This window comes from Coenobita brevimanus, chromosome 23 (assembly GCF_032717465.1).
Source record: "Coenobita brevimanus isolate Jiangsu-jjx chromosome 23, ASM3271746v2, whole genome shotgun sequence".
Lineage (NCBI taxonomy): Eukaryota > Metazoa > Arthropoda > Malacostraca > Decapoda > Coenobitidae > Coenobita > Coenobita brevimanus.
In genome coordinates this window covers 5,257,284-5,401,462 of record NC_136976.1, presented here as the reverse complement: position 1 = coordinate 5,401,462, position 144,179 = coordinate 5,257,284, and the positions used below count along the sequence as shown (strand labels likewise).

The 144,179-nt window shown below is 43.3% G+C and overlaps 1 protein-coding gene and 1 long non-coding RNA gene across 3 annotated transcripts; one reads left to right on the top strand and one right to left on the bottom strand.

Moving 5' to 3' along the window:
• The first annotated feature begins 24,820 nt into the window (after positions 1–24,820).
• Positions 24,821–79,442, top strand: Phb1 (prohibitin 1). The gene is made up of 7 exons (XM_080267130.1): positions 24,821–25,055; positions 45,486–45,647; positions 48,067–48,209; positions 50,044–50,160; positions 62,878–62,973; positions 71,043–71,185; positions 78,885–79,442. The coding sequence occupies exons 1-7, from the start codon at positions 24,959–24,961 to the stop codon at positions 78,952–78,954; spliced, it is 828 nt and encodes a 275-aa protein (XP_080123256.1). The 5' UTR covers positions 24,821–24,958; the 3' UTR covers positions 78,955–79,442.
• On the bottom strand, positions 71,152–96,703 carry LOC145392846 (uncharacterized). 2 transcript variants are annotated; one of them, XR_013896073.1, is made up of 3 exons: positions 96,639–96,703; positions 93,783–93,928; positions 71,152–71,289 (listed from the first exon to the last, which is right to left on the bottom strand). It is a non-coding gene; the product is annotated as an uncharacterized LOC145392846 (long non-coding RNA). The 2 variants fall into 2 exon arrangements; XR_013896074.1 differs by lacking the exon at positions 96,639–96,703 and adding an exon at positions 96,210–96,350.
• Between the last annotated feature and the right edge of the window lie 47,476 nt (positions 96,704–144,179).

Here is a 144,179-nt window from a genome sequence, read left to right as displayed (position 1 = left end):
ACTCAACTGAAACAGCACAACTCCTGAGGCACAGATGAGAAGTAATTCAAAGCAAGCATATATATATATATATATATATATATATATATATATATATATATATATATATATATATATATATATATATATATAATATATCAGCCGTGACTGGGTTAGAGCGCTCCGCTCTGACCGAAGGGTCGGAGGATCGAATCTATATAACCCACTGTCACGGTTGATATATATATATATATATATATATATATATATATATGTGTGTGTGTGTGTGTGTGTGTTGTGTTACAGTGAATTTGTGTAACCAGTGATTTCATGAAATCCCTAGGGAATTCATGAAATGAATATAAATTAGGATGGGTTAATTAAGGTTAAGTTAATTTAGGCTGGGATAATCTAGCCTAAGGTTAGGTTAGGCTAGGTTAGTTAGTTTTGAATAGATTAATTTTTCTAACCTAACTAACTTTACCTATCCTAACCTGAACTTAACCTGATTCTAACCTAACCTATCCTATCCTAACGTAAACTTAACCTGATTCCCAGCCTAAATTAACCTAACCTTAATTAACCCATCCTAATTTAAACTCATTTCACGAATTCCATAGGGATTTCATGAAATCTCTGGTTAAACAAATTCCCTTACATAAATATACATACATATACATATATATATATATATATATATATATATATATTGTTACATAGCCTATGATTTCATCATCCTTTGTATAATTCTAACGTACAGTATGCTGCATGTTTGATCACGATTCGCCTCGTGGCTTCCATAGTGCGTGTTCTACCTCACTCCCCCCCCCTCCTCCCTTATAGTAGAGTAAGTCGTTCTTTCTGTTGTCCAGACCAGGAGTGTCAACTCTTTGTCCCCTATGGCTTCATTTGCGCGTCCTTCTTTCAAGTTGTATCAAGCTCTGCCGGCCCCTATATAATGAGCTCAGTCTCTACATTAATTGCCACTTAGATCTACTCCTCATTTTGTTTACATCTCTGTCCTCCCCTGTACAGTCGTTATTATTTTTGTGAGTGCTCAGGAAGTCTCCAACCATCTAGCTGCTGTGTAATTTGAGTATAAGTGTTATTACATTTTTTCTTGTACTGTGTAGCATAAGGTGTTAATTCATAGGCCTGGTGAGGTTTTTGTGATTAATGTAAAGTTTTTACTGTCAGCCAGTAGTAATAATATTTTGTATCTGTAATAATATATCGTGCATTAACTGAGCATTATCCGGTTTTCTCATTTTATCAGGGCTGACTTAGATAAATTTACTCTTGCTAATTTCGTGTTAATAGAGGCTATTGCAGTTAACCATATATTTAACCTGTTTTTTGCCATTACATTATCCTTATGAGTCCTGAATGTTTAGTTGTTAGTTTGAGCATTAAACCTTAACTTGTAATTTTACCTAACTCTTTTGTTTTGAACCTGGAACTTTGCGGGACAGTTTTCTCTGTTCTGTAACATAAATTTGGTGACCTCTTATCAGGATATTCAGGATATTATCATAAGGATATTGCTTGATATTTTGTGACTGTGATTTATTCATGATGTCTGCTATTACTACGCTTGATGAAGCCAAAGATTTTTTGTCAGATGTGCAAACAGCGTGTGATGTAGAAAACAGAACAAAGAATGAACTTAAGCTTGTTGCTCAACAATTGGGAATTGCTGTTCGCTCTCATCATTCTAAAGATCAAATTGTTGACATAATTAATAAAAGCTTGTTTAATGTAACTCCTCCAGATGAGCAAACGCAGATTGAATTAACTAAGTTACAGCTAGCCCTGCAGGAGGCTCGTGCTAAGGAGGCTGAGTTTCACGCACAAGTTGAACTTGCTAGGATTCAGGCAGACCATGAGTATCGCATGAAACAATGTGGAACTGGATCATCTAGCTCTGATGATTTTGATGTGGCTAAAAATGTTAAACTTGTCCCTCCTTTTAATGAATCTGATTTAACAAAGTATTTTCAGTTGTTTGAGAGGGTAGCTACAGGTTTTAATTGGCCTAAAAAGTATTGGCCAGTACTCCTTCAAACTGTTCTCACCGTTAAAGCTCAAGTAACTTATGCATCTTTGCCTCAGGATCAATCTGATAATTATGATCTAGTTAAGAGCTTGATTCTTAAGGCCTATGAGCTGGTTCCTGAAGCCTATAGAGTAAAATTTAGGACAACTTATAAGCAAGTTAAGCAATCCCATGTTGAGTATGCAAAAATCAAAGATCTGTTAGAGCAGTGGTTAAATTCTAAGAATGTAAATTCTGATTTTGATAAATTTAAGCAGATGATTTTGCTGGAGGACTTCAAAAGGTGTATTAATAAAGATGTAAGCCTATATCTTGATGAGAAAAGAACAGATAATTTGTCTGATGCTGCAGTTTTAGCTGATGAATATGTTCTCACTCACAAGAGATATTCTAAAGAAAAAAGGAAAGCTGAGAGTAAGTACGATGCCTCTACTCAGAGTACAGGTAACAGGAAAGAGAATAAAGATGATGTTTCTCAGGAAGTAAATACCAGCTTCACCTCTAGATTTCAGAAAAGTAAATGTACTTATTGTAGTAAGCTTGGTCATACTACGGAGAAATGTTTCAGGAGACAGCGTGATGTGAACAAAAAGGAGTCTTTAAATATTCAGTCAGTTGGTCTAGTGTCCACCCTTGAGAGTTCCCAGAATTCTTTAACTGAGTTAACTGAACCTGCTTTGAGGGGTAACTTAAATTCTCATGATGAAGCTCCTCTTTTGAGCAGTAACGTGGGCGACACTCTCAAGAGTTCATGTACTAATTTCCTGTCTCATGGTTTTGTCAGTCCTCTGGACAGTAATGACAGGAAATCAGTTAAAATATATCGTGATACAGGTGCTTGCCAATCCCTTATGCTGACCAGTGTTCTAGGCTCTAATGTTAATTCCTCTGATGAAACTGTAATCTTACAAGGTGTAGGGAATAATTACTTCTCTGTCCCTCTGTGCAGAGTGAATTTAGAGTCTGGTTTTGTTAATGGTTCCGTTATGGTTGGGTTGGTTGAGACACTCCCAATGTCAGGTGTAACTTTCTTACTTGGAAATGATATTGGTGGAAGTCAAATGTGTCCAGCTCCTCAGTTGTCTAGTGAGCCAGTGGCTGCGACCCAGGATTGTGATGTCCCTGATGTGTTCTCTGCATGTGCTGTCACTAGGGCTAAGTCTAAAGTTACTGGTGACTTAGAGGATAATGATGATGATGATGTTATCCTAGCTGACACTTTTCTTGCTAATTTGGACCACTCACCAGATGAGACAGTACCCCGTAGTGTTGATAATTTGTCCGTCAAGAGTTGGTTGAGTTGCAGGTTGCTGACCCTGAGTTGAAAGGTCAAGCTAACTCTGCTTGCAGTGAGGAAGAGTCAGCTGGTGCTTCTACTTGTTGTTATATAAAGTCAGGAGTACTTATGAGGAAGTGGAGACCCCCAACAGCATCAGCCGACTGTGAATGGGAGGTTGTACATCAAGTTGTCATCCCTCGTGTTTGTAGGCAGGATATCATTAGAGTGGCTCATGATTCCAGTTTGGCAGGACACCTTGGAGTGAGGAAGACTGTGGCACGCATTTTGAAACACTTCTACTGGCCAGGTATCTTCAGAGATGTTTCCTGGTATTGTAAGTCTTGTCACACCTGTCAAGTTGTGGGGAAGTGTAATCAGACCGAAAAGGTTGCACCTCTAGTTCCCATTCCTCAGTTTGAGGCGCCATTCACCCGTGTGTTGGTGGATATTGTGGGCCCTCTTCCTAAGACTTCTTCAGGATTTTCTTATGTGTTGACCCTGATTGATATGGCTACTCGTTATCCTGAAGCCATTCCACTTAGAAATATCTCAGCAAAGAACGTGGTTAAGGAAATGCTAGGGTTCTTCACAAAGTTTGGTCTGCCCAAGGAGGTACAGTCAGACCGGGGAAGTAATTTCATGTCAAATGTTTTCAAGCAGTCTCTGAAAGAGTTGGGCATCACCCAGATCACGTCTTCAGCTTACCATCCCCAGACCCAAGGAGCGTTGGAGAGATATCATCAAACACTCAAATCAATGCTCAAGAAATACTGTTTGGAACATCAGAAAGACTGGGATAAAGGTCTTCCATTCGTTGTATTTGCCGCAAGAGAATCTCCAAATGAATCACTGGGCTTCTCACCCTTTGAACTACTGTTTGGCCATGAAGTAAGAGGACCCCTTAAGCTACTCAAGGAATGCTGGCTGTCGGAGGAAGATGGCGTCAACCTGCTGGAGTATGTGATGAAGTTCAAAGAACGGCTGTCCACTGCTTTACAGCTGGCGAGAGAGAATTTAGGAGCTGCTCAGGAGAAGATGAAGACTTGGTATGATAAGAAGTCCAGGTTACGCCACTTTCAGCCAGGAGATCAGGTTTTGATTCTGCTACCGGTTCATGGGCAACCTCTTCAAGCCAAGTTTAGTGATCCTTATTTCGTGGAGAAGAAACTCAGTGATGTCAATTATGTCATCGCCACACCAGATCGTAGAAAGAACAAGCAACTTTGTCACATCAACATGCTAAAGTTATATCACAGGCGGGACGAAAATAACCCAGTCTGCATTGTAGCTGTTCCACCCGAGTCTGCAAGTGAAGTTCTCCCATGCAGCATGAGCCTGAGTGATAGTTTGGGGAAGAATCCTGATATCATGAATGATCTCCAGACTAAGCTTTCTCATCTAGCTCCCGAGGAAAGGCAGGAGTTTTCGGCATTACTGGAGGAGTACCCGCAAGTGTTCCGTGCTACTCCAGGAAAAACCACTGTGTTGATGCATGATGTCGATGTTGGAGACGCAAAGCCAATTAAACTGCCTCCTTACCGTGTGAACCCAGTGAAAGTTCCTCTCATCCAGAAGGAGCTTGGCTACCTGTTGGACCACAAGATGATTGAGCCCTGTCAGAGCGAGTGGAGTTCTCCTGTCACTCTAGTCCCTAAGCCAGGTGGGTCACAGCGGCTTTGCATCGACTACAGACGTGTTAATCAGATAACCAAAACAGACACTTACCCTCTCCCTCGCGTGGAAGATTGCATAGACAAGATCGGAAAGGCTAGGTACATAAGTAAGTTTGATTTGTTAAAGGGATATTGGCAAGTACCTATGACTGAACGTGCTAGGGAGATCTCATGTTTTGTAACACTAGGAAAGACTTTTGCATGTTCTGTAATGCCATATGGTATGAAGAATGCACCAGCCACATTTCAGAAGCTCATGAATGTTGTAATAGAGGGTTTGGCAGGGTGTGTTGTTTATATTGATGATGTATTAATCTTCAGTGACAACTGGAAAGATCACCTATGCCATGTCAGTAAATTTCTTGAGCGTTTGGTTCAGGCTAATCTTGTAGCTAATTTACCAAAGTGTGAGTTTGGTCAAGCTAAAGTTCAGTACCCTGGGTACGTAATTGGTGATGGACATGTTGCACCACCAGGAGCTAAGGTTCAGGTTATAAGTGATCTTCCCAGACCTAAAAGTAGGAAAGAGCTACAAAGATTTTTGGGAATGGTAGGTTATTACAGGAGATTTGTTCTAAACTTTTCAATTCTTGTATCACCACTTACAGACCTACTGAAAAAGGGAGTTAAATTTGTCTGGACCAATGACTGTGAATCCTCATTCAGCAAACTTAAAGCTATCCTATTAAGTCAGCCAGTGCTCGCTACTCTAAATTTTGCTAAGCCTTTTAAGATGGTTGTTGACGCAAGTGATACAGGAGCTGGGGCTGTTTTGCTGCAAGAGGATGATCAGGGTATTGAACACCCTGTATCTTATTACAGTAAGAAGTTCACTCCACCTCAAAAGAACTACTCAACTATTGAGAAAGAGCTTTTGGTCTTGATTTAGGGTTTACAGCATTTTTCATTTTATTTGTGTTCTGGTTTTGACCCCATAGTCATTTATACCGATCATAACCCACTGAAATTCCTTAGTAAGTTTAAAGATAAAAATCAGAGATTGACAAGATGGAGTCTACCTCTTCAGGAGTATTCATTAGACATACAACATATCAAGGGGAAAGAAAATGTTATTGCAGATTGCTTATCTAGAATTTAGACAGATTGTTTAGAGTAATAAGAAATTTCCTTTGTAAATTTCTTTTTCTTTGTGGGGAGGTGTTACATAGCCTATGATTTCATCATCCTTTGTATAATTCTGACATACAGTATACTGCATGTTTGATTACGATTCGCCTCGTGGCTTCCATAGTGCGTGTTCTACCTCACTCCCCCCCCCTCCTCCCTTATAGTAGAGTAAGTCGTTCTTTCTGTTGTTCAGAGCAGGAGTGTCAACTCTTTGTCCCCTGTGGCTTCATTTGCGCGTCCTTCTTTCAAGTTGTATCAAGCTCTGCCGGCCCCTATATAATGAGCTCAGTCTCTACATTAATGGGGTGCTTCTGAAAAGCCTAGTATTCCGTCAGATGGCTCCACTGTAGCAGTAAACACATTCCCGCGCTGTTTAAAAAGCATAATTTTATTTGTTAAATATTTACACTTGTGTGAAATTGTGAAACATGGTAATGTCATATGCCGTAATATAAATAATACAAATAGAACACGTATATATAACGTATCATGAATTGTTTATATTTATCATAAACTGAAATTAAAATATCACTGATGGCATGTGATGGCAATCCGCCATTTCAGTGGTCCTATATTATTTAATTTCTGCTACATTTAGTGCAAGTTAGATTCTTAATACATAGTTTGTTCAGAGTGTAAAGTACGCCTAGTGGGTATCTTGACTCATCCAGTCTCCATGTGGGCAGAAATTTAATATTGAGTAAATACTGGCATTCACCATCATAAATCATCCGGTCTGAGGAACCGTCCCAAAACCAAGATCGTTTACGCGTCATTTTTTGCCCGGTCTCACCGAGGACAGACGACTGGGGAAGGTAAACAAGCCAAGACATCGCCTCCAAGTGATCCACAAGATTCACAAGGAGTCAAGTTCAGTATTCACGATTTTATTTTATATATATATATATATATATATATATATATATATATATATATATATATATATATATATGCAAACGTGAGAACACGAGTAAATAATACTGCATCCTCTTAAATGTCTACCCCCAGTGAGATTGCATCCAGGTCAAGAGGACTGGTATGTGCACAAGCTACTGACTCAGTCAGTGGAAGATCTTACAAACATATGTGTGTGGACAGGTGGCCTGGAGACAGTTCTCACATTACCATACCATTAGGGACTTGCCAAGAGGGGGCAATGTGTGCGAGATATTGATGATAAGATGACCTTAAGGTATTTATTTGGTAGGCACTTGGTGAAATGTAAAAATTAAAATAACCACTAGTTCTCAACAGGAAAAGACAAAACTTCACCGTAACACTTTATTTACAAAAAGCTACAATGATACATATGAATATGACTCACTCATGGTGCAAGGAAGCTGCAGGGGAAGGTCTCTCTCTCTCTCTCTCTCTCTCTCTCTCTCTCTCTCTCTCTCAGCTTAACAGTCAGAAACTCACATTACTGAACTATGTGTGTTTGTGGGTGTGTCCATTTAAGACAGTAATGTAACCAACGTCGGGTACAGGGACATGAGAAATGGGCGTAGCTTAGTTAACAGCTAGAGAGGCAAGATGTGGGAATGACAATTACACAAAGATATCGCTCAGTGAAACACACTGCCTATACATAGTCACTTATGAACCAATGACGAATGTTATGAATATAGCTCGTTTCTACTCTGAGTGAATCCGTGACATTATACGCCATCAAAATAAAATTTTTCATGGAAACTTGACATCCCTCGTGAAAAAACTTAAACACGGGACTGTCTTGTGGTGCGCATGCGTGAAGGAAGCGAGCAAAATGTTGAATGCCAGTATTTACTCAACATTAAATTTCTGCCCACATAGAAACTGGATGAGTCTAGATACCCACTAGGCGTACTTTAGAGTCTGAACAGACAATGTATTAAGAACCAAATTTGCACTAAATGTAGCAGAAATTAAATAATATAGGGTCACTGGAAGGACGGGTTGCCATCACATGCCATCAGTGATATTTTAATTTCCGTTTATGATAAATATAGACACTTCACGATACGTTATATATAGGTGTTCTATTTGTATTATTTATATTTCGGCATATGACATTACCATGATTCACATTTTCACACAACAGTATAGATATTTAACAAAGAAAAATATGCTTTTTAAACAGCCCGGGGAAGGTGTTTACTGCAACAGTGGAGCCATCTAGCGGAATACTAGCTTTGAAAGCACCCCATTGCCACTTAGATCTACTCCTCATTTTGTTTACATCTCTGTCCTCCCCTGTAAAGTCGTTATTATTTTTGTGAGTGCTCAGGAAGTCTCCAACCATCTAGCTGCTGTGTAATTTGAGTATAAGTGTTATTACATTTTTTCTTGTACTGTGTAGCATAAGGTGTTAATTCATAGGCCTGGTGAGGTTTTTGTGATTAATGTAAAGTTTTTACTGTCAGCCAGTAGTAATAATATTTTGTATCTGTAATAATATATCTTGCATTAACTGAGCATTATCCGGTTTTCTCATTTTATCAGGGCTGACTTAGATAAATTTACTCTTGCTAATTTCGTGTTAATAGAGGCTATTGCAGTTAACCATATATTTAACCTGTTATTTGCCATTACATTATCCTTATGAGTCCTGAATGTTTAGTTGTTAGTTTGAGCATTAAACCTTAACTTTTAATTTTACCTAACTCTTTTGTTTTGAACCTGGAACTTTGCGGGACAGTTTTCTCTGTTCCGTAACAATATATATATATATATATATATATATATATATATATATATATATATATTTTACAGTATATATAATCATCATCCGGACCTCCTTTCCCATCCTAGGACAAGGTGAGGAGTAGCAACGTCCAGACAGCCCAAGTTTGCCCAATCCAATAAGCCACGCTTCCATTCACTCACCATTCAAGCCCCCGGAATCCTGGCTCTATCTGATACGCCAAGAACTTTCACCACATTCAGTAGCTTCACATAAACAATTCTGATAGAGTCAATCCGAACGCTGTCACGTTAAAAAGGAGCGTTAAGTCCCTGATCATGCACTTCTTACAACAATAACCAGTCCGCTCGATCACTTGTCAGCTTCCTAGCCTCACCGACTTCCATACCTCTATTCCTCACACACTCATCCACCTAATCCCTCCACCTTCTCCTTGGCCTACCTCGGCTCCTCCCTCCTTCAAATTCGCCCAGATATTCCCTTTTCACTACTCTATTGCAATCCATCCTCTCCACATGACCATACCATCTCAGTACACTCTCTTCGATTCTGGTGTCCACCGACTTCTTCACTCCGCATCTTCACGAATCACGTTATTTCGTATCCTGTCCACTCTCTGTATTCCACATACAGTACATTCCTCAGCAGTCCCATCTCCACTGCTCCCACTCCTGACTTTTCATTTTCATGCCACACCATAGTCTCGCATCCATATGTTAACGTTGGCACTAACACTCCTTCATGTAAGCTTTAAGCAGCGACAGCACTCAAGCCACTGTTTCTTACCAAGGCCATCGTAGCACCAGCTACTTTCCTTCCTTGTGTCATTCTATTTTCCACTTCTATTGCATACTTTCCTCACTTTTCTATCACTGTACCCAGATATTTGAAATCTCTCACCTATTCCAGTCTCTCTCCATTCACTGTAACACCACACTGGGAGTTACCTTCTCTCTCGATTACCATCACTATACTCTTTTCAGCATTTACTCTCAAGGCACGACGCTTACAGACATCAGTATAACTCTGCACTATCTACCAAGTTCTTGTCCGGGTGTCGTATGCACGGAGTGACATGCTGAAAAGTTACCGTTCCGCTCAGTGCGCATGCGCCTAATTGCCGTTTAGCTTCTCTTTTGAAAGTATCTGCATGTTATCTCAAATTTTGTTCTATTTATCAACAACATTGTATGAAATACATGTGTCAGGAAGATAGTTAGATGTCTTATCGACCTGTATGTAACTATAGGTCGATATATGGATATGTATAAATACAGATATATATATATATGTTACAGGCAGACTGTGAAATTAGTCATTTTGTGAATTAAAATTAGTTTAATTTAGGTTTATTTAGGTTATGTTGATCTAGGATAAGGTTAGGTTAGGTTAGTTAGGTTAAGGTTAGGTTAGGTTAGGTTAGTTAGGTTAAGGTTAGGTTAGGTTAGGTTAATTTAGGCTCAGAGAAGGGAACGGTAACTTCCAGCATAAAGTTACTCCGTGCATATAACACCGGTATTTGCAAGTAGCACTGCATCATCAGCATATAACAAATCTGAGATATTCCATCCATAACCATTCATTACCAACGCCATCCCTTTCTCCAGTACTCGTATTTTTACTTCTCTCATCACCCCATCCATATACTGTACTGTATATATTGAATAACCATGGGGACATCACAAAACCTTGTCGCACGCCCACACTAATCGTGAACCATGTACCCTTGCACATACCTCACTACCATCATAGAAACTCTTGACGGCACCTTGCTGCTTACCATCTGTCTATCAATACATACATAGAGAGAGAGAGAGAGAGAGAATGTTTGATTAGTGTGATTTCACGAAAACCTGCCAGCATTATGCAAGGCGGCACAATTGCATATAAAAAATTGAAATGGATAAGCTTGATTTATCAGTTGTTGCCCCTGTAGACGATATACAGTAATGCTGCATTTCCTTTGGGTTTACCTGTATTTTGAACATCAAAATCAGCATCTTTGTCACTGCTGTGTTCACTACGGGGATTCTTGTTTTTAAAATGAGAGCCAGTTATGTAATTTCGAAGGTTGTCTGATGAAATCTGGGGGAATATTTGAGTGCTGTCAGTCACGCCGAAATTCGCAGCTACGAAATTCGTTTACAGGAGCTGCGACATTTGCATATCTTCCTAAATTTAGTAATTCGTAGGATAAAATAAGCAACCTATGTGCACAACCGCATATTCTATGGACACTACACGAACACTTAAGTTCGCCCCGCAACGTTCTCTAAAAGTACCGTAGAGCGCCCTACAGGTTTTCTGTAACGGTTGATAGGCAACTATTTTGATAGAACCCATTGCCTCCATCACGCTCATGAATTCCTCTTATTTGGATCCCAGCCCATGCTGGTCACATCCGCCACGATCAAGCAGATCGCCTGGCCCGAGCTGCCTGTAACCTCCGCCTAGCTGCCATCCGCCTCCCTGTGTCCACGACAATCGTCCGGAGAATCCTTCTCGAGGAGTCCAGGGAGGACCTAGCCCTGAATACCGATGCTGAACGTCCCTCTAGTGTCACCATCCAGCACTAAGACATCTACCATGGTATGAGACACACTTGTGGCAAGCACCTCACCCACACCCGCCGCTGTGATGTGGCCGTCGCCCGCATTCGCCTGGGGTATCGCTCCCCAGGGGAAATCACCGGACGACCGACCGCCAACAGGCCATGTAAACTCTGCCACAATCCCATGGATGAAGCATTATCCCATCATATCGTTAACTGCCCAGTTATTGCCCCTTTCAGACTCCCTGGACTCATGATTTCTGCTATGTGTACAGTACCTATTTCATCACACATCTTGATGTACTCGAAGGCTTTCTCACCCTTCACTCTGAATTCCTTTTATTATAAAGCCCTGGCACTGTTACACTGACGGGACATTCTGGTATATCTATATGTGTGTGTGTGTGTGTGTGTATGTGTGTGTGTGCATACACGCCTGTGTGTGTGTGTGTGTGTGTGTGTGTGTGTTTTGTCCACACACGCACACATCAGCTACATGTGCATGTATTGCTCAAGTGCTGCGATTTTGAATCAAGAGGTAATTTTATAATGCATATCGTTTTTGTCTACCTGTGTATGTGACTATGTAAATGTATCTGCTTTGGTTGTATATGTATATATATGTCTCCCTGTTTATGTATATATGAGTATATCATGTATATGTGCATGTTGCATATGTATATGTATGCATGCCAGTACACATACCCATATCTCTATACTTGCGCACCTATCCTGTACATGCAGTATGTCTATGGCTACATAAGGGTGAATATATACATATATGTACAGATATATACGTATTTATATGTGTGCATATGTGCCTCTCTCTGCATACATATGTACATACTTGTGCATCTATGTACCATTTTATTCATCTCAAAACATGTAATGGTAATTACTGTAGCAACTTTGTACCATGTATGTGCCATTGTGTGTCTTTGTTCATTATCGTGCTTGTAATGATAATTACTTCTGTACCTTCTATGCCCTAAGATGCCGATTCCCCCCCCCCCCCCTGCTCTCATGCACCCCTCCCTGCTTGGCCTTCAGGGACATTGTTCCCCAGAGTGTTGGGGCATGTACTGAATGGTAAATAAAGAACCTAAATAAATTAAAATTCTACTTCGTCCTAGAAAAAGGGAAGCGCCCAGATTACTCCCAGTGAACGTTGGGGTGAGACACCAGGAAGAATGACACAGAAATCAAGGTATAACATCACTGGCCAAGAGTCATATAAAACAAGGAAATGAAAGCCAAATTATTCAAGCCTTGCGGTATATAAAGCCGAACTGAAGGTGTAAACAAGACTGACACATATTATACGAGTATATCAACATAAACCAGTGATAAAACTACTGTCCCAAAAAGGTTTTATACAACCAGGATAGTATCTTTAAAAAATAATAAAGGAGCGAAAATATTACCAAAGTTTCGTAAATGTAATACAGTGCATTAAGCGCATAAGTCAAGGTAGCCACCACAGCGGCCTCTAGCATTTTAAACAGGTTAATCAAATTCGAGTCAGTTATCATTTATCTACTTTAAAGATTTGTCTGTGTGCATTGTTGTACGTAAATCTATGGCACATGGCTGCTTTGACCGCAAGTGAGTACTGGGATTGTAAGGTCACGGGGCCTAAATTATTCGATTCCTGATGTAAAAAAAAAAAAAAAAATGAAAAAATGAAAAATACTTCTCTGTGCTGCTGTGCCAACTGGGAGTGATCAGTTGGACCAGTTTTCACCATCCATTCACTTCACCAGGACGAAATTACAGTGATTACAGTGATTGAGTTTAATACATTACAGTAATGGACTCTTAATATACCCATTAGTCCATATAGTGTACGAGTAGTAATGTGTGAAACTTACGACATGGACATGAGACAGTACCAGAACAATGCACTGATATATTTATTACCCATTATAACCGCTCTGCTCTGATCCACGCGCCATAAGCATCATTTTTGTTATTTCTTAATGTATTATTGGTTGTTGATATTATTGTATCGTTGGGTTAGGTCATATGGAGAAGTGTAACTTGAGATGTATGAAAACATCAGATGAAGCTAGTTTATTTTAAGGTTTGGCAAGGGATGTAGGCTAATATTTGTAGCACTGAGTGAACCGTTCCCGCAACGCACAAGTACTGGCAGGGGACATAAACTAAAATGTGAAGCACCCTGTCGATATGTGATCCTCTAACTCCTGTGATTACCTGTCCCGGCTCCGGAGGGGCTCGGGAACGGGTACTGTTTTCACTCGGTTTGTCTAGTCTGTCTGTCTGGTAACAACGCGAAAACTAATGGTGCGATTTTGACTAAAATTACAGGGGTGATGGGCTATGACCTTCTGATCACCTGATTAAATTTTGGGCCAAATTGGGCCAAGGCCCAGGCTGTAGGACCAAAAAAAATGTAGCCCCCATTTATTTTTTCCATAACGCCTTTCAAATTCGTCATATTGACATAAAACCAAAGCCTAACTGTGCATCTTTCAAATCTGCATTCTATAACATGCCTCATTACATCAGGGAGATGAACCCCCCAGTTAGCGGTAGGGGGTTTAGTGTCATGTGGGTCGGGCCTAAAATTTCAAATGGGCATAAAATCGTCCATTATCACCCGATGTACTCCAAATTTGGTATGTAACATCTTTAGATATCTTTTTGCGTTTACACGTTAGCACTAAAGTGATTGCCGGGGACGGGGGGTTCCGCTTCTTGTTAATCTTTTCAATGTGTTTTTTTAATTCATTTGTTTTTCCTTCCTCTGTTCGGTCATTTAAAAAAAATAGTGACGCCATATTTTAGTGTATATTTGCTATTTCCAGATTACTCAACTTAGAAACTATACCTTATATTGCCGGGGTTAGTGAAGTCTGTATATACCCATCAAGTTCAAACACGATCTCCCAAGCTGAAGAAAATCGTCCAGAAGTGGCCATAAAGGCATGTGTAAGTTTTATCAGATAAATTCAGGGGTTAAGAATTGGTCTTCGTTTTGCCGTTTACTTTGCCTCTTCCCTCCTGATGACGTTATTTATATACTTTTATTTATTGTTTATTTATTACACTTGGTCAGCATCATACGATTTTATTCAGCTCTCAAGACATCCTTCATGGTAATTTGGTCGAGATAGTCTATGGAATCTCAATCTTTTCTGCAAGGGCCTGACTGAAATAAACATGAACCCCTTGACTTAGAATTTATATCGTCTTCTGTCACTACTGCTGCCACTGTGCGATTTTATTCAGCTTCGGGAATCGTCTGAAGGATCTAATGGAGGGCATATCTATCCCCTCCAGTTCCCATGGGTAATAAAATGTGGAAATAGAAGAACAAAATATAGGATCCATCACACGACTGAAGTGGTGAAAAATGCGGCCCAGCAGCATGATTTCTGAAAATAATTTACTGATATAAAGACTTCTTATAGCAAATACTGGTTAGGACACGCTGCCATGTGGAGAGAATGGAGAGCGAGAGACTGATAAAGAGAGAGTATGTGAGTGAGGTGGGGGGGGGGAGAATGAAGGGGAGACCGAGGATGAGATGAAGGGATGGAGTGAAGAGGTATATGAAAGGGGGGGGTGAGCTGGGGGGAAGGCAGCGAAGTGGCAGAGGACATGGCGACATGGAGGCGATTTGTTTGTGGCCACCCCTTACGGGCTTAAGGCGTCTGGCTATAGATGGAGCTAGACACGCTGCCAACACTTCCCCTCATGTGCACTCTGGGAAAGACGCTAATAGCGAAAAATTGGCAGAAGCTTACATAATTCTGTTCTCTACTTAACCCTCTCATGGTCGGGACAGTTTTAGTACATTATTCCAGCTAACGCCAAACTGCTTAGTCTTTTATTCCAGCCAGTTCCAGACTAATTAATTTCTGGACCTTGGGAGCCTGAGGGTGTAATGTTCCAGTGCAAAATTTTCTTACATATCTTATAACGTATTTAATTCTATACAGCACTCTAGTCAATATTGTTCTTTCAAATATATACGTTACGGAGAGAGCTAGTTAAAGAGACACGCCTGTATTTATCACTATTTGGCCTGGGGATGGTCACAGTTATACCTTTTGTCCATGAGGAAGGGAAAATCCCCTCCCTGAGACTCATAGCATCCGAAAATGGGCTTCCTCTCAACCTTTGCAAGTATCCTCTGTAACTGACAAACCACCCACACCTGGTGCTGTGCTCTTCCATTTTTTTCAGGGCATATTCTAGTTCATTCTCACTTATTTCATAATCGTCACAAATGGCATAAGTGTTTTCTGCAGCGTTAATCATAGCGTTTCTCTCACACTGCCCTGGAAGGAGATGCTGCTGGATTTTGAGCGGCAAAGCAGTAAGAGTGAAGAGTCTGGCCAAGAAGTAGATGAATTGGTTGTGAATGTTATGTAGAATGTTTTACTGTAATTATTGTGAATACTCGTATGCAGTAGCTTCTTACTGTAATGGTATACAGGAACTTAGGTGGGGAAGGTAGAGCTTTCAATTTTTATTATTCGTTCACAATGCTCACATAATTGTCGTTAGTTCTGTCCACAATTAGCTTAGTCGGTTATTGTGGTGTTTTTCCAGTTTATCATGTCATTCGTCCATACACACTGCCATGCTTCCCAGGAGATTATTAAAGTCAGTCTACTTCTTGTACTAAAATTAGTCTCTTGCAGTGTCGCCATATTATTTACCAAGCAATAGGCCTACAAGATCCCTTCGCTGTCCTTCATTATTTTTTTTTAACTCTCCTGTTGCTCTGTTAGCCTCCTTAAGCTTCTGCCCTCTTATATGTGTTTGGTTTCCACTCTGGTCTCTTTTTCGTCCACTTCTATAACATACTTCATTCGGCATCATTCATTTTTCTCTCCCACTTTACACCTTTGCCTCAATAAACTATGCCAAGTAACCCATTCTATGGTATTTCTACATCTGAGAGTTAAATTTGGGCTAAAACCAGACAATTTTGTTTAATTATAAAAAAAAAAGTCCTTGCCGTCAGAAGATTAAGGCATCCTTCTCTACCCTCTCATTCTTTCCATTATGTTCTTACCTAATTGTTCTTACCTAATTGTATCTTTACAGGAATGAGTCAAGCTCGTACTGTCCCGTGTCTTAAACCATATTTATCGTACATATCCTTAAATTTGTGAATTGTTTTGGCACACACTATTTCATTCGGCAGTGCATTCCATTGATCAATTGCTCTGTTTGGGAAACTGAATTTCCTTACGTCTTTATCACCTCTCCTTATGCAGTTTTTTGCAGTGTCCTCTTGCTGATGCTTCTCCATATGTTAAGCAATCATTTATGTCTACTTTCTCCTTTCCTGATATGCACTTATATAGCATTATCATGTCACCTCTTTTCCTTCTCTCCTGTAGTGTTGGTAGATTCAGTTTATTTAGTCTTTCTTTGTTGCTTAGGTCCCTTAAGCTTGGTATCCATCTTGTAGCGGCCCTTTGAACTTTTTCAATCTTGTCTATATGCTTTTTGAGATGAGGACTCCAGACTACTGATGCATATTCCAGGGTTGGTCTAATGAATGATGTTATTATCCTTCTTAGCATGTCTTCATTTATGTATGTGAATGCTATTCTCATGTTTGCAAGCAGTGTATACATGTTCCGTACCTTCTCGCTGATGTGGTCAGCCGGAGATAGTCTGTTATTGATAATCACACCTAGGTCTTTCTCTCTTTCTGATGTGTATAGGGTTTTATTTCCTAACTTATAATCCCAATCAGGTCTTTTCCCACTTTTACCAAACTTGATTACATGACACTTGTCCACATTGAATTCCATTTGCCATGTACTACTCCATTCATGAAGTTTGTTTAATTCTTCTTGTAGCTCTTTACAAGAGTCTGTGTTAGTAATTCTCCTTTGTATTTTTGCATCATCCACAAATGTCTTCATTTTCCTTTTTCAAAAATCAACTGTTTTAATTTTCCGTTCTCACTCACAGCAGTTTTCCGTATTTTCTTCAAATTTTCTCACTACTGTCTATCATTTTACTCCACAACATTCTCTCTCTCTCTCTCTCTCTCTCTCTCTCTCTCTCTCTCTCTCTCTCTCTCTCTCTCTCTCATTCGTTTTGGCGCGATTAGAACTATTCTCACGGGGCTGGAACTGTTCTTATTGGGGCCGTGAGAAAATTCCAGCCATAACAGTGAAGAGTTCTTTTCGATTTTAACCAAATTTAGTGGAGGTGTTCGTGAGTAGTCCATGACAAAACCTACGGTGTTTCAGATCACCGTCTTAAAGATCAACGGTACAACTTGGACCTTACCTTAAAACCTGGGTGTTGCAGGTATTGTCATGAAATCACTTAAAATTTGTCTTCAGGGCTTAGGCAACGTATCCCCATGTTTGGCTAATATTGAAGAAAAAGTATTTGTTTTGCCTCGGCCGGAACTAGTCACATGGGGCTGGAACTAGTCTCATGAGGCCGGAACTGTTTTCACGAGGGCCGTGAGGATAGTTACAGCTCTGACATTTAACCACATTTGATTGATGTGTTGGGGTGTAGTCCATCCATGACAAATCCCACTGCGTTTCAGAATATATTTTTTTTAATGATTAATGTCCTATAACCTTCAAATATCACCTATTTTGCTGAAGTAGGTGATGATGACTTGCCCCCTAACGACCTTTTTACAATTAAGAAGTGACATCAAAGAATAACGGACAGGGACACAAAGCAGTGGAGAATGGAAATAGCAAACTAGAGAATCGGCTTAACACTACATTAACACTGGAGACAAGATTGGCATGCAAGACGAGGTGTATGACAAGAAAATATCATCAGTTGTTTGTATACGTGCCGCTCCAACACGCTACCGTTAAATAGTAGGAGGCAGCAAGGACTGATTGATTAAAATGTTTATCGTTGTAAAGGTATACAGAGTACATAATCAAAAGGAGGTGGGAGGAGAAGGGTCATCTTAATGTGATGTGAGATGAATGAAGATCTAAAATACTGTTTGCTACGATTACCAGAGTAGCCTATGTCGAAGAAATATGTATTGTACAGCACTAATACTCCAGCAACCATATGAAGGAGATATACAGTGGGCCGTCGCTGAATTACTTTTCATTAACAGAGATATTAGACAACAAGAATGAAGTCTTACAGGACGCGAAAGAGGGAAGAGAAACTGAAGAACGAGCCATTTATATATATATTATATATGTATGTTATGCTAGGCGTTTTTAGGTCGGCTTCCCGTCCTAAGAATGCCTAGGGTGCAGCTAAGTTCCCTTTCTACAGTAGACCGGAGCTCAGACACATGAGAGGAACAGGGCATAAAATCACAGGGCAACAACCTTACACGTATATTGACAAATTCTTTGCTATGGAACAGGAAGACAGTTTACACAATATGCTAAACAAAATTAATGCATAGGCTGGCAGGTGGGTATCGAGTATCACACAGGTTACTAGATAGACAGGTGTCTTAGTCTGGGTAAGGAGGCAATACACAACTTTGGCAGTCCTCGCACAGTAGGCTTGTTCCCGGTGAGAAGGCTAAATATAGGTTGCACGAGGTAGTTCGAGAATCTTTACTCTGACACTGACTCTGGTTCCTGTGTTCCTGTTTCCCTATGGTTTTATATATATATATATATATATATATATATATATATATATATATATATATATATATATATATATATACTGTCACTGGTTTCTATTTCTTGGTTTACACAGGGTGGATGTACACTCACAGAGTTATAATAATGACACTGAGTTTGCCTCTCGTCTTGCACAGAATGGATATGCACTCTTTCCTCACTTCACTGGATTTCACTGTTCACTTACACCGCACAGTCTTTACTTCTCACAGTCTGTGGGAGCCATGTATCAGTCACTGTTATACAGTATATAATGTCACTGATGGGGCAAAGGGGAAGGGGGCAGGCGTGGGGACTCACAGTCGTCGGCCTGGGATAGGAGGAGTCCCTTCAGGAGTCTCTTCTTCCCGCGGTCACGGGACTACCTGCAGGGGTGTCGTCTCTCGCCGAGGGTTTGGGCTGAGCATGGTGAAGGGCTCCTCACTGTCGGGGCTGGGAACTGGGGTCTGGCCCTTAGGACTTGGGCCAAATAGATCCTGGAGGTGCTTCCTCAGGCGCCTGGTGGAGGAAGGGTGTCGCCTTCGTCGGGGAGGGGTGAGATCTCGCCACGGGGTCCTGGGGACGCCCTCAGAGTTCCGTCGGCTGCAGTCTCCTTCTCGTGGCATAGCCGCCAGGTCGGAGCTGCAGCATCACTCCCGGCTGGAGTCCGTCAGGTGGGGGTCCTCCTCGGGGGCCAACTGGATGGAGAAGAGCCCGGGGGATAACACCGGGCCTCTCCACCAGTCCTCGGGGCAGAAGTCCTCCTCCTGGAGGTTGCCTCTGTCTGGGTGGACAGAGGAGCGGCCTGCGCTCCCACCAGTAGGCAGGTCTGATCTCAGGTCGCCCTCACGCCGCGGAGTCACAGGGGACAAGGGACTTTGGTGTCCCTCCCTGGTGCAGCTACCAGCCATCGCTGGGTTCCCTTGGGCAACAGATGGAGGGCGGTTACAGGCCGTCCCTTCGATGTTGGTGCGGCTTCCAGCCATCACCGGGGCCCGACTTCCTGACGGGAATGCAGACGAAGCGCAGCTACAGGCCGTCGCCAAAGTCCTGTGTGGAGGGTGACGTGTAGACGAGGAGCGGCTACAGGCCGTCTCCTGCCTACTGGTGCGGCTACAGGTCATCGCCGGTGTCATGCCCTCCGAGGCAACTGCAGAAGGAGAGGGAGCATACCTGTCTCTCCTCTCATGCGGCTTCAGGCTGTCACGGGTTCTGCAGGGGGTATAAGCAGCACTTGATGGAGCGGCCACAGGCCGTCTCCTCTTTGGCGGCCCGGTTACAGGCCGTGGCATTTTTTGTGTGCGGCCTTTAGCCTTCACTGGGGCCCGGCTACAGGGCATGGCCCTTTGGTCGGAGTGGCTACAGGCCGTCTACTTGTTTTGCGTGGCTTCTGGCCATCGCTGGGGTGCTGCTTGGAGTTGAAGGTTCAGCTCCACCCCGATCCTGGCGAGGGCCAGTTCGCCCGGAAGGTAGTGCACTCGGACTGGGGTGGTCTTGTCAGGTGCACTCAGGGGAATAGGGGCACGTGGCCCAGGTGAACTTTTGTCCGTATTGACTGGACATGTTGCGCTCTCTGTCTACCCCTCCGTAGTCTCCTCCTTGGGGTGTGGTGGCGACCTGGGATGCTACGGCTAGTATTTCAATATATATCTCATCTCATCTCATCAGCCGTTTGAGTGTCCACTGCAGGACCAGCCTATCCCGACTGAAGTGGGGATGATACAGCCAATGTATCTCTACCAAGTGGCTTAGGCTGTCTAGTAGAGATTGTATGTAGGGTGAGAAGTGCTTGTAAGTGTAATTGTAGTGTTGAAGTGGCTTTGGATGTGTGTGTAGTCTGTGAACCAAGTGTAATCGGCCCACACAAGCCAACTGGCTGAAGCATACTTTACAGTATGCGACTCTGGTTCATCCACAGCACCCCTTGTGTCCGCCAATGGAGTACGTGGCCTGAAAAACGCTCCCAGAGTTTATTACCCTGGCGAGGTGCGAACCCTCGTTCTTCAGTGTATGAAAATGCATACTTTTACCACTGTACCACAGAGGCTTCATTTCAATATATATATATATATATATATATATATTACGGTATATATGAGCCTCTGTGGTACAGTGGTAGAGCATGCCTTTCGTACACGGGTGGACCAGGGTTCGCGGCCCACCAGGGTAATAAACTTTGGGAGTGTTCACCTGGCCACGTACTGCATTGGCGGATACAAGCGGTGCTGTGGTTGAACCAGTGTCGCATACTATAAAGTACGCTTGCACCCAGTCGGCTTGCGTGGGCCGATTACACTTGGTTCACAGACTACACACACATCCAGAGCCACTAGAACATTACAGTTACATTTACAAGCACTTCTCACCCTACGTACAATCTCTACCAGACAGCCTAAGCCACTTGGTAGAGATACATTGGCTGTATCGTCCCGGCTTTGGTCGGGATAGGCCGGTCCTGCAGTGGATAATCAAATGGCTGATGATGATGATATTATATATACAGAATATATATATGGTAAAATGCCATATAACGTCACAAAGGGCAACCTAACACCCCCGGAAGGAGCCCACCGAGGAGTATATACAGCGCACCGGGCTCTGGGCGACAAGGACATAAGTCCGCCCGGGCTGCACGCCCCTGTGACCCGGATCTTGCCCGCCGCCACTATAGCAGGAATACGAGACTACATTCTTGGCGAACTGACCACCAACAACCAGGGGGTTGAGCTGTTACTCCAGCTCCAGTCAACACCCCTGAGATGGCTGGTAGCCACTCAACCCTCCTACAGGAGATGGCCTGCAGCCGCTCTGGAGCAAACAGGAGACGTTGTGTAGCCACTCCCACCCTTGTCAGGAGACGGCCAGAAGCTCCTCTGAAGGTGCCCCTAACAAGACGGCCTGCAGCCGCTCCGGAGGCAAACAGGAGATGTCCTGTAGCCGTTCCCACCTTCGTCAGGAGACGGCCGGTAACTGCTCTGAAGGTGCCCCTCGAGAGACGGCCTGTAGCCGCTCAACCCTCCTATGGGAGATGGCCTGCAGCCGCTCCCGAGGGAACCAGGAGACGGCCAGTAGCTGCTCCCGCCCTCGCCAGGAGACGGCCTGTAGCCGCTCTGAAGGTGCCCCTGAGTCAGCCTGTAGCCGCTCCCTCCGCCAGGCCATGGCCAGTAGCTGGGCCTTAGGGACGGCCAGTAGCCGCGCCCCCAGAAGGCCACAACCAGTAGTTAGGCCCTATGGCAGGAAACGGCCAGTAGCCGCTCCTCTGTCAGGTGCCGACTCCTGTTCACCAACCTACTACTCAGAGGGAGCCCCCAGCCTGGAGTACTGGAGAAGCCCCATGGCTACCACCGGGCTCTTCTTCCTGCAGCTGGATCCTGAGAGGACTCGCCTGACGGACCCCGATGTACGCCGACGCCGCAGCCCCCTCCTGATGGCATCTCCTCACACCGGGGACCGCAGCCCTCTGGACCTCCAGACCACCCCCAGGACCCCCGGGCGGGACCTCCCTACACCCAGACCCCGGAGGTCTTCGTTCTTCGTCAGGCGCCTGAGCGAGAAGTTCAGGCAGCTATTCGGCCCCAGCCCTGAGGGCCAGACTCCCGCCCCAAGCCCCGAAAGTGCGGGCCCCTTCGCCACCAGCAGCCCCGGACGAGAGAGGACGTCTCTACGCGTGATCCCGTGGCCCCTGAACACAGAGGCCCCCGGCGGAACCCAGCCCCGTCAGTAGGGAGGCTGAGTCGCCTCCGCCGCCCTTGTACACTACCTGACCGCCAAGACGCCCAGACCCGAAAGGAGTCAGTGAAAGGACAGTGTCCGTGACATAGTGAAGTAAAGGCAGAACGGTGAATAAGTATAAAGGAAGTCAGCGAGGAAAGCATCAGTGACAATCTAAAAAGTGGTGGAATAAGTAAGGTAACAGTGAAAGAGTGAACGCGGCAAGGCAGTGAAATACGGGTCCATCACAGTGAATACGCTACCAAATAATAACGCCGCACCACACAAAGATCATACGCAGGCCCCAGTGTTAAAGTAATAACTACCCACAGTGAAATAGGACCACCAATTTCACCAATATGTAAAACATGGACATCATGCGATAATAGTGCATAACCCCTCTGCCCTAAGTGCTATTCACCTTACCCGACCCTTACCTGAGTAGTATCCTGCGCGATAGGCCTGCTAACAATCCATATCTATATTCTATAGGCCTGTTATAACTGTCCAGTGTATCTGTATTCGTGACATCTACCCGTTCTGCTGTAGAATTTAGTAATACACATGTAAGGTTGTTGCCTTGAGCTTTTGTGTTCTGCCTCTCTCCTATTGGTCTAAGCTCCGGTCTAGAAAGAGAACCCAGCTACACACTAGGCGTTAGAGGGACGGAAAGCCGACCCCAAAACACCTAGCATTATATATATATATATATATATATATATATATATATATATATATATATATATATATATATATATATATAAGAGAAGAAACCATGCTCAAGAGGAGCCGTAGCAAAGGCATTTCCTCCGACTGATCAACGAGTCCCTCCCTAGACGCCATTTATATACAGCAAGGCCTGTTGATGAATAACTAATTGGAGTTTCACAGTTGTGAGGCACTTTTTTTGTTTTTGGGTGTGGGTAAGGGATGCAATTTTCTAATAATTTTTAAAATCAAAGTTGGAGGTTCTTGGATGTGGTAACTGTGATACGCTGGTGATCTGCTGCAGGTGCTGTGTAGACTGTATTCTCCAGTCTACCGTGTGGTCATACAATGTAACCGAAAGGCCGTGAGCAGCCATGGGATCTGAGATAGTATTAGTGAAGCATGGAAAGTATTAGTGCAGTCATGGAATTAATTATTGAGGTTGGTGATCATATAGTACTCGTGCTCTGGAATTATTTGTATTTAGCGTTATTCCAGCAAGTTTTTTTAAGCAAGTTTAGCAGAGTTTGGATTTGGTAACGGTGATATGCTGGTGCCATGTGTGATGATGATCTGCCGTGCGACAGTGTTCCCAGATTTGGCCGTTTCCGCTAAATTTGGCCGGCGTTTACCGGGAAATTTTGGGAGTTCGCGGGTTTGGTAGTTTTTGGTTTAAGATTTCCTTAACATAGACATTAGGTAGCTAGTGTGGAAACCATTTCGGCCTAAGGTGGCGTAGGACAGAGCGAGGGGCAGTAACAGGGATATTGGGAAGTGTCAAGGATACATGAATTACTGGTGGGTCAAAGATTTGTTTGTGACTTGGATTGAGCCCATAAACAAGACGTTTATTGAAGACTCGACTTCTCAGCAGGATTGGACCTTAACCAGTGAGAATCCTGGTAGGAGTAATTTGTAGCTAAATTTTCATTGGCTGAGATCATAGCATATACGAGAAAGAATGGCAAGATTAGTGTGCAGCAGAAAAAGAGCTTGTGTTCAGCCATGAAAGCATAACCCCAAAATCACTTGCATAGTCACCACACCCCTGATACTATGGGCAGCCTATGTCACATGAGGTTCTCATCGGTATACGACAGTAAAGTTTGCGTGAGTTTTGAAGTTTAAAATCCATGTTTGATATATTTACTTTCGAAATCAGGTTATGTGCCAAATAACATGTAAGCTAAACATGACTGGTGATTATGGATGCTGCTACAGACTTGTCAAAAAAAATAAGTAAATGATTCGGAGTGGCGTGTCATGAGACATTTTTCAATCTTGCATCATATTTATTCGCCGGGGATATAATTATCTTTTCAGAAGAGTTTATAGTACATTTAGGATTTAGTGGGCGATTTAATGGTAATACGCGATTTTTTTTTTTTTTTTTTTTACTACATTCTAGCGTGGAGAGAATATGATCTGGGAACACTGCCGGGGAGTGTGATCGCCTGATGTAACTGAGACGCCGTGAAGAGTGAAGGCCTGACATCGTGTTCTCGATATTGCTGTGGTATCCGACAGTGAGGGTGGTGAACTGGTGATCATACAGTCAGTTAGCAGCTAGCAACATGGCCCAGCAGCTAGCCAGTCTCTTCACACGAGTAGGACAGATTGGTTTCGGTGTGGCAGTAGTCGGTGGTGTCATCAACTCGGCACTTTACAATGGTAATAACCTTATGTATGTTCATTCAGCTGTGGTCATAACGGTACATACCCATGCATATTCACATTACACATGTAATAATAACCATATACGGTCAACTTACGCCTTACTTGAAGCAGTAGAAGGACCTTACCAATTCAATTCATATTCCTCAAGGCTGTTTCAGTATTTTTCTTACTATTTTCAGGGTGGTAAAATACTTTTTCCTGCAGAAAAATTTCCCACGTTTTACATCACGTTCCTTAAGCCATACCAACAATTGTTTGACTTAGTGTACTCAAAGGTGGTGTTCATTTCCCAACTTAATGCTAGGTTATGTTAGGTTAGATTAGATTAGATTAAATTAAATTATTAAGTACAGTTAAGCTAGGGTAGGTTAGGTCCCTTGACTTCCTTCCACTATTAATGCTGATGAGTGAATCGGGTTGACAGTGGAACATAGGTAAGGTGTTTCTGCTGGCTCAAATAAAGCGTACCTTTACCTCGAATAGAGTATATTCATTCATAATCACATAGCTTACTGGAACTTATGTCTTAGGGTGTACTGCACTTTATATTCATTTCACATCTGCTTGGTACTGTGTATGCTCAGTGATTTACAGAGATATCCCGAACCCCATTCAGGCTAAAGCTGTTGTTTCAGTTGCCAATAAAGTATGGTAAATATTTGGACAGACTGCAGGGATTATCTTCATATTGTAAATTTATTTAGGACACCCAGAATCAGGAAGTATAATTTATGTTACTATAGATTGTTTAATTCATAATGACACCCAGTTTCTGCTAAAGTAACAGGTTACTCAAGCAAGAAGTTACATGTTTTGACATCAGTAGTGGTGTCCTACAGAGGGCAGTAGGTTGATTCAGACCCGAAACTCATTTGTCCCCAAACACTTCAAGTTAGTAAGATAGGTTGAATTAAGTTAGGCCTAGTTGTCTTAGTTTAGGTTTAGATTGCATTGTGTTGTCATTTTATGTTAGGTTAGTAGGGATTGACTTGGAGCAAACTCAGCCTAAAAGTCCGACATGGCAGATGGCCACTTACCACGGTTTGCATATAAAACTTGAGTTTGTATAGGTGATACGTTCAGTATTGCGCTTTTCTACAACTTTTTATGCACATCACGGTAATAATAATGTTACATTTCATTGAGAAAAAAAATAGAAGTAAATTTTGTGCATATGAGCTATTTTGCATTATTGCCTGATTCTTATTACCATACTGTATTTTGTAGATGAGAGTGTTTTCACCCTTTGTGTTTTGAATGATTATCCTTGATATTTATTGCATTACTTTTTTTTTTTTTTGCTGTTTTACAACATATAAAAGCTGCCTAACCCAACCTTAGAAGCTGCTGTAGTGTTTTTGTGGTATGGTACCTGTAAGCTTAGTCAAAATTTGTTTAGAAGTGTAGATATTATGGAAAATTTAAGACAGTACACTCATGAATTTTTGTTTTATACTTTGCATTGTTCTTGGGCACTTAAAAATGTTTTTCTTTTGTAGACATCTCTCCCAACCCAGCTGTATTTCTCAGTCTATAGCCAGATACCATAATCCCATAAGTGGTGGCCATTTGTTGGTCATTTTATGGAGAGGGGCACTAACCTTCTGCCAATCCACTTGTTGACACATAGGGAACATGTATGAGTTGATTATGTGGTTACTGCCCAGCATTATAAATGGTTTCCTGGCCTGCAGGAAACCATTAGGCTTGTCACTGAGTGTAAAGCTACCTGAAAAGGAAAGAAGAGTAATAAAAATGACAGGAAAAATGGGAGAAATAGGAGGAGAGGAGGGCAAACGCAGAAAAAGAACGGTAAAGATGAAGGCAGAATTAGGCAGCCCCTCATTAAGTGAGTGGATGATGGTTGACACCACCGACCACCCCCAACTTTGTTTCCCTAAGAATATATATGTTTGGTTCCTTTGGAGTCCTGGATGAAGGATAATGTTTTTACCACAGTCCTCAGACAGATGAGGTTAGGTTAAGTTGGATTAGCCATTACTGATGAGAGAAATAGTTCATTCATTTTTTAAGGCTTCCAACATGCTTGCATGCGTCGGCCTGGGCCACCTAATGTCAGCTCTCCATGGTGCTCGATCTCTGGCAGCTTCCCTATAAAGTCCTTTATCCCAGAGGTCACACTCAGTGACCTCGTCCCTGGTCTTTTTCGGTCTACCTCTTGCAACTCTACCCCTAACATTAACACTTCTCACTTTCTGCACCTAGTTATCATCCCCCATCCTCTCCACATGCCCAAACCATCTCAATCTACCTCTTCTCATCACAACACCAATACACTTCAGTCCCATGTTACTCCTTTAACTTTTCCATCATATACCAAGCCCCCCCCTCCCCAAGGCCTCACACTCAGGGACACACTGCACATCCACCTAATCATTGTCAATTCTGTACTTTTAAGCCTGCGAATATCCTCTTCCTTTACAGCCCAAGTCTCACTACCATACAGCATTACACTCCTAACATGCTGATACAAAAATCCCTTGGCACAGAGGAAGAGCCCTCTCGATGTCAGGAGAGGCAAGAGCTCCCTGAACTTCTTACAACCACTCCCCACTCTAGCCACAGAGCAAGCTCCAGCCCCACCTCCAGCACATGACATGTCTCCCACATAACAGAACCCTCACCAGGAGGTTCAGTTAACAATTAGGTGGTACTCAGCAGCTTTTACAGTGGCTTATCTTTGTGTATCTCATTCCGTAGTTCCAACATCCCTGTGATGTTTGTGAGAGTGTCAGCTATTTGGCCTTTCAGTTTGCTAACATCTTATTTAGTTTTTTCTTGCCATCTTTGACAGTTTTATTTAGCATAGGGTAGACTCTGAACTGAATTGTTAAATGTAGCCTTCACAAACCCCTTCAGTGCCAGAGAATTTTCCTATGTTGACTGTAATTGCCAAGTATAAACTGAAAAATACTTAATGGGATGCAGGGAGTTCTATCTGTTTATTGCCAGACACCTTAATCCCATACGGGGTGGCCACAAACAAATCGCCTCCACGTCGCCCTGTTCCCCACCATTTCACTGCCCTGCTCCCAACTCACACACCCCTCTCTCATATACCTCTCCACTCCATCCTTCCATCTCATCCTCGGCCTCCCCCTTCCTCTCTCCCCCTCCACCTCACTCGCATACACCCTCCTCGTCAGTCTCTCGCTCTCCATCCTCTCCACATGGCCAGACTACCTCAATGTGTTTCTCCTAATGCTTCCCATCACATTCACACCACAACACTCCTTGATATTCTCATTTGTCAGTCTGTCTCTCCATGTGACTCCACATACTCCTCTCATATAACTCATTTCCACTGCTCTCATTTTTGTGTCCCTCCAACAACGTCCAAGCTTCACTTCCATACGTTAGAGTTGGTATCACGGTACCGTCATGTAGTAACTTTTTCACTTGCATGCTCACTTCCCTGTTTCTTATCACTGCTTTCAAAGAACCAGCAACCTTTCTTCGTGGTTGTACCCTTTCAAGCACTTCACCCTCCAAACTTCCATCCTTACTCATCACACTCCCCAAGTACTAAAACATACATTTTCCATTTCCTCATCATCCAGCCTCTGTACATTCACTGTCTTCACTTCTCTCGAAGACCATTACTTTACTCTTTCCCACATTCACCTTTAGATTCTGTTTCTTCCACACACTCCCAAACTCATCCACCAAGCCTTGCAGCTCCCCTTCGTCTTCAGTATCATCTGCAAACAACAGTACAGGGAGTTTCCAAACACTGCCATCTCTCACTAGGGCCACTCCAACATCCACTGCCCTACCTTGTATCTCTTTTATAACCCCATCCATGTACAGATTGAACAACCATGGAGACATGGCACATCCCTGTTTCAACCCATCCTTCAAATAGAAAGATTCACTCAGTTCTCAATCCACATGCACTGCAGCCTTAGCACCCTCATACATACTCTTCACAGCATTCAGCAACTTCCTATCTACTCCATATATTCTTAATACTTTCCACGATCCTTGTCTATCCACCCTGCCATATGCTTTCTCCAAATCCATGAAGGCTGCATGCAACTTCTTTCTCTTCTCTAGAAACCTTTCTACTAAAGATCTAAGAATGAATATCTGATCTACACAACCTCTTCCCTTCCTAAAGCCTCCCTGTTCTTCTCCAGCTACTTCCCTAACTCTGTCAATAAGTATCTACCTTCTACTTTTCCTAATTCACAAAGAAGACAAATCTCTCTATCTGACTATCTATTACCAGACACCATAATCCCTTAAGGGATGGCCATTTGACTTTGAGTTATTTGTTTTACGGGGAGGGGCACTAACCCTCCACCAACCCTCTTGCTGACATGTAGGGAGCACATATGGTTTGGTTATATGGTTACCACCCAGCATTGTAAATGGTTTCCTGGCGTACAGGAAACCATTTGGCTTGTCACTCAATGTAAAGCCACGTGTAAAGGAAGGAAAAGCAATAAGAAGTGACAGGAAAGATGTGAGAAATAGGAAGAGAGGAGGGCAGGCACAGAAAAAAATGATAAAGGCTAAGGAAGAAGTAGGCAGCACTACATCAAGTCAGTAGATGATGGTTGTCACCACCTACTGCACAGAAGAAAAATGCCCCTATGATTACCACACACTTCATTTTCCCCTTTTCCTTTGTACAAGGGAATAATTATACCTGATTTCCAATCCTCCAGGACTTTATCTTCAGGGAGTTCTGCCTATCTATCTATTGCCAGATGCCTTAATCCCATATGGGGTGGCCACAAACAAATCGCCTCCACGTCACCCTGTCCCCTGCCATTTCACTGCCCTGCTCCCAACTCACTCCCCCCTCTCTCATATACCTCTCCACTCCATCCCTCCATCTCATCCTTGGCCTCCCCCTCCCACTCCCCCCCTCCACCACACACACATACACTCTTCTTGTCAATCTCTCACCCTCCATCCTCTCCACATGGCCAAACCACCTCGGTATGTTCCTTCTAATGCTTCCTATCGCATCCACATCCACACCATAACACTCCTTTATACACTCAATCCTCGTAAATTGCGTGTTTATAAATCACGGATTCATAAATCACGGCTAAGTGGCTGTCAGACTGCCGGCACCCTTAAATCGCTGTTAAGTCACGAAAATCGTGGACCTAGGCACTGAAGTGGGCCTTTTCCGAGGAGAACCATAAACCGCGGCATTCAGTTTGAAAATCGCGACCCAACAACCAATCACCAACCGTCCTTGGTGGCAAGTGTGCATACTAATGCCGCCACGTTGTTGTTGTTTTTCCCGCCAGTCCGACATTACAGACCATTGCTGTGGAGTACGAGAGCTACTTGCATTTTTTTGTGCACCTTCCCCCCCGCCTCCTACCTTCCATGGCCCCTCCCAAACCCCCGATGTAGCGTTCTAAGCAGTATGGCATCAAGAAGCAGCCGCCGTTGTCGTACAGTCAACGTTTGGAGCTCATTTGTCTTGTTGAGAAGGGAGAGAAGTTTTCAAGGCTGGCGAAAGAATTTGGGAAGAATGAGTCGACCATAAGGACGATTTACAAAAACAGGGAGAAAGTGAAGAAGTGCATCAAAGCTTACAGGACAGGGCTCATTGACGGCTGGGTACGGTGCAGAGACGAGGCAGTAATTTGGACAGAAAGATGTCTGGAGTTGTTCATCCTGAGGCAGGCAAGGAAGAATATTCCGGTCGACGGCTCAGTCATCAGGGAGAAGGCTAAGAGTTTTCACAAATTGACAAATCAACGGCTCTGTATCAACCCCCCTAAGCCCTTCCATGCTAGCCATGGGTGGTTGGCTAACTTTCTGACAAGGAAACGGCTGAAGAACGTGCACACGATTGGAGAGAGAGTGTCTGCTGACATGGCCACAGCAGAGGACTTTCCAACCGTCTTCCAGGCAGTTTTGGAGGAGGGGGGTTATACAGCAGAAACTGTTTTCAACATGGACGAGACTGGATGCCAGTGGAAAAAGCTGCCTAGCACCACATACATCCCACGTCAACACCGAAAGGCCCGGGGAAGGAAGCTCGACTAGGGGCACTACACAGTCATTTTTTGTACCAATGCCAAGGGAACATTCAAGATGAAGCCTTTTGTAATAAGACAAGAAAACCCCACGCCTTCCGCAACCTCAAAGACATGGATCAGTCAGGGGTGTATTCGCATCAGCAGGCTAGGCATGGGCTACTACTGGCCTAGTCGTGGACTGGTTTGACAGATTTGTTGAGGATGTGAAGGCTCATTGCAAGCGTGTTAAAGTGCCATTCAGAGTGTTGCTGCTCATGGACAACACTGCGCTCACCCAAAAGCCCTAACCTCACGTCACCCCAGCGTCAAAGTTATGTTCCTCCCACCCAGCACCACCTCTCTTCTCCTGCCACTTGACCAGGAGATAATAGCAAATACGAAGCTGTTTTACACCCAGTTATTTTATCGCCAGTTTACCTCAGCTGTCATCGACCATGCACCAGAGCGGCAGCTGCTGAGAGAGATAACGGCAGACAGCAGCGACAGTGAGACAGAGGTGGGTGTTGTTGAGCCTGACCCCGGAGAAAGTCGGGAGGTGTTGTCTGTGTACCAGTTCTGGAGGAAATTTAACATCAAGGACTCTATCGATTCACTACTAGAGGCTTGGGGCAAGCTTAATGTTGCAACGATTGCACGTTCCTGGCGCTTTTTCCTGCCTAACCTCACGAGTGACGATGCGCCAACTCAGAGTGTAGAGGACAACGTACAGGCTGTTGTTCAACTGACTCAGAATCTGCCAGGCTGCGGTGAAGTGTCAGCTAGTGACATAATGGACGTGATTACTGAGAAGGTTGATGATGCTGAGGCTGTCATGGAGGCTGTTATACAAGACGACAAGCACTTGGAAAGGCAGACTAACCGTGAAATGAATGATCAGGAACGTGGCGAGCCTTCTATGACGGAGCTCAGTGATTTGCTTGTTTACATAGACTTGGCCAAAGAGATTGTGAAATCCATTGAACATAATGAGGAAAGGTATAGTGAGAGTATTGGTTACCTAGAAAAAGCTGTGCGTTTTTACAAGGAATTGCATAATCGCAGAGTTAATGAGAAACATCAGGAACTCATCACCCACTATTTTGCCCGGGTAAGGGCAGAAGCTGAGCCTGAACCACAGCCTGGCCCTTCACACACTGAGGACGTGGATGACGTAGCATCTGTCAGCTCTGAGGCAGACTTTGAGGGCTTCCTGAGGGAGGCAGAGGATCTGGAGGAGGGAGAACAGCATGAGGGAGCACCCCCACCTCATGCTGAGAGGTTCTAAGTTCTTCCCAACACCACCCCACTCCATTCACTTAAGCAATATCGTCATAGGATTAAGGTGAGATCCCTTAACATGGCTTATTTCTATTTAATACATGCACTGAATATTCCTAAATTTGTATGTTTATGTTTGATGGTGCCTAGATAGGTGTAGGTAGGGTGCTGTGGGGGGTGGTTGGCCAAAGTCCAGACCCAAATTAATTTTTCACATAAGAGTTATTATTTATAAACCGCGGAATTTGTAAATCGCGTCAGTGGTCCAGACCCAAATTGCCGCGATTTACATGGATTGAGTGTATCTTCATTTGTCAGCCTGGCTGTCCATGTGACTCCAAAGGCTCCTCTTAAATAACTCATTTCCACTGCTCTCACTCTTGACTTGTGTCCGTCCAACAATGTCCAAGCTTCACTTCCATACGTTAGAGTTGGTATCACAGTACTGTCGTGTAGTAACTTTTTCACTTCCATGCTCACTTCCCTGTTTCTTATCACTGCTTTCAAGGAACCAGCAACCTTTCTTCCTTTTTGTACCCTTTCAAGCACTTACCTCCAAACTTCCATCCTTACTCATCACACTTCCCAAGTACTTAAACCTACTCACATTTTCCATTTCCTCACCATCTAACCTCACTGTACATTCACTGACTTCACCTCTCTCAAAGACCATAACTTTACTCTTCCCTACATTCACCTTTAGATTCCGTTTCTTACACACACTCCCAAACTCATCCACCAAGCCTTGCAGCTCCCCTTCGTCTTCACTTAACAACACAGTATCATCTGCAAACAGCAGTACAGGGAGTTTCCAGACACTACCCTCTCTCACTAGGGCCACTCCAACATCCACTGCCCTACCTTGTATATCTTTTATTACCCCATCCATGTACAGATTGAGCAACCATGGTGACATGACACATCCCTGTTTCAACCCAACCTTCAAAGAGAAAGATTCACTCAATTCACCATCCACACGCACTGCAGCCTTAGCACCATCATACATACTCTTCACAGCATTCAACAACTTCCCATCTACTCCATTATATTCTTAATACATTCCACAATCCTTGTGTAGCCACCCTGTCGTATGCTTTTTCCAAATCCACGAAGGCCGCATACAACTTCTTTCCCTTCTCTAGAAACTTTTCCACTAAAGATCTAAGAATGAATATCTGATCTACACAACCTCTTCCCTTCTTGAAGCCTCTCTGTTCTTCTCCAGCTAATTCCTCTGTTATTTCTCTAACTCTGTCAATAAGTATCCTACCATACACTTTTCGTATTACATTAAGAAGACAAATGCCCCTATGATTAATACACACTTTTTTCCCCTTTTCCTTTGTACAAGGGAATAATTATACCTGATTTCTAATCCTCTGGGATTCTACCTTCATCCCAGGCCAATCTGCACATCTTCCACATCCATTCTACTACTATCTCCCCCCCATGCTTCAGCATTTCACCACACACTCCATCAATTCCTGGGGCTTTTCCCAATTTGACTTTCTTCATTGCTTCCACAACTTCTATCCTATTGATTTCTTCCAGTCTTCTCACCTCCCTCCTTCTCCCAGCCTTTCTCCAGCCACTTAAACTTGCATTACTTCCATGCTCTGTGTTCAACAATTCCTTAAAGTGTTCTCTCCATCTGCTCACTTTTTTTTTTCCCTTCTCCACTAGTAATCTACCATTTTTATCTTTTATTCCCTTACTAACTTCACTGCCACCTTGTCTTACTCTCTTCACCTCTTTCCAGAAAATTTTCTTACAGTCCCTCCACTCTACACTCAAATTCCTTCCAAATTCCTCATCCACTCTCTTCTTACTGTCTCTTCCTTTCTACATATAACTCTCTCTTCCGCCTCTCAACTTCTTCCACGTCCCTATTTCTCATCCATTCATTGTATTCTTTCTTCTTTTGTGCCACAGCCTGTCTCCCCTCTTCATTCCACCATGCTGTTCCTTGCACCCCCTTCCGTCTTCTCTTCACCTCACACACCACATCACATACTGCACATATTTCTTCTGTGAATATCTTGCACCCACCTTCCAAGTCCCGCATCTGCTCCAATTCATATTTACCCAATCGTTCCTCCACTTCTCGCTTATATTCTGCCTTTTTCTCATCCTTTTGTAACCTTTCCACTCTCCTTACATCTACTCCTTCCTCCCATCCTTCTCTTCTTCTTGTTATATCTGTGGGGGATCCGTAGGTCCAAATGAAACCAGCAATTCACTTAGTAAGGCTATATTGAGAGGTACACAGAGGAGCTGGTGCGGTTGGACCGCACCGGGCAAGCTCAGGGCGACACAGACTGGCGTTGCGCCTGATGTTGCCAGATTCCTGATAATACACGGAGGCGTGGGTACATACATGTGAGTAGGCATTACACGGTACATGGTATAAGACAGATGTATGGCAACAGTAGCAATAATAACTGTGTCTCTGTCTGTCCGTGTTACATCACACATCTACACCTCCCTCCCCCCTTACGCTCGTAGCTCTGTCTCGAGCGGACTGTTTTTCTTGCAGTCGCTTAGATTGTCGTGGGGTTGGTGGGGGATCAGTTACTGAGGACGTTATTTTCTCGTCTGAGCAAGGGGCCACAGGGATGGGGGAGGGGTCGGCACTGGACGTAGAAAGCGGCGATTACGCCACCAGACTCGGCCACTAGGTAGACGCACCTCAAAGTCCCTGGTCCTGCCGCGGCCCATGATGGTCCAAACCTTGTCCCAACGGAGTGAGGTCGGGTCCTGGATACAGACGGTCTGCCTTACACGTAACTTGGGCAGGGTATGGGAGTGCTGGTCGTACCGACTCCTGACCTGTTTGGCACAGGCGGCAGCTCGGCAGTCACAGTCCTCGGTCTTCTCTTGCCATTCTTGCGAGAAGGACTCTGGGTGGGCAGGAACGCAAGAACGAAGTGGGCGGCCATACAGTATCTGCGCAGGGGATCGTCCTGTGTGGTTAGGAGTGTTGCGCAGCTCCAGGAGACCCCTGTTGAACTGTTCGTTGTCAAGGTTGCCGGAGGGCGCCGTCTTTAAGATGAGATACTTAATGGACTTGACGGCCGCCTCGACATGGCCATTTGACTGGGGGTAATGTGGCGAGGATACCACATGGTGGACGCCCCAACGTTCCATGAAGTCCCGGAACTCGGCGCTGGTGAACTGGGGTCCGCCGTCTGTCCTAAGGCGGAGTGGAACACCAACGTCCCGGAAGTAGCAGCAGACAACGCGTGATGTTGTAGAGGCGGCACCACAGGGGACGAAGACAGGCCACCCAGAGAGTCGATCTGTAATCACCAGGAAGGACTTCCCAGCAACCGTGAAGAAATCCGCTGAGACGGACTCAGAGGGCCTGGTAGGTTGTCGTCACTCAGCAAAGGTTTCTGCTGCTGGCTGGGTTGCATAACCTGACATGGGTGGCAGGCTTGGACCGTACTGGCGATGTCGGCGTTGATCCCAGGCCAAAACACAGTCTGTCGTGCCCGACGCTTTGTCGCTTCCACCCCACAGTGGCTGTTGTGGAGGCGAGCGAGCGTGCGGCGGCGATGAGCAGTGGGTATCATGATTCGTTGGCCGTACAGGACCAGCTCCCCGGCAGACAGGCTGCCACGAAGCTTCCAATAGGGGAGTAGCGAACCGTGTAACTCGTACCGGTTGGAGGGGAACCCGGTAGTCATGCAGTCTTTGAGGCGGGGGTACTCGGGGTCCGCGCTTGCTGCGTCACGAAGTTCCTGCCAGGGTCCTATCGGCGTCTTGGTGTGGAGAGGCGTTGATGGCGTTGCAGGTCACGATACTCCTCAGGTGGGCAGCGGCGCCGGCGCACACTGTCTCGTCCTCGTGTGTGGGGCGGCTAACTGGGGCTCGGGACAGGGCATCCGGGATACACAGCTGCTTCCCAGTGCGCCACACAACCGTGAACTGGTAGGGCGAGATGAGTCCCTTGAGGCGTTGGAGGCGGGGGTTCTCTATTGCATCCAACGTGTAACTGTTGAGCATCGGTATCAGTGGCCTGTGGTCAGTCATCAGGGTGAAGTTTGGAATGCCAATCAAGCAGGGTTTGCACTTGGACATGGCCCAGGCGGCAGTGAGCAACTCCAGTTCAGTAGTGGCATATCAGGTCTTGGCGTCAGTGAGGAAACAAGAGCCACACTGGACGAGGCATAGCCGTCCCTGGCCGTGGTCCTGGAGTAGAGCGTAGTCGATCCCATAGAGGCGAGAGGCGTCAGTTTGTAGTACAATTGGTAGTGCCGGGTCAAGTGTGTCAGCACAGGTGGTTGGAGCAGAGCTTCCTTGACACGTCGGAAGACCTCGTCGTGGTCGGCTGTCCAGGTGAACGTGCGTTTCGGGCTCAGCAAGGGGCGGAGAGTTTGGGCAGCAGCGGCGATGTCTGGGGTGAACTCTGAGAGCTGGTTCACCAGGCCCATGAAGGAACGCAGGTCAGTCAGGTTTGCAGGTGTCGGGAAGTCACGAATGGCGCTGACTCTGTCCTCGTCCGCAGCTATGCCCTTGGCTGAGATGTTATAGCCGCAGAAGCTCACACTTGGGGCGGCGATCACAAACTTGTCACGGTTGAGGGTGATCCCGTGCTTGCGACATCTAGAGAGCATCTGGTCTATTCGTTGGATGTGTGTGGTGAAGTCGTCGTCGTACAGGAGTATGTCGTCTACGATCATGACACAGTCCTCCATTCCCTGGAGAGCCATGTCACCGCGGAGGCAGTAAGCATCGCCGGTGGCTGAGAAGCCCATGGGACCTCTGCAATGCTTAAAGCGGCCATTTGGCGTAATGAAGGTGGTGAGGTGCTGGTCCTCCTCGGCGAGTTCAAGTTGCCAATAACCACACAGAGCGTCTGCTTTGGTGAAATACCGTGACGAGGGAGTAATGCGGCGGACGGTGTCGAAGGGTGTCGGGGAAGGATGAGTCGAACGGTATACCTGTTTATCTTGGACAAGTCAACGGTGATCCTCACGTCTTTGTCCTTCGCTACGACGACTAGTGGGTGGCACCATTCAGAGGGGTCGTCTCCTACAGGTGTGATGATTCCCTGGTGTACCATGGACTCCAGTTCCTCCTTCACCGGTTGCTGAAACACGGAGGGGATCTGTCTTGGAGTATGGATGGCAAATGGTACTGCTCCCTCCTTAAGGTGAATCCTCATGGGTCCACCTTTCATCAGGTGTAGCGGGGCCACTGTGAGGTCCGCCTTGGAGAGCAGCACATCTTGGTATTCCCGGAGGAAGTACTCCTTAGCAGCTGACGGGGTTGTGATGTCAGGGAGGCGTGACTCGGCACACCTGTTAGCATGTTTTACCTCCAGGATCGGCTTCGGGAAGTGAGGAGAGATGATGGCTAACTCCTGGCAGTGTCCGTAGGAGAGGAGGGGAGTCGTGACACCGTCGTGGACTTGGATCCTAGCCTTGCAAGATCTCCTTCCGAGCCGTAATGTTGCCTGGAAGCAACCCAGAGCAGGAGCCATCTCTGATCCATCAGCTGTCAGGGTAGTGGTGGATGCTAGAGGCTGTAGATCACTGCGAGGGATGCTGAGCAAGTCCAGGTGCTTGTTACCTATGACAGTTACATCCGCACCCGTGTCTGGCAGCATCTGAAGTTGTGAAGTGGTCTGGCCGTAGACCAGGTGGACACAGACAGGCTTAGGAGTCTTGTTGTCTGCTGACACGTGGCGACAGTTGCTACTCTTCCTGCGAGACCGGGAACCTTTGCCGTCGTCGGACTTCGTCGATCGGCAAACCTTGGCGAAGTGTCCCATTTTATGGCAGGAGTTGCACTCAAAATCCTTGGCTGGACACTTAGCAGTCCTGGCCCAGTGACCCTTGCGCCCGCAATTAGAGCAGGTGCTGTCCATGGCAGGGCATTTCCCGGGGCCATGTCATCGAGTACAGGACTGGGAGGGGCGAGGAGAATTATTGTCCGGCGCTGAAGTCTTGTCGTGGCGTCCTGGAGTGGTGGAGTGAGCCGTCTTGTACCTGTGTTTCGTCTTCTTATAGCATGTAATGGCACACAGCTGACTTGGGGACGAGTGGATGGTGGAAGCTGTGTGTTTGGAGGCCTCAAACGAACGGCAGCAGGTAACCATGTCCTGGAGTGATGCACCTGCATGGATAGAGACGAAGCGCTGTATGAGTTCCTCGTCCTTGACGCCCATCAACGGGATCATCTTGAGCTGGGCTTCCGCACAAGTCACTGGGTCACCTGAGCACAAGTCAACCTCCTCAGCTAGACTCTTTAAATGTACGTAGAAGTCTGAGAATGATTCACCGTCCTTCTGTCTACAGCGCAGAAGTTCCCAGCGACGGAGAGCCTCGTTTCGCTGGTTTTTGAAGTGTGTTTGAAGCTCGTCTAGTACCTCGTCTACTGTCAGTAAGGTGTTTGGTGCTATTCCGAGGGTGTGTTCTAAGGTCCGTTGCACGTCGAGGGACACTGACATCCTTAACTGGATCAACTGTTTCTCCCTGGTTAACTTCTGCAGGTCAACCATGGTTGAGTAGTCAGTCCAACTACAGCGCCATTGACGAAACGTCTGAAATGTGTCGTCAGCCCGTAACATGGGTGTTCTGTGGGCCATAGTTTTGCTGGCAGGGTGTGTCACTGATGACATACTGGTGACGTCCGTGGTTGCAGGTGAGGTAATGATGGACGAGGCAGCAGCAGTGGACGTAACTGGGTCAAACACTGGTGCCATTGGGTTCAACGCAGGGGGAGCATGTGAGGTTGACAGCATCTGGATCAAAGTTGCAAAACACTCCGTATCTTCTCTGCGACGAAGGTCTTCGTTCCGTCGTCTATACTCCTCCTCTTGTTTTCTTCGTTCCTCTTCTTCCATGCTCCTACAGTTGTCGGCAGAGATCCTAGACTCCTCGAGGTACTTAATAAGGTGGAGAAAGTCCGCGTTGCTGGCTGTACTTGAGTAGTGAGGGGTGAGAGTCAGTGGGTGGGCGGGGGGCTGGTAAATGGGACTATGGGCCCAAGCTGGTGGACCATCTGGTGGCCCGGGTGTTTCCTTTTCGTCGGGGTATCGGTGTGGGGTGTCTCCGTACTTGGAATGATCCCCTGAAGCAGCCATTGTCGTCTATGGCACTGTGGGACAATCTGTGTAGCGAGATGTCCAAAAACGTTTCAGTAATTGCTGAGTCTTATACAAGAGTTATGTTAAGTTTATGAGGCAGCTGAGGGGTGCGCGTGTGTGTGTGTGTTCGTGTGTGCGTTACTCAGGGAGGGCGGGGCTTCGCGCGTGACGTCAGTAGCCTCACTGAGGGTTGCAGGCTAGTGTCCTGAGGGACGTCGTCGTGAGTGGAGGTTGTGGACTCCGCTCCTGTCTTGCGGGGACGATTAATGGTGTCTGGCCCTGAATGGGGTGGCCACAGACGCGAGACATAGCACAACACTGACACCGTGACACACTCTATCAATGTCTAGACAACACACAACGCACTGCACTGATCACTGACACTGTTAAACATCACTGAGCACTACACTATTCACTCGGTGAAGGAGGAGGAGGACGTGAGGCAATAGCGTCGGCCTAGGAGAGTATATCCTTGCGAGGAGACACTGATGAGCGGTGGTCCGAGCCCTTAACTCTGGTACGAGTACATAGCCTTAAATAAACTCACTGCACCATGTTATGTCTGTGGGAGATCCGTAGGTCCAAATGAAACCAGCAATTCACTTAGTAAGGCTATATTGAGAGGTACACAGAGGAGCTGGTGCGGTTGGACCGCACCGGGCAAGCTCAGGGCGACACTGACTGGCGTTGCGCCTGATGTTGCCAGATTCCTGATAATACATGGAGGCATGGGTACATACATGTGAGTAGGCATTACACGGTACATGGTATAAGACAAATGTATGGCAACAGTAGCAATAATAACTGTGTCTCTGTCTGTCCGTGTTACATCACACATCTACAATTCTGTTTCTCCATTTTACTTGGACCTTGATTCTGACCACCACCAAGTGGTGGTCAGAAAGTCCACTCCTCCAACCTCTATATGCTCTTGCATCCATTACACATCTTCGCATCCTTTCAACTACACACACATAATCAGTCATTGCCTTCCTTTCATTCAGTTCACCATCCACCCTTCTCATCACTCACCATGTATACCTGTGGATCATTTTGTGCCTGAAGAGGGTACAGCTTCAGGAAAAATATATTGGTAGGAGAAGGGATCTTTATTTTGTTTTTGTTGATTTGGAAAAGGCCTTTGACAGAGTCCCTAGAGAGGTGGTGAAGTGGGCAATGAGAAAGCTTGGCTTGGAGGAGTGGCTGGTTAGGGTGGTTATGGCTATGTATGTGGGTGCTCACACCCAGGTAAGAGTGAATGGAAATTTGAGTGATGAGTTTTCCGTGAATGTTGTTGTGCATCAGGGGTCAGTCTTGAGTCCCATGTTGTTTATCATGGTACTTGAAGCCCTTTCACATGACTTTAGAAATGGACTCCCGTGGGAGTTGTTGTATGCTGATGATTTGGTGTTGATTGCAGAGAATGAAAGGGAGGCGGAGGAAAGGTTTAGGAAGTGGAGAGATGGTATGGGGCACAAGGGTTTAAGGGTAAATGCAGATAAAACAAAAGTGATGATATCTAGGGTTGGTGGCGGTACTGTTAAAGACAAGGGAGAGTGGCCATGTGCAGTTTGCCACAAGGGCATGGGAAGTAATTCCATCTTGTGCGGTGTTTGTGATAAATGGGTGCATAAGAGATGTAGTGGTATCAGAGGTAGACTGCGAGATAATGCTGATTTTATGTGTACGGCGTGTCGGGATGAGCAGGTGGAGATTGTCAGACGTGAAAGGATTAAACTTGATGGTGAATCTCTTGAGTGTGTGGAAGAGTTTTGTTATTTGGGAGACATGTTGTGTGCTGGAGGTGGGGCTGGAGTGAGAAGTGGTTGGAAGAAGTTCAGGGAGCTCTTGCCTCTCCTGACATTGAGAGGACTCTCCCTGCGTGCTAAGGGGTCTTTGTATGCAGCATGTGTTTGGAGTGTAATGCTGTATGGTAGTGAGACCTGGGCAGTGAAGGAGGAAGCTATTTGCTGGCTGAGATGTACAGAAATGACAATGATTAGATGGACATGCAGTGCGTCCCTGCGTCCAAGGCCTGGTGGGGCTGGGTTTACGATGGAAGAGTTGAGAGGTAGGATGGGACTGGAGTGTATTGGTGTTGTGATGAGGAGAGGTAGATTGAGATGGTTTGGACATGTGGAGAGGATGGGGGATGATAATTGGGTGGGGAAGGTGAGAAGTGTTAATATTGGGAGTGGGGTTATGAGGGGTAGACCGAGAAAGACATGGGACGAGGTCATTAAGTGTGACCTCAGGGTTAAGGGACTGAACAGGGAGGCTGCAATGGATTGTGCAGCATGGAGAGCCGCCATTAGGTGACCAAGACCGACACATGCAAGCTTCTTGGAGCCTTTAAAAACAAAAACGAAATAACCCCCTCCCGGCACAAATATCCACTAACACACTGCCATTCTCATCTATCTCAGCAGGCACACCCCACTCACCAACTACTCCATACACCTTCACATTCCCTACTTTACCATTCACATCACCAATCAAAAACACTCTCTCATTCCTTCCAAACTTTTCCATGCACACTTCCACATTTGTCCAGAACTCTTCTCTCATTCTGCTTGCACGATCTTGCATTGGTGCATACACGCACACAATCGCCCACATTTATATTCCAACTTTCAGTCTTATCCACACAATCCTTGAGCCAACTGATCCATACTCTCTTATGTTCTTCTTCCATCTTTTATTCACAACAATACATACTCCTTCTTTTGCCCTCTCATTCTCACCTACTCCTGCACATATGTCCCATCCATACTCCCATTCTCTCACACTCTCTCCCCTCCATTTAGTTTCAGTTACTCCACATACATCCACTTTCGCACCCTCAAACAACTGGACAATCTCTCTCTCTTTCACCTAATCATTCGCACCCCTTACATTCCACATCGCGATCCATACCATGTCCTTTGTCCGGTCCTTGGTCGTCATCTTTTGATCAGTCCTTGTCCAAGGCTTCTTGTTCGTCTTTTTAGTTAGCTGTTTTCCGGGGAGGGGCACTAACCCTCCGCCAACCCTTTTAGTCACCTCATACGACAAGCAGGGATACTGGAGGAGTATTCTTGCAGACCCCCTTACCCTTCAGGGAGTTATGAGCATTAAATCATGGAATTCTTAATGAGTTCCATATCTCCCCAAGTAAAGCTTACCATTAGTAACATTGCACCATAAAGCACCCTCATCTTTTGGGGACACAAACACCTTGATACTGCAGGTCTTAAAAAAAAAAAAAAGGAAAAAAAAAAAGAAATAGTATGTGGCCATAGCATAATTATGACATTTTCTGTTCAGATCCCCTTAACTAATATAGTGTGGGTAGTAGTGAATTTAAGCTCTTCCAGTCATGGTGGTTGATAAGTTGTATTAGTACAGTATTGACAACAGAGCACCCTCATCTTTTGGGGGCTCAAAACCAACATCGCTATGTTATTACAGCCTGTAAGTAATATGCTGTATACCACATAGCTACAAAGCTTTCCATTTGAGGGATTCTCCATGTTCCCCCCCCCCCACTCTCTCCTCTCTCTCTCTCTCTCTCTCTCTCTTCTCCAGGCAGTTTAATTGTTTTGGAGAAACTTTCAAATTAGAGAGGTCAGATAATACCTTCATTAACCCCTTCACAGCCTGAGATCCTCATAGAGTTTTAACCTTGAGTAGAAAAAATATAGTGGAAAAGCAACTACAGTAGATACTTCATAGCATTGAAAGAGTAAAGATTCAAACAGATTGACTGCTTAAGTGATCTGTGTGCCTTTACTTTCACTAGACTGCCTCTGAGATTTCAAGAATTAATACAAAAAGAAAAAAAAACATTCAGAGAGTTATTCCTCTGCTTACAAACTTTGGGGAGAAACTTTTGTGAAGTGTTTATTGACTAGCTACTGTACAGTATTTTGTCAGTGAAATCTACAATTCTGTACACTGCCTACATTTACACCCCCCATTTTTTTGTTTTTCCTTTTTTTTTGTATATAAAACTTAATTAGGCAACAGTACTTACCAGTGATGCCTTTTTAATGTAAATTACCGTACCTTCTCTGAAACTTAAAAAGTACAATAAACCATAAGCTTGCAATATTTGGCCTGTATGTGAACTTTGGCTTAGGAACTTTTCTGGTTAAGACCCAGTTCAGTTTATAAGTTGGGAGCAACTATATTATACAGTATAATCTATCTGTCTCTCTACTGCAAGGTGCCTTAATCCAGTAAAGGGTGGTCACAAACAAATCACCTTGACCTTGCCCAGTCCTCAGCCATTTAGCTGCCCTCTCACTAACACACCTTTCTTTCATATCTCTCCGCTCCATCCCTCTAACTGATCGTTGGTCTCCCTCCCTCCTTTTCCCCTCTACTTCATTCACATACACACTTCTAGTCAGTCTCTGTGCAATGATATTTGATGAATTCTCTGGTGTGACTTACTGTAAATACCAGTTTTTGGTTTGTAATATAATGTTTGTGTGTTACTAGCTATGTAATGTTTTTTGTTATACACTACAGTATATTCTGCATGGTAATGTATTAGACATGCCCCTAGTACTGTGTAATGTACGTTATTTTGACATGCCCTCAGTACTGTATAATGTATTTGACTTACCCTCAGCACTGTATAATGTATTTGACATGCCCGCAGTGCTGTAAAATGTTTATGACTAGCCCGCAGTACCGTACTGTATGATGTTTGTGACTTGCCCCCATTGCTTTATAATGTTTGTGAGTTACTCTCAGTATTGTACATTATAATGTTTGTGACTTGCCCCCGGTACTTTATAATGTTTGTGGCCTGCCCACAGTACTGTAGTTACTGTATAATGTTTGTTGCCTGCCCAGAATACTGTACAGTATAATGTTTGTGACTTTGCCCCCAGTACAATGCCCTCTCCTATAACGCAGGAATATTGTACCCAGAAAGCACTGTTCAGTAGGATCGCACATTTTAGGAACCATAAGTTTACATGACAAAGGGTTTCATGGGACCCAATCCAGCCCCCAAGTTCACCATTTTGGGTCATTTTCATTATTTTTTCAGGACATTTACCTTGCCTAATAAAGACTTTATAAGATACAAACACTGCAATATTCCTCACTTTGAATGCAAGATGTTGTAGGTTTGCTGGGGGGGAGGGGGAGTGGAGTTATGAGGCAGGGCAGGACTCCTATTGGTCCGTGGCATGGTCCTCCTGCAGTGCCAGTTCCATAAAGTCCTCTTCTGAGCTAGAAAATGGGTCCTGATCACTTCTGTTCCCCTTTTGCCACACTTCTGCTTCCTCCACAAACCCCTCAAAGTCCACAGAAACATCAGACATGGCATCTTGCTTTTCTTGATCCTGCCCTTGCTCATGAATCTTGGTGGACTCAGTAACTTTGTTGAACTTGGCTTTGACACTATTCCTCTTACCACTGGCTTTTCTCTCTATGACATCCACTTTCTGCTCTTACGTCTAAGACTTCTAACGTTTGAGTGGGTCAGGCTTCGGTGGTATGGTGGGAGTGGGTTGGGGCAAGGGGGGGGGGGAGTCACAGAGAGCATGAGTACAGTCACAGCGCAGAGAGAGAGCAGTGGACCGTGATGACACACCGCGCGCACACATCATACTGATCTGTCATTGCCTGACAAGCTGTGTTGTGTGCATTTTTTCCATGAAATAAGATCTTGAAACATAAACAGGTGCCTCCTGCTATATTACAGTATGTGCATCTTTTTCCGTGTAGTAAGATTTGGAAAGGCAAACAGGTGTCTCCTGTGTTCTACGATTTACGTGTTCTAGAATCACGCACTGTAGGAGAGCTGACTGTATTTTATAATGTTTGTGACTTGCCTGCAGTACTATATAATGCATTTGACTTGCCCACAGTACTGTATAATGTTTGTGACTTGCCTTCAGTACTACTGCCCCCAGTACTGCATGATGTTTACTAGTTGCCCCCGGTACTACATGATGTTTGTTAGTTGCCCTAGTGCTGTATAATGTTTGTGATCAGTTGTGTAATTTTTGACTTACTGCTGTATTTTTGTTTCAGTTGATGCGGGCCACCGTGCAGTGATATTTGATAGGTTTGCCGGTGTGAAGCAGTCCGTGATTGGAGAGGGCACACACTTCTTCATTCCCTGGGTTCAGCGGCCCATTATATTTGATGCAAGGACAAGGCCGAGGAATGTCCCCGTCATCACTGGTAGCAAAGGTAAGGCTGCTCTCTCTCTCTCTCTCTCTCTCTCTCTCTCTCTCTCTCTCTCTCTCTCCTTTTTCTTCTTCTTCTTCTCAGGGAATAGGCATGATAGTCCATTCCCTGAAGCCCAGCATTCTTCCTGTATGCCATACACTTTCACATGTCACCACTTTGACTAATACCCTCCATTCATATTTAATACGTGCTGGGGTTGTCTCATCAGAGCTGGTGTGATGATATGATTAGGATTTGTTTTACAGCTTATCAGCGAATCTGTTGGGGGATCAGTAAGACATGTTTTAACAAAATTCAAATAATCAAACTTCCCTGTCCCAGCCTAGGATCGAATAAGTTTCTTTCAAGCAACATACCCGTTCTCCAACCACTTGACCACCGCTTACCTAGTAGCAGTGTAATATCCTCACTTGTGTTACAGTATGTGCATAAATGCATACTTTACGTTCCCCCCTGCCACCACCACCACCAGGTAATGTTAGTTGGCTTAGGAAAGACTGTACAAGCTGAAAGACAACTAGTCTGCACAAACTCATTTGATGCAAGAGGGCTTTCCTGGCCTAGTACAGTAATAAGGTACCAGCAAGAACAACTTGCTCTCCCATCATCCTAATGTGTTTGTATTTTGTTCTTTCTACCTCCAGATGATTTTACTAAACATAAGACAGACCTCTAATAGTTGACGAGTCTGTCCGACACGAATTTAAATAATCTTCTGGTGGTAGTGTTTGAAGTGGTGGTGGCAGCAGTAGTAGTAGTAGTAACAGTAATAGCAGCTGCAACCCTAAGCTTATCTGAAGTGTAAGCCAGGTAGACTGCACACTGAAGTTGCCTTTATCCTGCAGTCCACCATCCTCTTTTTGAGGAATAGAGAGGGTGCTTAGGGGGGCTTTTATAACCAAACAGAGGAGTTACTCTGTTACACTGACTCTTGCACATGAGAGCATTATGAAAGTTATCATTGTATAATGTAATGGGTTAACCTAGGGTGGGAAAGGAAGTCCGGATAATGCTGATGATGGTGTATGAGCTGTCATTTGAGCAAATAAAATTGTCTGACAGTACTCTGAATAAATTAATGACAACCTCAGAGTGAAGTGATGAACATCCATTGTGTTTAAGTCCCTTGAATTTGGTGGAATGTTTTTGTTTATTTTTACTGCCACCAGGTGATTAGTCAGCTTCCAAAGCATCTCCATTTGTGAAGAGGTTAATTAAGTGTAGCTACATCTTAATCTTTCCATGCAAATAATCTCAAGCTGAATCAATCCATGTGGAAGTAGCAAGAAGAAAAATAGGTTATCAAAGGTAAGTAGGTTCACATATTATTTACACCTTCACTTTTCATTGTTTTCTGTAACTGGTATATGTTACTGTGTTTAAAAAAAACTGGTGACATATTTCATAAACCATTAGCATAATGATAATCCTCAGGCCTTTACATTTCCAATAATTTCATATCGTTTATGAAGACTTCAACCTGCTTGCATGCATTGGCCTCGGTCGCCTAACAGTGGCTATCCATGCTGCTCCATCTGTGGCAGCCTCCCTTTTCAGTCCCTTATCCCTGAGGTCACACTGTGACCTCGTCCCAGGTCTTTGTTTGTTTGCCTCTCGCAACCCAACCCCCAACATTCACACCTCTCTTTTTGTGCCCAGTTGTCATCCCCATCCTCTTAACATGCCACATGCCCAAACCATCTCAGTCTGCCTCTCCTCACACAACACCAATACACTCTAGTCCCATCCTTCCTCTTAACTCTTCCATCGTAAACCTAGCTCCCCACCCCACCAAATCTTGCATTCAAGGGTACACTGCACATCCACCTAATCATTGTCATTTCTGTATGTTTGAACCTGTGAGTATCCTCTTCCACAAGTGCCAAGGTTTACCATACAGTATTAAACTCCTAACACATGCCGCATACAAAGATCTCATAGTTTGCGGTATATGTTAGGAGTTTAATGCCATATGGAATGAGTTTTTTTTAATGAGGTGACTGTAATATACTCCTTTCATCACTAACCTGGTTTAAAACTCAAATCCATCCAGCTTGAATAGTGAGCTGTACCAAGAGATTAACAGTGGAATATGATGACAGTCATGAAGAACCACCACGGAAAAGCTGTTGAGTCTTACTGTTAACCCATGCCTAGCTGCAAACCTCTCATGAGGCACAATGAAGGTCTTGATTGACCAAGCTGCAATTCTCATACGATGTACAGTTTACATTGGTTTTAAAACAATGATTTGGGGTGGGTAAACTACCACACAAAGAATCAGCATGGTAGTGGTTAACTTATTTTGTCATTGAGAAGTAAACTGCAAATTAATGAAAATTGCCATTAAATTTGGTGAACAGATTTTATTTGTACAGTCAGCTGTACAGTATAGGAAAACTAACTATTTTGCCTTCAGACTTACAGACAGTCAACATCACTCTGAGGATCTTGTTCCGCCCCGTGGGAGAGCAGCTGCCCAGGATCTATACAACACTAGGCAATGATTATGAGGACCGAGTGTTGCCATCCATCACCAATGAAGTGTTGAAGGCTGTTGTGGTATGTAGAGAGAGAGAGAGAGAGAAAGAAAATTATAAACCCTTGCTGAGCTGCAAACCTCCTATGAGGCACAGTGAAGGTCTGCACAGTCCACGTTATTAGCCTCATTTTAAGTACAGTTTACATTGGTCATAAAGCAGTGACTCAGCGGCAGTAAAACTTATTACAAAAAATCAGCTCAGCAGGGGTTAATGAAGTCTTAAAGGCTGCTGTGATGGGTTGGTGACAAAGAAAGAGAGAGTTACATATAAAGTCATGAAGGCTGTTTTGTTAGTGTGAAGAGAGAGAGAGAGCCATCACAAATGAATCCTTGAAGGTTGTAGTAGATGAGAGAGAAGGGGGAGGGGAGGCTATATTCTGTTTATTTTAGCTTGGCCAACAATTGCCATCTTTCCTTGAAATCTTAGCTGTTACAAGATACTGGTTTAATGCTAGTCATGAAGAAAACTGGAAGTTATGTAGAACTGCAGTACCCGATATTGTCTGTTCTACCAGTGAGCTATGGGAAATAAGCTGCAAAGGGGACAAAAATCTCCAAGTTAAGTTTGAGAAATTGTAGTCTATGAAGGGAAATATATCAAGGGGAAAATGTGAGAAAGAATTGTAATGGAAAATTTTGGTGGATTATTAGACAAAAAGATAAACAGGAAGGAGAGAGGGGCAACTTAAGGTAGATAACATACCATAATGAAGGTAGATAACAGAGAGAGACACAGAAGTCTCATTTTGTTTTCAGGAGTGGGGTAGAACAAGACTCCAGTGCTGTTAGTCTTGTGTTATCATGAACTTGTTAATGGTGCTACAGTAGTAGTTGCAACACAGGCTCGAGCAGCTGGACTTGAATCCAGTGAACCGTCAGAAAATAATGGTGCAGTTCATTTTCTGAGATGAATGGGAGTTTTGAGGGATGGTTGTGCATCCAGGCAGGTCCTCCATCCAGGTGCATCAGCACTACTGAAGGAAGCCATCCCTTTCCAGCACTACCATGACCCCGATGGAGCACAGTGCAGTACCTGTAATATCTTTTCACTTGAGCCAGCTGATACAGTAAGGAAGGGTGCCTGGTGCTGTGAAAGTCTTGGTACCAAATGAGTTTGGTGGCTGTTGGAGAATTCCATAAAGTAACTAATTTTGGTGCCTGCACTGACTTACAATGTGAGACTTTGATGTGACATGAAAGAAAGGGGTCAGGAATTGAGGCAGTGGAGAGGGGGATATGAGGAATGTTTGTGTATGAGGCAGAGAATGGGTGGCATAGGGGATGGTGTGCTTTATGAGGGGTGTGGAATTGGTGGGTGGGTGTGAGGGGCTATGTGGACAGGAGCTGAGAGAAGTGTGCTTGCGTGATATGTTTATAAAGAGAGAATGGATACAAGTACAGTGGTGGAGGGGGTGTGGATTTGTTTGAAGGTAGAGGGAGGCATGGTTGACCAAGAAGAGGATAGTTATAGTAAATGATTGTATTAGAAAGCAAAGTATGAAGGTTGGTGAGGCTTGGGAACTGATGGGATTGAGCTAGGAGGAGTAAGTGACAGGGATTTGGCACCCTTTATTAAACTTGATAGTAATCAGTTTGCCTCTGATAGGTATGTTTATCACATTTGTGTTGGTGTTCATGCTTTTGAAGTAGAGTTGGGATTCTAGGGGCATCCAGTATGAGTGAATGTGTGTGTGTGGCCCAATTCCATGGACATGCTGTAGATTGGCCTTCCACCTCCTCCTCCTCTTCCTCTTCCTTACCCCACCTTTAGGTTGGAGAAAGTGTTTAGGATGGTGATGGTGACAAGGTTAAGTGTAAGAGGCTGAGAATGTTAATGTTTCCTTCTCATTTCAGGCTCGATATGATGCAGGAGAGCTTATCACCCAGCGAGAGAAGGTTTCCCGCAGTGTGTGTGAAGAGCTGACAGAACGTTCTGCACAGTTCGGATTGATTCTGGATGATATATCCATTGTAAGTGTTTATTGACAAAGTTATATAATTCTCTCTCTCTCTCTCTCTCTCTCTCTCTCTCTCTCTCTATCTCTCTCTCTCTCTGGGGGCACGGTGGCTCTGTGGTAGAGAATCAAGTTCGTAATTGGGGATTGCAAGTTCGAGCCTCTCCCGGGACTTCCGTGCCGGGAGTGGTAGCGTGCTCCTGTAACCTAGCGGGGCTATATGATCCAGTACGGGGTCTAGCTCAGGGGAATTCCATTTCTCTCTCTCTCTCTCTCTCTCTCTCTATACTGTATATATATAATTTTTTTTTTTCAGTATATATATATATATATATATATATATATATTTTTTTAGTATATATATTTATCTATCTAATGCCAGACGCCTCAATCCCATTTGGGGTGGCCACAAACAAATCACCTCCACGTCGCCCTGTCCCCCGCCATTTCACTGCCCTGCTCCCAATTCACACCCCCCTCTCTCATATACCTCTCCACCCCATCCTTTCATCTCATTCTCGGCCCCCCCCCTCCCTCTTCCCCCCTCCACCTCACTCACATACACTCTCTTTGTCAGTCTCTCACCCTCCATCCTCTCCACATGGCCAAACCACCTCAGTGTGTTCCTCATAACGCTTCCTATCACATCCACATCCACACCACAACGCTCCTTTATATCCTCATTCGTCAGCCTGTCTCTCCATGTGACTCCACAGGCTCCTTTCAAATAACTCATTTCCACTGCTCTCACTCTTGACTTGTGTCCTTCCAACAACGTCCAAGCTTCACTTCCATACTTAGAGTTGGTATCACAATACTGTCATGTAGTAACTTTTTTCACTTCCATGCTCACTTCCCTGTTTCTTATCACTGCTTTCAAAGAACCAGCAACCTTTTTTCCCTGCTGTACCCTTTCAAGCACTTCACCCTCCAAACCCATCCTTACTCATCACACTACCCAAAACGTACTCACATTTTCCAATTGCTCACCATCCAACCTCGCTTTACATTCACTGACTTCACCTCTCTCAAAGACCATCACTTTTACATTCATATTCACCTTTAGATTCCGTTTCTTACACACACTCCCAAACTCATCCACCAAACCTTGCAGCTCCCCTTCGTCTTCACTCAACAACACAGTATCATCTGCAAACAACAGTACAGGGAGTGTCCATACACTATCCTCTCTCACAAGGGCCACTCCAACATCCACTACCCTACCTTGTACCTCTTTTATTATCCCATCCATGTACAGATTGAACAACCATGGAGACATGACACATCCCTTTCAACCCAACCTTCAAAGAGAAAAATTCACTTAGTTCACCATCCACACGCACTGCAGCCTTCGCACCATCATACATACTCTTCACAGCATTCAACAACTTCCCGTCTACTCCATTTATTCTTAATACTTTCCACAATCCTTGTCTATCCACCCTGTCATATGCTTTCTCCAAATCCATGAAAGCCGCATACAACTTCTTTCCCTTCTCTAGAAACTTTTCCACTAAAGATCTAAAAATGAATATCTGATCTACACAACCTCTTCCCTTCCTAAAGCCTCCCTGTTCTTCTCCAACTAATTCCTCTATTCTTTCTCTAACTCTGTCAATAAGTATCCTACCATACACTTATACTTTTCCTATTATACTAAGAAGACAAATGCCCCTATGATTACCACACACTTCTTTTTCCCCTTTTCCTTTGTACAAGGGAATAATTATACCTGACTTCCAATCCTCCGGGACTCTACCTTCCGCCCAGACCAATCGCACATCTTCCACATCCATTCTACTACTATCTCTCCCCCATGCTTCAGCATTTCACCACACACTCCATCAATTCCTGGGGCTTTCCCCAATTTAACTTTCTTCATTGCTTCCACAACTTCTATCCTACTGATTTCTTCCTGTCTTCTCACCTCCCTCCTTCTCCCAGCCATTCCCCAGCCACTTATACTCGCATTACTTCCATCCTGTATGTTCAACAATTCCTTAAAGTGGTCTCTCCATCTGCTCACTTTTTCTCCCTTCTCCACTAGTAATCTACCATTTTTATCTTTCACTCCCATGCTGACCTCACTTCCACCCTGTCTTACTCTCTTCACCTCTTTCCAGAACATTTTCTTACAGTCCCTCCACTTTACACTCAAATTCCTTCCAAATTCCTCATCTGCTCTCTTCTTACTCTCTCTTACTAATCTTTTCACCTCTTTCTAATCTTTTCACCTCTCTCTATCTTTCTACATATAACTCTCTTTTCCGCCTCTCAACTTCTTCCACGCCCCTATTTCTCATCCATTCATTGTATGCATTCTTGTTTTGTGCCACAGCCTGTCTCACCTCTTCAGTCCACCACACTGTTCCTTGCACCCCCTTCCATCTTCTCTTCCTCCCACACACCACATCACATGCTGCACATATTTCTTCTGTAAATATCCTGCACACACCTTCCATGTCCCCCATCTGCTCCAATTCATATTTGCCCAGTCGTTCCTCCACTTCTCTCTTATACCCTGCCTTTTTCTCATCCTCTTGTAACCTTTCCACTCTCCTTGCAACTACTCCTTCCTCTCATCTTTCCCTTCTTCTATTCCTCCGTCTTACTTGGACCCTAATTCTGGCCACCACCAAGTAGTGGTCAGAAAGTCCTCTCCCCCAGCCTCTATAAGCTCTTGCATCTATTACACATCTTTGCATCCTTTCATCCACACACACATAATCAATCATTGCCTTCCTTTCATTCAGTTCACCACCCACCCTTCTCATCACTCGCCATGTATACCTGTGGATCATTTTATGCCTGAAGAGGGTATTGGCTATCACCAACCCCCTCCCAGCACAAATGTCCACTAACGCACTGCCATTCTCATCTATCTCAGCAGGCGCACCCCACTCACCAACTATTCCATCCACCTTCACATTCCCTACTCTTTCATATCACTGATCAAAAACAGTCTCATTCCTTCCAAACTTTTCCATGCACACTTCCACAGATATATATATATATATTTTTTTTTTCAGTATATATGTATACCAGTGCTGGACAGGTGCGCAAACACGTGCGCAAAGTGCAGTTGCGCACTGCATGAGCCCATGCACAATCTGGCGCTTTCGCACATGAAAATGCAGACGCACAAGCGCAAATTTAGTTGCGCTTGTACAACTAAATCTGCGCTTGTGCTTCTGCCGTGCGCACCTGTCCTGTGGATCGCACTCTGCGCATTCCAAAGGACAAGTATTCTTGGGAGCTTCCCGTATGTTTGGGCAAGGGATGGGGGAGGCTTGGGCGTGTCGCGAGGGTTCTGGGGGAGGTGGGAGGGATGGAGGGTAGTAGTACAGTAACCCCTCCAATATCCGGATCAATAGAGCCATAGGCAGGTCCGGATAGTGGTCCTGTCCGGATATTGGGCCCCAGCTTATGGACTTGTACTTATGGACCCTAACTCTGAAAAACACCTATACAACTCCCTCTGGACATGCATTGCACCTATTTAAGACCCAAATCACACCAATAAGGGACATAAAAGACTGAAATAAATGCAAAAGAACCATAAAATGAGGTTTTAGAGGTGAGTTTATACAATATTAAACATTCTGGGTACTTACAAGTCCCTTGCTCTTGGACTGGTTTGAACCGCCAGTTTGCAGTCCACAGTTAATCCTCTGCACTCTAAATTCTAATTTCTTAACACTGCACAACACTGTAAATTCCCGTGTTCTAGTGGCAAGGTATTGCAGTTTATTCACTGTTTATTCACAAAAAACAAGCACCTGTGGCTTGCACTGTTATGAGTATCTGCTCTTCATCGGAGTTAAGCTGTGACTGTTGATGTTGGTGGGGTAACAGAGTTGCCAGATGGCAACAGCCACATTACCAATCTCCTCAACTTTCATTGTCAAATATAACTTTTCATTACCAAATTCGTAAAGCTAGCATATATTCTTCACTAATTATATATACAAGTGGAAATACATGTAATCACTCTCCTTATAACTAACACCATGTTGATTATTTTCACACTATGTAGGGTAGCAGATTAATCAGAGAGAGCAGACAATCCACCATCTCCATCCTGTGTATCCTCATACATGTGAAAAATCCATTTGGTAATGCATTATTCTAATTCATTACCAAACGAATTTTTCATTACCAAATTGGACCACACTTGGTAATGAAAAATACCAAATGGCAACTTGACAGGGGAGGGGGGAGGGGGAGGAAGGAAGGGGTGAAGGGACCATGGTGTAACAGCTGTTTGGCACCAGGCGGGAATTTCAAATTATGGGAGGGAAAAAAGTCAGATTTTTTTCGAATTTTTTGCGGTTTTTGGCCCATTTTGAGAATATTGGATCCCAGGAGGATTATGTCCGGTTAGTGGGGATGTTCGGATATTGGGCGTTCGGATATTAGAGGGATTACTATTTCTTAAAATGCTTCAACAGAGGTAATGTATTTTAATATTTTTTAAATTATTAGTAGTAGGAAATAATCTATCTATTGCCAGACGCCTCAATCCCGTTTGGGGTAGGAAATAATAATGAATTAAAAATACATTATTTATTAAGAGTAGCATATGCAATTCCTTACAAAAATCATTAAAACATATTATTTAAATCAAATATCCACAGCCTAATAATTTTATTAGGCTGTGGATATTTGATTTATGTAATATGTTTTAATGATTTTTGTAAGAATTACACATGCTGTTTTTATATCTATATTGAATTATTAAATACAACATCTTGTGAAAATGCAGATAAAAGTAAAACTGGCAACATCACAGCCTTTGTTTCCCTGTCCCTCCGCTTCGCAGCCCACTCACTCTTCTGTTTGAACTTCCACGAGTGAAAATGTTACTACATGACAATATTGTGATACCAACTCTAATGTATGGAGTGAAGCTTTGATCTTGTTGGAGGGACAGAAGTCAAGAGTGAGAGCTGTGGAAATAAATGAGTTATAAGAGCATGTGGAGTTACATGGAGAGACAGACTGACAAATGAGGAAGTGAAGGAGCGTTGTGGTGTGGATGTGGATGTGATAGGAAGCGTTAGGAGAAACACACTGAGGTAGTTTGGCCATATGGAGAGGATGGAGAGTGAGAGACTAACGAGGAGAATGTATGTGAGTGAGGTGGAGGGGGGGATGGGGAGGCCAAGGATGAGATGGTGGGATGGAGTGGAGAAGTATATGAGAGAGGGGGGTGTGAGCTGGGAGCAGGGCAGTGAAATGGCGGGGGACAGGGTGACATAGAGCCGATTTGTTGCTTGTTTGTGGCCAGTGGCCCCCCCTTGCGGGATTAAGGCTTCTGGCAATAGATAGATAGAATAATAATAAATAAAAAGTAAGTATGCCGATTTATATAAATATCTCAATATTTTACAGTATTTCCCACAAATATATGCAAATGGTTTGTGCTAGCGCTTAGTGACTTTGCGCAAGCTAAATATTAGATTGCGCACTTGCGCAAATTACGGATAATAGAAAATAATAATAGTAAATAAAAGTAAGTTAGTAACTATGTTATTTTATTTAAATATCTTAATATTTTACAGTAATTCCCACAAATATATGCAAATGGTTTGCGCTTGTGCTTTGCGCAAACTAAATACAGTAATCACTCCAATATCCGGATCAATAGAGCCATCGGTAGGTTCGGATATTGGTTTTGTCCGGATATTGGGCCCCAGCTTATGGACTTGTACTTACGGACCCTAACACAGAGAAACACCTATACAACTCCCTCCGGACATGCATAGCACCTATTTAACACCCAAATCACACCAATAAGGCACATAAATGACTGAAATAAATGCAATAGACACATAAAATGTGGGTTTAGAAGTATGTTCATACATTAATAAACATTCTGGTACTTATGGACTCGAACCGAACCTAACCTAACCGAACCTAACCGAACTCTGAAAAACACATTCCTACTGCACATGCATGAGGTAAGTTTAGTATGGAAAGAAGTACAGTATGACACTTTCTGGTAAGTATAGTATGGGAAAAATACAATATGAAACATTCTGGTAAATATAGTATGGAAAATAGTACAACATGAAACATTTTGGCTACTTACAGCAAGTCCCTGGCCACCTCGATGAATAACCGCCTCCTCTCGGACTCTGACAGTAAGAACGATTTCCTGAAGCACTTGCACTACACTCTTCCTGAAGTCTTGCACTGAACTTAGTCACTAACACACAGAAGTCCGTTCTTTTCACAGTGTTCACTTTAGTCCAAATAATGTTCCATTAAATTTAAGTGTTGCACATTAACTTTTCCCAAGTTTTTTTAAGTTTCCAAAGCCAAAACAAAGAAGGTTAGTTACGTTAAATTTCTTTTCTACTTAGTCTTTTCTCCCAACTTGAAAACCTTAACACAACACACCGTTTTTTCACTGCACAACACTCAAAATTCCCGTGTGGTCTAGTGGAGAAGTTCTTGCTGTTTATTCACTGTCAGAGCCCGAGAGTATCACTGGCAGGCGTCCAAGGGGTGCATCGGTGGGTAGTGGTGATGGCGTACCGACTACAGAAGACTGAAGACAGCCGCAAACTCACGTCGAGCGGTGACTCCACTGTAGCTGATGTGCTGGGCTGTGGCTCGGAGCATGAGGGCCTGTCTTGGGGAGGCAACGGAGTGGAACCAGGGCTTGGCACAGCGGGGGTCACGGGCCTGAAAAAACTGTCAATCGTTGACTGACGCAAGGACCGACGATTCTGGCGATTGATGATGCGCTGCCGGAAAGCACGCACTTCCTCCACGAGTCCCAAGGGCCCCATCTCCCTGTCGCAGTCCGGGTGTTCCAGGTAGTCTAGGACGAACTCTAGATGTTCCCGGAGTGCGCTCAGCTTGGGGATGGCTGGAGTAGTGTCCTGCTGGGGGGAGTCTGCATCATCATCGCCTTCGTCGTCGGAATCTTCAAGTTCGGGACTGACACCAGCAACCGAAGACGCGATCTCGATATCAGACAACGCGTCTGATACCCAGGATCGCCCTCGTCGTTGTCCAACCACTCACGAACATCGTCCACATCAACATCGTCGCTCGTGCGTACGCAGCCGTGCATGGAAGTCATCCACGTCAAACCCTAGGAAATCGTACTCCACATCTGTTCCGAGAAGCAGACGAGACCAACCATTTTCAAGAGTTTTCACAGGGACTTCCTTCCATGCACTAGCCCAGTTGTACAGCGCAGACTTGATGTTGTAGCGGCGAAGGTTTTCCAAAGTCCGCTTGCCTCGAGTGTCACGTCCTTCCCTGCGCTCGTCCTCGTCCTCGAGAACCACCATCACCTCGTCCAGGAACTTCCGACGGTACAGGCGCTTTGTTGCCACGATCACTCCTTGGTCCATTGGTTGAATGAGAGCAGTCGTATTAGGTGGCAGAAACATGCACCTAATACGGCCATTCTCAGCAACCAAGTCCTTGTCGCACGGGTGGGCAGGTGCATTGTCGAGGAGAAGGAGAGCCTTTACCTGGTCGCGAGGAATTCCCAGTGTCTTCGTCTGGTAATGTATGACCTCCTTGACGAAGTGATGGTGAAACCAGTCTTTGAAAATCACAGCTGTGAACCATGCTTTCAAAGAATGGTACCATACGACAGGAAGGACATCCATCACCCCACGAAGGCACCGAGGCTGCTTTGCACGGCCAACAATAACGGGCTTAAGCCGGTGCATGCCGTTAGCATTGGCACAACACAAAGCAGATATCCGTTCCTTAGAAAGCTTGCGGCCAGGTACACGCTTTCTCCGTCTCATCGGCGAGAGTGTTCGTTGGCACCGAGCGATAGAATAGGCCAGTTTCGTCAGCGTTATAGACTTGACCGAGAGTGAGGCCCTCCCTGTCGATCAAGCCTTTCACCTTGTGCCGAAACTCGTCCACTCCATCCTCGTTAGCGTGCCCAATGCTTCGCCATGTGCTTTACAGTTAGTAAGGCCATGTCGCAACTTGAACGCGAAGAGCCAACCCTCGGATGCCTTGAAGTCTAGGGCGTCGTGAAGCCTTGCAAACTTCTCAGCAGCAGCCTTCAGCTCCGTTCCACGTACCATCACACCAGCTGCACGTTGCTGTCGATACCAAATCAACGTGGAGCGGTCGATCTCTGCATACTTGGGAGTAAACATAACCTTCCTCTCCACGTTGCGTTTGCTTCTCGACGAGAAGTCAGCCGTGTACTGCATGAGCTTGTCTCGGGAACGCTTGATATCAAACAAAGTCGACCGGGCCAGGTTGAACTCGCGGAGAATGCGAGAGGAAGACCAACCCGCATCAACCTTCTCCAATATCTCCCGTTTCTTCTCCAGAGTCAACACCACTCTCTTCCTTTTCTCAGGAGGCGGGGCCATCATCACACACACTAAGAGTAGGGCAGAGAGCAGCAGGAGGCCTTGCAGCAAGTACGGCACCACCACAAAAGCGAGCACGTGGGCAGCCATGACGAAGAGCGTAGGTCTTGTCGCGGTGAGAGACAGGCGGGAAGTGGGGAGGATGCAGCGGCGCTCTATCGGACGTCGGAGGAATGACGAACCAAAACAATGCTCTCACGCGGCGCGCGCGGCAAGTTCAAATTACGGACGGCAAAAAATCGATTTTTTTTCCAATTTTTTGGATTTTCGGACCATTTTGGGAATGTTTGATCCCAGGACGATAAGGTTCGGTTAGTGGGGATGTTCGGTTATTGGGCGTCCGGATATTAGAGGGATTACTGTATTTGTCAGATTGCGCATTTGCGCAAGATGGTGAACTGTGGATTGCACATTGCGCTTGCACAAGGTCCTTCTTCGTTTGTGCTGCCCACCAGTGATATATATATACTGTGTGTGTGTATATATATATATATATTTCAGTGTTCATTGTATGCTTTGTAGTTCCCCCACCCCCACCCGTGTACAATGGGTCACAAAAGTATCGGTGCACAGTATGCATGAAACATTGGAAACACAGAATGAAGGTCACTGAAATATTAGTGTCAGACCTACCACACGGTAGTCCTGATGTCTTGAGGTGTCATATATCGCCAACTAGCAATATCCTCATGCAGACATAATGTTATGTTTGTATAAACAGACATTGTTCATACACAATGAGACATCGGTAGATATCAGTAGTTGTCTGAATGTTTTTGATAGGCATTGGGCCCCCTGTGCACCGATACTTTTGTGACCCGTAGTACAAGTAGTGCCTTTTAAATACTGAGGGTGTGTGATGAGTGAGGATAGAAGTTTTGAGGTTGAAATGCAAAAAAGAATACAGCAGAGAAGGAAGTTTGCAGGCACATTAGGGCAGTGATATATAATTAGGAAGTGAGCGTGGGACTTGAGAAATTGTTGCCACTCTCCCTTCGTACCGTAGCTATCATATGAAAGCTTCAACATGCATGTAGCTGTGGTCATCTAATGGTGACTCTCCATGCTACTCAGTTTCTAGCAGCCTCCCTGTTCAGTCACCTATCCCTGAGGACACAGTCTGTGACCTCGTCCCAGGTCTCCTTTTTGTATTTTTATTATATATATATATATATATATATATATATACATATATATATATATATACGGTATGTATATATATATACTCCTATTTTTCCTGTCACTTCTTATTCCTTTTCTTTCCTTTACAGATGGCTTTACATTGACTGACAGGCCAAATGGTTTCCTGTAAGCCAAGAAACCATTTACAACGCTGGGTGGTAACCATATAACCAAACCATACGTGCTCCCTACGTGTCAACAAGTGGGTTGGTGGAGGGTTGGTGCCCCTCCCTGTAAAACAACTAACTCAATGTCAAATGGCCACCCTTTACGGGATTGTGGTGTCTGGCAGTAGATAGATACATACATACATACATACATACATACATACATATAATATATATATATATATATATATATATATATATATATATATATCTATCTATCTATCTATCTATCTATTTATTGCCAGACGCCTCAATCCCATTTGGGGTGGCCACAAACAAATCGCCTCCAAGTCACCCTGTCCCCCACCATTTCACTGCCCTGCTCCCAACTCACACCCCCCTCTCTCATATACCTCTCCACCCCATCCCTCCATCTCATCCTCGGGCTCCCCCTCACTCTTCCCCCCTCCACCTCACTCACATACACTCTCTTCTTCAGTCTTTCACCCTCCATATATATATATATATATATATTTTATCCCCACATTCCAATTCCCAACACTCACACTTCTCACCTTCCATCCCCATTTGTCATCTTCCGTCGTCTCAACATGCCCAGACCATCTCCCTGCCTCATGACAATACCAGTACATTCCAGTTCCATCCTTCCTTTCACCTTGTCAGTCACAATCCTAGCCTCCCCCCCCCAGCCTCACATTCAAGAACTCGATACACATCCATTTAATTGCTGTCATTTCTGTACAGTAGAGACTATGAATAACCTCTTCCGTTACTGCCCAGGTCTCACTGCCGTACAGCATTATACTCCGAACACATTCCACGTACAAATATCCCATAGCACAGAGGGAGAACCCTGTCAGTGTCAGGAGAAGCAACATCTCCCTGAACTCTCCATATCCAACCACTCCTTATCTTAGCCACAGAGCTAGCTCCAGCTCCACTGCCAGCACATTGCATGTCCTGGAAATTGACCCATGGATTGCACAATTACTCTTTTTTTTTTTTTTTTTTTTTTTTTTTTTTTTTTTTGAAGGTAAACATCCAGGGCATCATCTGGTGAAAAGAAAAAATCTCTCTCTCTCCATCTTTGCGAAGGCCATGTGTAAGTTTATGTACGGGAGTATCAAAAAATAAAAAATTATTATAAACTTGAAAATAAACATCCAGGGCAACTTCTGGTGAAAAGGAAAAATCTCTCTCTCTCTCTCTCTCTCCGCTTTGCGTAGCGCCATACGTAAGTTTGCGCAGGGGTCGAGTTGTTTATGGTGATGCATGGCCAGCACAGCCTGAGCTGTGGCTTCAATCCACTGGTTAAAAAAAACTCTCCACACACTCAAGCCTCTCCAGCAAGATCAGTACTTTCATGCCTGACAATCTCTACATGCTTTCCCTGACACACCACACTGACGAAGTTAGTGTTCTCTCTCAGTCTGCCACCAATACCACTACATCTCTTAGTGACCCATTTATCACAAATATTGTGGAAGATGTGTTACTTCTCATACCCCAGTGGCAAGCAAACTGCACATGGTCACACACCCTCTGCTTTGACAGTACCACCACCAACCTTAGATATCATCACTCTTGTTTTATCCGCATTTACTCTCAAGCCCTTGTGCCCCATTCCATCTCTCCATCTTCTAAATCTTTCCTCCACCTCCTTTTCATTCTCTGCAGTCAGCACCAAGTCATCAGCATACAACATCTTCCATGAGCAACATCACTGTGAGCAGGCTAAATCACCCAAATTGCTGATTTTTAGAGCATCGTATCTCAGTTGCTACACCACTTAGAACGATCAATGAAAGGCCATAGTACTCACCAGTCCTTTGACTTTCCATTGCAAGTGTCCTTAAGTCTCTAGATGGAGGCATTAAAGAGGAGTCACTTGTGGTCATGGGTCAGGTGTGTCCAAACACCTCAGTGCTGTGGCAGCCTTGGCAGTTGACAGTGGCTGGCCTGCACTGCCCACACCATCTCATCGTTGTTATTCATGAGCCATTGCCTGTGTCATGGCAGTCTCATCACCCAGTACTTATGGCTAGCTAATTTGCATTGAAGTGACAGGGCCCAGGCTGGTGGGAGAGGAATTGGACACAGAAGATTTTTGAGACATCATAGTTTACCCTACAGTAGCGAGCAAGAGACTGGAGGTAATACTCCCTGAGATGAGTTGGTGTACCCTGAGCTTCTGGGGAGCAAAATAAATGGCAGAACTTTGAAATGGTGGCAGGAATGCTTAAGTGGTATCTTCAGTCACCTGTGGCATCCCAGTGAGCTAATAATATTGGATGAGATCTCCCATTACCCAGCCTTTTAGGGATTAATATTTGTGCTCCAGTCAACTGTTCTGTAATTATTCAGTGTAGGCTATGCTAGAGGGATACCTTTTCTTGGTGGCATAGATATAACCAGGTGACTCCAATTCTTGGTTATGCAAATGTCCCTCAGCTTCTTCAGTATACCCCAAAAGGAGATTTGTTTACTGCAGGTGGAGGATAATAGTAGCTTGCAGTCTGGCAAGTTCATATTCAGATAAGTTTGGGGCAGTACCATTAACAACAGCCTACTTATTTTTTTGCTCCTGTTGACCAACATTGTTCTGTTTGCCAATATAGGTTTTTTTTTTTAATCCACTTACTTTTGTGTTCCTGTCGTTTGTAAGAGTCCACTATATGTACAGGTCCTTTATATAGTTAATTTGTTCTAGCAGTTCAAGTGATCATTGCATGTAGGAGTTTTTCTTTCAGTTTTTATGTTGTTGATTGAAAGTTTTATCTTATATAAGAGTTCATGTACACTCGACTATCGTGCTCCTGCTTCTTATCGGTTTTCAACTGGCCTGAGCACTTCATCAAGTTATCATTTATCTATCCATGTACAGTATCTGTCATCCAGTTCTAAATTGCATATGGGCATCAGGCTAAGCTATTCAGTTGAGACTGTCTCAGTTGTTTGTGCCTAAGTAGCAGTTTGTGAACTGTAACACTCAACCTTTCATCAGATGTGAACCATTAGGAGCACCTTAGTCTGATACCAGGAATTTTATTTCAGACTCACCTTACCTTTGGCAAAGAGTTCACACAGGCTGTTGAGTTGAAGCAGGTGGCTCAACAGGAAGCAGAGAGAGCAAAGTTCCTGGTTGAGAAGGTTGGTAATGTCATTTGCCATTGGTTGTAGTGTTTATACAGTTGCTTCCTTACCTATGATCTTAATTGGTCTCAAGAGTTGTTTCATAACTCAGAAAGTTTGTAAGTTAAATTTACTAATAAATGAGGCTGTGTGTAGATCATTGGTAAACACAGATAGAATTTGATTTGCCTTTCTTGTGCTGAGTGCTCAAGTTAATTTAATTGTTAATGCCAGTGTCTTAATACAGCATGCAGTATACTGTAGCTATGTTACAGAGAACATTTTTCGATAAATGTATTTAAAAAAAACTTGGCATCTTCAAACATCGTAAGTTGTGGAAGGACTTTATGATTACCAATATGGAATTGTGGTCATGTGGTTAGAGAAGTGATGTACTAACAGAAAAGACACAAATTTGTTGAACAGCTCAGGTATTGGAATTTTGTTAAAAGACTTTACTGATCTTTACCAACACCCACAAACATGTCATTGAAACACCCTTTTCATACCATCTCAGCAGCGCTGAATGACAGTACTCGGTATGGATGGTGGGTGTTGTATATCTATACATCATACATCATCTAATCCTGTGTTGCCCCATGAGGAGTGTAGGAGCCCAGGGCTAGGCAAGTTGGTCCTGACTTTAAGATGAGTGTGACCAGCCTAACTCATCCCTGGGTGGCATTACGTGAGCAATAAACCCCAACCACCCCATGGAAATAAACTGACACAGGCTCAATCCAGTTGGATGCCTTAATTACCCACCAAACCACCAGGTGCCATAACTTGGTTATATGGTTACCACCCAGCATAGTAAATGGTTTCCTGGTGTACAGGAAGCCATTTGGCTTGTTACTGTACTTAGTGTAGAGTCACCCTTAGACAGTAGGAAGAGGAAAGAATGACATAAGAGGAAGGAAGGAAAAGATGAAAGGGCAGCCACCTGAGAGCATCACCACATCGAGTGAGTGGATGGTGAGCATCCCCACCTACCACAATGTTGTATATCCAGGTATATTAATGAGGTTTGTAATAACAAACTCTATCGGATACGTTAATGTGAAGCTACAGAATGTGGTGAATGTTTTTGGCTTATCAGATAGAGCCAGGATTCCGGGGGCTTGAATGATGAGTGACTAGAAGTGTGGCCCATTGGATTGGTCAGATTTGGGCTGTCTGGACATTGCTACTCCTCACCCTGCCCTATGGTGGGACAGGAGGTTCAGATGATGGTGATGATGATGTAATAACATCGTACTGTACAATGTTATTACAACATGGACGATGGGTTTTGATACCAAAGTGGTGAGTACATGTAAAAATATATTACCTGCAGGAGGACTGCTAGGCCTTGGGGAACAAGCTTTACTGTGCTCTGAGGTTTAGAAATAAGACCAAATACTAAAAAGGATCCAGTACACTGAGGTGTCTGGTAATAGATAGATAGATAGACACTGACCTTATCATACTGTACTTAATATTAACCCCTTCAGTTTGATAACATTTCATCTTTGCTCCTTCTATCTCCAGATGATCATATTCATCTTAGAAGAGACTTTGAACTGGAGGAGGTACATGTAGCTCTCATTAACCCTTACTGAGATGCAAACCTCATTTGAGGCATAACGAAGGTCTGCACATGCAAGGCTGCAAACCTTGTATGAGGTCCAGTGTACATTGGCTATTACCACAGTCAAATCATATGGTTATTTCCATCACTGCTGTTTTCTTTGACACTGAATGAGTGTGAAGTGCATAAAGGGCCATTAAAATTCAGGATTACTGTATTTGCACGTGTACACGAGTCACCATGAGGGATGCTGTTACCATAGTAACCAATATGTAGCTACCCAGTGACCTACCACACTGGCTGCCTGTATCTTCACGCATATTTTCACTCACGTGTCTGATCACAGTGGTGTGTTAACAGCTACAGTATTTAGAGGGAATTAATGCAGTAGGACATTTTTAGTATGCTAAAAACAATAATAATAATAAAGCAGGATAAGGTAAAACTTTAGAAAAAACTGGACTGTAGCGTCCCTGTGCGGAAGTTGTGTGACCCATACAATATTGGTTCATCAGTTGTGAATGGAATAAAGAAGCAAAGGCTAAAACACTGAAATTCTGTTCAGACAGTATAACAAAGAAGCAAATGAACATTAAAAAAAGAGTACAGTTACGGCTTGCTAAACGATGGGGTTACATCAAGTGAAAACCCATTGGATAACCAAGTACTGTATTATGTAATCCATCCATCCATCCACCATCCAATCCTACGTTGCCCCATGAGGAGCATAGGAGACCGGGGTTAGGCAGTTGGTCCGGACATTTAAGATAAGAGTGACCTGCCTCACTCATCCGTGAGTGACATTATGTGAGCAATAAACCCCAACCACCCCTTGGGATTGGGAGGGGGCCCTTGACCACACAACCTAAAATCTTAAAAACCTTACCCATAATGTGGGCGTCTGACAAGGTTGTGCGATGTCCCCATAGTTGTTCAACTTATATATGGATGGGGTGATGAGAGAAGTAAAAACACAAGTTGAGTAGAGAGAGGGATGGCGTTGGTAATGAATGGTGATCGATGGAATATATCAAATTTGTTGTACGCTGATGATGCAGTGCTACTTGCAAATACTGGACAAGAGCTTGGTCAACTAGTGCAGAGTTTTGCAGATGTTTGTGAGCATTGTGCCTTGAGAGTAAATGTAGAAAAGAGTAAAGAGATGGTAATCGAGAGGTGACTGCCAGTGTGATGATACAGTTAATGGAGAGAGACTGGAATTGATGAGAGAGTTCAAATACCTGGGTACAGTGATAGAAAAGTGAGGAAAATGTGCAAAAAAGTAGAAAGTAAAGTGACACAGGAGGGAAAGTAGCTAGTGCTATGAAGGCCTTGGTAAGAAACAGAGGCTTGAGTGTTGCAGCTGCGTGAGGCTTACATGAAGGAGTGTTGATGCCAACTTTAACTTATGGATGTGAGACTATGGTGTAGAATGGAAATGAAGTCAAGAGTGCGAGCAGTGGAGATGGGACTGCTGAGGAATGTATGTGGAGTACAGAATGGATAGGATACGAAATAATTTGATTCATGAAGGATGCGGAGTGAGGAAGTCTGTGGACTCCAGAATCGAAGAGAGTGTACTGAGATGGTATGGTCTTGTGGAGAGAATGGATAACAATAGTGTGGTGAAAATGGTATATCTGAGCAAATTAGGAGGGAGGAGGTGAGGTAGCCCAAGGAGAAGGTGGAGGGATATGGTAGATGAGTGTGTGAGGAAGAGAGGTTTGGAAGTCAGTGAGGCTAGGGGACTGACGAGATCGAGCTGGCTGGATGCATGTTGTGAGAAGAAGTGCATGATCAGGGATTTGCCACCCCATTTTAATGTGACAGCGTTGGAGTTGATTCTGTCGGATACATTTATGTGAAACTACAGAATGTAGTGAAAGTTTTTGGCGTATCAGATAGAGCCAGGATTCCAGGGACTTGAATGATGAGTGAATGGAAGCATGGCCCATTGGATTGGACAGACTTGGCTGTCTGGATGTTCCTACTTATCACCCCGCCCTAGGGTGGGAAAGGAGGTCTGGATGATGGTGATGATGGTGATCACAGAAATTGCAACTTCATTTAAAATTGCATACTCCACACTTTGTGACTCTCTTGCTCATTTATTTGGCAATAGCATTGGTGTTTCAGAGGTGTTCCATGCATAAAATGGAACAAAAGGTAGTCACAACAAATATAAACACTGGACAGTCATCATGGCTGAATCAGCTGACTGGGAGGCATCGTTCCAGCGAATTTGCAATCATTTCACCATTACTATTCCGAAAATAGGTCTAACATTTCGTTCATCATTATAGCAATTTATCGCATAGCATCATCTAATCCTGTGTTGCCTCATGAGGAGCGTAAGAGCCCGGGGCTAGGCAAGTTGGTTCTGACATTTAAGATGAGAGTGACCAGCCTAACTCATCCCTGAGTGGCATTACGTGAGCAATAAACCCCAACCACCCCATGGATATAAACGTGCACCAGCTCGACCTGATTGGAGCGCATTAGTTACCCACTAAACCACCAGGTGCCATAATCTGGTTTTATGGTTACCACCCAGCATAGTAAATGGTTTCTTGGTGTACAGGAAACCATTTAGCTTGTCACTCAGTGTAGAGTCACCCATAGACAAAAGGAAGAGGAAGGCAAGTAAAAAAGAGAGGAGAGGACAGTCACCCGAGAACAGCACTACATTGAGTGTGTGGATGGTGAGTGCTGTCACCTAGCAAGCAATCATATTACAAGACCTGACTGTACTGAACATAATCAGGTGAGGTAGAATGGTTTCAACAGAACAGAATCAGAGTGATGAAGTGAACTTGGTCAGGTAGCTTGATGACAAACCAGGTTCAGTTGATCCATAAAGAACTTAATTAGAATTTCAGTGTGATTAAACTAAAGAATGGTGGGCTTGAGATGTATTGTTGAATTACAGTATTATACATGCCTTAGTTGGACCCTGTCCAGTTATTGTATGTGACATGTGACCTCAGTTAGTGTGGCAAAATGGTTCATCTGACAAGGCTCTTGAACCAAGAGTGCCGAAAAATTGGGTTGAAGAGGTGTACAAGAGAAGGGTGTTTGAGCTGATGGGAGGTAGTGAAATGGCGGGGGACAGGGCGACATGGAGGCAATTTGTTTGTGGCCACCCCATACAGGATTGATGCGTTTGGCAGTAGATAGATAGACTGATGAAAAAAATTCTTGGGGGATGGTCATGCCTGTGAGGTGGTCAGGATTCCTGGGGCTTGAATGGTGAGTGAATGAATATGTGACCCCATTTTATTGGACATATAGTTTAGTTCTCCCTGGACCATGTTTTTTCTAGCTTTGTGGACCGTACCTCACCATATTCTTAGGTGGGAAAGAGATGTCAGAATAACGATGATGATTTTGGAACACATCTGACATACCCAGTACAGTGAGGATGTACTATATGATTTTGTTATCTTGTACATTTCTCCCTTTTTTATGTTTTTTCTTTACTCACTTCCTAATCCCTGCCTCATCCTTTCCTCAACCTCATGCAACCAGTGACATTTTAAATTTTGTTCACGCTAAAGTCTGACAGTTTTATCCAGCTTAGGTGAGACTTTTTGAACTATGAGGATTAGATGCCACCTTATATAACCCTTTCAGTGAATGAATGAAATTGCAAGTAGTGACAGAAGTAAAATAAAAAGTCACCTAACGGGCCTGAAAGTTGCGAGTATTTTACTCGGCATGGCGAGTAAATAAATTACATGGTGGATAAAAATTATTTTTCACTCGCCAATGGCGAGTTGAAGTGTTATCTTAAATTTTAGTAAAATTTGTTTCTTTAACTATTACTTCATATTAAGAAACATCATGATAAAAATATATTTTTAAAAATCATTATTAACCCCTAAACCGCAGGGTTGTTTTTGCCTGACTTGCGTGTCTCGCGGGCATATTCGCCCTTCGACTGACTCTAAAAATATTTGCCAAAAATCAGTTATTAGTCCTGGAGTATTATAATTACATATGCATATGGCACATACCCTCAGCTTTCTCATGGGATGTTTGTTGAGCCTTCGTCGAGTACCATAGGACTTGTGGAGACCTCTGAAGTTGGGTAACGAAGTCTCCACTTTACACTTCCCAACAACCCGTAATATGATTACCACAGCCTGATATACCTCTGAAGTTGGGTAACGAAGTCTCCACTTTACACTTCCCAACAACCCGTAATATGATTACCACAGCCTGACATTATCACAAGAAACACTATTCTATGATTCTCAAATAGTTTGGAATCCATACTAAAAAAATAAAAACATTGTGAAAACAGTGAAAATTACGAGCGCGTATGACCTTCCCACTTGCATCGTTCGCCGCTGGTGTTCTGTCATTTATTATTCATAAAACCACTCACACTTTATATTTCTATTACTATATAACACTTATATATATCTACAGTCTTTATCCATAAGTTTCCTTCAGTAATAGTAGTTTATTGTCACTGTAGGCATTCAATTTCACTTTCAGTAAAATACGTAGCATTCACTTTCTCGTCCTGTATACTAGCGTTGAGAGTGAATCTGTCACTTTCATTTTCACTTTCATAACTCATAGTATTCATACATGCTAGAGTGAAACTTTCACTTTCATTACTCCTAGTATATATACTCGTATTCTTATGTTACTACTCATTTACATTTCTATTTACATTCTCTATTTTATTTACATTATGTACATTTCTATTTTATTTACAGTGTTATGCAGTCACTTGCAGTAACTTATAAAACTATTTTCCACTGTTCACTTACTGTATATTTACAATTATTGCTTTCACTTGCTGTTTACACATTATTTACATTTCCACTTGCACTGTTTTACTCACCAGATAGATCGTAGTCACTGTCTATCATTTTCATTGACAAATTAGCCAGTTCACTTTCCACAGCAGTCACTTAGCCCTTTATCTCTTTCCACACAAGGTTTAGTAGGGGGTAGAGGTCACAGGGCTCTTTGCATGGGGCTAAAAAGCAGTGGAATTGGACAGGTGCGAATCCGACGTGCTTTCACCTTGAAAGACGACAGTAAACTGATTACAGTGTGGTGGCCTGCCCAGGGGGAGTGCAATGCTGCCAATGTCAGCGGGGTGACAGGTGCTAATAAATACGCTATGAAATGATTGGCAGGAAATCTAGACAATACATAATAAATTAGGTAGTTCCAGGTGAATGTAAATATCACTTAGGCTTCTCCCTTCCTTTCTTATATATATTTTTATTACGAGAATAGATTATACGGCATATTTCAAGGGGAAATAAACAGCGAAAATTGGCAAACGAATGCACGTGAGATGTTGTCAGGTGATAATTAGCCAATTCCAGGTGTATGGCACTATCACTTATTTCTTTTTTGTATATATTATTTGGTATAAGGCATAGGGCTTATTTCAATTGATAAAATCAGTGGAAAATTCCAGGGAAGATTTACTTTGCATAGCACGGCCGGGCAGGCGAGAGGAGAGGGTAATGGAGGGGAGATAGGGAGGGGAGTCAAGAATGGGGAGAAATGGCTAAATTGTCAACAATCGATGGGAGTACAGATGAGATTAGGATTGCTTACTAGTGATGGACATCAGCAGTACTGATAGATGATACAAGCCATCGCTTGAAAGCCCGGGCAAATTCAAAATAACACAGAATCACAAAATTGACACCCCGCAGTATGATCCCTTGCTCCCAAGCGTCACAAAAGTGATGCCCTGCGGTTAAGGGGTTAATAATCTGGCAACTCTATTAAAAACTGCTTGGCATCATAACAGTCGCTAGACGCTGTTTCTTTCTTACTCGCTGATGGCATGATCAGCGTTGCCGTGGTCAGCTGATGAGAAGGAGTAACGTTGCTTGCTTCCAACATGAAATGTATGAAACTCTCGCCATCAACGTCAGTTTCTTCGCCTCCCTCGAAAAAAGTGTCACAGAGAACATTTTGGAAGAAAGAATTTTTGTGGCTTATTTATGATGAAAATGAAAACAAAATGAAATGTTCCATTTGCATGAAAAATCCAACTGCAGTCAGCAAAGCGGATGTTGTAACTGGATCTCAGAATTTTAAAAAAGAAAACATAGTTTACCATGGCAAGAGCAGGAAGCATATTGAACTGTGTGATGGTGAATTAAATTGCCAAGTATGATAACCTTTTTATTTAGCTACATTATGTCCTATTATCATAATTCAATAAATGCAGGATTTGTTTATGTATTAGCACCGTATACAAATTCTATATTCATGTTTATATACAAGCAAATCTATTATTTATTTTCAACCTTGGGTACAATAAATATCTTGCAAGCTGACTAATTATTTGTTAATTTTCCTCTGGCTTGTAAAAAATTTTCTTGGCTGGTAAAATTTTTTAAGTACTCACCAGTGGCTGGTGAGATAAACTGTAGACTTTCAGGGCTACCTAAATAAAAGGGATTAAGTTGGAAAAAGATGGAGGAATATTGATGATGATGACGATTGTAATGCTGATGATGTATTTCAGGCTGAACAAGAGAAGAAAGCTGCAATTATCAGTGCTGATGGTGATGCTGAAGCTGCTGCTCTTCTGGCCAAGTCGTTTGGGGAGGCAGGTGAAGGGTTGGTGGAGCTGCGTAGAATCGAAGCAGCTGAAGACATTGCCTACAGGTTGGTCATCATTGATTGTGTTGTTGTTCTTATGGCTCTTTGTTCATTTGAACACAGTGAACTGCAGACTGAAGTTGCTCCCCTGCAGTCTACCATCCTCCCATCTAGAAGTAAAAAGGGAATTGAGAGATGTTTGTATAACCAGGCAAAAGAGCAGCAAGGAATATCAGTGCCGCCATGTAATGGCATCCCTTTCCAGCATCTAACTGGAAGGGCTGGATAAAGTATTAAAAACTTCTGTAATATAATATACTGCTAGATTGTACAGATGTCCCTCATTTCCCTCCACATCTCGCAGAAGGAAGATGGTGGGTTGAATGAGAAAGACAATTTCACCTTGTAGTCGACGGGGTTCACATTCAGAAGTACCTGGGATCACAACAACATCCATCACCAAGGTCTGTATTGCCACATCAGGTGCATAGAATATTAAATCCATAGGCCACATGTAGCAGAAGTGCCTAAAACCACTGGACCACCAGGCATACATTCACTAGTTATATGGTTACCACTAAATGTAGTATCATTACAGGTAACAGTTAGATAACAGTTGTATACATGGTATCCTGGGACTTGGTACACTAACAACTGGTGATTCTGTGGCTGTTTTTTAGTAAAAGCACTGTATCAGCATGGGTCCAATTTTCAGCTGTTACTGAGCTTTGATTATTAATTATGAGGGAGACCATTTTTGCTCATAAAGTCATCAATAACTGTAACTCTGAAGTGATTCAGAATTGAACCCAGGTTGTTGTAGCATATCTTACTCAAATTTAGCCCTTGCAGCAGATCCCAGGACACACTATAATGGAAGGTCATTTCATACATCAGAGTTATATATAAACGAGTACATTCACTCCTTGGGTAACACATTTTTGTTCTAACATGCTCAGCATAATGAGACAAGCCATGTCAACATGCGGAAAAACTCAGGCTCACGTGGGAAGTCAGCTGGCCTGGCAAAGAGATTTAAGAGTCGCGTGCGATGACATCACCCTCTAGACTTTGGGTACCTTTCCTGGGTGCATATATCCATTCTGTATGGGTATTTGTCTCAGTACCACAACCAGCCACCTCAGCCAAGCAGCCCTAGTGAGATAAGCTAGGTCAGGTTGCTGAGAAAATTTTGTCTGGTGAGCACATTTTAGAGAAAAACCTATGGTTAGTTTTGAAACGACTGGGCGAGTGTCGTTCCTGGTGGCGAGATGAATACACATACAGAATGGAAATATGTTTCCTGGGCACACTCAAGGCCAAATGGTTAGACGAAAATATTATAGATTTCGCAATATCAGGGGACGAAATGGAACAAAAACGTATGCTAATCAGGAAAAAAAAAAAAACTTTATCCATGTGTTCTCGTAAGTTAGGGTTCAGTTCCACAGTCATCATTCGATTTCATGCTTCCCAACACATTTCGGACCAACTGGCCATATAGTTACAGTACTACAGTAATCCCTCCACTGTCCGATGTAATAGAGCCAAAGGCATGTCCGGAAAGTTGTCCCGTCCGGAAAGTGGGCCCCTGGCTCCTGGACTGGTACTTAAGGACCCTAACCCAGCCTAACTTTGAAAGCCACTTAAATAACTCCCTACTGGACATGCATAGCACTTATCTAAATCTATTTAAGACCCTTTTCACACCAATAATGGACATAAAGCATGAAATAAATGAAAAGGAACCATAGAATGAGGAATTAAAAGTATGGAAAATACTTAGGCCAAGCAGTGTACAGGGGACTGTACTGTACTTACAGCACGTCTGTGGCCGCCTCTTCTAACTCTCGAAGGCTCTGGTAGTACTGAAAATGCTCTTGAAGCACGTATAGTAATCCAGTGTTGTGCTACACTTAATTCTTTGCACTGTGAGTTATAATTAACACTGCACATTCTTCTCAATTGCACCATGCCAGTTTCAACTGCCACTTTGCACTCCACACTAAATCCACACTTAATCCATTGCACTCTAAATTCTAATTTCTTAACACTGTAAATTCCCATGTGGTCTAGTGGCGAGGTGTAAACAGCTGCTTGATGCCGCGCAGCGTGCGGCAATTTCAAATTATGGGTGGGAAAAACTTTGGATTTGGGGGGGATTTTTTTCTTTTTTTTGGCCATATTTGGGTTCCGAAGGTCCAGGCCCACAATGTCCAGTAAGTGGGGAGTCTGGAAAGTGGGCATCCGGAAAGTACAGGAATTACTGTAGTCCTTTCTTGCACCTCACCTAGTTCTTCCCCATACTCATAATGGGTTCTGCAATTTTAAGGGACGAAATGGAACAAAAATGTTTGCTAATTAGAGAAGAAAATTACTCTACCATCCATGTGTGGTTGTAAGTTAGCGTTGAGTTCCACATTCTTCATTCGATTTCGTGCTTCCCAACACATTTCCAGCTGACTGAGCATACGGTTATCAATTCTTTCTTGAGTCTCACTTAGTTATACCCCACAATCATAATGAGTTTTGCAGTTTTAGGGGACAAAATGAAATGAAAATGTACGCTTATTAGAAAAACAAAAACTTTCATCCATGTGTTCTCGTAAGTTAGTGTTCAGTTCCACATTTTCGTTCTATTTTGTGCTTCCCAACACGTTTTGGACCGACTGAGCATACAGCTGTCAAGTCATTTCTCACGTCTCACTGACTTTACCTCGCAGTCATGTGGGTTTCGCAGTTTTAGTGGACGAAACTGAACCAAAATATTTGCTAGTCAGAAAAAATATATATATATACAGTGCTCGTCGAAATTATCGAGCGCCTACCGCCAGGCGCACAATACTTATGGCCAAAAAAGAATCACCCATTTTTGGTAGTAAAAATTGAGCCACAAGTTTCCGGCGCTAGCATGACGTCACGGTAGCCTGAGGCCTTCTGACGCGCTGGTTGGTTCCCGCCTCAGTTGCCCAAGGGCTGCCTGAGAGAGAGGAACTCCGCCGCATCTCCCTCTCTTTTTGCGCCCTTTTTTACCCAGTGTCCTGCAGTGTTTTGGCTTTCGCCACTTTGTTATGGCACCTACCCCTGAACTATCGAGTGAAATCATACTGCAGATCATTGCTCTAAAGGAGGCAGGCCACCAGACAAAGGAAATTATTGAATTGGTTGGTGTGGCTCGATCAACAGTGCGTGGGTGGTTCGCACGGTTTAGAGTGGAAAACAGTGGTGAGGTTCCCACAAAGAAACCGCGGTCTGGTAGGCCTAGGAAAACTTCCCCAAGGTCTGTTAATGTTTTAAAACGTACAGTGAAGTTTAATCCTCGTGTGAGTGCAAGGAAAATAAAGGAGAGCAACCCGGTAGTGTTTGGTGAGGTGTCTGTGAGAACAGTGTCTCGTAGGGTCCATGAACTTGGTTACACAAGTCACAGGCCTGTGAAAAAGCCTCTTCTCTCTAGCCACCAGCGACTTCATGGGCTTGCCTTTGCTAACAAATACCTTAATTGGGGTGAGGAGCAATGGTTGTCAGTGTTGTGGTCTGATGAGGCAATGTTTAGTGTCACCTGAAACAGAGGAGCACGTGTGTACTGGCCCGAAGGTAGTGACCCACTTGACCCACGGTATGTTGAAAGCACAGTAAAACATCCTGATTAACTCATGGTATGGGGTTGTTTCTCTGGTCAAGGTTTGGGGAAGCTTGTTGTGCTTCCCAAGAACATTAGAGTGAATCAGGATGTTTACCTGGAGCTTCTGTGTGATCATTTACCAGACTCCTTCGAGCTCACAGGTGCACGAGTGTTTCAGCAGGACGGTGCACCTGCTCAGAAGGCCAAATCGGTCACCAATTTTCTTCGTGACTGCGAGGTATCATTCATGAAAGACTGGCCAGGAAATAGCCCAGACCTCAACCCAATTGAAAACCTCTGGTACCTCGTAAAGAAGACTCTCCAAGGGAAGGACGTGAGCTCTCTGCCTAAGCTGGAAGCCGCCATTCGTGACTCCTGGGACAAAATACCCCTCCAGCACCTCAGGAACCTCGCCCTTTCACGTCCAAGACGTCTCGGATCCGTGAAGAAGCTTAAAGGATACCCTGTGAAGCACTAAAGGTAAATAAAATGCATTATTTATGTTTTTTCAATGTTGAAGGGTTTGTTTCATAGGAGGGACGCAGGGCGCTCGATACTTCTGACGAGCACTGTATATATGTGTGCTCTTGTAAGTTAGCGTTCAGTTCCACATTCTTCGCTCTTCATCCCGATATTCTGTTATATTTTTCAGATTACTTCTGGGTGGTAAATAAACGTTTCATGCGAAATCTGTTTCACCGTTGTTTTTAGCTGTGTTCCACTGTGTCAACTCATTTGACTCGTCAAGGTTATAGCGAAAAGGCCCGTCCTAACCTAAGTATTTACCTAACTAAACCTAGCTTAACTATACCTAATAATTTAATCTAACCTAGCATCCAGTTGGGAATTTGGGAAATGAAAACCACCTCTGAGTACGTCAAGACAATCAGAAGTATGGCTTAAGGAACATGATGATAAAAAGTGGGAAATTTTTCAGCAGGAAAACTCCTGAGAGTTGCCAGTGTTCGCCGGATCACTAAATAGCGTGGGGTCACTACCTGCTCAGAGTTGGTGTACCTTCCTTTAAAAAAACTCCTATCAGGATTATTACTCGTGCATAAAGCATTATACCAGTATTATTTTCATCTTAGATATCTTACTGATGCTCTAAACGAGATTTACTCTGAAAAGTTCTCCATAGAGTTTACTAAAAGCCATTAAAGCTTATTGTGTGCTTTTGCATTCAGCACATTTTTATCAAGTGTTATGAATCTCAGTTGTTGGAAAAATTTATCATACAGTTTCCAAAGATCGTAATCTTTCATTTAGCAAATCCTGACATGATTCTATCCATTATACACTTAGTAATAGTAAGAATTGTACTGCCGAAATCTTATGTGGCCGAGATCAACGACCCAAATTTTTAAAGGCGTGGTATTCCTCTTGCTTTGAGAAAACGTCTCATTTCTGCTACAATCTATTTTTCCACATATTTTAGCTGCGCAGTCGACCACGGTACTATATTTTCCGGATTTATCGGTTGATTTCACAAAGGCGCGAGCATCAGGGGTGGTGCATACACATCATCAGCGCCACCCTGGGCCCCTGGCGGCAGGCACACAATTTACACCGCGCTGCCCATGAGAAAGCGCCTCCATATGAGCTCAGTGAGTTCATACAATCTTCGATTGTTTAGGTACCATATTTCCTTCATTTGCTATGTAAGATACAATTTCGTTATACCCATTTACCAATTTTTCCTTACAAATGTACATTCATCACTTAAAAACACGACAGTGATCAATACTCAGGCAACATAATGCTCATATGTAGGCTGTCCCTGAACTGAGATGGACGAAACCTTCTGTTTCTTTTATATTTTGGTAAAGAAGCCATTTTTTTCTCTGGTATTATATGTAGATAAATCAATAAATATCCTATTTTCAGTAAAGTAACAAAAATTGTATAACAGAGGGTAATTCAAGTTGACCCCACTTTTACACTTTACATTAAGTTATCTGGTGATAGGTGGCATCTTTTTCCAGTTTGTGGGGGCTCCCATTAAGAACATCAGTGGTATTAAAAATAGCATTAACAAAAAAGTCAGGCTGGGTACCCTTGTGTTGTTGATTCGTACCTTCCCGGCACTCTTCCCCCACCCCTCACCCATGATGTTGTCAAAGTTTCGCCTTCTCTTGTATTATGTGGCCTTTGGGAGAGACGTTAGGCCATATGGTTAGACGAAAATTTATGGGTCTGGCAGTTTTAGAGGATGAAATGGAATGAAAATGTATGCAAACCAGAAAAAAAAAAAAAAAGAACTCTTTCATCCATGTGTTCTCGTGAGTTAGCATTCAGTTTCACATACTGTACTTCGTTCAATATCGCGCTTCCCAACACATTTCGGACTGACTGTACAGTTTACCGATGTGCTTAGTCAGTCCGAAATGTGTTGGGAAGCGCGATATCAAATGAAGAATGTGAAACTGAACACACTCACGAGAACACGCAGATGAAAGAGTAATTTTTTTTATGGTTAGCACACAATTTCTTTCTATTTCGTCCCCTAAAACTGCCAGACCCATAAATTTTCATCTAACCATACGGCCTGAGGTCTCTCCCAAAGGCTACAGGATATGAGAGAAGGCGAAACTTTGACAACAACACTGGGGGCAGGGGGCGGGAGGAGAATACCGGGGAGCTATGTATCAACAACACAAGGGTACCCAGCCCAGCTTCTGTTTTGTTAATGGTATTTTTAATACCATTGATGTTCTTAATTACAATTGTTTTATCTCTGTTTTACCTGATGGTATAAGTGGGGGTAATTTACGTGGAGTAAGATGGTAAGAAGGGGTAAAAGTGAGAGTTTTGGAAAGTTGGCAGAACACTGTACCATTATACATGTAAACATATTGTCTGAGTGACGTGGATTTGAGTACCACAGTCCTTGTCCAGTCCCTGTTGCCTGCGGTACTCTAGGTTTGAGTGTAATTCGTTGTACTGCCTCTCCCTTCCCCTCTTTCTGTGTTTGTCCCCTCTTTCTGTGTTCCTGCTTCCTACTTCTCTCTTTCCTTCCTGTCACTTTTGATACTCTTCTTTCCACTTAGGTGACTCAACAGTGGGTGTTAACCATATAACCAAATTATAGGATGAAGTGAAGCCTGCTATAGTGCCCATTAGGTGGGTGGAGAGATGCAAATGCAACATCCATCCAGGAGCCAAGCCTCTGCACTTTTTCCTGGATCTCACTATGACAAGGTGCTGTTAGCTGCACAAGGACACAGTTCACTGCACCGGATGACCCTGCCACGGCAGTTGCTTGCCAGTAGTTGATGAATCTGCATGGCCAGACTGCAGTTGATCAGCAACAACAACTGTAATTTGAAAGGCTGTGTTCCATTTGGCTGCAGCACTCAGTTAAAACCTCTTATTTGTGGTTGTTGTGACCCCAGCTTCATCTGAACATGAACCCAGTGAACATCAGGCTGAAGTTACCATCCTCCAGCAGTCAGTCCATCCACCCTTCAGGGGTTAGAGAGGGAGCTGAGGAACATTTGCATAAGCAGGTGGAGCCACCTGGTTATGTCAGTGCTGCCACAGGAAGACATCCCTCTCCAGCACCTCCCACCTGATCCTGAAGTCCCATATAAGGAATTCATCCCACATTTTCTTTGTTCACTGCTCTACATTCAGTTACTGCAGAAGCTTCACCCAGTTACTTTCTCTACCTCTCCAGGCCACCTCTGCCCATCCATATGTCATGTCAGTATTCTTTAACTTGGCCTAAAATGCCATCCTGGATGCCAAATTATAACATCACATTAGAATGTAGTGCTAGCCACAAGAAAATGTGACGGAAAGTAGGTAAAGCAGGTGCATTATCTGTACAGCCACTGAGCAACATGAAATAAGCCACAAAATGATGAAAATCTGGGCCAGGCTAAGATGAAAGAAATGTAGCACTCAGTGTCCAAGTATCATCACAAATTTGCTCATGTTCTTTCACTCGTTAAGGCATTATACGTATCACATTCTCATTATAACCAGTGATGTTATTCTTTGCTGAAATGTTTTAAGTACAAGGAGCCAGTATTAATCTCACCAGTGAGTTGAAGCATTTGATGCTTAGCTGATACCTTAGGCCAGCAATGTATATGTAACTGTTTAATACAAAATTAATTTATAATCATCTTATTTCAGATTGTCCAAGAACCGCAATGTGGCCTATCTTCCCAGCAACCAGCACACTCTTCTTTCTTTGCCCCAGTGATAATTTTGTAATATGTTAACCCATTGAGTTTGGGAAGGTCTTTTTCATTTCATTGTTACCATCTCCAGATGATTTTATTCTTTTTTTTGAGTGGTTTTCTGAACTGTAGGGGTAAGACAAAGCCATAATAAACCCCTTCAGTACAAGAGACATTTCTTGAATAAAATCATCTGTTAGTAGCAAGAATAAATTAAGAAAACTTACCTGAATTCACAGGGTTGGCTTGTCAGCTACATTTGGGATTAAGAATTGTTGTGCCTGTACAAATAGCATTGTAAAGTGAAATAAAAGGTAAGCATATATCTACTTATGTTTCCCACTCCATATCTTACTCCTTTCATGTTGTATGTAGAAGCATTGCATAATGTGCACATATTTGCTTTAGGGTATACAAAAATTTTCTCAATCAGGCATTATGTTGAGGTTAATTTTATGTAAATGACAATATTGCAGGAAATAAGAGCAGGCACTCCTCATTATAAACAGGGATGTATTCTAAAATATTTTGTACTGTAAATTGTGGGGAAATAAAAGATAGCAGTTGAATTTTACAAGGCAATTTTTCTGTAGTTTAATGTGAACTTAATCACAAGTGGCAGAAAAGAGCAGAGGGAAAAGAAGCATCTTGAAATAAGGACAGATTGTATTGATGATTCTTTGGGTATTTTCTTGTAACTACAGATTTGTCAAGTTGATATGAAATTCAAGTCTGAGTGTATGTCTTCAGTTCAAAGATGTATTTTATTCTTGCTACCTACTTATGAATTTATTTAAGTTAAGAAGGACTCCTTTAAGACAGGGATCAGTGAATGCTATACCTAACCCTCTAAGTTTGAAAAGAATCCCCTATCCAGAGTAAAATTGACAGATCAAAGCAGTTATAAATTAGTACATCACTGTATTGAAGTGGTTAATTAGTCTTGATTTCAAGTAAGGGGTGAGTTCTACAATAATATAAGTTTTACACTTGCTATTGTGAATTGGAGGAAACTGCAAGTTCAGCTAAATAGGTAGCACTGGGAATTTGCAATGTTTCTTTAACCCTTTAACCGTGGACATTGTTTTTCCCCGACTGGCCTCTCCCGTGGGGGTTCCAGCCTAAATGTAAACAAACTTTAAACCTTTATAACTCTGCACAGAATAAAGCTAGAGCGAAAAATAAGGTACCATTAGAAAGTACTAACCTTCGGCTTTGCAATGATGTAGGTTTCATGATTTCGTTGACTATCACTGGATGGGCAGTGCCATTAGAAGTGAGCGATCTAAAATCACTATTTTTCGCTCACACACCATTACCAAATGCCAACCTCATTCTGATAATAATACTATAAACATATATGAACACTGCACATACGATAAACACCCACTCTGTGTTCACTGAGGCAGGTAAAAAGCACTGTAATTGCCCGCACTTCACTGCCACATCAGCGGTGTTGTAATCGCTATTTTTCGCTCACACACCATTACCAAATACCAACCTCATTCTGATAATAATACTATAAACATATATGAACATTGCACATACAATAAACACCTACTCTCACTGAGGCAGGTAAAAGGCACTGTAATTGCCCGCACTTCACTGCCACATCATCGGTGTTGTAATCACTATTTTTCGCTCACACACCATTACCAAATGCCAACCTCATTCTGATAATAATACTATAAACATATATGAACACTGCACATACGATAAACACCCACTCTGTGTTCACTGAGGCAGGTAAAAGGCACTGTAATTGCCTGTACTTCACTGCCACATCAGCAGTGTTGTCACTCACACAGCTGGACAGATACTGATGCGTCTTTGGTCCGGGGTGGGGTGGGGGGCCCAGGGGGTGGGAGGTGGGGGCCCGGGGGCTGGAGGAGGGAGGTGGGGGTTGGCTGGAGTGAAAGAACTTAATAGCTACTCTCCCTTGAAACAATTGGCGCACGGAAAAAACGCGCGGTATTCAAAATATTCACAAACATTCGAGAATGACACCCGCAGTTTGGTCCAGTTTTTGCAATGCCATTCTGGGATGACACCCGCGGTTAAAGGGTTAATGAGGACTTCATGGCAAAGAAAGGATTATCATATAAAGCCACATATAACTGACTGCAAGTGTGCAGTTTATTCCATATAAAATGTTTTTTTTTATCTTTATGACATGCTGTACTTCATTCCAGATAATGGTACGGTGTATCAATACTTGTGTTTTGTTGCAGCACGTGTGTAATACAGTAATCTCAATTATCTGGCATAATTCAGTCAACCCCCACACCGGATATTGCGAAGGTACCCCCAATTGGCTATTCATTCAGCATTGAGCTGAATAATGTATCTTTACCCTAAGTGACCCATCTCGACCTTCTATCCTATAAACTTTCCAACAATGTTACCCATGAGTAAAAGATTAAAATACAATACAGTGTTGATTTGTGGTAGGTGGGGGAGCTCACCATCCACTCACTCAGTGTAGTGCTGCTCTCAGGTTTCTGCCCTTTCCTCTCCTCCATCTTTCTTTCCATCCTCTTCTGTCTTTCTTTCCTTCATTCTTTCCTCATCCTTCTGCCTATGGGTGACTTTACACTCCCTCTTTTGTCTTTCTTTCCTTCATTCTTTCCCCTTCCTTCTGCCTGTGGTTGACTGTACACCAGGAAACCATTTATTATGCTGAGTGGTAACCATATAACCAAATTTTGGCGCCTGGTGGTTTAGTGGGAAATTATTGCGTTCCAGTCAGATTGAGCCGGTGAAGATTTATATCCAAGGGGTGGTTGGGGTTTATTGCTAACGTAATGCCACTCAGGGATGAGTGAGACTGGTCACTCTCATCATAAATGTCACGACCAACTTGCCTAGTCCCGGGCTCCTATGCTCCTCATGGGGCAATGTAGGATTGGATGATGGATGGATACAGTATTGATAAAGTACATATAGTAGTCAGAGCACTAGGACATGGAGCACTGAGGGGCCACAAAGTTAGTCACAGCACTACAGCAATGAACACAGACCGAGTCACAGTACTAAGAGTTAGCCACTGCGTGGATCAAATGCAGAACATGCAGATATGTCCTCACTATTTGGCGTCCATGGGTGAGCCTGAGAGAGCAACAGTATGCTTGGCCCTTTGGGTGGGCCACTCCTGCAATGCACTGTGAGACCCAATTGGCACGGGCAGACCCAGCAACACGCCAGCCAAGTCTTCCCACGTGCCAATATGGGTCCCATGTCTGAGCCAGATGATAAACCTCACCACCGGAAAGTACATAGTACAGCATATTGCTACCCATCTCTGAGCCGGATATTGCTCTAATAGAGCTGAGTAAAAAGCACTGGATATTGCATTGGGCTAGGTATACAATGGATAATCGAGAAATTACAGTACTGTACATTGTCTATATCTATCTATCTATCTATTGCCAGACGCCATAATCCCATAAGGGGTGGCCACTTGACTCTGAGCTATTGGTTTTACAGGGAGGGACACTAACCCTCCACCAACCCACTTGTTGACACGTAGGGAGCACATATGGGTTGGTTATATGGTTACCACCCAGCTTTGTAAATGGTTTCTTGGCTTACAGGAAACCATTTGGCTTGTCACTAAATGTAAAGCCACCTGTAAAGGAAAGAAGAGCAGTAAGAAGTGACAGGAAAGATGGGAGATATAGGAAGAGAGGAGGGCAGGCACAGAAAAAGAATGATAAAGGCTAAGGAAGAAGTAGGCAGCACTACATCAAGTGAGTGGATGATGGTTGCCACCACCTACCACCAATATATATATATATATATATATATATACACACACACACACATATACATACATACATACATACATACAGCAGATGCCTTAACGAACTAATTCAGCCAACCCCCATTCCGTTATCTTGAATTTTTCGATAAATCGAGTTCCAATACCAAGGTTCAATGTAAAGGAAACTTTTCCAGTATTCTGAGGTACTTTCCACTAAATCCTTGAGGACAACCTATAAAGCTGATTGGCAGCTTCCCTCAAGTTATAGTACCATTTGTATGGAAAAACTCATATTTTGTAACATCCATCATGTACAAGGACTGCTTGTATGTTTAGAAGCTATTGCATATTCACCTTTGTTTTTATTTATTATAAAACCAATTTTGTTCACAGGATACACACATTGTAGATATATTGTGTATAGGCTGGCATGGCTCTTTGTAAAATAAAAGTCCACATATTTGAGTACAAGTATACCTTGATATACGATACCCCTAGATGTGATACCCTGGCTTAACGATGGGGGTAGAAATACCACCATACCCCACTTAATGATGGCCAAACCCCAGTTTAATGATGGTTTTTTTATTTATTTTTACCGATTTTGATGGTATTTTAGACTAAAATTGTGTTTAGGTTAATTTATACTGTTTTTAGACTGAGATCAATGTGTTTTAGCCATAGGTGGGGTGAACATTGTTAGTTTGGGGTATAGTTTACTAAGCTTGATTTTTTCCAGACATATTTGACGATTTTCAGGTTTTATTTGTTGGTTTTAGTGAGTTATTAGCAGGTGTTAGGCTTAGGTTAGCTTGTTTTACAGCTGTTAGGCCATTTAGATTGGCTTTAAACTTGTTTTTGGTCTCATTTGGGTGGGTTTTGGACTTGGTTGGGCAGAAACCCATGGCTGAAAAACGCATCCCATTATCTTACATGTTAAATCTACCCCGATATACAATACCCCGCCTAACGATGGGTTTTTACCTAACCAATTGGATCGTTAAACTGTGGTATACCTGTATCACTGAATTTTAAAATATTAACACTTTCATGGAAGTGTCCTACCTGCTCTTTCAACGCGGATCCACGTCCAAACAAATGTTCACCATAAATCAGGAAGTACGCCTAGCGTCCTGAAATTTGGTCTAATATTTCCAGTTAGGTGATACTGTTTTCATTCATGGGAAATTTGAATGTGACCAAAAAACGCTTAGAAAAAAAAGTGGTATAAGCATTCTTATGCACACTTTCAACTTATACTTGTCATAACTACAGTATTTTACTTTATGCAGTATGACTTTCTTTTTTTCTTTCATCTTATTCTACAAAGCCTCAGCTTTGCAAAGGTATAAAAACAAATTTTAACCCCTCAAACCCTCTGATGTATGTTGTATTTTATTCCTCTTATCTGCAGATGATTTATTCAGCCCTGGAGAGGGATCTTATGCTGGAGAAGTTAAATGTAGCATTCAGTAATCCATTCAGTACGAGAGGTCTCACCTAAGTTGAATACTCTACAGTAAACCATTGTATTACCATACCCTGCTAGACTGGATATCAGATTTAATGAATGTTATGAGGTCCCCAAACACACCGTTATCGTACTATCTGGTAAATGGGAAAAACCACGTGGACTATCTGTTACATGGGGAACGTGACACAGGCCTGCCGTATCACTTCCCATGTGGGGTGACTCTGAACGCAGGTACCAATGGTGGTGGCGGTTCTTTCCACCCACCTGGGCTAGTCTTGAAGAAAAGTTATGACAGTTGTGTGAAATTATTGGCCATGTAAGTGTAAATGAATATAGTTTTCATTTCCAGTACTAGAAAATGCTGTTTCACTCATTTATTTTCCATTATGTGCTTGAAATCCCACTTCAGGAGGGGACCATCAGACTTACTGGATTATTGGCTTTATCAGAGTGGGCTTCCCAAAAATTGATTTGGTATAGAGGGAGTTTACAGTAATATGTTCTGGAGGTAGCAAGAATAAAATATAAATATATATCATCAGAGCGAAAGGTTTAAGTTAAAAACAACTAAGGAGACCGTGGACAATTATTACCAGGTATAGGACCATATTCAAGCTGGCTTCAGAAATTTAACACCTCATTATACTCTTGTATATACAGCGTAGCTTTGTTATGCAGTAGGATTGCATCAAGCAAAGATCTACTGCATAACGAATTATCACATAACGAGGTCAGTATAACATGGGTTCACTGGGGTTAGGGAGTGTGCCCTTGACTGGGGGGGGGGGGAAGCCACCCAATGCTGTTCCAAGTCATCACCAAGGGTTCCCTCCAAGGCAAGGGAACAGCTGGAGGGCCTGGATTATCAGTCCAGATCCTCAGGAGGTGAAGAGCGATGTAATGACTGACGGTAGGAGAGAGTGATATGATAGGGCTGAGGGAGACTGGAGCAATGCAGGTGAGGGAAAGCATGACTGGCTTAGAGGTGTGTCAGGTGTTGTTGAAGAGAGAGCCATGACAGAGGCAGGTGATGCAGGACGTTCCATTTGAAGACCACTTATTGATGGCATTGGCCATTCCTCAGTAGTATTGGAAGAAAAATGGGAGAAATGGAGTTCCCCCGAGCTAAGCCCTGTATTGGACTATATAGCCCCGCTAGGGTTACAGGAGGGAGCTACCCCTCCCGGCACGGCAGCCCGGGCGAGGCTCGAACTTGCAATCCCCCGATCACAAGTCCAGCGCGCTACCACTGTGCTACCGCGCCCCCCCCTACTATTGGAAGGAGAGAAGGAGGTGATGGTGGTCGGCATGCTGCCTTTTTCATAGATAACATAAGCTCCCAGTACACCCTCAAGTGTTGCTCAATCCCATCCACTGATGTGTCTCTCACTGGGTTCAGGTCTGTATCCTTGATGAATGCTGTCCCCCTGTCCACAATTGCAAGGAACTCTTTCCATGTGTTTACATCCAAAGCATGAATATGCCCTTCCCTTGCCACTCTCCTCTGTCTCTGCCACTCATTACCTCAGCTCAATGAGCTGCTCTGTAGACAAATGTTTAGTGTGGCAGTCCCGAACATCTTGCACTAGAAGCAGGAAACTGTGAGCTTGTTTCTGCTGGCATAGTCACAGAGCAGGGGGACAGGTACCCTGCCATGTAGGACCTACAGAGTGCAGACATCAGCCTGGCCCAGGGGTTGCTTCTCCAAATAACCCCAAAGTTCTTTACGAACCCTGCCAGTGCTCAGAGATTCTCCCAGTGATAAACGAGAGGTGGCTTCAGCTTCAGGTCTCCCTCTGCACTGACACAGGGAGGAGGACAAGATAGTCCTTTGCAACCTTTAAGCCAGGCACATGCCATTGTTCCTAGCTAATGTAGGCCTTCCTTGTGATCCACTTCCAAAACAAGCTGTTCTCATCAAAGTTTACCACCTGTTTTGGAGAGTAACCCCCCTCCTTGGTAATGGCTTTGAGCTGCACAGGGAAGGCCTCAGCTGTCACGTGGTTTGCGCCTGCCACCTCCCGCATGGAGTCACGTGTTTAAGGCCTTCGTAGGCCTTGAAACGTTCAAACCAGCCTGCATTGGCCTTTAACTCCTCCTTGGCCTCCATACCTTCCTTCTCCCTTACATCTTCCAAATATCGAGAACCTTGGTGCAATTATGGAGTGGTGAAGAGGCTGCCGTGCTCTGTTTAGATCATAAACCCACAGAGCCAATAGCCACTTCATTTCCCTCCAATAGTGGCTCTCTTACTCTTGTTAGCCATTTTACTGTGAGGGAAGGCATGTTCTACAATGTCAAAGGTATTGCCTCATATTTCTTTATTACTGTTGATACTGGACTGGGGCAGATTTGGGGCATTGGCAATCCTACTCTTTCCCTGCCTCTCCTTATGGAACTTATTAATGTCCAATTTAATGCCAAGGGAAAGGCTATGTCTTGACCTTTTAGCCTTGCCCTCAGCAACACAAGTTGCACCATGCTTTCCACTGGGAGCAGCACCTTACATTTCAATAATTCACAATGCTTATTTCACACAAAAGTTCTCTCTCCACTTTACTATTGTGTAATATTTACACTGTCACTTGGTGTCAGTGATAGTGTTGTGAGGGGCCTGATGCACACGGGGAAGGTCACATAACATTGTGAGTGCGTTGAAGACGCTCACACATGCAGAGCAAGAATCAAAGGATTGGTTCGAAGGTCACAAACTGCGCAGACCCAAGAAAAGGTTTTTGCACATGTAAGGATGGCCACCTTGGCTCTGAGAGCTGACTGTTGGCTTCCATGCGTCACTTCGTCCACATGAGATTCTGGGGGGCAGCCATCAAAAATGTTGTAATGAAATTGCAGTAAATTTTTTAACACTGTACTGAGACAGGGCACAACTTTTGAGTTATCGTTCTATCAGTTCACCACAATGAGGCATCGTTTAACATGGCTGCAATGTAATTGATACAACCTTTGTTGATAGTAAAATGATAAAAATAGCTTATAATATGCAACCATCTCCTTTGTCCTCTCTCTAGCTCATCAAATAATATTGCTTCATTAATATGTTGTCCAGTACACAAGGAAGGCAGATACCCATATATTGCCACACACTTCTCTTTCTTCTTGTACTGTGTAAGGAAAACTAGCAAGAGTGAAATGAGTACTATATGTCATTTTAGTGAAGGAGTTATACTTACATTAATACTGTACCCATTTCTCCTGGGGGGAATGTACCATAGCTCTCCACATAAGAAGCACTGTTCTAAAATGTTGCTTAAAACATAATTTTTGTAATTATAGTAATGACTGGTAAAATGCTTACTGAAAGTTTCCTCACCTTTCTGTCTTTACACTCAGCAATGGTAAATGAGATTTTGAAAATATTCTCAAGTAATGATTTTAGTGCAAACTGGCAGTTTCTCTTAATATAGCATAAACAGGTAGCTACATTACAAAAGATAATTTTCATTCAGAAATATGAAAAAAAAGCACTCATTGTGAAACCAGTGTTCACCTCGATAACAATATGGTACTTTTTGTAGGCATGCAACACTCAGGAACTGCTATTCCACTGTTTTTATATCACACAGGATATGTTTGCCACTTTCCATAGTGACACATCATATAAAAAGAACATTAATGGATCGAGGAACATCATAAGCCTCTCTCATAAGCCTCTCTCAGTTTGGCTACATTCAGCAGGCAGGGCAAGGTGAAAAATAAAAAGCGTGAAATCTTAGGCAAACTTTTGTCCCTGGGTGTACGTCAACAGTTGAGGCTAAACTACGAAAAGTGGGTCTGCAGAACTGTAGGCACGCCCCTATATACTGACAGTCGGTAATGGTGAGTGAGTGAGTTGTGACTAATTTGGAATACTGTTGACAGTTCTCCATCTATCAGGTCTTCTTGCTCTGTGGGCACCATCTCATCCCAACGGAGACCATAATCATGATCCCACGTTAATGTATGTAGTCAGCAACGATAAGAAATGTCATAGGCCTACTTTATCATCACATGCTTTGTAAAATATCCAAAAATATTATTGACTTCTCCACACCTTTGTACTCTTAGTTTTAACACTCATTTCAAAGCAGCTTTATTATTCTATGCCAGCTAATATCAGATTTTGCCCAGCTGAGTGAATCACATAAGCCTGAAAGATAATAAACTTTGCTTATAGCCCACAACTTACAGTCAGTGCCATCCTCTTTACTGCAGAAATATTTATCAAATACAGAAGGACTCTGGCTTTCCCTTTATGCAAACTTTGGTGAGAATGAGCACTGGCATTATTCCATCACTACTGAACCAGCCCATTTTTATCACACTAATATGCTGGGTGGTAACCATAAAACCATATTTCGGCACCTGGTGGTTTAGTGGGTAATTATTGCACTCCAATCAGACTGAGCCAGTGAAAATTTATATCCAAGGCGTGGTTGGGGTTGATTGCTCGTGTAATGCCACTCAGGGATGAGTGAGGCTGGTCACTCTCATCTTAAATGTTGGGAACAACTGCCTAGCCCCAGGCTCCTATGTTTCTCATGGGGCAATGTAGGACTGGGTGATGAATGGATGGATTTACAAAGGGGGGGGGGGCTAGGTTGACAATGGAAATGGTGTGAGGAAGGAGTATATTGATGTTGTAATGAGGAGGGGTAGATTGAGATGGTCTGAGCATGTGGAGAGGATGGGGAATGTCAGTTGGGTGCAGAAAGTGAGAAGTGTGAACACAGGGGGTAGGGTTGCGAAAGGTAGACCGTAAAAGACATGGAACGAGGTCGTAGAGTGTGACCACAGGGATAAGGGACTGAATAGGGAGGCTGCCAGAGATCGAGCAGCATGGAAAGCTACCATTAGGTGACCAAAGTTGACGCACGCATGCATGTTGGAACGTTTAAAAATGAAATGAAATGAGACAAAAGCCAGGTAGAAAAATTACAGGCTGGTGGGACTTGCATCACACATCATAAACATTTTCAAAAAAGGACAGTGAAGCAAAATTATTACTTTATGGAAGTGAACGGCCTCTTAGATGTAAGCCAGTACAGTTTCCGAAAGGCTTAATTGCAACTTTGCAAACACTTGTCACATTATTACTGGCTACTCCATAGCTTGGCAGAAGGAACCAATATGGATGTTGTTTCTCAATTTTGCCAGTGCCTTTGACAAAGTCAACCATGGCTTATTTCTTTTTCCTTTTCCAGAAGATGAACAGAGGAGGGACAAAAATTTAATAACAAAAAAATTCCATACCCCAGATTACAGATGTCCATTAAAAAAAATAAAAAAAATAAAAACAGCTGGACTTGAACTGCTGTAGGTTAATGTTTGGAGGGAAATTCATCTAAGGAAGCAAGTTCCAATAAGAAGCAATTTGAGGAATAATGGAGTTCTGATAGGCACAAGTTCTGCAGTATGGCAGCATGACAGTAAAGTCATGAGCACTAAGATCAAGACTACTCATATAAGAGGTAAACTAGGAGTATGGCTGCATAGCTTTCTAATGTCAAAAACCCACACAATTGCCTTTCACGGCCATATATGGTATTTATGATGTTACCAGCAGTTAGTTGGATGCTCATGAACTAGCTGACACTGATGGCATTAGGACGGACTTCGAGTACCCAAATCCTGACTGATGACTGGAGCAGATGACATGCAGCTGGCATTTCCACACCACCATTATCCCAGCCTAGTGCATCTGTGCCAAACTGAAAGCCACTCCATCCACCCACCTCTCACCTCTCTTCAACCACATCCTGGCCTGATTTTCTGCAATTTCTGTTATACTAAATTTTCTTCACATGTACAGTATATATATATATATATATATATATATATATATATATATATATATATATATATACTGTATATATAGTAGGCTCCCACAGTGCGCGAGAGATTGGGCAGTCCACGACCTCACACAGTGTGAATTCGCTCACTGAGAATACATAATCTTATGGGAAAAATTACATATGGGTGGTACCCCCTAATACCTGGACTTTTTTGGCCCTTAGAGACATAATAAAGGTCAAATTTTTCAGACATTGTACTACAGATATTGCTACAATAACAAAAATATGGGCAGTCACCTTAACAACAGTAGACAACAGGCCTGACGGACTTAATCAACATGGATTCTGAGGCGCGGCAATGCACTAACAGTGCCCCCGCCACCATCTCGGCCACACCACGCTTGTGTAACAGTTGCCAATGTTGTATTATTCCAGGCTTTGACGAAATTTACGGCCTGCCAAATATTACATTTCTTCCAGAATGCAGCAACAGTCATTATGGTGGGGGTTGCAGGTATGCCAGGTGAAGCAGGTGAGTCAGGTGGGGCTGTGGAGGTGGAGGGGGAGGCGGCTGGTGAGTCAGGTGGGGCAGTGGAGGAGGAAGGGACGGCGGCGGGCGAGTCGGGAGGTGGTGAGGGGAGGATCCTCCCTCTCCTCCTCACTACTGCTCACATTTTCGGCAATTTCCTTCACCTCTTCTTGCTTATTTGTTTCTATCCTCATCTTGTTCTGGACGTATTGGCAGTATAACAACTTGGTATTCGCGAAATAAACATCATTATTATAGAAACTGGGTATCTATTCTAACTTACTGTTATTGCCGAAAACATTATTGTCAAAGTTGTTATTGGCATGATCTTACTGTAGACTCCTCTTGAGCATCTTCCCCACGAGCCTCTACGACACTATTGGCGCGTTGTGTGGGGGTGAGGGTCGCATACTGATGGAAAATGACATTTTTAAGTCACACCTTGCCTCTACCTCATGTTTTGTGAGGTAAACTCGCATATTCAAGGTTTATGGTTATCGTTTTTGGTCACTCGCGCACAATGCAATTCGCGCACTGTGCGAGCCTACTGTATGTACATACATACCAGTATATACAGTATACTGAGCCAGTGAAGGTTTATATCCACGAGGTGGTCAGGGTTTATTGCTCATGCAATGCCACTTAGGGATAAGTGAGGCTGGTCACTCTCATCTTAAATGTCAGGACCAACTTGCCTTGCCCTGGGCTTCTGCACTCCTCATTGGGAAACATAGGATTGGATGATGGAGATATATATATATATATATATATATATATACCAGTATATATACTGTATATATACACACACAACTGGTACTATGACTCCAACTTGGGGGAAGATAAATTACCTTCTTAAATGCCAATGGAGCTCAGTAGTCAAGTTTTCTTTAATCTAACTTGGACTTGGCCCCTTGAATCTGGTGATGAACTTTTAAATTCTGTTTTACCATTTTTTTTTTTCTCACCTTTGAAAGAAGATATCTTTCAGTGAAGGCATTAAGTTTCTAAGTTCAATAATAGCCTCTGAGAGCATCAAGAATGAATGAAACATCACTGGAATGAACAGGTATAAAGCAATAATATTTGAAAAAATGAAAAGAAAAAAAAAGAACTGATATGAGAGGGGGCTTACTATATGGTATCTAAAATCACAAACAGATCTCATGTACCATCAACACAATATAAACAGAACAACTTTTCATCAAGACCTTTATAACACATATTCATCTTAATGGACAATACTGCAACAACTCATACAAACTCTTCAGGGCAAAATTGGGATAAGAATAGTTAATGAGAACTTATTGTATCTAAAATCACAAATATATTTCAGGTACCAGCAACATGGTATAAATAGTACAACTTCCTGTCAACACTGACGAGACAGTTTCGTCGTAAATGACAATCCTAAAACTCATACACTCTCCATATACTGTATCTGTTACATGTGTGGGACATTAGTCTGAGAATGACTGTGAGGTGCAGTTTGATGTGATGCTGGAGCTTCAGTCAGGGTTATTAATGGTGTGGTGTGGTGTGTAGTGTTGTGCATTAGTTATCACTGGTGTGGTGTGGTGTAGGGGCATCAATCAGGGTACAAATGGAATGGGTCCTCAGTTATGATATTACTGGTGTGGTATGGTATGGTGTGGTGTGGGCCCTCAGTCAAGGTTATCAATGGTGTGTGGACATCTGTCAAGATATCATCAGTGTGGGAAATTTCATCTTGTGGAGCTCCCAGGCTGATATCCAGACCATCTCCCTCTATATCTAGGCCATTTCCCTTTATATCTAGCCCATCCTCCTTTACATCTAGTCTGCCTCCCTTTATATCCAGATCATCCCCCTTTATACCCATACTTCTGTAACCATCTTGCTCCCTGTGCCTTCGTCTATGGCGTCTCAGGCCAAAAGATGACTGAAATCTCTTGCCACATTGTTCACACTCTAGGTCTGCCTCTCCTCCCATGTGGGATCTTATGTGGTCAGCCAACGCAACTTTGTTATTGTATCCTTTATCACAGTACTGACATGGATATTTTTTTTCGCCTGTGTGAGTTAAAATATGCAAGTCAAGAGTCACTTTTTGAGTAAATGCTTTCTGGCACAAATCACACTTATAATTTTTTTCACCAGTATGAATAAGCATATGGCGACGGAGATTATTTGCATGGCTAAACTCTCTACCACACACACTACATGCACACACCATTTCACGCGTGTGTACACGAGTGTGCAGTCTAAGCGTTCCCTTTAATGTGAACTCTTTGTCACAATGTGCACAGGCATACTTTTTCTGTCCTGTGTGTATGAGTGTATGTCTGTTCAGGTCACTTAACTGAGTAAAACTCTTGCCACACTCCTGACATCCATGATTCCTGACACCGGTATGTACAAACTGATGTCTAACCATATTACTCCGATCTGTAAAGGTCTTCCCACATAAATCACATAAGTATCTCTTGTCCCCCGAGTGGATTCTGAAGTGGACGGTCAGAGTCCCTTTCTGGCTGAATTTTTTTCCACACACCCCACACCTGTGTTTTCTCTTTCCCGAGTGGACAAGTAAATGTCTATCAAGGTTGGTCTTCCTGTTAAACAGTTTACCACACTCATCACATTCATAATTCTTCTGTAAAGTATGGACTAGTCTGTGTTTTGATATTTTAACCACTTCTTTGCCACACTCATCACATCTGTGCTTATCCCTTTTACATCCCAACTCTTTCTCAGCTTCAATCCCACACTCCTCCTCCTCCTCCCTCTTACATGGCAACGCCTTCTCGGCTTCAATCTCCTCAGTATCAATATCCTTCTTGGGTTCAATTTCCTCCGTTTCACTCGCTTTGCCTTCCTGCTCAACGGTCTCTTTGCTGTCCTCACTACAAGCATTCTCTTGCTGGGCATCCATGACAACACTCAGTTCCAATTTAGGTGTATATACTTTAACATATTTGTTCTATCCATAAAAAAGATCCATACCCCCGTTTAGGTTAAGCGATAGTCAAGTGTAGTCAAACTAGAGGCTGGATTTAACTACTACAAGAAAATTCATTCCTACTTTTTAACTAAGGCTCATTGAATTTCATGCAATTCCAATTCAGTCTGACGTTGTTGGGGGACTCAGTTCCACCAGGTGAAAGCATTGCTGGCTATACCATAGTTCCTGATTGTTTTGCCTCATTACCACTGCCCACAACACCAATGTTCGACACTCTTATTTACTAATAAAATCTTGGAATGCAATAATCCACATTCGATCACAACACACAAGCTATGAATCTTGGTCGTACTTGTCATGATGGTAGGTTGTGTTTGCACCTTAGTCTTGTCCCTCCTGTGGTATGGTTCAGCTGTACTGGAGGCCTGACTGCCAAACATTCAGCAGTAAATATCAGATTTCAGGCAGCATCTATCCTCCCTGTTCTTCTCAATCCATCTGCAGGATAAAGCCCACAGGTATAATAATGGCCATCCCTTACAAGATTAAAGTGTCTGGCAATCAAACAATAGATAAATATGATACAGTATATAGCTAAATAGATACAGACAGATCAAAGAATGTTGATTTTATGGTTAGGCTAGGTCCTGACAGGCTTGGTATGTACTTAACCTAAGGCCCGTGTAACAGCACCAGAAGTACAAATTTCTACTTTCTACACCTATGCCCACAGTCACAGGTGGTGATGACCATCATCCACTCCCCAGATGCAGTGCTGCCTACTTCTTCCTTGCCTTTCTAATTCTGTTTCTGTGTCTGCCCTTCTTTCTTCATACTTCTCCCTTTCTGTCCTGTTTCTTTTTATTACCTGTACCTTTCTTTTTGGTGGTAGGTGGTGGCGACCATCATCCACTCACTTGATGTAGTGCTGCCTACTTCTTCCTTAGCCTTTATCATTCTTTTTCTGTGCCTCCCCTCCTCTCTTCCTATTTCTCGCATCTTTCCTGTCACTTCTTATTGCTTTTCTTTCCTTTACAGGTGGCTTTACATTGAGTGACAAGCCAAATGGTTTCCTGTAAGCCAAGAAACCATTTACAACGCTGGGTGGTAACCATATAACCAAACCAGACGTGCTCCCTACGTGTGAACAAGTGGGTTGGTGGAGGGTTAGTGCCCCTCCCCTTAAAACAAATAACTCAAAGTCAAATGGCCACCCCTTAAGGGATTATGGTGTCTGGCAATAGATAGATAGATAGACAGATAGACCTTTCTTTCCACTTCAGGTGGCTCTTCACATCTGACATGCATAATGGTTTCTTGCAACCCAAGAGACCATTCACAACATTGGGTGGTAACCATATACCGTAACCATATAACTGGGTGATGAGGAACCTGCTATGGTGCCCTGCTAACTGGGTGGAGACAAATGCAGCATCCATCCAGGAACCAAACCTTAACACTTTTCCCCATGCCTTGCTTTGGCAAGATGCTGTCAACCACAGGGGAACATTGGTTCACCACACAAACAACCCTACAGATGGTTGCTCGTCTGTGGTTGATGGGTCTGCTCAGTCAGACATAGCAAGGCTGACCAACAACCCAAAGCCCTCTATTTTGAGAGCTGATTTATATAATACAGGTACTTTATAAAGGGAAAAATATATATATACTAGAACAAGCACTGTTGCAGACTTTGTTCCCATGCACATACTATATTGTACTGTATGCCAAGGATGAAAAAATAAACAAATAATAATGTCCTCTCTTCCTTCCTTCCACTTCTGTCTTTCTTTCCTTCATTCTTTCCTCTTCCTTTTGTCTATGGGTGACTCTACACTGAGTGACAAGCCAAATGGTTTCTTGTACACCAGGAAACTGTTTATATACTATGCTGGGTGATAACCATATAACCAAATTATGGCGCCCAGTGATTTGGCAGGTAGTTAGGGCGCTCCAATCAGATTGAGCTGGTGCAGGTATATATCTATGGGGTGGCTGGGGTTTGCTGCTCAGGTAATGGCACTCACAGATGAGTGAAGCTGGTTACTCTTATCTTAAATGTCTAGACCAACCTGCCTAGCCCTGGGCTCCTACACTTCTCATGAGGCAATATTGGATTAAATAAAGATGATAAACTAAATCCCCATGCCTGTTTTCCTCTTTCAGAGTACATGGGCCTAAGACCAGGCTATCCTGATCCTCATCATTTAAGGGTATGAGACAAAACACAATCCCAATACAGTGCCAATTTGCATAATGGAAAAAAAATGGATATTACAGTATCTACCAGAAGTCACAACTGTAACTGAAGTACAGGTATTTGTAAGTGCTTTCTGTTTTATCTTTTCATTTGCTACTTCTTCCATGTCACTTCTCACAAATGACCCCTGGGGATATTAATGACCAGCCAGAAAGGATTAATATCCCTAAGGAGAGGAAGGAGTTAATTTGCGACAATAGTATCATAAAAGCATCAGCAAATGATGAGACATAAACAGAAAACACCTCTGGTAAATTAAAAAAAAAAAAAAAAAAAAAGTCACCTCTATGCTCTGGAGCACGAAACTGCCACAACCCACCCAGTCTCAGTTCCACCACCAAACCACCATGCTTCATCTACATTGGAACATTGTGACAGACACTACTAAGTTAAGAGCCTGGTGGTCATAGGCTACATATATACATTATAAAAATCTGGTCAAGTGGATAACCAATATAACCAACTGATGGAATAAGCTACCATCCCTGACTACACAAAGGCAACAAGACTTTTCATTACCTTACTTCTGTTGCTGTATTACGGTTCGATTATAAACACTGTGATATTGAACGCTGACAATATTGCACGGTACTTCGTCTTAAGAAAAAATATATATCGGTATATATATCGGTAGGCTACTATTAGACAGCAAATCTGAAAATACCGGTATGCATTTATTTAATGCCACAACTATAAAATAACAATGGGATTTTTTTTTTTTTTTTTTACTTCTTCCTTGTCCTTCCTGCACAAAATATAATCCACGATCATTTCCCTCTGAGATTTAAATTAACGTATTAAATCAGGAGGGAAGTATAAAATTGTACTCTTATCCTTATCCCTGCTGCATAAGCAAATCATCGTTATGACAGGGTAATGATTACAATTTTTAAATGGATCCCAGACCTCCGCAAAAGCACACATACACAATGCAACATTGCAACTAACCCCTAAATAATGAACTTATTACCAGTCCTTATTGACAACTGCGCAGCGTCTTTCTCAGCCCGCGCATAGTCGACTAATCAAGATATTCACAGACTTTCTTCGGATTGTTTATGCGTTTACTTATTCAAATACTGCGCAGCCAAATTACTTTTACAGTGAGTAATAAGGCGAACAAAATATATAATACAAAACGATCTTTCAATAATTCAACTATCTGGAGATTTCCTCGTAAAATTTGAATGAGATACTTTATGAATATATCCCGGTTTTCTTTATATATATATAGACAAATAAATATATATATATATATATATATATATATATATATATATATATATATATATATGGACAAACTGCAAAGCTTTCATTTACAATGAAAATTTTATTAAATCTATATGATAATGATCCACAGCCTAGGAGACTGGGATCTAAAAAAAAAAATCAGATAAATGAATTAATTAATAAGCATCCACCACCATTAAAAAGAAAAAAAAAAACTCAATAACGAAGAAGGAGAAGCAGGAGGTGATTGTTTTGGCAGATCAGCTGATCCCCGCCAGCTGGTACTTTCAAGTAGCTGAGGTGATATGAATATGGAATATATTTTACGGAATCAAGGTACATTATATAGACGTTATAGTGACATCAGCAGGAACCTGCTATCATCAGCTGTTAGTACACGACTTTTTTGAGAATGAGCTTATGTTCATAAATGGTTTTGACTAAGAAGTTGCCGAATATAGTAATCAAAATTTATTGCAGTCGGTAGACGTAAGTACACTTTTCCTCCCAAATTTAAAGTTCATTTAATATTCGGGGTGTTTGGAATTTAAAGATTCCAGTCGTTCCCCGTGAACTGTAAATCGGCAGTTATCAGAATAGCAATTTTATATCCAGATTACTGACACCAGTACCGTAGGAAGAATCAATTATTTTTGTGTTGGTAAAAATTGAGCATTTTGTTCGAAGTCATGAATCAGCAACGTATAATGATGACGGGAAATAAAAATATACTACCAGTAGGCCTAACTTTGCTTCAAGTTACACTGCTGTCACGAAAAATAATCAACAGTAATTCCTTCTTCTCTTCCTATTTCTCCCATCTTTCCTGTCACTACTTAATGCTTTTCTTTCTGTTACAGGTGGCTTTATATTGAGTGACAAGCCAAATGGTTTCCTGTAAGCCAAGAAACCATTTACAACGCTGGGTGGTAGCCATGTAACCAAACCATACATGCTCCCTACGTGTCAAGTGGGTTGGTGGAGGGTTAGTGCCCCTCCCTGTAAAACAAATAACTCAGAGTCAAATGGCCACCCCATACGGGATTATGGCATCTGGCAATAGATAGATAGATAGAAGTAAATATTAACTCAAGCTGGGCTACCTGGTAATTCTATTTAAGGTAGGATGGAGGTTGTGGAAGCAATGAAGAAAGTCAAAATGGGGAATACCCTAGGAATTGATGGAGTGTGTGGTGAAATGCTGAAGCATGGGAAAGAGATAGTAGTAGAATGGATGTGGAAGATGTGCAGATTGGCCTGGGAGGAGGGTAGAGTCCTGGAGGATTGGAAGTCAGGTATAAATATCCCCTTGTACAAAGGGAAAGGGGAAAAAGAAGTGTGTGGTAATCAAAGGGACATTTATCTTCTTAGCGTAATAGAAAAATTATACAGTAGGATACTTGTTAACAGAGTTAGGAAAATAACAGAGGAATTAGTTGGAGAAGAACAGGGAGACTTTAGAATGGGAAGAGATTGTGTAGATCAGATATTCATTCTTAGATCTTTAGTGGAAAAGTTTCTAGAGAAGGGAAAGAAGTTGTATGCGACTTTCATGGATTTGGAGAAAGCATATGACAGGGTGGATAGACAAGGATTGTGGAAAGTATTAAGAATATATGGAGTAGATGGGAAGTTGATGAATGCTGTGAAGAGTATGTATGATGATGCTAAGGCTGCAGTGTGTGTGGATAGTGAACTGAGCGAGTTTTTTTATTTGAAGGTTGGGTTGAAACAGTTACTACTACTACAGGGATGTGTCATGTCTCCATGGTTGTTCAGTCTGTATGTGGATGAGGTTATAAAAGAGATACAAGGTAGGGCAGTGGATGTTGGAGTGGCCCTAATGAGAGAGGGCAGTGTTTGGAAACTCCCTGTACAGTACTGTTGTTTGCAGATGATACTGTGTTGTTAAGTGAAGACAAAGGGGAGCTGCAAGGCTTGGTGGATGAGTTTGGGAGAGTGTGTAAGAAACGGAATCTAAAGGTGAATGCAGGGAAGAGTAAAGTGATGGTCTTCCAGAGAGGTGAAGTAAATGAATGTACAGCATAGTGAGGTTGGATGATGAGGAAATGGAAAATGTGAGTTTATTTAAGTACTTGTGTAGTGTGATGAGAAAGGATGGAAGTTTGGAGGGTGAAGTGCTTGAAACAGTACAACAAGGAATAAAGGTTGCTGGTTCCTTGAAGGCAGTGATAAGAAACAGGGAAGTGAGCATGGGAGGGAGAAAGTTATTACATGACAGTATTGTGATACCAACTCTAACGTATGGTATTGAAGCTTGGACGTTGTTGGAGGGACACAAGTCAAGAGTGAGAGCAGTGGAAATGAGTTATTTGAGAGGAGCCTGTGGAGTCACATGGAGAGACAGACTGACAAATGAGGATGTGAAGGAGTGTTGTGGTGTGGATGTGGATGTGATAGGAAGTGTTAGGAGAAACACACTGAGGTGGTTTGGCCATGTGGAGAGGATGGAGAGTGGGAGACTGATGAGAAGAGTGTATGTGAGTGAGGTGGAGGGGGAGAGAGGGAGGGAACGGCCAAGGATGAGATGGAGGGGTGGAGTGGAGAGGTATATGAGAGAAGGGGTGTGAATTGGGAGCAGGGCAATGAAATGGCGGGGGACAGGGTGACATGGAGGTGATTTGTTTGTGACCACCCCATATGGGATTAAGGCATCTGGCAATAGGTAGATAGATAGTCAGATAGACCTCTGTTGAGTCATTGTTTTATAGCCACTGTAACTTGTACCTTATATGATACCAGCAGCTTTGGCTCAGGGAGACCTTCATTTGGCTATGTGGTTTGCAGCTTAGCAGGGGTTATGGAAGGTAGTACAGACTTATTTTTTCATTCAGTTTAAAAATCCCTTTATAATCAATGTACACTTATATCCAAGACACTAACATAGGTGTCTCTTTATTTTATATTATTTTACGGTATGGTTAAAAGTACTGGTACCAGGTAAATTGTCTCTTTTTCTTTCTTAGTAAATTTTTGTGTGTGTGAAGAATAAGGATCAGTTTTCATATATCATCATCTTTATACTGTAATGAGAACTCTAATCCTCTTGTGTTTGGGACAACTCAAGTACAGTATTCTCTCCTTGTTAACACCAGATGATATAATCAGGTGAAGGTGAATACAGGTACCTATGTTAATACTGGCACCATATATCCTTTCATGATGAGGAAAACTCTAATACAGTGAACTCCCAATTATCCTTTGTATTTCAGCCAAGCCCTGCACCGAATAACATGCAATGCCAGATATTGCATAGTACTCTCCATCGGCTCAACATTCGACTTCGAGCCAGATACTGTAGTGTGTTGATATCCATCTCGGCCCTCTATCCTAAAAACTTTCCCATGAGTAAAAGATGAAAACTAAGCATAAAATAAAATAAAATACTGGTACTGATACAGTACAGTAATACAGCACTGGTTGGCTACTAATTATGAGCCAGTTGATACACCTCAATGCCAGATGTTATATAGAAGAACCACTTGTTACATCCCATTTCAGCATCAGATGTTGCATAATTTTGCTAGAAGAGAGGTATACAGGGCAAAGTCTGAGTCATAGAGACTATAACTTGATAACCTAGATCATGGAGAAAGGAAAAATATGATATTTAGGGTGTCAGGTCAGGTTAAGAGGGATAATCGGGATATCGTAGGTGAGCAGTGTGTGAAGAATGATGAAGGAAGGATAGTGGTGAACAGTGAGGATATTAAAGATGCATGGAGAGAGCATTATAACCGGTTGTTGAGTGAGGAGTTTGACTGGGACAGGGAAGGTTTGGAGCCCGCAGATCCAGTGTCTGGCCCTTGGCCTTTGATTGATGCTTCTACTGTGAGTGAGGCAATAGGCAGGATGAAGGTGGGGAAGGCAGCAGGTGTGTCTGGGTTGACTGCTGAAATGTTGAAGGCCTCAGGCGATATAGGGATGAGGTTAGTCTATCGTTTTCGTTTTCGTTTTCGTTTTTAAAGGCTCCAACATGCTTGCATGTGTCGGCCTTGGTCACCTAATGGCGGCTCTCCACGCTGCACGATCCATTGCAGCCTCCCTGTTCAGTCCCTTAACCCTAAGGTCACACTTAATGACCTCGTCCCATGTCTTTCTTGGTCTACCCCTCATAACCCCACCCCCAATATTAACACTTCTCACCTTCCTCACACAATTATCATCCCCCATCCTCTCCACATGTCCAAACCACCTCAGTCTACCTCTCCTCATCACAACACCAATACACTCCAGTCCCATCCTACCTCTCAACTCTTCCATTGTAAACCCAGCCCCTCCAGGCCTTGGACGCAGGGACGCACTGCACATCCACCTAATCATTGTCATTTCTGTACGTCTGAGCCGGCGAATGTCTTCCTCCTTCACTGCCCAGGTCTCACTGCCATACAGCATTACACTCCTAACACATGCTGCATACAAAGACCCCTTAGCATGTAGAGAGAGCCCCCTCAATGTCAGGAGAGGCAAGAGCTCCCTGAACTTCTTCCAACCACTTCTCACCCTAGCCACAGAGCTAGCTCCAGCCCCACCTCCAGCACACAACATGTCTCCCAAATAACAAAACTCTTCCACACACTCAAGAGATTCACCAGCAAGTTCAATCCTTTCACGTCTGACGATCTCCACCTGCTCACCCCGGCACGCCGTACACATAAAATCAGCATTATCTCGCAGTCTACCTCTGATACCACTACATCTCTTATGCACCCATTTATCACACACACCGCACAAGATGGAATTACTTCCCACGCGCTTGTGACAAACTGCACATGGCCACTCTCCCTCATCTTTGACAGTACCGCCACCAACCCTAGATAGCATCACTTTTGTTTTATCTGCATTTACCCTTAAACCCTTTTGCCCCATACCATCTCTCCACTTCCTAAACCTTTCCTCCGCCTCCCTTTCATTCTCTGCAATCGACACCAAATCATCAGCATACAACAACTCCCACGGGAGTCCATTTCTAAAGTCACGTGAAAGGGCTTCAAGTACCATGATAAACAACATGGGACTCAAGACTGACCCCTGATGCACACCAACATTCACGGAAAACTCATCACTCAAATCTCCATTCACTCTCACCTGGGTGTGAGCACCCACATACATGGCCACCCACATACATGGCCATAACCACCCTAACCAGCCACTCCTCCAAGCCAAGCTTTCTCATTGCCCACTTCACCACCTCTCTAGGGACTCTGTCAAAGGCCTTTTCCAAATCAACAAAAACAAAATAAAGATCCCTTCTCCTACCAATATATTTTTCCTGAAGCTGTCGAACAATGAATATGGCATCAGTGGTCCCCCTACCTGGCATAAACCCAAACTGCATCTCATCAGTATTCACTCTTTCTCTAATCATACCTTCTAAAACTCTCTCCATTACCTTCATTGTCTGATCTAAAAGCTTTATACCTCTATAATTTCCTCTTTCCAGGGCATCACCCTTCCCTTTATACACATTTACAATTACACTCTTCAGCCAGTCATCTGGAACAACACACTCATAAATAATCCTATTTATCAGGTCAGTGACTAAACTCACCCCTATATCGCCTGAGGCCTTCAACATTTCGGCAGTCAACCCAGACACACCTGCTGCCTTCCCCACCCTCATCCTGCCTATTGCCTCACTCACAGTAGCAGTATCAATCAAAGGCCAAGGGCCAGACACTGGATCTGCTGGCTCCAAACCTTCCCTGTCCCAGTCAAACTCCTCATTCAACAACCGGTTATAATGCTCTCTCCATGCATCTTTAATATCCTCACTGTTCACCACTACCCTTCCTTCATCATTCTTCACACACTGCTCACCTATGATATCCCGATTATCCCTCTTCACCTGACCTGCCACCCTAAATATATTTTTCCTTTCCCCATGATTTAGGTTATCAAGTAATTGTCTCTGTGACTCAGACTTTGCCCTGTATACCTCTCTCCTAGCCCTACGCTTGGCAGCCAAATATTCCTCTTTGCTACCACCCTTCTTCCATTCCCGGAAAAGCCTTCTTTTCTCCTTAATTGCAGCTTCTACACCCTCATCCCACCACCAAGTTACTTTATGTCTTGGTGGTCCTCTTGTCCAGTCGCATGTTACATCAGTAACTCTCAAGAAATTGTTCTTGAGGGCTCTGTACTGTTCATTAACACCTCTGTCTGCAGCTCCCTGTTCAGCCACCACTCTCCTCAACTCGCTATAGAAGGCATCCCTTACTACTTGGTTTTTCAGCTTCCATATTTTCCTCCTAGGTACATAAGTCCTCTTTTTCGTCACTTGTTCTTTAAGCACCATATCACAAATCAATAGTTTGTGCTGCTGCACACACTCCTCACTTCCTATAACTTTAACATCCCTCACTAACCTCCTATCGGCCCTCCTAACCAGAAAATAATCTATCTGACTGCTGTTTCCCCCAGACTCATACGTAATTAACCTACTGTCTCTTTTCCTAAAATATGTGTTGCACACAATCATGTCCGTTGCCTCCCCAAACTCGAGTATCCTTTCCCCTTCTGCATTCCTTAGACCATATGCATATCCCCCATGCACTCCTTCATAACCTTGTGCTGCTTCACCTACATGACCATTTAAGTCCCCTCCCAAAATCACTATCTCATCATCCCGCATGCCACCCACAACACGTATTAAATCATCCCAAAATCTATCTTTCTCTGATTCATCCAATCCTGCCTGTGGAGCATATGCCGATATAATCACAGCTATCTTTCTTCCCAACAGAATTTTCACAACCAATATCCTATCGCTTACTCTCAAAACATTCATAACATATTCCACCCATTTCTCCGCAACCATCACACCAACACCTCCATATCCGTCTGTCCCCCCCTGCCAAAACAACTTATAGCAACAGTCCTTCCCAACAATCTTTCTGGCTGATCCACCCCTGTACCGGACTTCCTGCAAACACGCCACATCCACCCACCTCCTACTGAATGCCTCAACGACTTCCCCTGTTCTTCCCCTCAAACTTCCCACATTCCATGAACCCACCCTCATCCCCATGGGTGATTTACTGTCCTCAGGCGTGCTTTGAAACCTTTTTTGTTTTGTCATCTTCAGTATTAATAAATGGGGACAGACACAGCACAGGTCCCACTCACTGCACAATCCCAGGTCCAGGCAATGGATCTGGGACCCCTAGTCCACCAGCTTACCAGTGGCTGTGGTAGTGGCCTCGGGGCACCCCGCCAGGGCAGCTGCAGGGACACCCTCCAAGCGCGTCTTGGCACTGCAACCATCCCGCCATTATACACCCACTGATAGGGCAGCCTCCTGGGGCGCTACTCCCAGGTTCGGGCCCCTCTCTATTGGGCAGAAGCGGCAGCCTGGGAACCGCAATGCCCTGTACCCTCTAGCACAGGCCCGAGCCCCATCTCGCCCTGGACCCATGATCTATGCCGGCGGAACCCCCGCCACGCCTCCCCCCAGATGTCCGCCACTAGGTAGCGGGGGCAAAGTTTTCTGGCCGCATGCCCTTGCTGGCGCCAACCCCTGTAACGTAGTGGGATACGTTGTGTGAAATGTAAAGTGCATGTGGTGTAGTGCATAGATAGTTAGAGGAAATATTTGGGAGAGTATGCTGGTCTACTCTCCATGTTACTGTCACACTGAAAAGGTCAGCAAAGGGGGATGGTTAGATAGCTAGTGAAACAGGAGCTCCAGCTCTCCCTATCACCAGCATTCCCATTCCCCTCGGGAGTACTACCCTGTTCGGCCCGTGCTACGGCCTCCTCCTATCTATCTATCTATTGCCAGACGCCTCAATCCCGTTTGGGGTGGCCACAAACAAATCGCCTCCAAGTCGCCCTGTCCCCCACCATTTCACTGCCCTGCTCCCAACTCACACCCCCCTCTCTCATATACCTCTCCACCCCATCCCTCCATCTCATCCTCGGCCTCCCCCTCCCTCTTCCCCCCTCCACCTCACTCACATACACTCTCTTCTTCAGTCTTTCACCCTCCATCCTCTCCACATGGCCAAACCACCTCAGTGAGGTTAGTCACTGACCTGATAAATAGGATTATTTATGAGTGTGTTGTCCCAGATGATTGGCTGAAGAGTGTAATTGTAAATGTGTATAAAGGGAAGGGTGATGCCCCGGAAAGAGGAAATTATAGAGGTATAAAGCTTTTAGATCAAATAATGAGAGAGTTTTAGAAGGTATGATTAGAGAAAGGGTGAATATTGATGAGACGCAGTTTGGGTTTATGCCAGGTTGGGGGACCACTGATGCTATAATCATTGTTCGACAGCTTCAGGAAAAATATATTGGTAGGAGAAGGGATCTTTATTTTGTTTTTGTTGATTTGGAAAAGGCCTTTGACAGAGTCCCTAGAGAGGTGGTGAAGTGGGCAATGAGAAAGCTTGGCTTGGAGGAGTGGCTGGTTAGGGTGGGTATGGCTATGTATGTGGGTGCTCACACCCAGGTGAGAGTGAATGGAGATTTGAGTGATGAGTTTTCCGTGAATGTTGGTGTGCATCAGGGGTCAGTCTTGAGTCCCATGTTGTTTATCATGGTACTTGAAGCCCTTTCACGTGACCTTAGAAACAGACTCCCGTGGGAGTTGTTGTATGCTGATGATTTGGTGTTGATTGCAGAGAACGAAAGGGAGGCAGAGGAAAGGTTTAGGAAGTGGAGAGATGATATGGGGCAAAAGGGTTTAAGGGTAAATGCAGATAAAACAAAAGTGATGATATCTAGGGTTGGTGGCGGTACTGTCAGAGACGAGGGAGAGTGGCCATGTGCAGTTTGTCACAAGGGCATGGGAAGTAATTCCATCTTGTGCGGTGTTTGTGATAAATGGGTGCATAAGAGATGTAGTGGTATCAGAGGTAGACTGTGAGGTAATGCTGATTTTATGTGTACGGCGTGTAGGGGTGAGCAGGTGGAGATTGTCAGACGTGAAAGGATTGAACTTGCTGGTGAATCTCTTGAGTGTGTGGAAGAGTTTTGTTATTTGGGAGACATGTTGTGTTCTGGAGGTGGGGCAGGAGCTAGCTCTGTGGCTAGGGTGAGAAGTGGTTGGAAGAAGTTCAGGGAGCTCTTGCCTCTCCTGACATTGAGGGGGCTCTCTCTACATGCTAAGGGGTCTTCGTATGCAGCATGTGTTAGGAGTGTAATTCTGTATGGTAGTGAGACCTTGGCAGTGAAGGAGGAAGATATTCACCGGCTCAGACGTACAGAAATGACAATGATTAGGTGGATGTGCAGTGCGTCCCTGCGTCCAAGGCCTGGAGGGGCTGGGTTTACAATGGAAGAGTTGAGAGGTAGGATGGGACTGGAGTGTATTGGTGTTGTGATGAGGAGTGATAGATTGAGATGGTTTGGACATGTGGAGAGGATGGGGGATGATAACTGGGTGAGGAAGGTGAGAAGTGTTAATACTGGGGGTGGAGTTATGAGGGGCAGACCGAGAAAGACATGGGACGAGGTCATTAAGTGTGACCTCAGGGTTAAGGGACTGAACAGGGAGGCTGCAATGGATCGTGCAGCATGGAGAGCCGCCATTAGGTGACCAAGGCCGACACATGCAAGCATGTTGGAGCCTTTAAAAATGAAACAATTGCTTTAATAGAGCAGTTCCAGCAGCGCTGGATATTGCTTTGGGCCGGATATTGTAAGAATGGATAATTGAGAGTTTACGTCTATTCCAACTAATGCCAGGTGGTTTTACAGTATTTAGCTGAAAATGAATCACATGAGCCTGAGTTCTAACACTAAGATATACCTTTAACCCTGTCATGGTCAGGACAACTCCATATTTTCTTCCAGATAGTACCAGATTAACCTATTTTACACACTGTAAAGTTTGTCACAGGAGCATGAGTGTCTCATATGCCCTGCACCATTCCTGGAATCACTGCTGATTGCCTGAGATCATTTTTGTTTCTGGTAGAACAATGAGTTTCTGCTGTGGAACAATGGGTTATTGTTATTATTTTTTAACGCAAATATAGCATATGGATGTATGAATTAGGAAACAAGAGAAATGTGCATTTCAGATCATAATTGGCTGTTTCATTTATCTGTCTGTTTACTACCAGATTAAATTCTGTACGAGGTGGCCATAAACAAATTGCATCCACATTGCCTGTTCTCTGCCATTTGGCTGCCCTTCCTCCAAGTCATTCTTCCCTCTCTCATTTATCTCTCTCCACACCATCCCTCCACCTCATCCTTGGTCTCCCCCTCACCCTCACTCATACTCTTCAAGTCAGTCGTCCATTCTCCATCGTCCCCAGGTGGCAAAACCACCTCAGAGTATTTCTCTTAGTCTTAACACTTTCGATCACATCCACATCAGCACCACAAAACTCCCTTACTTCCTCTGTCTCTCTCTCACTCTCTCTGTGTACGGTAACTCCATGTGCTCCTCCCAACTAACTCAATTCCACTGCACTTCACTCTTAACTTGTATCCTGCCAACAAGGTCCAAGCTGCTTGGAAGAAAAAAGAAAAAGCTCATCCAGGTGCAGGAGCTGAGATTTGGCAGGAGGAAAATTCAGATCGCCAGTGTCACAACACAGCTGCGCAGCTCATGTTATCATGCAGTCATTTATCATTTGGATCTTGGTAGGTGGTGGCAACCATTGTCCATTCACTTACTCTTGTGCAGCCTACTTCTTCCTTCACCTTTATCATGCATTTTCAGTGTTTGCCCTCCTCTCTTTTCATTTCTCCGATCTTTCTTGTCACTACAATATTTGTTACTCATCTTTCCTTTTCAGGTGGCTGTACATTGGGTGACAACCCTAATGGTTTCCTGTAAGCCAGGTAATCATTTGCAGTGCTGGGTGGTAACCATATAACCAACCCATGCATGTTCCCTACATATCAACAAGTTTGTTGGCAGACGGTTAGTACAACTCCCCTTAAAACAACTAATTCAGTGTCAAACAGCCACCCCTTACAAGATTATGGTGTCTGGCCATAGATAAATAGATCTTTCTATCTAAAGCCAGATGCCTTAAGCTCATAAGGGGTGTCCACAAACAAATTGCCTTGCTTCCTAAGTTACCACAAAATGATACCCAGTTAGTCACAGTGTAATTCACCTTATTCTGTATTTTTAAAATGTAGGAAAATGAATAATAACAGGCATCACATACACATTATATAAATTGCATTCCATCACATCATAATGTTTTGTCATGACAGATTGATCACACAGTGTAGTTGCATACCGATATTTCCTTAAAGAACATGTAAATAATGTTGTCTTCCAGTTGTGGATTTCTTTGGGGGGAATATTCATTTGTGATATGTGGTAGGTGGTGGCAACCATCATCCACTCACTTGCTGTAGTGCTGCCTACTTCTTCCTTCACTTTTATCATCTTTTTCTGTGTCTGCCCTCCTCTCTTCCTATTTCTTAGTTATTTCCTGTCACTTTTAATTACTTTTCTGTCCTTTTCTGGTGGCTTTACATTGAGTGACTAGCCATATGATTTCTTGTAAGCCAGGAAACCATTTAATATTACTGGGTAGTAACCATATAACCAACCCATGCATGTTCTCCACGTGTCAAGAAGTGGGTTGGTGAAGGGTTAGTGCCCCTTCCCGAAAAACAACTAACTCAAAGACAAATGGCCACCTCTAATGGGATTATGACATCTGGCAGTAGATAGATAGATTTCCCTATTTACCATTAGTTTTTACTATTGGTTCACATATGGTTAGGTATTCTGATGTTATGGACTCTTTTGTAGAATTCTATGTCCATTTAAAAGTATGCTGGAAGTGTAAGCATTCAAAGCAATACAACAGAGCCATGAGAATGAGTAAACCTCAAGTGTAAACCTCAAGTAAGTGTGTGATGGAGGGACATAAGAGGATGCAAGAAGTGGTGAGACAGACCAGAAGGCTGGGTTACCAGTTCATACTTATGAAATCAATAAATTAATAGAAAAAGTGGTTCTCATGTTTATTACATTCAATAGCCAGAATAAAAGGGAAAAGGAATCATACTGAAAAGGCTGAGTAATGAGTGCATCTGCAGTCTTGTTTCTTGAGTTCCTGATGCATCAAATGTGTTTTTCCTACATGGGCTGGACACTGGCTGAGCTTACCTCATGTCTGTGGCCTTCCACTCTCCAGGTGGTAGGTGAGGCGGGAAGGACTTGAGACAAGTTGCTTGGCAGTGGGTTTAGTACTGTTAGTCCTTTTATGGTCAGGCACCCTAATGTTTATTCCAGTTGTTGCTGGACAATTCTGATCAGCTAAGTGAGTCATAGTCTTGCATGATTGCAAGAAGGTTTTAGAAGATTAAAGTACTGTGCTTTTTTGTGTAGTAATTCTTTTCTTAACACACTTTCACGTTGTTGTTACCCCAGCCTTATCGTGATGTGAGCCCATTGGACTGCAGGAAGCTGGCCACTTCACCTGGACACTCACATAGATCTTGTGTTGGTCATCAGGACATGAAACCAGTGGACTGCAGGAAGCTGGCCACTTCATTTGGATATACCCAAAGATCCTGTGTTGGGGATATTTTGGAAGGAAAATATATGCTGTGATAGTGTGGTGCAAAAAGGTGAGTTAACCTTTTGTGTAAGGGGTTGTGTAATGGATGGAACATGTTTTTTCACAGTAAAGCTGCATATTATTATTCATTATAAACTCATTTACTACAGTGATGGAAGTAATGCGAGTATAAGTGACTGGGGAATGGCTGGGGGAAGGAGGGAGGTGAGAAGACAGGAAGAAATCAGTAGGATAGAAGTTGTGGAAGCAATGAAGAAAGTTAAATTGGGGAAAGCTCCAGGAATTGATGGAGTGTGTGGTGAAATGCTGAAGCATGGGGGAGAGATAGTAGTAGAATGGATGTGGAAGATGTGCAGATTGGCCTGGGAGGAAGGTAGAGTCCCGGAGGATTGGAAGTCAGGTATAATTATTCCCTTGTACAAAGGAAAAGGGGAAAAAGAAGTGTGTGGTAATCATAGGGGCATTTGTCATCTTAGTATAATAGGAAAAGTGTATGGTAGGATACTTATTGACAGAGTTAGAGAAAGAACAGAGAAATTAGTTGGAGAAGAACAGGGAGGCTTTAGGAATGGAAGAGGTTGTGTAGATCAGATATTCATTCTTAGATCTTTAGTGGAAAAGTTTCTAGAGAAGGGAAAGAAGTTGTATGTGGCTTTCATGGATTTGAAGAAAGCCTATGACAGGGTGGATAGACAAGGATTGTGGAAAGTGTTCAGAATATATGGAGTAGATGGGAGGTTGTTGAATGCTGTGAAGAGTACGTACGATGGTGCGAAGGCTGCAGTGCGTGTGGATGGCAAACTAAGTGAATTTTTCTCTTTGAAAGTTGGTTTGAAACAGGGATGTGTCATGTCTCCATGGTTGTTCAATCTGTACATGGATGGGGTAATAAAAGAGGTACAAGGTAGGGTAGTGGATGTTGGAGTGGCCCTGGTGAGAGAGGATAGTGTTTGGAAACTCCCTGTACTGTTGTTTGCAGATGATACTGTGTTGTTGATTGAAGACGAAGGAGAGCTGCAAGGCTTGGTGGATGAGTTTGGGAGAGTGTGTAAGAAACAGAATCTAAAGGTGAATGTAGGGAAGAGTAAAGTGATGGTCTTTGAGAGAGGTGAAGTCAGTGAGTGTACAGCGAGGTTGGATGGTGAGGAATTGGAAAATTTGAGTACATTTAAGTACTTGGGTAGTGTGATGAGTAAGGATGGAGGTTTGGAGGGTGAAGTGCTTGAAAGGGTACAGCAGGGAAGAAAGGTTGCTGGTTCTTTGAAAGCAGTGATAAGAAACAGGGAAGTGAGCATGGAAGTGAAAAAGTTACTACATGACAGTATTGTGATACCAACTCTAACGTACGGAAGTGAAGCTTGGACGTTGTTGGAAGGACACAAGTCAAGAGTGAGAGCAGTGGAAATGAGTTATTTAAGAGGAGCCTGTGGAGTCACATGGAGAGACAGGCTGGCGAATGAGGATATAAAGGAGCGTTGTGGTGTGGATGTGGATGTGATAGGAAGCGTTATGAGGAACACACTGAGGTGGTTTGGCCATGTGGAGAGGATGGAGGGTGAAAGACTGACGAAGAGAGTGTATGTGAGTGAGGTGGAGGGGGGAAGAGGGAGGGGGAGGCCGAGAATGAGATGGAGGGATGGGGTGGAGAGGTATATGAGAAAGGGGGGTGTGAGTTGGGAGCAGGGCAGTGAAATGGCGGGGGACAGGGCGACTTGGAAGCGATTTGTTTGTGGCCACCCCAAAGAACTAAACACTTACTGAATTGCTGTCACTTATCAGTGTCATGTCAGAGAGTGCTTTCCTTAATGGATAAAAAGAATTTGTGAGTGTTTTTCAGGAGGTCTAGTGTTGGAACAGATAATTGTCAACGTGATGTCATCATTACATTGTTCAAGTAGGAACCAGAAAGTTGTGTGGTGCCCTGTTTTTTAGCTGGAGCCCCTGCCCCTCAAATTGTCTGTGCATGACACTGGATACCTATCCAGTTTTATTCATAATAGGGGAAATTCATTGTCGTTAAGGGTGATGGAAGCCATATGTAAACCCCTCATCTGCAAAAAGTCTTTCCTGAGGTAAGCAGAATTGTCGGGAGATAGCAAAAATTAAATTTAGATTACAGTGCATTATTACACTGAAGATGTTGTAAGTCTGAGATGTGTGCAGGGAAATAGCCTTCCACCCTAATGCATCATATAAAAAAGAATCGTCTGTGTGCATTGAAATAAGCTTCTCTCAATGTAGGAAAATATTGTTAACCAGCAGAGGAACATGAAAAATAAAAAAGATGATATGGATCAGGGCTATTCAGTTGGCGGCCCGCAGGCCAAATCTGGTCCTTGAGTCATTTTTTTTATTGACCCTTTGATTGGCTCGGAGGATTGAAAATAAACAAATAAACAAGCATAAAACAAACTGATACCGTACATTTTTCTTTTTATTTATTAAGCGGAAAATGTAAACACAAATACCTGTAATACTGTACTGTATATGAATTTTTTGTTTCTTTGTATACCCGGTAAGTGTTTAGATAGAGGGACAAAATATAGGTAAAATAATGTATGGCCCTTTTGCTAATCTGAGTTTCATAGTGCAGTTCTACTTCTAGAGTAGTTGAATAGCCCTGGATTAGAAAATCATATGATGTATGGTGGTTTAATGGGTTGAGTCGTTTCAACTGAGTGGAGCCTGCTTGGGTTCCATGTGAAGGGTGGTTGGGGTTTATTGCTCACTTAATGCTATTCAGGCAGATGAGGGTGGTTGCTTTTGCCATAAATGTCAGGGCTGAGTAGCTTAGCACAGGGCCCCTGTGGTCTTGTTTATATGGAGCAAAATGGAATTGGAGGATGATTATGATGACGAAATATTAGATGAACTTTTTGTCCCTGGTGTACAGCAGGCAAAAACAGATTCCAACACATTTATTGCAGGAGTGGTACAGCCGTGGATACCCAAGAAGAGGAACTGAGGAAGAAGAAATGGAGTAAGAGAAGAAAGCCAGTGGAGAGGGCAGGTCAGAGATTGAGGCCGAGAGAGGAAGTTAAAGTCCCGGCCTCAGTCTCTGACCTGGCCCACCTACTGTCATGCAGTAATTATCAACATTAAAAGATCTCCAGGAGTGCCAGGGTGAAGCAGATGGTGTTCTGCAGTCCACTGGGCTCATATCTAAACAGACCTCCATCATCATCCAGCTAGTCAAATGAGGCACTGCATTATCAACACCTGCCATCATTTCCAGTAAGACACATAGCAAGTCAGCAGTGCAAAATTATTCAGGTTGTCTAAAAAAATGTACAAGAAGAGGTCATTTTTGGACTAATTTTGAGTAAAGTAAGAGGATATTCATAGGCTCAGACGTACAGAAATGACAGTTATTAGATGGATGTGTAGTGCATCCCTGAATTTGAGGCCAGGAGAGCTAGGAGTGTGATTGAAGAGTTGAGAGGAAGGATGTGCCTGGAATGTATTGGTGTTGTGATGAGGAGGGGTAGATTGAGATAGTTTGGGCATGTTGAGGATGGAAGATAACAGTTGGGTGCAGAAGGTGAGAAGTGTGAACGTTGAGGGTAGGGTTGTGAGAGGCAGACCAAAAATGACTGGGATGAGGTCATAGAGTGTGACGTTAGGGATAAGGGACTGAATAGGGAGGCTGCTAGAGATTGATCAGCGTAAAGAGCCACCATTAGGTGACCAGTGTCGACAATTAACAATACAATACAAATAAATGCTGTATCAGCATAGGTCCAGTTCTCAGTCATTACAGAGCTACACTTACTGATGACCTAGTGTGTGAATTATGAGGGAGATCATTTTTGCATATAAGGTCATCATTAATAAATTGTAGCTCTATAACAGTTGAGAATTGGACCCGTGTTGACAGCATTATTACTCAGAATTGGCCCGTGAGTAACATCCAGTAAGTCATCATCATCATCATGTAACCCAGTGTTGCCCCATGAGGAGTGTAGGAGCTCGGGGCTAGGCAAGATGATCCTGACATTTAAGATGAGCGTGACCAACCTCACTCATCCCTGAGTGTGGCATTACATGAGCAATAAACCCCAGCCACCCCTTGGATATAAACCTGCACAGACTCATCCGGCTGGAGCACCTTGATTACCCACTAAACCACCATGTGCCATAATCTGGTTAAGTGGTTACCACCCAGCATAGTAAATGGTTTCCTGGTGTACAAGAAACCATTTGGCTTATCACTAGGTGTAGAGTCACCTGTAGCCAGAAGGAAGAGAAAAAAATGAAGAAAAGAAAGACAGAACAGGAAGAAAGGAAGAGTGGAATGGGCAGTCACCCGAGAGCAGCACTACATTGAGTGAGTGGATGGTGAGTGCCCCCACCTACCAAAAAACATAGTGTATTAGCAGTGTTGTTTCATATGTATTCAGTCCTTAGTAGAAGTATCCTGTCTATCTAGAGCCGGACACCTTAATCTCCAAGGAAGTGGCCACAAACAGAATGCTCCTTAGGCACCCTGTCTTTCTTAAGGCTGTCCTCCCTCCAGCTCACATCTCCTTCATTCATACAAGGTCTGTTCAGAAAGTATCCGACCGTAAGCTCTAAAATAATAAATACCTAACCTGTTGAGTTAGGACACTTATCCCCCTCAAAGTAGGCCCCTTTCTGACTTCACACATGTAGCCCAGCATTCTTTCCACTGCCGAAAACATTTTTCAAAGTCAGTTTTCGGCGTCTCCTGCAGATGCTTTGTTGCATTCATCATGATCTCTTGTCTCAGATTGGGAATCCTTCAGTGGGGTTTTGAGCCTGGGGAATAACCAAAAGTCACACGGAGCCATGTCCGGTGAATAGGGAGCCTGCCAGACCTGGGGGATGTTGTGCTTGGCCAAAAATTCCTGAATCAGTTGAGAAGAATGGGCTGGGCATTGTCGTGGTGCAGCTTCCAACTTGCTGCTTTCCAAAGGTTTGGTCCCTTCCACCGAACTGAGTCACAAAGACAATGGATAACGTTAAGGTAGTAATATTTGTTGACAGTTTGGCCTTCTGGTGCATATTTGTGATGCACAACGCCACAGTAGTCGAAAGAAACTGTCAACATACACTGCACCTTGCTGCAGACCTGTCATGCTTTTTTTGGCTGAGGCGACCCTGCATACTTCCACTGGGACAACTGTGCTTTCGTCTCTGGGTCGCACCTGTACATCCAAGTCTCACCTCCAGTGATAACAGTCTTCAGAAAGTGTGGATTGCGATTTGCACACACCAGCATGACTTGAGCAACATTCATCCAAGAGAAGAGATCATGAAGAAGGTGATGCAACACCTGCAAGAGATACCGAAAACCAACTTTGAAAAATGTCTTGGGCAGTGGAAAGAATGCTTGGCTACATGTGTCAAGTCAGATTTGAGGGGGATTAAGTGTCCTAATTCAACAGGTTAGGTATTTATTTTTTTAGAGCCTAAGGTCAAAAACTTTTTGAACAGACCTCGTATATCTCTGCCGTCCATCCCTCTACCTCATCCTTTTTTAGATGTCATATTTTGCCATTAAGTCCTAAGTAACTTAAAGAAACATTGCTTCCTTTAAATCCAGTATTTCCTGTGAGGTTGATTTGTAATTCTTTAACAATATACTGTACAGCAGAAGTTGCAATATTGTAGAACTCCTCTCTTTCAGTACAGTATTGTAATTCCTTACATAATACTATAATGTGCTCTTAAGAACTACCACTTTAAGTGACGGTTGTCTCAACAGGAATGACTGTTGTCTCAGACAGCAAACTTTATTCGTGTCTTCAGATAAATATCTTGTTGGACTTCTTGTTGTGACTGGGTATATCACTAAGTGTTAAATGTTAAAAGTCCTTAAGAAAGGTAAAGAAATACTGATATATTGAGGCTTGTGCTAGTGTGAGTTGTATCAACCCTGATCCTTCATTCCTTATCTTGGCTGCTTAATAATGAATAGTAGCATGTTATGTGAAAAGTGATCCTGGACAGCTGTACAGTAAAAAAAAAAAAAAAAAAATTTGTTCAGTGAAAGCATATTAAACAAGGAATTTAAAATGAAGGCCATCTGTTTACTTGTATATGTCTCTTGATTTCACAGTGCCATGAATTGTTCAAATGGAAGAATTATACCCACATACTGATGTTGTGTTTACTGTGAAGATTCGGCAGTTTTGAACCAACTTATCCAGTTTGGCCCAGTGGTGCATGGGTTAGCACATTCAGCTCACAACTGGAAGATTCTGAGTTTGATTCCCAGGTAAGTGAGACTCTTAGGCCGAGAGTATTTCCTCTTGTCCCTGTTCACCCAGTAGTACAGTTGGAGGCGTAGATGTAACTGACTACGGCGGGTCATGTTCAAGGGGAAGCTTGGGTCTAAGCAAAAATTGATTGTCTGTCATAATGGAGAGGGACACCTGAAAAGAAGATGGTGGATTGTGGGAGAAAAGCAACATCAGCAGCTGGGGACAGATGGAACAGATTGTGGTGGATCATACTCTAGAAGATTGGGCCTTAGCTAAAATTGATTGTGTGCCTTAATGAAGATGTACACCAAAAAGTAAGATGTGGACTGCTGGAATAATGCAGTATAAGTGTGTCTTACTTGTTTGTCCTCTTTATACTTAAGCTTGTCATCATGCTTTTCTTTTTCTGTCTCTTCTAACCAGTCCCTCTGTCTCTCTGATATGCTTGTAGAGTGCCCATTCTTTTCTGTTGCATGTCTCATGGCTTTCCTTATTTGTGTCCATCTTCATTGTTCCATATTATTTATGCTTTTACTATGTTCCTTTAGTGCAGTTTCACATCTTTTGTGATTTTTACTAGCTCTTTTATGTTTTATTTTACTATCCCGTTTGAAATTTATTCACCAAACTTATTAGTTTCCTTCAATACTCTTAGTGCCACGTGTTTCATTCAGTACTGTCTTAGTGCCACGTGTTTCCTTCAATACTGCCTTAGTGCCACGTGGTCTTTGGTGTCATTATTATATCTGTCGCTCAGATGAGCCTTGGGCCACAACAATACCAAGTGAAGACTTGGTGATGATTGTGATGATTAAGTTAATTTTAGTTTATGCATTATATACTCATAAATAAATGTACATGCCCATGTTATTTCCCCTTGGCTTTGTGATTGGTATGACAGGAAACAGAACACAACCTCTTGTATAAAAAAAAAAAAAAAAAAAAAATCGACCATTGTACAGTGTGAGATGGCTGCCATACAGTAAGTCCTGGGTATAAATATCCTAATCCTATTTTTTTTTTTTTTTTTTTTTTTTTTTTTTTTTTTTTTAACCCCCACCAATCATACAACATATTTTTCACATCATTCTTGCTACCTCCAGCTGCCGTCAGCCTTCTTCCTGGCTACATTTACTTTCAAATCATCTTATTCACAGACTTAAAATTCTACACCAGTCTACAGAGATCCTCTTCTCTGTTAGCAAGCAGTTTATCATCACAGCACTGAACAGTTTTCCATCCACACCAAGCATATGTGAACCCTGTATGTTGGTGATGAAGGTTCATCATCATCATTTATCCCGCCTCTTTTTCCCACCTGCAGGTGGGGTAATGTACTGTACAAAAAGCCAGGAGTGGGAAAGAAAAGCATGCCCAGTAAAATGGACCACACACTCATTCATCCACCACTCAAGCCATTGCAGTCCTGTCTCCACTTGATATGTACTTCTGTCCACTGATCACTTCATATTTACCTGTTATACAGAGGTATTTCAACAATTGAAGTTATAAAGGGATATCAGACTATATGCACTCCTCTATACAAAATTCATCCAGCCAACAAAATCCCTTTTAAGTTCCCTAGCCTCAGCAGCCTCCATACATCTCTTTCTCAAACACCCATTAATTATATCTCTACACCTTCTTGGCTTACCATGCCTCCTTCCCACACGGATATGGAAAAAATGTAGGATGAATTATAGGCTACCCACATACTGAAGTTTGCATTTATTGCAAAGACTGAACAGTTTCAGTCTGATTTGTACGTACTTGTACCTGTACATATTTTTAACATTCACTTTACTTACAGAATGAAGATAGGTTTGTGACCTACAAGATCAGCTTTCCTATAACTTTGTAAGAAATACCCATAAGTCTGACTGGTCACACTATGGACCAGTTCATTCACAGGAGAAGACCTATGTTGATTGTGAGCATAGTAAGTTTGTTCATTGTAATGTATTTTAACTCCTTCAGTCTATTGATGTGGAAAATATTTAGAATATATGGAGTAAATGGGAAGCTGTTGAATACTGTGAAGAGTATGTATGAGGGTGCTAAGATTGCAGTGCATGTACATGGTGAACTGAGTGATTTTTTTCTATCTGAATGTTGGATTGAAACAGGGATGTGTCATGTCTCCATGGTTGTTCAATCTTATACGTATATGGATGGGGTTATAGAGATACAAGGTAGGGCAGTGGATGTTGGAACAGCCCTGATGGGAGAGGGCAGAGTTTGGAAACTTCTGTACTGTTGTTTGCAGATGATACTGTACCGTTAAGTAAAGGTGAAGGGGACCTGCAAGGCTTGGTGAATGGGTTTGGGAGAGTGTGTAAGAATTGGAATCTAAAGGTGAATGTTGGGAAGAGTAAAGTTATGGTCTACGAGAGAAATGAAGTCACTGAATGTTCAGTAAGGTCGGATGATGAGGAAATGGAAAATGTGAATACATTTAAGTACTTGGGTAGTGTGATGAGTAAGGATGGAAGTTTGGAGGATGAAGTGTTTGAAACGGTACAACAGGGAAGAAAGGTTGCTGGTTCTTTGAAAGCAGTAGTAAGAAATAGGGAAGTGAGCATGGAAGTAAAAAAGTCGCTGCATGATAGTATGTGATACCAACTCTAACGTATGAAAGCGAAGCTTGGACCTTGTTAGAGGGACACAAGTCAAGAGTGAGGACATTGTAAATGACTTATTTGAGAGGAGCATGTGGAGCTAAATGGAGAGACAGACTGACAAGTAAGGAAGTGAAGGATCATTGTGATGTGGATGTGGATGTCATAGAAAGCATTATGGGAAATACTTTAAGGTGGTTTGGCAAAGTAGAGAGGATGCAGAGCGAGAGAGTAATGAGGAAAGTGTATGTGAATGAGGTGGAAAGGGGAGAGGGAGGGGGAGGCTGAGAATGAGATGGAGGGATGGAGTGGAGAGGTATATGACAGACGGGTGTGTGGGCTGAAGGGAGGGCAGTGAAATGGTGGGGGACAGGGCAACATGGAGGCAATTTGTTTGTGGCCACTCCTTACAGGATTAAGATGTCTGGCAGTAGATAGAATCTAGTGATGCATTTTACAGCTACTCTTCCAATTTCTAGACTTTTATTCAGCTCTGGCAGACTGCTTGAACTAGAGAGGTTAGATATAGCCTTTATAAATCTCATCACAACAAGGAATCTCCCATAAGCTAAATAAAACTGTGTGGTGGCAGCATGGATCAAATGGAAACAAAAACATCATTGGACTAAAAGGGCTAATTCTTTTCAAAATACCATACAAACTATACAGCATCTATACCCCGCAAATACAAAGTACAAAAACCAGACTGAGCTAACAAGGTTTCAATACAAACCGACAAACATGCATAACGAAGATGACCTGGTGTTGTATAGCATTGTCTTATAAAGTGAGTCATCAGGTGTCAGATCCAACCATGAAAATACACTATCAAAAACAAACTATATACATCAGTTGTACACTGTACAGTACTTTTGTTAGCCAAGTTCACTGACAGTCCCCTGCTAGTATTGTGTCCTGCTCTCCATATTTCTCATTCCTCCCTGAACATCAGAGAGTTCTTCTCATGATCTGTGGGCAGTAGATAAATATCATACAACACCTTCTACTGCAATAGCCAGCAGGGAAGTGTCAGCAGATTTTTAGATACCGGGTAGTACATTCATGAGCCAGAGTTTGTGCTTACTGTCTACCCCATGACTGGCAGAAGGGAAGTTATTGCCAGGGTTCCATACTGAAAGGAGGTCTGTTGTTGGAGGTCCAAGGTTTTAATAGGCTGCACAAGTAACAGTTCATGATGATACTGTTAATCATCATCATCATCATCATCATTCCAGCCTCATTTTCCCACCCCATCTCTGGGTGGAAAATGACGATGATAGCAATAGCGATGATGACATTGACACTGTTAATGACCAGTAACAATATCATCATGAATTGTTAGTAATTCAATGTACAACTATGGCTACACTTTCCCTTCAGTCAGGGGAAGGACTAGAGGCTGAGCAGAAACAAGAGTGAGTGAGTGTACTTAACGGTTCCTATGTATTATCATAATTAACCCGTATAAACTATGGTGCTTTGTAAATTTCTATTGTTTACTAAATAATACAGTACTGAGCACTAACCTTTTCAGACACCATCTCATACCAGTCATTATTTCCTACTATAACCTGCCATACAATGATACACAGATCTAGTAAGCATTCTCTTTCCTAACTAATGCTCATGCTAAAATGTACTCTTAGCTTAAAACATAAGTCACCATCCTGTAGATTATTTCACATAAAATGTTGCTAATGACTTATTAATGCCAGTTCTGTAAAGTTGTTTGTGATTCCATTGTAAAATTTTTAAAAGTCTGTGTGTGTGTGTGTGTGTGTGTGTGTGTGTGTGTGTGTGTGTGTGTGTGTGTGTGTGTGTGTGTGTGTGTGTGTGTGTGTGTGTGTGTGTGTGCGCGCGCGCGCTCGCAATTCTTCAGTTGTGAACTAGAAGCATGTCTCACTTAACCCCTTCAGTTCAATTATATATTTCTTATTGTGTTTTTGAAATCACCATATGATTTTATGCACTTTAGGATAGACGTTTTGGACTGAATGAGTTAGATATAGCCTCCATTTACCTCTTCACTACTAGAGGTCTGTCTTAAGTTAGATAAATTATCTGGTAGTACATAACATGGCAAAATAAGTCACTGGGTTGAAGAAATTAAAGTTCCATTAGAACCTATAGTTGATTTCCCATTTTCCCCCAATAAGTTGTTTTATTCTGGAACACATCCCTAACATACCAGAACACGGTGGTCTGAAAATAGCACTCCACTAGAAACTTACTCAGTTGTATCTTTTGTGTTGCAGGGATGGCTTAGTCTGTTGGTATGGGCATGGCGGTGGGAGTAGGAGATGAATAAATGATGCAGTACAGACATTAATAATAGCAACTGACTGAGTCATCCCCACAACACACTAGACACCACTTGGCAGAGTGGAAGAGGAGTGATATATATGGACCACCCTGTATAACAAGGACTGCTTTTGTCTCCATTAACCCCAGTAATGTAAAAGTATTTTATTTCTGTTTAAATATGGCTACCACTTCTAAATTTATTTGACGTAAGGAAGACCTCGTATAAAATTCATTCAAAGTTAGAATTACATTGGGCCATGACACACCTTCCAAATCTGCCCATACTCTCACTCTAATTCCTTTCACCTGTAACTATAGTTCTCATTTGCAATACTCTAATAATTACAGGTGGTTGACTTATAGTGAGGGAGTATGAGCAGGTGTAGCAGTAGTAGTTGTAGCCCCAGGTTCATCTGAAATGTGAGTCCAGTGGACTGCAGGCTGAAGTTGTCCCCCCTCCAGCAGTCTGCCATCCTTCTTTTGGGGTGATAGGAAGTAAGCTGAGGGACATTTGTATAACCTGGCAGTAAAGCCAGATGGTTATGATATAGGCCTACTGTATCAGTGCCACCACAAGAAGACTTCCCTCTCCAACACCTGGGCAGATGTGGAAGGCTATGTCATGGTTGAGTGTATTTATAACCTGGTATGAACTATAGTGAAGGTTATACATATAAGTATATGACAGTCTGTAACACTTTTCCTAAACAACTTATTTTACCTATTACAGCTTGGTCTTCTCATTTATTACTCTAAAAAACTCAGTATTAAAAGGATATAAATACCATAACAAGATTTCATGGCACTTTTTCCTAAATTATTCATTTTGCACATTACACCTTAACATACTGGTACTCCTTTTAAATGTTATTCATATGAACTAGTTGATTTTCCCCTACTTTCACATCAAAAGTCTGAAAACTACCATAGTTATGATACATCAGATCACAATAACATATAATAAGAACCCATTGTACCGTCTCCTACACCAGTGAGAATTAAGTTCTGTCCATCTCTACACCACACAGTCACTCGTTGTGCTTAAGACTGGCACCTCACTTGTATGCTTTCCTGGTCTAATTGTTCCATGTAGCCAAACCACCTTAGTGTTTCTGTTTACATTTTGCACACATTCCACCACACACTCACTCCTTGTGCTTAAGTCTGTGCCGCCTCAGACCAAGTGATGACTGATATCTCTTGCCACACTGTTCACACTCCAGGTCTGCCTCACCCCCCATGTGGAAGCGCAGGTGGTCCGCCATACCAACCTTATTATTGAACCCTTTGTCACAGTATGGGCAGTGGTATTTTTTTTCACCAGTGTGAGTCAGCATATGGGTATCAAGAGTTCCCTTTTGTGTGAACAGTCTCTGGCAAAGGTAACACTCATAATTTTTTTCACCCGTATGAATAAGCATATGGCGGCGGAGGTTGCTTGCATGATTGAACTGTCTGCCGCACACATTACATGTACACACCATCTCACCTGTGTGTATGCGTGTGTGCAACCTCAAATTCCCCTTTAGTGTGAATTCCTTGTCGCACTGAGCACAGGCATACTTTTTCTGTCCTGTGTGAGTGAGAATGTGTCTATTTAAATCACTTAACTGTGTAAAACTCTTGCCACACTCCTCACACTGGTGATTCCTGGCACCACTATGTATAAGCTGATGCCTCACTAGATTACTTCTCTCTGTAAATGCCTTGCCACACAAATCACACAAGTATCTCTTATCTCCTGTATGAATTCTAATGTGAGTCGTTAGGGTACCCTTGTGACGGAACGCCTTGCCGCAGATCTCGCACTTGTGCTTCCTCTCATCAGTGTGAGTGAGTAAGTGTGTGTCCAGGTCACTCTTCCTCCTAAACAGCTTACCGCACTCCTCACACTCATGGTCCCTCTGAAGTGTGTGAACCAGTCTATGCCTTGCCATGCGAACCACTTCCTTGCCACACTCCTCACATCTGTGCTTCTTGCTTTTAAATGGCAGCTCATCCTCTTTCTCTTTAAATGGCGACTCTTCCTCATTAAATGGCAACTCCTCTATTACGACCTCAGGCTCTGACCTGGCCCTCTCACTGGGGCTTTCGCTCCACGCTTCCTCTAGTCCTGTTTCCTCAGGCCCAGTATCCATGGCAACTCAACACCTTTTATAATAATAATAAAAATAATATTATAGTATAGGTATAGAGAGTGTTCTTCCCTGTTTCATCTCACTAATTTATATACATAGTTCTTCACTGTTCCATCTTACTACCCTGCCTCACTACAAGAATATTCTGTACAGGATTTCCCTATATAAAGTTCCTTCACTCAAAGAACAGTAGTTTCATTTTTAAGCTGTTGATAAATTAAGACCATTTCTTCACTTCAAGCTGCTTGTGCTTCATTATGAAGTTGTTTTCCTGTCATGTTTTTTATTTACAGTATATATTAATATCCCTCAGTCGTGAACCACAAGCATGTCTTGTATATAGTTCTTTCATTATTAAGCTGCCAACGATTTAATACCTTTTCTTCACCTACAGTTGCTTGTCAATCATTACTGTTATGTAGTCATCAGTGAGTTTTTATTTATTTATTTATTTTTAATTTACATGTATATATTTTTTTATCCCTCAACTGTGAACTTGGAAGCCTGCATACAACCTAGCCATTAAATGAGGACCTACTGTACTAACACTCCTTTATTAATAAATATTTGTTCTGCACAGAATCATGTTAGCTAATCACACACAAGAATAAAGTTCTGGTTCTTCAACCGTCATACACAGGTGAGATCTTCCCTACAGCACCTCAGTACCATGGTTCACCTCACCAATACTGTTAGTCGGTGAACACTGATCCATGAGATAGAAATAAGTTACTGAATTAATCATGATCCTACTTGTCATCCACAGACCAATTCACTGTGGTAGCTTGTGTTTGTTCTTGGGTCTTGTCTTTCTTATGTGCTGATTGCAGCTGTACTCGATCCTGCCTCACCCAACACTCAGCCGTAATCAACAGTCAGTGCAGTTCAGAGGGATGGCTGGGGTTTATTGCTGACATAATGCTACTGATGGAGGAGTCACTGGTTACTCTTGCCTTAAATGTCTGGGCTGAGAAGCCAAGCCCTGGACTCTTGGGCTCCAGATGGAATAGTTCTGGACTGGATAATGGATGGATGGATAGTGTAGTTTGCCAACTGAGTTCAGTTAAGGCAGCCTCTGTCCTCCCTGCATTCTTTGTAATTCAACCTGTAGGATAAAAGCCGGTTTCAGTCACCCAATACATGAAATGTCTGCTCAACCTAGCACATATGGTGCCTTGCTTCTTCTTCGGTATTCCCTGTATTGAGGCTGACCATGGTACAGTTAATATTTTTTATGTACTAGAAGGTAAACCAAGTGAAAAAGCTAACTACTTCCCAACAGTTACTGGAGACTATTAGGAAGAAGAATTCATTGATGTTTAATAAGATTCTGTAATAATGTATGTATGAGTCAGCTTATACACACTTCTGGCTGATCTTCCTGCCTAAGAGAGATGACTGTGTAGCTAGTTGCAAAATTTTTAATCACATTTCACTATCATGGTAGTACATCCCAGGGTTGATGGTAGCCAGCATCAGATAAATACCAGCTATAATATTACAACTGAGAAACAGGAAAAAATTGACTAGTCCTTAAATCTGACAGTTATTTGAGAAATCCTTCCATTTGATGACATATTTTTTCCATTTTATTCTTACTATTTACGGATGATTTCTTTCATTTTAATAGAGATATCTGGTTCTGAAAGGGTTAATGAAGGCTAGATGTAAGTCCACCATTCCAAGAAATCTCTCCAAAGTTAAGTAAATCTTCTGGTAGTAGCAAGTATGGTAAACTCTCAATTATCAGTCATTTGCAATATCCTACCCAACACAATATTTGGCACTTTTTGCTCTGCTATATTAAAGCAATATTCGGCAACATTATGCAATATCTGGCACCAAAACAGGAAGCAACTGGCACTTCTGTGCAATATCCGAAGTCCGGCTCATACACGGCAGCCAACCAGCGCCCAGTAAAACCCCTCAACACACCAGCTAGTGAGAATGGCTGCAACACTCCACCCAATCAGAGTATGTTGCAGTTGCGGCTCACCCAGCGCACCGAGCCTACTGTCACTCTCTCATTCTCTCCTGTGGATCTTGTAAAGTAAAGATGTATCTGTGCACTCTGCTCTTATGGCCACGCAGTGGCAAAACCTTAGTGCTATGACATACTCTGTGGCTCCTATGCCTGTTTCTTGTTGTTGCAAAGCTTATGGTCTCTCAGTGCTTTGTGTCCTAGTGCTGTACTGTATTGTGATCCTGAAATTATGACTGTGCATGTGGTGCCAACCCCCCAGTGCTGTGTCTGTGCTTGTCCCAAGTGCCTCGCTTGTGGCCCCAAAGTGCTCGATTCCCTAGTGCTCGTAACTGTACTCTACTCAACTTGAGTCCTGCGGAATGGCTGAGTTTGTGGCTTCTGTGGTGGTGCCCTGGCTGCTGCAGGTCCTGCTGGCCTTATGTATGGTCCTGGTTGTTGTCTCCATGGCTCCACCACCTGCTAAGAGGCGTTGTATCATATTTTCCATGGAGAAAAAGATGGAGATAATCGAGAAGATGAAGCAAGGTTGGACCACTGCAAGGCTGATCAAGCAGTAAGACATGTCCCAGACCTTGTTGCAGGATCTGCAGAAGAACAAGCACTTCACCAAGAATGTTCTTCCAGAATGAACTGGCACGACAGTGCAACGGAGCAAGTACAAAATGATGGCCAAGCCATGCAAGGGCAAACTTGACCAGGCCTGCCTGAAGTGGTTCTGACAACAGCATGCCAGTGGTATGACTGTGCATCCTGTTGAGCTGAAGGCTACAGCCACCAAAGTTGCTGAGCAACTGGGGATCGTGGATTTCAAGACGTCTGAAGGTTGGCTGACTTGATTCAAACTTCAACGTAGGCTGTGTGACAAGATAACCTGTGGTGAAGCGTTGGATGCAGACACCGAAGGAATAGATGAGTTTCGCACCAAGATTAAAGACCTGATTGACGGAGGGGGATTGTGTCTCAATCAGGTTTATAATGCCGATGAAACTGGTCTGCTCTTCAGGTCTGCCCCGATTAATACCTTGGCTGACAAAATGAAGCCGCTACCTGGTCATAAGGCAAGCAAAAAGACACGTGTCTGTTTTGTGTTGTGCCGATGCAACAGGTTCCCATTGTCTGAAACCTGTTGTATTGGGGCATGCCAAACAGCCATGCTGTCTCTGGGGGTTAATGGATAGTCTCCCAGTGTTTTATAGCCAAGATCTTCAAGGGGTGGTTCTACAGCCATGACGTGAACCAAATTATCCATTGTCAAACAAAGAGTCTTGGCCTTGCCCACAATCAAGTGATGGCTTTGCTGCTCCTTGACAGTGCTTCTGCTCATCCTTCTCTGAAGGAATTGGTTAGAGATGGAGGTTGTATTAGGGTCATGTTCTTGCCCCCCTATTCAACCTCAATCTTGCAACCAGTGGACCAGGGTAGTATCGCAGCAACGGAGCGGCTGTACCTGTAAGAGGTTTATGGAAGACATGATGGTTGTGCTTGAGGACGAGGAGGAGGCAGCCCAAGGCGAGGACAGTAGGGGGAAGAGGTGATTGGCCAACCTTCAGAGGTATTCCCTCAAGTCTGCAATCTACAACTGGGCACAAGCTTGGAGGAAACTCTCTGCACTCATGGTTGAACATGGTCAGAACAAGCTCCTCAAGGGTGAAGAGACCATTGCTGACTTTATCAGCTTCAAAACTCAGGACCTCATCTGGCGTATGGAAGCAGCAGGAAAACAGGTGATGGAGGACACTGACACTATCCATGATTGGCAGGAAGTGGACAAGGGAGACCCCAGGCCCCAAACCATGTCCGACAGAGAAATTGTGGAGTCCTTGGCTGCGGGAGACACCGAAGATGAACGGGAGGAGGAGGATGACGACAAAGTGGCAGATATCCCGAGGCTCCAGCAGGCCCATGATATAGTGGACATCCTTCTTGACTGCTGCGAGCATCCTAATCTGCAGCCCATTTTTACCAATGCCATGGCCATGTACCTGCGACAGGGCTGTGAAAATGTGATAAAGATGCAGTCGATAAGGATCACCAGGCAGTCCTCCATCACATCCTTTTTCTGTCGGGTGACGTCTGCCACTGTCACCACAGTCCTCGAGCTCCTTGCACTGTCCTCTGTCACCCCAGTCTTCAACCTCCTCATACTGGTCTCTGTCACTCCAGCCCTCTACTTTCACGTGTTGCCCTCGTTTACCCCAGCCAGACACTACCATTGCCACTTCTTCACCACAGCCATGGCACCGCCTTCAACTACATCGACAGTGGTGTGTCCACCTGAGGTTTCGCCCCAATCAGCAGCCTCATTGGAGCTCAACTTAACATCCTCTGCCACTCCGTCTCTGCTACCTACACCAACACCATTGGCAGAAATCAAACCTGAGTTGGCGGAGCTGGATTAATCTCAGTGGGAGCCATTCACTACTGTGCCACATGGGATTAAGTGCACTGTACTGCATGGTGTACAACTCTACCCTCCATCAGTGCCAACACTTGGTGAGTACGGTACATACAGTAGTACACTGCTTGTATGTATATACTTTATTATTGTACAGTATCAGTACTGTATTGTATTTTATTATTAATTTTCATCTTTTACTCATGGAAAAGTTTTTACAATATAGGGTCAAGACGGATGATAATACAATATCTGGCTCGACGCCGAATGATGAGCCGATGGGTGGTACAGGACTATACAATATCTGGCAGTCTGCAATATCCGGCATAGGGGTTGGCTGAATTATTCAGGATAACTGAGGGTTCAATGTGATTGTAGTCATTGTCATAGGAGTGATAGTAGAAGTAGGAGTAGTAGCTGTAACCCCAGGCTCATCTGAAACATGAACCCAATGGACTGCAGGATGAAGTCGCCCCTCACTCAGCAATTCATTACTGTATCTCCATTTGGGGATGGGGAAAAGCTGAGAGATGCTTGTATAACCAGGCAGTTGAGCCACTTGGTTGTATCAGCACCATCACATGAAGGCATCCCTCTCCATCACCAGTAGCATGAATAAAAATTTAAAGTACAGTGTAATATGATATCAAAATGAAGGAGTTATAACCATAATAAGAGGTTTGCATTTTTGGTTTCTCATTATTGCAACTGAAGAGCTGAGAGGAAGGATGGGACTTTATTATATTGATATTGTGATGAAGAGGGGTAGACTGAGGTGGTCTGCGCATGTAGAGAAGATGGAGGACGACAGTTGGGTGCAGAGGGTGAGAAATGTGAATGCCAGAGGTAGGCTTGCAAGAGACAGACCAAAAAATACCTGGGAGGAGGTCATACAATGTGACCTCAAGGATAAGGGATCGAATAGAGAGGCTGCCAGAAATCGAGCTGCATAGCGAGCTGCCATTAGGTGACCAAGACCAACGCATGCATGCATGTTGAAGCCTGTAAACGATACAGCAATACCATACTGCTGAATACACTTTGTAATGTAGTGGGCAACCTAACCACACCTAATGTTCACAGTTTATATATAGAATCAGCTGAGAGGACAGATGGGACTTGACTATTAGTGTTTTGATGAGAAAGGGTACAACGAGATGGTTTGGGCAAGCCAAGATGATGAAGGGTGGCAAGGGCATGCCAAGATGATGATGGGTGGCAACTAGGTGCAAAGCATGAGAGGTGTGAACATTAAAGGAAGAGTTGTGAGAGGCAGACCACAAAAAACTTCGGATGCTTTTGTAAGGTGTGACCTCAGGGATAAGGGACTCAAAAGAGAGGCTGCTAGTAATCAAGCAGTATGGACACTGACACATGCTAACAAGTTGGAGCCTTTATAAATGAATGAACAAACAAAGACACACTATTCCAGAGGGGATTGCTTGTACAGTATAATGCACTTAAGCTTGACAGAAAAATTACTTACTAGACAATAATGTATTATTCAAGCAGCCTGCAACATGAGATAGGACTGTGCCTACCACAGACCTGTACCCTCTCTATCGTTACCTTGACTTTCTTCATGTATAATGAATACTATGCAGTATGTAGTATGCTAACTTAGCTGGGGAGTGAAAGATAAAAATGGTAGATTACAAGTGGAGAAAGAAAAAGTGAGCAGATGGAGAGAACACTTTAAGGAATTGTTGAACACAGAAAATGAAAGTAATGCAAGTATAAGTGGCTGGGGAATGGCTGTGAGAAGGAGGGATGCGAGAAGAGAGCAAGAAATCAGTAGGATGGAATTGTGGGAGCAATGAAGAAAGTTTAAATGGGGAATGCCCCAGGAATTGATGGAATGTGTGGTGAAATGCTGAAGAATGGGGGAGAGATAGTAGTAGAATGGATGTGGAAGATGTGCAGATTGGTCTGGGAGGAAAGTAGAGTCCCAGAGGTTTGGAAGTCAGGTATAATTATTCCCCTGTACAATGGAGGAGGATGGATGGTGAACTTGTTGAACGAAAGGCAATGATAGACTACGTGTGTGTGGATGAGCGAATGAGAAGACAAGTGGTGGATGCAAGGGTGTGGAGAGGGTGGGGGAATGGAGTCTCGGACCATCACTAAGTGATGGCCAAGGTAGAGCTGCAAAGAAAGTGGTTGAGGAGACGAAGGGGAAGACAGGAGGAAGCAGCTCCTGTGAGAAGAGTGGAGAAATTGCAAGATAATGAGAAAATGACAGAGTATAAGAGCATAGTGGAAGAAAGATTGGGAAGGTATGAGCTAGAGCAGATGGAAGGGGTGGAAGACGTATGTAAGATATTCACGGAAGAGATAAGCGCAGCGTGTGAGGCGGTTTGTGGAGTGAGGAGGAGATGCAAGGGTGTGCAAGGGACAGCATTGTGGGATGATGAGGTGAAACGAGCTGTGGAACAAAAGGAGAAGGCATATGGTGAATGGTTGGCGAGTAGAGGTAGGGGAGAAGATGAGAGAGAGAAGAGAGAGGTATATGTGAGCAGGAGAAGGGAGGTTAAGAGACTGGTGAAGGAGAGTAAGAAGAAAGTGAATGAAGAGTTTGGGAGGAATCTGAGTGTGAAATGGAGGGAGAGTAAGAAATTGTTTTGGAAGGAGGTAAAGAAAGTAAGGCAGTGTGAAAGGGGGAAATAGTAGGGGAGTGAAAGATAGGAATAATAGATTGTTGGTGGAGAAGAGAGAGAAATTGAGGAGATGGAAGGAGCACTTTGAGGATTTGTTGAATGTAGAGAGTGAGAGCAGTGTGAGTATAAGTGGTTGGGGAATGGCTGGGAGAAGAAGAGATGAGAGGAGGGAGGAAGAGATCAGTAGGTCGGAAGTAGTGAAAGCGATGAAGAAGATTAAGCTGGGAAAGGCCCCAGGAATTGATGGAGTGTGTGGTGAAATGCTTAGGTATGGGGGTGAGATTGTTGTGGAGTGGATATGGAAGTTGTGTAGATTGGCTTGGGAAGAGGGAAGGGTTCCAGAGGACTGGAAATCAGGTATAATTGTTCCTCTGTACAAAGGAAAAGGGGAGAGAGAAGTATGTGGTAACCATAGGGGTATTTGCCTTCTTAGTGTGACTGGTAAAATATATGGTAGAATACTCATTGATAGGGTTAGGCATATGACAGAGGAGCTAGTTGGAGAAGAACAAGGGGGATTTAGGAAGGGAAAAGGGTGTGTAGATCAGATATTTGTTCTAAGATGTTTAGTGGAGAAGTATCTAGAGAAGGGAAGAAAGTGTATGCTGCCTTCATGGACTTGGAGAAAGCTTATGACAGAATAGATAGGCAAGGTATGTGGAAGGTATTAAGAATATATGGAGTGGAGGGGAAATTGTTGAGTGCTGTGAAGAGTATGTACGAGGGAGCTAGGGCTACGGTGCGAGTGGATGGTGAGCTGAGTGAGTTCTTTTATCTCAATGTGGGACTGAAACAGGGGTGTGTGATGTCTCCATGGCTGTTTAATATATATATGGATGGGGTTGTAAAGGAGGTGCAAGGTAGGGCAGTGGATGTGGGGCTGGCCCTAATGAATGAGGGTGAGATTTGGAAGCTTCCGGTGTTGCTGTTTGCTGATGATACAGTATTGTTGAGTGAAGATGAATGGGAGTTGCAAGGTTTGGTGAATGAATTTGGGATAGTGTGTAGGAGGAGGAAAATGAAAGTTAATGTAAACAAAAGTAAAGTTATGGTGTTTGAGAGGAATGAAGTCACAGAGTGTGCAGTGAGGTTGGATGGTGAGGATATGGAGAATGTGAGTGCATTCAAGTACTTGGGTAGTGTGATGAGTAAGGATGGAACTTTGGGGGATGAAGTACGTGAAAGGGTACAGCAGGGAAGAAAGGTTGTTGGTACACTGAAAGCAGTGATGAGAAATAGGGAGGTGAGTATGGAAGTTAAGAAGTCACTGCATGATGGTATTGTGATCCCTACCCTGACATATGGAAGCGAGGCGTGGACCTTGCAAGAGGGGAACAAGTCAAGAGTGAGAGCAGTGGAAATGAGTTACTTGAGAGGAGCATGTGGAGTGACGTGGAGGGACAGGTTGACGAATGAAGAAGTGAAGGAACGTTGTGGGGTAGATGTGGATGTGGTTGAAAAGAATAGGAGAAATACACTGAGGTGGTTTGGACATGTGGAGAGAATGGAGAATGAAAGACTGACTAAGAGGGTGTATGTAGGTGAGGTGGAGGGAGGGGTAGACCGAGGATGAGGTGGAGGGATGGAGTTGAGAGGTATATGAGGGAGGGGTGGGTGAGTTGGGGGGAGGGTAGTCAAATGGTGGGTGACAGAGTGACTTGGAGGCGTTTTGTCTGCGGCCACCCTTTGCGGGATTAGGGCGTCGGGCTATAGATAGATAGATAGATAGACAATGGAAAAGGAGAAAAAGAAGTGTGTGGTAATCACAGGGGCATCTGTCTTCTTAGTGTAATAGGAAAAGTATATGGTAGGATACTTATTGACAGAGTTAGGGAAATAACAGAGGAATTAATTGGAGAAGATCAGGGAGGTTTTAGGAAGGGAAGAGGTTGTGTAGATCAGATATTCATTCTTAGATCTTTAGTGGAAAAGTTTCTAGAGAAGGGAAAGAAGTTGTATGTGGCCTTCATGAATTTGGAGAAAGCATATGACAGGGTGGATAGACAAGGACTGTGGAAAGTATTAAGAATATATGGAGTAGACGGGAAGTTGTGGACATTTGTGCTGGGAGGGGGTTGGTGATAGCCAATACCCTCTTCAGGCATAAAATGATCCACAGGTATACATGGCGAGTGATGAGAAGGGTGGGTGGTGAACTGAGTGAAAGGAAGGCAATGATTGATTATGTGTGTGTGGATGAAAGTATGCGAAGATGTATATTGGATGCAAGAGTTTATAGAGGTTGGGGGAGTGGACTTTCTGACCACTACTTGGTGGTGGCCAGAATTAAAGTTCAAGTAAGATGGAGGAATAGAAGAAGGGAAAGACGAGAGGAAGGAGTAGTTGCAAGGAGAGTGGAAAGGTTACAAGAGGATGAGAAAAAGGCAGAGTATAAGAGAGAAGTGGAGGAACGATTGGGCAAATATGAATTGGAGCAGATGGGGGACATGGAAGGTGTGTGTAGAATATTTACAGAAGAAATATGTGCAGCATGTGATGTGGTGTGTGGAAGGAAGAGAAGACGGAGGGGGGTGCAAGGAACAGCGTGGTGGACTGAAGAGGTGAAACGGGCTGTGGCACAAAAGAAGAAAGCATACAATGAATGGATGAGAAATAGGGGCGTGGAAGAAGTTGAGAGGCGGAAGAGAGAGTTATATGTAGAAAGAAAGAGAGAGGTGAAAAGATTAGTAAGAGAGAGTAAGAAGAGAGTGGATGAGGAATTTGGAAGGAGTTTGAGTGTAAAGTGGAGGGACTGTAAGAAAATGTTCTGGAAAGAGGTGAAAAGAGTAAGACAGGGTGGAAGTGAAGTTAGCAGGGGAGTGAAAGATAGAAATGGTAGATTACTAGTGGAGAAGGGAGAAAAAGTGGGCAGATGGAGAGAACACTTTAAGGAATTGTTGAACGTGGAGGATGGAAGTAATGCGAGTATAAGTGGCTGGGGAATGGCTGGGAGAAGGAGGGAGGTGAGAAGACAGGAAGAAATCAGTAGGATAGAAGTTGTGGAAGCAATGAAGAAAGTTAAATCGGGGAAAGCCCCAGGAATTGATGGAGTGTGTGGTGAAATGCTGAAGCATGGGGGAGAGATAGTAGTAGAATGGATGTGGAAGATGTGCAGATTGGCCTGGGATGCAGGTAGAGTCCCGGAGGATTGGAAGTCAGGTATAATTATTCCCTTGTACAAAGGAAAAGGGGAAAAAGAAGTGTGTGGTAATCATAGGGGCATTTGTCTTCTTAGTATAATAGGAAAAGTGTATGGTAGGATACTTATTGACAGAGTTAGAGAAAGAACAGAGAAATTAGTTGGAGAAGAACAGGGAGGCTTTAGGAAGGGAAGAGGTTGTGTAGATCAGATATTCATTCTCAGATCTTTAGTGGAAAAGTTTCTAGAGAAGGGAAAGAAGTTGTATGCGGCTTTCATGGATTTGGAGAAAGCATATGACAGGGTGGATAGACTAGGATTGTGGAAAGTGTTAAGAATATATGGAGTAGATGGGAAGTTGTTGAATGCTGTGAAGAGTATGTACGATGGTGCGAAGGCTGCAGTGCGTGTGGATGGTGAACTAAGTGAATTTTTCTCTTTGAAAGTTAGGTTGAAGCAGGGATGTGTCATGTCTCCATGGTTGTTCAATCTGTACATGGATGGGGTAATAAAAGAGGTACAAGGCAGGATAGTGGATGTTGGAGTGGCCCTGGTGAGAGAGGATAGTGTTTGGAAACTCCCTGTACTGTTGTTTGCAGATGATACTGTGTTGTTGAGTGAAGACGAAGGGGAGCTGCAAGGCTTGGTGGATGAGTTTGAGAGAGTATGTAAGAAACGGAATCTAAAGGTGAATGTAGGGAAGAGTAAAGTGATGGTCTTTGAGAGAGGTGAAGTCAGTGAATGTACAGCGAGATTGGATGGTGAGGAATTGGAAAATGTGAGTACGTTTAAGTACTTGGGTAGTGTGATGAGTAAGGATGGAGGTTTGGAGGGTGAAGTGCTTGAAAGGGTACAGCAGGGAAGAAAGGTTGCTGGTTCTTTGAAAGCAGTGATAAGAAACAGGGAAGTGAGCATGGAAGTGAAAAAGTTACTACATGACAGTATTGTGATACCAACTCTAACGTACGGAAGTGAAGCTTGGACGTTGTTGGAAGGACACAAGTCAAGAGTGAGAGCCGTGGAAATGAGTTATTTAAGAGGAGCCTGTGGAGTCACATGGAGAGACAGGCTGACGAATGAGGATATAAAGGAGCGTTGTGGTGTTGATGTGGATGTGATAGGAAGCGTTATGAAGAACACACTGAGGTGGTTTGGCCATGTGGAGAGGATGGAGGGTGAAAGACTGACGAAGAGAGTGTATGTGAGTGAGGTGGAGGGGGAAAGAGGGAGGGGGAGGCCGAGGATGAGATGGAGAGATGGGGTGGAGAAGTATATGAGAGAGGGGGGTGTGAGCTGGGAGCAGGGGAGTGAAATGGCGTGGGACAGGGCGACTTGGAGGCGATTTGTTTGTGGCCACCCCAAACGGGATTGAGGCGTCTGGCAATAGATAGATAGATAGGGAAGTTGTTGAAGGCCATGAGGAGTATATATGATGGTGCTAAGACTGCAGTGCGTGTGGATAGTGAACTGAGTGAATTTTTCTGTTTGAAGGTTGGATTGAAACAAGGATGTGTCATGTCTCCATGGTTGTTCAGTCTGTATATGGATGGGGTTATAAAAGAGATGCAAGGTAGGGCAGTGGATGTTGGAGTGGCCCTAGTGAAAGAGGGCAGTGTGTGGAAACTACCTGTACTGTTGTCTGCAGATGATACTGTGTTGTTTGGTGAAGACAATGGGGAGCTGCAAGGCTTGGTGAATGAGTCTGGGAGAGCGTGTAAGAAACGGCATCTAAAAGTGAATGTAGAGAAGAGTAAAGTTATGGTCTTCGAGAGAAATGATGTCAGTGAATGTACAGTGAGGCTGGATGATGAGGAAATGGAAAATGTGAGTGCATTCAAGTACTTGGGTAGTGTGATGAATAAGGATGGAAGTTTAGAGGGTGAAGTGCTTGAAAGGGTGCAGCAGGGAAGGAAGGTTGCTTGTTTCTTGAAAGCAGTGATAAGAAATAGTGAAGTGAGCATGGAAGTGAAAACGCTACCACATGACAGTACTGTACTGTGATACCAACTCTAACATATGGATGTGAAGCTTGAACCTTGTTGGAGGGACAGAAGTCAAAAGTGAGAGCAGTGGAAATGAATTATATGAGAAGGGCATGTGGAGGAATATGGAGAGAGACTGACAAATGAGGAAGTGAAGGAGCATTGTGGTGTGGATGTGATAGGAAGCGTTAGGAGAAACACACTGAGGTGGTTTGGACATGTGGAGAGGATGGAGAGCAAGAGACTGATGAGGAGAGTGTATGTGTGTGGGGTGGAGGGAGGGGGATGCCAAGGATGAGATGGAGGATTGGAATGGAGAGGTATATGAAAAAGGGGGGTGTGAGTTTGGAGCAGGGCAATGAAATGGCGGGGGACAGGATGACATGGAGGCGATTTGTTTGTGGCCACCCCTTACAGGATTAAGGCATCTGGCAAAAGATAGACAGATAGATGTAGTATGCTAAGAGAACAGCCTATGGTACTGTACACAATAACAAGTGACTTTAAAGAGGTTTAAAGGAACAAAAAGGTGACACTAACTGGGCAGTTTCAACCATCAGACACCCCTCTCCCATGCACCCTCCGACACACTGCATGCTTTTTTCGCAAATGATATCCTTGGTCCATTTTATTTTGAATGTGCAAGGGGATTCCATGCAGAGCCCACATATCTAGTGGATTTGCTGTACTGGTAATTATCCAGAATAACACTGCCTGTTTGACTTTGACCAGATCAGGTTAGGCTGGCTTAGGCTAGGTCAGGTTAGGCTGGCTTAGGCTAGGTCAGGTTAGGCTGGCTTAGGCTAGGTCAGGTTAGGCTGGTGTAGGCTAGGTCAGGTTAGGCTGGCTTAGGTTAGGTCATGTTAGACTGGCTTAGGTTGGGTTAGGCTGGTCAGGTTAGGTTAGGATGGCTTGAGTTAGATTCGGCAAAATGTATGTAATCTGTTTTAGGTTCTGTACTGCCTTTTTATTGACAATCCTGGTTCATGCTTAACCTAATTCATCTTTACTGATCTCACGGGCAGTGTTGTCCCAGGTAATTGACATCTGATCAGTTTTTCTTGCATATATACAGGGGGGCGCGGTAGCACAGTGGTAGCGCGCCGGACTCGTAATCGGGGGATTGCGAGTTCGAGCCTCGCCCGGGCTGCCGTGCCGGGAGTGGTAGCTCGCTCCTGTAACCCTAGCGGGGCTATATAGTCCAATACAGGGCTTAGCTCGGGGGAATTCCATTTCTTCCATTTTTTTTGCATATATACATATATATATATATATATATATATATATATATAGATATATATATATATATATATATATATATATATATATATATATATATATATATTTCTGTGACAAGAATGACTCCTTAAGGGTACTCTTCAGTCTACCTCTACTTCCTTGGGTCCTAACCATCCTATCTTTTCGGCACTAACCATGTCATCACAATATGAGGTATTGCTAAGAAACTCACAAACATGTCAAACTCTGGTCAAACGACGCTAGACTATAAATATATCCATAATAAAGCCTTATGAACAAAAAGTAATGGGGGTTACAATCCGAGTCATATCCCAGTCACTGGCCGTGCGGTACGGCTACATGGCATGGAGGTACACTAAATATCCCTCAAAACCGCCGTTTTCCATTGTTTATATTGTCATGCACCCTAACCTGCAAAAGGACACAAGACTTCACCGTAAAATATAGTTCAGGCAGGGTCAACCGATGGTATCTTAAGGTCGGCTTGCTCCTCCAGGCACAGTTCATTCCCATATTAACTGAATGTGTTAGACAAAAAATTGAAGCATTGCAATCGCCATTTTATTGCAGACGAATGCACTAAAATTCATATAGTCGGGTGTTGACCCGGCATGATACCTTTTCTTGAGGTATTACTGAATATTTATGAGATAAGAAAGAGCGCAACAACTTCAGATTACTCTGCTATTTTGACAAGAAAGCGGAAATCTTGGTGTAAAGGCAAGATGGTTGAAGTAGTCCCCAGTTTTCTATTCTCTGTGATAAAATATTTCAAGACTGTAAGATAACATTCCTAATTTGAGCTACCAGTCAATAAGCAAGAGGAATGCATGATTATGATTAACTTCAGAGTACACTAATCAGTTGAAATGCGGGAAGCTTTGAGTAGAAAGATGGTGGGAGTTGGCTTCAGAATATTTTTATCGTTATAGTGCAGAGGCTATCAGCTGTGGTTCGGTGACCTGCAAGAAGCGTTGGTGGGATGGGCATTGCACTAATATCACGATGGGTTACTGTCAGTAAGTCATACGGCATATTACAGCGCAACATGAGTTCAGGCAGGGAAAAGCGGTACTGCTGTGCTTCGTAAATAATTTCAGATTCTTTCAAGGTAGGCATGGCCCTAGTGCTTCATCCTTTCTTTGCTGTCCTTTTCTTATCTGTTACTGCAGAATTTGCAGGAGCTGTCTTGCATGGGTGAATCGACATACTGTATTCCAGTTATCCTCTTACGTTTTTGTGCTTTTGCGTTTTACCTGACCAGTAAGTAGCCTAATACTTTATTTTTGTAGGTTGTAATCTCTAGAGTACAATAACTGCAATGGATTTACTGGTACTTTCTATTGAGATTGTTGGATATATTGTACAGTATAGTATTAAGTATTATACTCGTCTAGATGAGAATTTAAAGTCTCCACTGTCTTGTGGTAGGTTGGGATGCCCTTCATCCACCCACTTAGTGTAGTGGTACTCTGTGTTTAGGGTAGCTCTACATTGAGTGGTGAGCCAAATGATTTCCTGTAAACCAGGAAATCATTTACAATGCTGGGTGGTAACCTTGTAGCCACCCAACATGTGTTCCCCATGTGACACAAGTGGGTTGGCAAAGGGTTAGTGCCCCTCCCCAGGAAACAACTACGGTAACTAAGAATATGAACAAGGAGCCTCGGACCAGGACTGACCAAAAGATGACGACAAAGGGCCGTACAAAGGACATGATACGAATGGCGACCTGGAATGTAAGAGGTTCAAATGATGAGATGAAAGAGAGAGAGATTGTCCAGGTGCTTGAGTGTGTGAAAGTGGATGTATGTGGAGTAACTGAAACTAAATGGAGAGGTGAGAGTGTGAGAGAATGCGAGTATGGATGGGGTATATGTGCAGGAGTAGGTGAGAATGAGAGGGCAAAAGGAGTATGTATTGTGGGTAACAGATGGAAGGAGAATATAAGAGAGTATGGATCAGTTGGTTCAAGGATTGTGTGGGTAAGACTGAAAGTTGGACTACAAATGTGGGCTATTGTGTGCATGTGTGCGCCAGTGCAAGATCGTGCAAGCAGAGTGAGAGAAGAGTTCTGGACAGATATGGAAGTGTGCATGAAAAAGTTTGAAGGGAATGAGAGAGTGTTTTTGATTGGTGATATGAATGGTAAAGTAGGGAATGTGATGGTGGATGGAGTAGTTGGTTAGTGGGGTGTGCCTGTTGAGATAGATGAGAATGGCAGTGCTTTAGTGGACATTTGTGCCAGGAGAGGGTTGGTGATAGCCAATACCCTCTTCAGGCACAAAATGATCCACAGGTATACATGGTGAGTGATGGGTGGATGGTGAACTGAATGAAAGGAAGACAGTGATTGATTATGTGTGTGTGGTTGAAAGGATGCAAAGATGTGTAATGGATGCAAGAGCATATAGAGATTGGGGGAGTGGACTTGCTGACCACCACTTGGTGGTGGTCAGAATCAAGGTCCAAGTAAAATGGAGAAACAGAAGAAGGGAAGGACGGGAGGAAGGAGTAGATGTTAGGAGAGTGGAAAGGTTACAACAGGATGAGAAAAAGGCAGAATATAAGAGAGAAGTGGAGGAACATTTGGGTAAATATGAATCGGAGCAGATGCGGGACGTGGAAGGTGTGTACAAGATATCACAGAGGAAATATGTGCAGCATGTGAGGTGGTGTGTGGGGTGAAGAGAAGACGAAAGGGGATGCAAGGAACAGCATGGTGGAATGAAGAGGTGAGACAGGCTGTGGTGCAAAAGAAAAAAGCTTATAATGAATGGATGAGAAATAGGAGCATGGAAGAAGTTGAGAGACAGAAGATAGAGTTATATGTAGAAAAGAAGAGAGAGGTGAAAAGATTAGTAAGAGAGAGTAAGAAGAGAGTGGATGAGGAATTTCGAAGGAATTTGAGTGTCAAGTGGAGGGAGTGTAAGAAAATGTTCTGGAAGAAGATGAAGAGAGTCAGACAGGGTGGCAATGAAGTTAGTAGGGGAGTGAAAGATAAAAATGGTAGATTACTAATTCAAAAGGGAGAAAAGGTGAACAGATGGAGAGAACACGTTAAGGAATTGTTGAACATAGAGAATGAAAGTAATGTGAGTATAAGTGGCTGGGGAATGGCAGGGCGAAGGAGGGAGGTGAGAAGACAGGAAGAAATCAGTAGGATGGATGTTGTGGAAGCACTGAAGAAAGTCAAAATGGGGAAAGCTCCAGGAATTGATGGAGTGTGTGGTGAAATGCTGAAGCATGGGGGAGAGAGATATTAGTAGAATGGATGGGGAAGATGTGCAGATTGGCCTGGGAGGAAGGTAAAGTCCCAGATGATTGGAAGTCAGGTATAATTATTCCCTTATACAAAGGAAAAGGGGAAAAAGAAGTGTGTGGTAATCATAGGGGCATTTGTCTTAGTGTAATAGGAAAAGTATACAGTAGGATACTTACTGACAGAGTTAGGGAAATAACAGAGGAATTAGTTGGAGAAGAACAGGGAGGCTTTAGGAAGGGAAGAGGTTGTGTAGATCAGATATTCATTCTTAGATCTTTAGTGGAAAAGTTTCTAGGGAAGAGAAAGAAGTTATATGCAGCCTTCATGGATATAGAGAAAGCATATGACAGGGTGGATAGACAAGGATTGTGGACATTATTAAGAATATATGGAGTACATGGGAAGTTGTTGAATGCTGTGAAGAGTATGTATGAGGATGCTAAGGCTGCAGTGCATGTGGATGGTGAACTGAGTGAGTTTTTCTATTTGAAGGTTGGGTTGGAACAGGGATGTGTAATGTCTCCATGGTTGTTCATTCTGTATATGGATGGGGTTATAAAAGAGATACAAGGTAAGGCAGTGGATGTTGGAGTGGCCCTGATGAGAGAGGACTGTGTTTGGAGATTCCCTGTACTATTGTTTGCAGATGATAATGTGTTGTTAAGTGAAGACAAAAGGGAGTTGCAAGGCTTGGTGGATGAGTTTGGGAGAGTGTGTAAGAAGTGGAATTTAAAGGTGAATGTAGGGAAAAGTAAAGTTATGGTCTTTGAGAGAGGTGAAGTCAGTGAATGTACAGTCAGGTTGGACAGTGAGGAAATGGAAAATGTGAGTACGTTTAAGTACTTTGGTAGTGTGATGAGTAAGGATGGAAGTTTGGAGGGTGACGTGCTTAAAAGGGTACAACAAGGAAGAAAGGTTGCTGGTTCCTTGAAGGCAGTGATAAGAAACAGGGAAGTGAGTATGGAAGTGAAAAAGTTATTACATTACGCATTGCGGTACCAACTCTGACACATGGAAGTGAAGCTTGTTCATTGTTGGAGGGACACAAGTCAAGAGTGAGAGCAGTGGAAATGAGTTATTTGAGAGGAGCCTGTGGAGTCACATGGAGAGGCAGACTGACAGATGAGGATGTGAAGGAGTGTTGTGGTGTGGATGTGGATTTGATATCAGTAGGAAGCATTAGGAAAAACACATTGAGGTGGTTTGGCCATGTGGAGAGGATGGAGAGTGAGGGACTGACAAGGAGAGTGTATGTGAGGGAGGTGGAGGGGGAGAGAGGGAGGGGAAGGCTAAGGATGAGGTCGAGGGATGGAGTGGAGAGGTATAGCCTATGAGAGAGGGGTGTGTGAATTGGGAGTGGGTCAGTGAAATGGCGGGGGACTGGGGGGTGACGTGGAGGCGATTTGTTTGTGGCCACCACGTATAAGGGATTGAGGCATCTGGCAATAGATAGATAGATAGACTGTCCAGAAATATGAGTTCTATTAGCCCAGGCTTGGGCAACAAGCAGTTTGATATGAATAATCAGTGACATAGACATGGGGGGGGCATATGCCCCCCCATTTAAGGCCTGTGCCCACCCCCCTCAGCAGAAAATTCTAGACAAAAAGGTTTCATTCATGGATGAATTTTGATGATGGATAAGTTTAAATAACATGTGGCAATACTGTGGCAAAATATGCACCTTAATCTGTATATCATTATTATAGGCATTGAACTGATATTGTTCAGTTTTGTGTCAATTCACAATTATTTCCATTTATACTGTTACGATGGTGGCACCTGGTTCATAATTACCGTATGCAGTATTTTTTTTGTCAGTTAGATTTTGCTTATCGCCAACCATCTGATGTATTGAAATCACAGCTCATAAACTCCACTTGACATGGTTTCCTTCCCATGTTGGGATACCCTCCAATGAAAAAAGGCTGACGATTTAGTTCATAATACTCTGCCTTTGGACTTTTCCTGATATTAGTGCTGAATATAGTTATGGTTTTGTCAAAAGTACGGTCAACTTTCTTATTAATCATGATATTACTAGACAGCATGCTAGCATAACAAATGGCGGTACTGGTCATCTTGATTATATAAATGTGTCTCAGAATACTCAGGCAACATATGGCCAGAGAGGTGGACTTTGTGATGCTGTTGTCTTGAGACTGAGACTTGGGTATAAATATTATTGGGAATTCACCTGAGATGACCCTGTACCTTGTGCAGTTTGTGGGGCACCAGCAGCACACACACTGCATCACTGTACTGTGGGATGTCCACTTACTGCGAGGTATAGAAACCCACAGCTTATGACACTGATGGAGCAAATCTCATGGTTAATCATTGGAGACCTGTTACTTCTCATTCTCTGTGAATATCCAGAATTTGTACCTAAGTTCTAGAAAGCACTACATTCTTAACATGAAACATACATGCCATTGCTGTTCTTCAGCCTGTCATAGGTACATTTATTGGCAACATTTATTACGTTACTCAGTACTGTGCATACTTCACTTGTATATTTACACCATAGCCTCACAGCCTACATCTTCCACCACCTAGCCATAGTTTCCACTTCTTCACCTCAGCTAAGCACCTCGGTCATGGCACCACCTTCATCCCTGTCAACAGTGGCATCTCCACTTGAGGTCCTGCCTCAGTCGGAGGCCTCATTGAGTTCCACTTGACACCCTCGGCCATTCCATCTCCACTGCTTACTCCAGCACCCTCGATGGAGACTGAGCCAGAGGTGGTGGAGCTGGATTAATCGTTGTGCAAGCCATTTTGCCACTAGACCAAATGGGATTAAGTGCACTGTGCTGTACTGCTCTCTGTACAACTCTAAGCTCCATTGATGCCAACAGTTGGTGAGTACATACAGTAGTACAGTATACTATGTACTGTATTACAGTACTACACTGTATCGTTATTGTATTGTATGTTATGCTTAATTTTCACCTTTTACTCATGGGAAAGTTTTTAGGATAGAGGGTCAAGATGGATAGTAACACAGTAGTATCCGGCTTGACACCGAATGTTGAGCCGGTGGGGGGGTACTATGCAATATCCGGTGTTTTGCTTTATTCCACATAGGCCTAGGGGTTGGCTGAATTATACCTGATAATGGAGAGTTCACTGTATAGACAAAATGTTGCACCTTGTTGTTTTTCAGATGAGTGTTATGAGATCAGATGGAGAGTGAATGTGTGAAATACAAGACAATCAGTAATGAATTCACGGTTGGATGTGATGTTGACTCAGCTCACCCTAGGTGTTAGGTAACGGCTGTGACTTTGTAGGGTACATGCTATAGAAATTACCAGTTTCAGGACAATTGTTGTTCCTTTGGCCTCAGGATCATCTAGATGTTCTGTTGGGCAGCAGGTTGATGTTGCCCTCTCCTGCAGTCAGCCATCCTCCTTTTGGTGGAGAGGGAGGAAGTTGAGGGGACATTTGTATAATTGGACAGCAGAACTCTCTGGCCATATCAGTGCCACTACATAAAGGCATCCCTCTTCCACTTCATTCTTAACAGTTACAGGCATAAGCAGGATGGATGGTGTAAAGAATGGAGAAATTAACGAGTATTTTGGAATGGAGGAAAGGGAAATAGGAGTGAGATATAGAATTACAGAATGGACAGAAAGGCATATACAGTCACTGCTCGCATAATGCTGGAATTTGGTACCCCTCAAGCTCCTGCTTTATGAGATTTCCGCCGTATGTGGCCATCTGTTGACCTGTTAAAGGGTTAATAGTACCTAAGCCAGCCCCAAGTACACCTTGGGGCAGTTTTCTTTTTTTTTTCTTTTTTCCAGAACATTTACCTACCTAATAAAGACTTCATTACACACAAACATGGAGGATTCCTCACCTTGAATGGAAGAGGTTGTGGGCATGCTGGGGGGAGGTGGGGAAGCATTGGGGATGGGGGGAGAAGAGGGGGGATGGAGGGGATATATGTGTGTGTGTGTGTTAGAGGGAGAGAGAGAGAGAGAGTGAGTGAGTGAGAGAATGAGAGAGAAAGAGTGAGTGAGTGAGAGAATGAGTGAATGAATGAAAGAGTGAGTGAGTTTGAGAATGAGTGAATAAGAGAATGAATGAATGAGAGTATGAGAGAGTGATTGAGTGAGTGAGACAGGGTGGGGGGGTAGTAGTTCTTGTCTCTCTCCCTGTCCCCCCACCCTTCCCCACCCCTGTTTGTCTTCCTTCCCTTCCTCCCCCTGCTCTCTCTCAACCGCACTTGTCTCCCTCCCTGCCCTGCCCCACACCCGCCTGTCTCCCTCCCCTTCCCTTCACCTTCTTCCACCTCAACTTGTCTCATTCCCTGTCTTCCACCCCCTGCTCAGCTCACTGCCTGCATGCCGTCAGTTGCACTGAACTGCATCACCCATCGACTCACCTTCCTGCATGTGATGTTTGATGTCTCATTTTTTAGCTGATGCAGTCCACGCTTTGTTTATAACTTACTGCATTGTGTGTTTTCCAACCATAATTTTGTGCCTCGTGCTGCGTTCTCTCAATCATTGACTGCATAGCATGCCTTTGAAACATAAATTTGTGCCTCCTGGTGCATTATGTCCATTGTCAATGCATAATCAGGTGCTGTAAAAAAATGGGCAGCTTCCTCCAGTTGAGTTATACTTATTTTTTCACGATGTAACATCTTTTGGACACAAGTGGCACCTTCTGTGCTATGACTTGTTTCGCACTAGGTAATCATGCGTTATGCGAACTGTGACTCTGTTACAATGGTATGG

Bases quoted from the DNA above. Each gene is read 5' to 3' on its own strand.
- Phb1 (XM_080267130.1), top strand. From the start codon at position 24,959: ATGGCCCAGCAGCTAGCCAGTCTCTTCACACGAGTAGGACAGATTGGT. The intron at 48,210-50,043 runs GTATGTAGAGAG...TTCTCATTTCAG, and splicing joins AAGTGTTGAAGGCTGTTGTG to GCTCGATATGATGCAGGAGA. The intron at 71,186-78,884 runs GTTGGTCATCAT...ATCTTATTTCAG, and splicing joins GCTGAAGACATTGCCTACAG to ATTGTCCAAGAACCGCAATG.